Genomic DNA, 142,001 nt, shown 5'->3' with positions numbered 1-142,001 from the left:
GCAAGTATGTCTTCTGTGGTCTGGTCCACCCAGCCCAACTGGCTGCTCGCTGAACTTGAACTTGACTCCCTCCAGATGCAGTGCGGTTCACAGGGAGACGAGGTCAGCCCACGTGTGTCCTGTCTGGAGCGGTCCTGGGGCGCCTCTGGGGAGTCTGCCCTTAGGATCACCGGAGGAATGAACTGGTCCTAGTTGAGCTGGGTGTCTGGTATAGAGTCGGGGGGGGGGGGGGGTGGGGGTTGGCCGGTGAACTGAGCATGCAATGGAGAGCTGGCTTGTTGAAAGCGAGGCCCTGTTCTGGCCCCAGAGAGCATCCCTTTCCTACATCAGAACCCCAAGGACACTGCTGTTCCAAGGGGCAGGTGGAACGTTCAGTAAGGAAACTGTAGGCTTTGAGGTTCCAAACTGAGGCCCTGGTGGGAGAAGGAAGCAGGAGGTGGGAGGCACGGGGAAAGGGTGCATCTGAGACAGAATCTACTCCACTCTGGAAGGCCCTTTAGGAATGATCTTGTCCAGTGGTTCACAATCTGGGATTTTTGTGTACCCTGTTAAAAATTACAAAAATAAATGAGAGTTGTCTGACAAAATTACCATTACTAGCCCTTATTTTATAAAAGAAATGGCAATACTTAACCTCCAAAATGGAGGAGGAAGGGTGGGTGTGATTTCAAGATGATGGACGGTCCTTCATACAGAGAACACTGGGCTTCTTGGAAATCTCAATATGCAGTGTTTTTATTTCTTCTTTGGGGATAAAAACCTCCTCACTGACTCGCCGCTGTGAGCAGGATGGTGTTTGGAACAACGTGGACGCCGAGGACCAGAAAGAAGGATGTGTTTGGGATCCCACCGTGAGTGAGGGGTGGAGCAGACTCCAAGTGCAGGGCTCTTTCCACAGCACAGGTTCCTGGGAGCAGCTTGGGCTCTGACGGCCCGCAGGTCTGGGAGTCTGCTCCCTGCTGGAGGCCCTGCAGGACGACTGTCCTCAGAGCCCCAGGGGACAGGCAGCCGGGAGCCCACCCCTCCCAACCTCCCACGGTCCGCCGGGGCCCACTCCAGACCCCGATCCAGGCTGTAGCTTCAAGTTTTGCTTCCTGCCCGGCTGCCAGCAGTTCCCTCTGGGAACGCTCCGTGCCCTTGGCTGCCAGCTCTCCTGGCATGATGCGTCTCTGGTGCCAGGAGGGAGGGGGGCCACATGTTCCCCATATGCCGCCAGGATGGGTCGTTTCCACTGAACAGCTGAGCTGCCCTCTTCTCCTCCTCCTCCCCCCAGCAGACTTCCCTGCTTCTCTTCCCTTTTCCTTCCTCAAAGGACCTCCCACTGCTGACCAAGGAGGAGACAAAAGGGGAAGTTTCAGTGTTTACAGGGTCTTCGTACTTTCCAAAGCACAGTCAGCCACATTTGTTTCAGTTAAACAAATCTACAGAGCCTGGAATCAAACAGGTGCCTAGCTAGTGCCAGGATCTGCAGAGACAGGTAAAGGTGAGCTCCTTAGGGGATGACCAGCCCTCCATCTCTCCATCCATTCTCCACGCCATCGTCCATCCACACATCCATCTCTCCATTTCTCCATCAATTCCCTCCCTCCCTTTCTCCATCCTTCTCTCCATTCATTTTTCTCTTTCTACCTCCTGATTCCTTCCTCAGTCCCTTTCTACCATTCTATCTCTCCATCTATCAATTTCTCTCTTTCTGCATCCTTCTCTTCACCCCTCCCAGATTCCTCCACTCAAACTTCTATCCCTTCTTCCAGCCAATCGATCATCTTTCCCTCTCTCTCTCCATCCTAGAAACCATCCATCCATCCAAGCATCTGCCCACCCATCCATCAAGTCAACCATCAGTCCATTGGCCTCCCAATCCCTCCCTCTCCACCCTTCCTTTCTTTCATCCACTTCCCACCCTTCCATCCTTTCATCGCTTCCTCCAGTCATCCACTCATCCCTTTACCCCTCCTTCTATTCTTCCCTCCTCCCATCCCTGCCCCTCTTGATCCTTTTTCTAGCAATCAGCCCTCTCTCCATCCCCCTCCTTCCTCTCCAGCCCTCCTCCACCTCTCCTTCCATTTGTCCGTTTCTCCATCCATCTCTCCAGCTTTGGAGAGCTCTCCATGAACCAGGCATTACCGCCGTATTCTCTCAGGGGCCAGCATGCTATATGCTATAATCTTTCAGAAATGTTCGTTCCCTGGTGGTCTAGGTTAGGATCTGACACTCTCTCAATGTTTGTTGAGAAGACCTCATGGTGCTCCTGCCTTCTGGAGCTTACCCTAGCCTGAGAATGAACTCCATAATGAACTCTGATTCTCCTAAGTCGGTGGTCAGGACTAAGTCTGTGCTTGCAGAGCAGGTGGACAGAAGAGAGACCTTGGAAGGATTCAACTTTCCTGAGTACCTACGGTGAGCCAGGAGCCTTACTTGTTCTCTCTCTTTTTAGCTCCTAGCAGCAGTGCTGTGAGAAAGATGTGATTTACCCCCATTTTATGCGTGAGTGAGGAACTGGGCCAGAGGCCCTGGCATGGGAAGGAAATGAGTCTCTGCCCTGCTGTTAGCTCCACTCTAGGGATCAGATGCTGGTGCCTTTTCTGGTTTCCCTGTAAATTCCTCCTCTGGCACATCCAGCATTCCACCAAACACAGCCTCCACCTCAAGGCTGATTTATTTACTCCTGTTTGTTTCCTCAGTCTGGAATACCCCTGTCTTCTTCTCCACCAGAAGAAATCCTACCTACCTGCCCATGCCGATCCCCATGAATGCCTCCCTCTGGAGGTCTTCCAAGATTGCCTCCTCCACCAACTTCAGCAAGAGGAAATCATTTCCTTTGTTCCCACAGAACTGTATTTACTCACATTTACAAATATCACATACTCTGCCTTGTCTGAAGATGTGTTGAGGGAGAGGGTTGCCAGTCTGTCTATCCATCGTCTTCCTCTAGGCTCCTTAAGTGGGGTGAGAGGCCTGCTATCTGAGTTTCCTTGGTCGTTGCCCCCGCCCCGTATCCCCACACATAACCTAACACCAGAACACACACAATGGGAAAGCAATATATGTAACTGGACCAGATTTATTACTAGGGCTGATACGAAGAATATTTGCTAACCACCGGAGTGTGGACGCCGACCCGTCACAAAGGTGAGAACCAACAGGACATCGTCCTTATCTATCGTTTCCAAAGAGCTTCAGGCTTTCGCTCAGCCCCTCCTGGCCTGACCTCTACTTCAGAGCAGGAGAGAGGCCGAGAGGTGGTCTGCCTCTGGGAAGGCTGGAGGGCCCCAGCTGTGAATTTCAGGAGCCTGGTCCAAGGCGGCCACACTGGATGCCTCCTTCTTTTGCCTTCCCTGCCCTAGACCAGCCCCGTCCAAGCCATAGGGCATCTGAGGAGGGAGGAGGAAAACCTGGGAATCAGATAATCAGAGCAAACATGTAACCCCCTCTGGGGGCTGAAACTTGACGCGTGCTGTCTCATTTAACCCAAACCACTCTCTCAGGGCGCACCGTGCTTATCCTCATTCTGTAGACGGAAAAGTGAAGCTCAAGATGAGATGAGAGACTTCCCTGGTGGTCCAGTGGTTAAGAACCTACCTTGCGATGCAGAGGACATGGGTTCAATCCCTGGTTGGGGAACTAAGATCCCACAAGTCGCAGAGCAACTAAGCCTGTCTGCTGCCAACTGCTGAACCTGCAGACCACAACTAGAGAGTCCAACTAGAGGGTCCACGCACCCCAACAAAAGACCCTTCGTGATGCAATGAAGCTCTCATGCGCCACAACTAAGACCCGATGCAGCCAAACAAATAAACATCAAGAAGATGAGATGACTTCCCTCAAGACTTCCCAGCTAGTAAGCACACGGCCAGGGGAGGAATTCAAGCAGTGGGACACCCAGGGCTCAGAGCCATCCAAATGACCTACTCCCCTACCCTGGCGTGGAGTGGGCCAAGAGGGAGCCTGGGTGGGGTGGAGCGTAGGTGGCAGGTGGGGCCCTTTTGGACAAGAAGAAGGTTGGAGCTCGGTCACCAGGCCTGCGCCATTCGCCCCCGGTTGTCTCATTTGTGGGAGCCGAGCCTGCAAGGACCATCTGGAAAAGAGGCTGCTGTGTGCTGGCAGGGCCTCCCGCGCCAGCTCTGATGCAAGCCCGGCTTCGCCACCAGCACGGAAGGCAGTCTGCGGGACCGAGGAGGCGTCATGGAGCTCAGATTTATCCGTAAAACAGGTGCCATAATATTTACATCGCAGGCTGATTGGGAGGACGTGACGGGCACTTGTCTGGTCTGTTGCAGGCAATCACCTTAGTCCCCTCGTTCCTCTGGCCCCGGCCTGTACCTGGGTATCCAGGCTGGGCACGGAGGAGGGGTGGGCTTCTGCCACAGCCGAGGTCCCCTCTTTAGCTCACACAGCCCATTAGCGCAGGTGTCTTGGCCAAGCATACTGCAGGCCCCTCGTTGGCCAAAAGACGGGCCACGCAAAAGTAGCAGCCAGGACCAACCAGAGCCCGGCCAGCCTGGGCGCTCTCCATGGGGGATAGCAGTGCTTTCTCAGACCCACCCCCTCCCAGTGCCTGGGACACCCAGGACGAGGGCTAAGACCGGGACAGTAGGGCCGCTTCCTCGGCGCCATGCTGTGAGGCTCACTGCGTGAATACCTTAGCTCTCATTTCACAAGCCGTTTTCCGGGCCATTTGACAGATGAGACAACTGAGGCCCAGAGAGGCTGACACTTTGTCCCAGGTGGTACACCCGGGGCAGCGGTCAAGCCGAGGCCCAGCCCCCGCTGTGCGGCATCCCTGGCTGTCCCTCCGAGGCTCTTGTGTGAGTGACAGTGGCTGGCACCCGCCGGCACAGCTCGACGGTCATGGGACAAAATCTGGGCCCCAGGGCGCTGGCCGGGACGGCCGTGCTGGGTCAGGCAGAGTCGGGGAGAAACAGAGGGCTTCCGTAGAGATGAGGACCACCACCTCCTCCAGGAGGGACCCTGGCTTCATGGTAGTCCCTGCCTTGCGACCTTCTTATTCAGGCTTCCAAGTGGGAGTCCCTCCCCAGCTTTGGGTCCCAAGTCAACTGATGAGAGTGACACCCACTTCAGTGGCGCCTTCAGCGGGAGGGCAGAAGGGAGTCGGGAACCCCCAGCTTCACCAGCATCGTGTGCCCGGGGCCTGTGCAGAGTGGGCACGAGAAAATAGGCCCCCCGCCCCCCGGGGTGCCCCTCTGCAGAGTGAATGGGGAAGAGGGGGAGCGAAGGGGGACAGGATGATGGGACGGGAAGCAGCCACAGAGAGAAACAACTCAGAGCCCAGCTTTTTTAAGTTTCTTTTTTGGGGGCCCAGAAACTTGATCTGGGTGGGAGAGGTGCCACCTCCCCTGCTCCCATGTCTCCGGTTTCACAGCCTCCACCTCTGAGCCGTTTTCTGTCCCTGGGATCCCACAGCCTCTGGCAGGTAAAGAGAGAGGAAGCTAGACTGGCTGGGAACGAGGCCCTTTTCCTTCCTCTGGAGCCTCCTCCCACTTTGATCCCTTCCCGGCTGGAGGAGAAAGGCAAAGTCAGCGAAATCCACCCCCCTCCCCACTCACCCGCCTGGGCCCCCAGCCACCCTTCCCCTCCCCACGCCCCAGGGCAGTTACCAAGCTGGAAAGCCCTGGAAAAACAGTGGCAAGGATGCCATTGGCTGGGAGGCAGTAAAACCCAGCTCCTGGGCCAGGACAAAGCTTTGGAACCTCCAAAGCTGCTTCTTCAATGAAAGCTGTGCAGGTGGGTGGTGGGTGGGACAGGGGCAAAAGGGAACTGGTCATTGTGGGACCCTTTCATCTCCTGCGATTGTCACAGCAACCTCGTGGGTGGGAGTCGCTACCCCACACCCCCCGCCCCCCCATCCCCATCCCGCTTTACAGATGGAAGCACGGAAGTTCTGAGAGCTTGCAGCTGGGGAGAGCTATGGTTGGGATCTAAGCTTAAACTTGCATTCCTTCTGAGTCTGCCCACCCAGCCAGTGGTGGCTGCAAGCTTTTCTCTCTCACTACTTCCTTTTTGAATGACTCATTTTTTAGATAATTTTTAAAAAATTATTTTATTTCTGGCTGCACTGGGTCTTCGTTGCTGCTCACAGGCTTTCTCGAGCGGCAGCAAGCGGGTGCTACTCTCTAGGTGCGGTGTCCAGGCTTCCCGTTGCAGTGGCTTCTCTTGTTGCCGAGCACCGGCTTGTGAGTTGTGGTGTGTGGGCTTAGGGCTTCCCTGCTCCGCAGCATGTGGGATCTTCCCGGACCAGGGATCGACCCTGTGTCTCCTGCATCGGCAGGCAGATTCCTCACCGCTGAGCCACCAGGGAAGCCCCTGGCACAACCTTCTAAGTGATGCTGCTGCTTTCTTCTGGGCCACCTCAGAGGCCAGCTCTTTGCCCCCAGGGTGGGGTTTGGACCTGAATGGATCTGCTAGACCCCCTCTGAGGTTTCCTGGAGAATTCCATCTCAGCTCCTGGAGGGCTCTCACCCCGAGTGACTGGTCACTGCAGGGGATTCAGCGCCCATGGGCTGAAAACAGAACTTCACAGGTCAGCCCTCCCAGGCTTGGTCACATGGGAGAACACTCAGGGCCTGTGGTCACTGACCGGTGGCTGCAAAGTGACCTTCTGTGGGGATGCCCAGTCCTGACGACACACCCTTTGAAGGGCGAGCAAGGTGAAAAGTGCCGGGCTCTGGATGTCAGATTCCAGAGATCTGCCTGGTATAAGTCTGTCTTTGCAGCTGTACAAGGGATTCATGCTGGCTTTGGCTGGAGGTATGGTAGGAGATGAGGGCTGCGGAAGCTCTCTCCAGGGCTCCCCACAAGCTCCAGCCCTATCACCACCCTTTCAGGCCCGTCCTCATGAGGAGCTGGAGAGATAGGGGGCCTGATATCTCCCGTATACTTTGCTGAGAGGTATCGTCCACATAGCCCAGGTTTGCTGTAACCCCTGACGAATTTACGCATCTGTGTGATTGCTTTTGATTGGGTCTCCAATCCAAGTTCTGTGGAACCCCACGAGCAATTCTACCTCTATGTTGGTGAGCCCTACTGCCTACCCACTACCCAAGCACAAACTCCTGTCCCCCAGTAGTCTGTCTCTTTGAGGGCAGGGAGCATCTTCCAGCCACAAATCTCCATTAGCTGACTGTGCCAGCCAGACCCTGGCTAGGAAGGGGCCTGAGCCTGGGAAACCGGGGGGAGGTGGTGGAGGGGGTCAGGGGGTGGCAGCCCCTGATCTGCCCCAGCTGTTCAAACATTCAAACCCCCTTCCCTCTTCCTTCCAGGGTCCCTGGTCAGCACTCGGCCTGACTCACAGTCACCTTGGGTGCCTGCAGTCAACACCTGGCAGAAATTTCCTCCTGAGGCCAGAAGGCCACCAGCTCTGGGCAGCTGCCCCGGGAGTGCGACAGAGGGCCATGCTGAGCTCAGCGGTGGGTGCAGAAAAGGGCGGGGGCGGAGGTGAGTGACCCCGAGGGTCGGCTGCACCCAGGTCTCCTTGCCTTTTGCCTGTTCACCCATGGACATTCACGTGATGCCACAGGTTCCACCGTTGGTGACGTGCACAGAATTCCTCTCCACCCATCCTTTGCTGCAGCCCACACTGACCCCTGTGTCTCTTCCTGTCTTCCCACCTCTAGCTATTGACCACACTGTCCTCTCCTTCAGGCTCCTCTCTGAGTATCTAACTTCTGTCTACCTTCAAGTGCCCCAGTAAAGTGCTTCCAGGTAGAAAGCTCCTCTCTCCATCCTCTGACCCCACGGTGCCTCTGTGTCTCTGGTCATTTTCTGTCATATCTGGTAGGCATTTGGATGAAGGTCATCCCTGCCTTCCTGCAACTCTTGAGACCAAACGTGAGCTGAGTCCTGCCATGGAGTCCCCAAAGAGTGCCTAATCCACTGCCTTGGAGATGAACAGGAGGAGCTGACATTTATTAACCTAGTAACTTTATTACTTTTCTCAATAATCACCACACAAACATGGTGAGGCAGGTACTGCCATCCACATTTTACAGATGTGGCAACTATTGTAAAAACTGTGTTTTTATTATTTACATTTTCCAATGTACTGGGACACACAAGCAAGACAGCTTCTTTTCTGTATTGCTTTTGTATATGGCAGCCTTGCTAAGTTCTCTTGCTAAACCTAACACTACATCCATGCATTCTTTTGGGTTGTCTATGAAATAATCACATCATTTGCAAGGAGTTATTATTATTTTTTTCTTTCCAATATTTACATCCTTTAGTCTTTGAAAACCTTAACTTTATCTTATTATCTGTCTTACTGGGCTGAGTGGAACTTCCAATACAATACTGACTAGAAGTGGCATTGTGTGCTGAGTTCACAATGTTCAATTCAGTTGTATCCAGTACTTTGCAACCCTTTGGACTATAGTCCACCAGGCTCCTATGTCCATAGGATTTTTCAGGCACAAATACTGGAGTGGCCATTTCCTCCTCCGGGGGATCTTCCCAACCCAGGGCTTGAACCCACATCTCCTGTGTCTCCTGCATTGCAGGCAGATTCTTCACCTGCTGAGCCATCAAGGAAGCCCTAGAAGCGGCATTAGCAGGTATGTTTGTCTTACACCCAATTTTGAAGGGGATGTTTTCCATTACTCCTCATGTTTTATGAAGTCTGCACTAGAGTTTCTGAGATGCTACTTATTAGACTAAAGAAATATTTCTTCTCTTTCCAGGTTTCTAAGAATAGATGAATAGATATTTATTGCACTTTTTCTGCGTCTGTTGAGATTATTATATAGCATCTGTCCTTTGACTTGTCTGATGTGGCAAATCACATCAATCTATTTTCCAAAGTCAAACAAACGTTGCATTCCTGGGATAAGTTGACCACGTCATGATGGGCTATCATTTTTATTCTTTAGAAGATTCAGTTTGCTAACATTTGGTCCAGGATTTTATCTCTGTGTTCACAAATGAAGTAGTTTCCTTTTCCACAGTGCTGTGTCTGGCCTGAGTATCACGATTTAACTTGCCTTATAAAAACAAACTGGAGATTATCTTCTTTTTTCCTGTCCTCTGGAATATTTTGTGTGGAATTAGAATTGTCTGAAACTTGATTGTTTGGTAGAACTTGCCTATAAAGTTGACTTAGCCTAGTGTTTCCCATTTGGAAAGTCTGAAACTTCAGATTCCACATCTTCTGTGGTTCTAAACATATTCAGATAGGGGGAGGGGGTGGGGATCCTGTGTTTAGAATTTTCGCGATATCATTTTACCTTGCATTTCTTCTGGTTCCAATTTTTTAAGTTTTATTTTTCTAAGAATTCATTCATATCACCTAATTTTAAAAATGTATTTGAAGAAAGTTCATAATATCTTCTGATAATTTGGGCAACTTAATTGAGGTATAACCTCCATTAACTTTACACATACAAAGCATACAATTGGATGAGTTTTGACAGAGGTATACACTTGTGAAACCATCACTGCTTTCAAAATAGTGAACATATCTCTTGTCCCCCCAAATTTGCTCATGCCCCTTGGTAATTCCTAGGTCTCCCACACTGCAAGTGGATTCTTTACCATCTGAGCCACCAGGAAAGCCCAAATATAGAGTTACTATCAGTTCAGTTCAGTACAGTCTCTCAGTTGTGTCTGACTGTTTACGACCCCACGGACTGCAGCACGCCAGGCCTCCCTGTCTATCATCAACTCCCAGAGCTTACTCAAACTCACGTCCACTGAGTCAGTGATTCCATGCAGCCATCTCATCCTTGGTTGTCTCCTCCTCCTGCCTTCAATCTTTCCCAGCACCAGGGTCTTTTCAAATGAGTCAGTTCTTCACATCAGGTGGCCAAAGTATTGGAGTTTCAGCTTCAGCATCAGTCCTTCCAATGAATATTCAGGACTGATTTCCTTTAGGATGGACTGGTTTTATAGCCGTGCAGTCCAAGGGACTCTCAAGAGTCTTCTCCAACACCACAGTTCAAAAGCATCAGTTCTTCAACTTTCTTTATGGTCCAACTCTCACATCCATACATGACTACTGGGAAAACCATAGCTTTGACTATATGGACCTTTGTCGGTAAAGTAATGTCTCTACTTTTTAATAAATGTTGTCTAGATTGGTCATAGCTTTCCTTGTAAGGAGCAAGCATCTTTTAATTTCAAGTTTATAGTCACCATCTGCAGTGATTTTGGAGCCCAATAAAATAAAGTCTGTCACTGTTTCCATTGTTTCCCCATCTATTTGCCATAAAGCAATGGGACCGGATGCCATGATCTTAGTTTTTTGAATGTAGAGTTTTAAGCCAACTTTTTCACTCTCCTCTTTCACTTTCGTCAAGAGGCTCTTTAATTCCTTTTCGCTTTCTGCCATAAGGGTGGTGTCATCTGTGTATCTGAGGTTATCGATATTTCTCCCGCAATCCTGATTCCAGCATGTGCTTCATCCAGCCTGGCATTTCACATGATGTACTCTGCATATAAGTTAAATAAGCAGGGTGACAACATACAGCCTTGACATACTCCTTTCCCCATTTGGAACCAGTTCCTTGTTCCATGTCCAGTTCTGTTGCTTCTTGACCCGCATACAGATTTTGCAGGAGGCAGGTCAGGTGGTCTGGTATTCCCATCTCTTGGAGAATTTTCCACAGTTCGTTGTGATCCACACAGTCAAAGACTTTAGCACAGACCATGAAGCAGAGGTAGATGTTTTTCTGGAATTCTCTTGCTTTTTCTTTGGTCCAACGGATGATGGCAATTTGATCTCTGGTTCCTCTGCCTTTTCTAAATCAGTCCCTTTGCCGGATTCCCAGGTTGGGGAATCTGTTGTGGGCCCTAGAACTTTTGTAACAGTGTGAGAACGTCTTTGATATAAATGCTGTCCTGTTTGTGGGTCGTCTGCTTGGTGGCTCTATGGATTTACGCCTCCCAGGTCTGCTGCAGCCAGAGCCCCTGTCCCCATGGAGGCCGCTGCTGACCGGTGTCTCTGCAGGAGACAAACACTCAAAGGCAGGTCTGGCTCAGTCTCTGTGGGGTCTCCGGGTCCCAGTGCGCACAAGGTTTTGTTTGAGCCCTCTGACCATCTCTGGCAGATATGGAGTTTGTTTCTAAATGTGATTTCACCCCTTCTACCATCTTGTAGGGGCTGCTCCTATGCCCTTGGACGTGGGGTATCTTTTTTTGGTGGGATCCAGCATTCTCCTGTCAATGGTTATTCAGCAGTGGGTTGTAATTTTGGAGTTCTCGCAGGAGATGAGCACACGCCCTTCTACTCCTCCATCTTGAGAAAGAGGAGACTTACTCTATGACCCAGCAATTTCAGTCCTAGTAAACAAATGTCCACACAAAAACTTGCACACAAATATTCATAGCAACTTCATTCATATTACACAAAAAGTAGAAACAACTCAAATGTCCTTTGGCTAATGAATGGATAGATAAAGTGGCTATCAGACAATGGGATACTATTTGGCAATAAAAAGGCATAAAGTATTGGGTTGACCAAAACATTTGTTTGGGTTTTCTATAAGATGTTACAAAAATCCAAATGAACTTTTTGGCCAATCCAATACTGAGACATGCTACAACGTGGGTAAACCTTAGAAGGGTTATGCTAAGTGAAAGAACCCAGTCACAAAATACCGCATACCATTCATCACACATCTGACATCTGAAAAGTTCAGAACAGACAAATCTATAAGACCAGAAGTAAATCATAGTAGCAACTTAGGGCTGGAGATTTTGAGAAAAGCGGGGAATGACTGCTAATGGGCATGGCGTATCTTTCTGGTGTGATGAAAATATTCTAAGATGGATGGTTGCACAACCCTGTGAACATACTAAAAACCATTAAATTTCGCATTTTAAATTGGTGAATTGTGTGGCGTATGAATTATATCTTAATAAAGCTGCTATTTAAAAGAAGAAAGACAAAAGCATACAAGCAAACTTTGGCTCAGATTGAGAAATAACTAGCTTAGAGCTAGAATTTAACTTTTAATTGAGTCTGAAAATTTTGTCTTTTAATGAGAACATTTAGTTCGTTTGTATTGATTGTGAATACTGGTATCTTGGGCTTATTCCCACCGTCTTATTTTGTGGTTTTTATTTGTACAGCCTTTGCTGTTTCTTTTCTTTTATGCCTCACTTTGAATTAAACAGATTTAGTCCTCACTGAAGAACTCATTAACGGGAGAAAAACTAACAGGAGGGACAGAAAGTCACGTTATCTGCCAGTGCCCCCAGATCCAGCCCCGAGAAAGGTCAGTCTATTTTGAGGTGAGCTTTCGCTTCTCTGTGGCGCTCTGCCCACAGGGCCAGCTGCTTTGTGATCTGCTTATACACCCAGTAATAAGACGAGGTCCAGATTTTCATGCATATTGAATTCCATTCCCCCAGCTAGTTCGGCAATTTTATTTTTTTTTATCTATTCTTTTACTTGTTACCTTTAGTATTTTCACATTCTTACTTAGCAAAACAAAGCTCAGTTCTACTTTGTTATGTTGGACTCCCCTCAAATTAGACATTATCTGCTTTGTATGATACAGACATTGTGTTTTGAATTTAACCACATGTTTACCATCATTTGCTCACCATTCTTTCTTGCACCTTAGTCCTATCAACTCTGAGATATTTCCTTTTCTGCCTAGAGTACATCAAAAAAAAAAAAAAAAAACTGTTTCACTGGGCTACAATTAACATACCGTATAATTTATCCATTTAGTACAATTCAATAATTTTTAATATATTCACAATTGTTCAGCCACCACCACAGTCAACTTCTGAACATTTTCATCACCCAGTATGGTTATCCATAACCATAACAGTTACAGTCATTCCACACTCCGCCTACAAATCCCACAGCTCTAGGAAACCATTAAACTGTTTTCTGTCTCTGGTGTTGCTGTTCAGTCACTAAGTCATGTCTGACTCTTTGCAACCCCATGGACTGTAGCATGCCAGGCTCCTCTTTCCTCCAGTGTCTCTTGGTGTTTGCCAAAACTCATGTCCATTGAATGGTGATGCTATCTAACCATCTCATTCTCTGCCGCCCCCCCTTCTCTTTTTGCCTTCAGTCTTTGCCAGCATCAGAGTCTTTTCCAGTGAGTCAGTCCTTTGCATCATGTGAAAAGTATTGGAGCTTTAGCTTCAGCATCAGTCTTTCCAATAAATATTCAGGGTTGATTTCCTTTAGAATTGACTGGTTTGATCTCCTTTCAGTCCAAGGGACCCTCAAGAGTCTTCTTCTCCAGCACCATAATTCAAAAGTATCAATTCTTCAGCATTCAGCCTTCATTATGGTTCAACTCTCACATCCATACATGACTACTGGAAAAACCATAGCTTTGACTATATGAATCTTTATCGGTGAAGTGACATCTCTGCTTTCTAAAGAGCTGTCTAGGTTTGTCATAGCTTTCCTTCCAAGGAGCAAGTGACTTTTGATTTCATGGCTACAGTCACCATTCTCAGTGATTCTGGAGCCCATAAAAATAAAGTCTGTCACTCTTTCCACTTTTCCCTCATCTATTTGCCATGAAGTGAAGGGACCAGATGCCACGCTCTTAGTGTTTTGAATATTGAGTTTCAAGCCAGCTTTTTCACTCTCCTCTTTCGGCCTCATCAAGAGGCTCTCTGGTTATTCACTTTCTGTCATTAGAGTGATATTATCTACATATCTCAGGATGTTGATATTTCTCCCAGCAATCTTGATTCCAGCTTGTGATTCATCCAGCCTGACATTTCACAAGATGTATTCCGTTAAACAAGTTAAATAACCAGAGTGACAGTATACAGCCTTGTTGTACTCCTTTCCCAGTTTTGAACAAGTCAGTTGTAGATTTACTTATTCTGACATTTCACATAAATGGAACCATGCAATATATGGTTTTTGTGGTTGGCTTCTTTCACTTAGCATAGCACTTTCAAAATTTATCAAATTGTCGCATGCATTACAGAGAAGGCAATGGCACCCCACTCCAGTACTCTTGCCTGGAAAATCCCATGGACGGAGGAGCCTGGTAGGCTGCAGTCCATGGGGTCGCGAAGAGTTGGACATGACTGAGCAACTTCACTTTCTCTTTTCACTTTCATGCATTGGAGAAGGAAATGGCAACCCACTCCAGTGTTCTTGCCTGGAGAATCCCAGGGACGGGGTTGCACAGAGTTGGACACGACTGAAGTGACTTAGCAGTAGCGGCATGCATTAGTACTTCATTCCTCTTTATTACCAAATAATGTTCCACTGCATGAATATATCACACTTTCTTTATCCATTCATCAGCCAAAGTATATTGGGGTTGTTTCTGCTTTTTTATTGAGTTGTATCCAATAATGTTGCTTTGAATATTTGTGCATGATTTTTTTTTATATGTATGTACGTTTTCATTTCTGTTAGGTATATATCTAGGGGTGAAATTTCTGACTCATATGGTAACTCTATGTTTAATATTTTGAGGAACTGCCAAACTGTTTTTCAAAATGACTGCACTATTTTACACTTACATTGGCAACATATGAGGGTTCTAATTTCCCCACGTCCTCACCAATGCTTGATATTTTCTTGTGAGTATAAACTGATATCTCATTGTAGCTTGATTTGCATTTCTGGGATGACTAATAATGTTCAGCCTGTACTTCTGTTTCCATGCATCTATTGTCCATTGGCATGTATTCTTTGGAGAGATGTCTTATTTCTAAATCTTGTGCCTATTTTCAACTGAGTAATTAGTCTTTTTACTATTGAGTTGTAAGAGTTCTTTATATATTACAGATAGTTCTTTATCAAATATATGATTTGCAAGTATATTCTCCCATTTTACATTTGTCTTTTCATTTCCTTGGTGGTATTCTTTGAAACATGGAAGTTTTCCATTTTGATGAAGCCTAATGTATCTATTTTTTCTCTTCTTGCTTGTGCTTTTGGTGTTGTGTCCAAAGAGGATCTATGATTTACACCAAAGTCACTAATATTTACACAAATGTTTCCTTCTAAGAGTTTTTACAGTTTAAGTGTTTGCATTTTGGTTTATGATCCATTTTAAGTTCATTTTCATGTGTGATGTAAGGAAGGCTCCAACTTCATTCTTTTGTATGTGGATGTCTAGTTGTCCTAGCACATTTGTTGAAAAGACTATTCTTTCCCCATTGAATTGTCTTGGCACCCATTTCCATAAATGCACTAGCTTATTTCTGTATTCTCAGTTTTGTTCCATTGATCTTTAAGTCTATCCTTATGCCAGTACCACACTGTCTTGATTACTGCAGTTTTATAAGTTTTAAAATTAGTAAGTATGAGTCCTCCACCTTTGTTCTTTTCCAAGTTTTAGCTATTCTTGGTCTCTTGAATTTCCATATGAATTTTAGGATCTGCTTGTCATTTTGGTGGGGGTGGGGAGGGAAATAGCCAGCTGAGATTTTGAAAGAGGTTGCATCGAATTTATAAATCAGTTTGCAGTGTATCGCTGTCTCAACAATATTAAATCTCCAAATCCATAAACAGGATATCTCTTCCCATTTACTTAGGTCTTCTTGATTTATTTCACTTGGGTCCAGCAGGTGAAAGCTGGCATTGTATTGATTTACATCCCAGATATCCTGAATTGAAAATCACTTTTGGCCTCTGCAAGTTTTTGTCTTTTAATATTTTATCTGGCTTGTTTTAGTTGATGTATTTAGGAGGGAAAGTCAGAGCAGCTCAGTCATCATATGGATTAAAGAGTCTAAGCACTTTACGTGTACAGACTCACGTAATATTCTTAACAGCCCTGTATATAGGTACTATTATTTTCCCCATTTACAGAAAAGAAAACTGAGGTGGAGGGAAACAGCCATTTCAGCACTACACGGCCGGTGGTGCTGAAGTGGAGATTCTAGCCCAGGGGCTCTGACTCCAGAACCACGCACTCAGCCACTATGGGCCAGCTGCCTCTGAGTGCAGCGGAAGATAAAGCCGGCGGCAGCCCCCAGATGAAAAGTATCCAATGGAAATGATTTGAGTCATCGTGAAGGTCACCCACACTGGCTGCCATCAGGTGACATTTTCTTTGATAATATCCACAAGCTGCAGTCCAACTTCTCAATGACCCAGAGTTGATCAGGTTCACAGAAGCTGATTCACACTTACCAACTTCCCAAAGGATGATGCATAAACCAGAGTGCCAGCTGGTAATGTGAATAACCGCCCCTGCCCGTGTATCACCCCCCTGCTAGGAAAGCCAAGGCTCCGGATGTCTGCATCGGGAGAGGGGAGCTGGATGTGGGATTTGAGTGTGCACCGGTTCCCAGAGTATACTCTGGAAGCCACCCCTTCTACAAGATTAGCACTGTGGATGTCAGATAAGTTTGAAAATACCAGAGCAGAATGAAAAAAAGGTAAACCCATTAAAAAAAAAAAAATCCAAGTACAGTTGATTTAGAATTTTAATACATTTTAAGCACTGAGCAAAGCATGTGGGAATCCTTGCCCTCCTGGAGCTGCCAGTCTAGGGAAGCACGAGGACAAACGGTCATGCTAAACAGTCCAGAGCACAGGATCGGATGGCACTTTGTGCTGTGAAGGGAAATGGGGCTGGGTGAGGCCAGCAGAGCGGCACGTGGGGGTGGGGGAGATCTAATTAGGGCAGCCAGGGGAGGCGTCAGAAGAGGGAACGTGAGCTGAACCCCGAATGAGCGGAGGAACTTTACCTTCCGTTTCTATTTGTCTCCACGGTGTGACCTTTTGACTGTAACCGTGTGTTATTTTTATAACAGAAACGTGAAGGGTTCACGAAAAGCTAAGATGAGGTTGGGTAGGTGGGAGGTAGGTGAGGAGGGTGTTTTTTGCACTGCTTCCTAAACTGACTCAACCACACTACTATTATTTTACCGGTGGTGGCGGCGGCGTGTGTAGGTAGTCTCTGATGAGGTCCCCTGCAGGACTGGCAGCCTGGGGGACACAGCTGGGAGGTGCTGGCTGGGTGGCACCTGCTGGGGCAGCCTCGGGGACATCCTCCCCGTGGACCTCAGCGGCAGACAGAGGATGCTGCTGTTGCCGTTGTTCAAGGGCTCAGCTGTGTCCGACTGTGACCTGATGGACTGCAGCACGCTAGTCTTCCCTGCCCTTCACTGTCTCCCAGAGCTTGCTCAAACTCATGTCCATTGAGTCGGTGATACCATCCAACCATCTCATCCTCTGTCACCCCCTTCTCCTCTTGCCCTCAATCTTTCTCAGTATCAGGGTCTTTTCCAATGAGTTGGCTCTTCATATCAAGTGGCCAGAGTATTGGAGCTTCAGCTGCAGCATCAGTCCTTCCAATAAATATTCAGAGTTGATTTCCTTTAGGATGGACTGGTTCGATCTCCTTGCAGTCTAAGGGACTCTCAAGAGTCTTCTCCAGATAGAGGATGCGGGGAGAGCAGTCTCCCAGATACAGGGTCTGGGAGGCTCTCCTATCTCCCAACACCAAGACAGCTGCCCTCTATATTCAGGTTCTGGGTCCCAGGTGGTAGGAGGCGGGGATTAACAGCCTCATGGTGTGAGGTTGTTTCTGAATAAAACCTCCATCTGGGTATTTGCTTGGGAGGCACAAGGCCCTTGACAGGAAGGACGAAGATCTAGTGCTGGGCACTGGGGCTACAGCCTTGGCTCTGACGGAGGAGCAGGACTTCACGCAGAGTAGGACCTGAGCTGGGAATGCGCACATGTGGCAGGGCCTCACGCTGGGGACGGCCGCCGTGGGGCCGGGAGGTGGGTGCTGAGAGCGTGGGTGGGAGGTCCTTGTCCCCCAGATGGCCACGATGGCAAAGGCCCAGAAATCTAACTTTGAAATGGACCTTGAGGACTTAGTCATGAGCATCCCACTGGCCAGCAAGATGGCCTGACATTCCCCTTCCCCAGGGCAGGGCCCCGAGGAACATGATCTCATATAAGCCTCACACTCACCCTGGGGGGCAAATCTGGTTACTATCCTTGTTTTAGAGACGAGGCTTAAGGGGCTAAAGTTACTCGCCTGGGGCCACCCAGCTGGTGGATGGAGAAGCCTGGGGTGTATTCGGATCCCTTGGCACGGCCTCCAGGACCATGACTGCTCCCACAAGACAGAGCAGCCTCCAGCCTGGAGTCGGGGCAGGGGTGGGGAACAGGGCAGCCTGAGCCTACTCAGCTTGGTTGGGGCTGAGGACCCCAGGGGACGGCTCCCTCCCCCACCCAGGATGTATCATATTCTCAGGGGCAGCCAAGGGTAAAGGGTAGGCTGGCCGGGGGCAGGGTGGGACTCGGGAGGGTGACGTCACCTCCCTCTTAGTAATGCTTTGGCAGAGCCCGAAGCTCCCACCTTGGGAGGGAGCGGGGGGAGGAGGGGTGGCCCTGGAGCCAGCGGCGAGGAGGCTGCCAAGTCGGCGATCAGGAATGGGCACCCAGCCAGGAGCACCCGGGACCAGGTCTCCTGGGCAGGAGGTCTCCGGGAAAGGAGACGCATCCCCAGAGTCCTGGGAGGGAACTCCGGAAGGAGGATGCACATCAGAGGGAGTGTGGAGTGTTGGTCTGTCTGTCTGGCACGGCTGGCAGCCAGACGTCCGCTGATCGATGCTTTACTATCTGACGGCCTGAGCGTTCATCCTCCGCAGTGCGGGATGGCCTGTCTGACTTACGTGACTGGCCCTTGGAGACAGCAGAAAGGATAGGCTGAACCTCCATCCATTTCTATGAAGCCTGGGGCTAGCCTCTCACAGGGGCCACATGTCACCCTTTCTGAGCACCCAGAGTCAGGTGGAAGGAAGGGAGGAAATTAACATCCAAGGATGGTCAGGTGCCAGAGCTGAATCCGACAAGGACCTGCCCACAGGGCTTGCATTCTGGGAGGGGAGAGCAATTCATAGCCATGGATAGAGACCCCAGCCGGCGCTTTGGACAAGACCCACTCATAGGGTGGAGTGGAGAGCCTCTTTACTCTTGTCTTCTGATGTCTATTTATGAGCCATTTGTGGGACACAGTGCATCCCCCATTTCTGGATGAAAACTCAGGCAGTTCCACTAGTTTTCTGTCTTCTGTGAGGGGACAAAAATTCTTAGGTCACTTTAAGTGGCAAACATGGAATCAAGCTAATAACTCAAAGCATCTGGTCCCCGGTAACAGTCACACCTCTGAACTTGGTTTAGAGTTACTTCTCCTGCCCTTGCTGTCCCCCACAGGCTGTGAGCTGGAGAAGGCCAGACCTTCCTTTGCCCCACACGCGCCCTTGCTCCCCCGCCCTCTTCCCTCATCTTGTATTGAATATTTGAGTTTCAGAGGCTGCCAGAGCCGAGAGAGGAAGAAGCCGAAGTCGAGGGAAGGGAAGGTTCTATTTCACTCGTTCCTTCCTGAGCTGGCTTCTGCTCCCGGGGCCCTGCAGAGCATAGCACTGACTCTAGGGGTCCTCAAGACCCCTTCCTGCCTCCCACGATGTGGGCATGTGCCTTCTCCATGTGGCTGCTCCCCAGTCAACCTCAGGTTCTCCAGGGCCACACAGACTCTGTTTACTGTTTCTTGAATTTACTAGACCACGAGATGGTGATGATGATGGCGATGTTCTGTGTAAAACAGCTAGACAGACCAGGCTTGTATCTGGACCACAGAAAACACACGTGTGTCCTGTACATGCTCTTGCGGTCCTGGCCTGTTCCACCCTAGACACCCCTCCTTCGGCTCATCCCTTTTCTGACCCTTTCAGATTTCCCTGGTGGGAGCCACCTGTGTGCCTGACCCACCGGACACATATGTGACGAAGCTTTCTGTGAAGCTTCTCACCAAACCCATAGGAGGGGGCGAGTAGTCCCACCTCCCTCCCTTCACAGGGGCTAGAATCCAAGCACCTCTAGATCTCCCTCCAGAGAAGTCCTTCTGACATCTCTCTCCTGCTCTCTAGGCACCTGACCCATTTACACCCTCAACATGGCACATTGTGAACCTGTTTTCTGCCCAGGCTTCCACTATGGCTCCTGCCCGACTACAACCCTTTATTGGTTCCCAGTCACGCTCCTCCTCCAGGATCCCAAGCTTGTTAGTGACCCCTTCATCATACTCAGTTTCCATGTTGGAGTCTGGGATCTTTGACCCTTCGTCTCTAACCCAAATCAGCCGCCTTGCTCTGAGGCCTCATCCATCCTAGAGCGACCAACCCATCCCATTCACCTGGGACTTCCTGGTCTCTAGCCTCGACAATCCCACATCCCAGAGAGTCCCTCAGCCCCAGGCAGACCAGGATGGCTGGTCACCCTCCTCCGTCTCCCCTGCTCCAAATGATCCAGGCTGCCATCACCTCTTGTTCAGACAACTAGTCTCCCTGCCCCAGTTCAGGCCCTTCCAAACCGCCCTCCACACAGCAACCAGAGTTACTCTTCAAGATGCCAGCGTGACTATGTGCCCCTCCTCTAACACCAGCCCCCCAAATCCTCACTCACTTGCTCTTCACCCACCTCTCCTCCCTCCTCTCTCCTCTCTCACCAGCTCTGTACCTTCTGCCCCAGCCCATGGAACCGGGAATTTCCACTGCTAAGAAGAGGCTCAAGTGATTGTTAAATCAGGCAAACATGGGGCAATGCTCAAAGGACCGTTGCCTGACTTCTCTGCATCACCTTATTTCTTTCTGGGGTGGAAATCACGTTCATTCATTTAGCAAAGAAAGAAAGTGAAAGTGTTCGTCGCTCAGTCGTCTCCGACTCTTTGCAACCCACGGACTGTAACCTGCCAGGCTCCTCTGTCCATGGGATTTTCCAGACAAGAATACAGGGGTGGGTAGCCATTCCCTTCTCCAGGGGATCTTCCTGACCCAGGGATCAAAGTGGGGTCTTCTGAATTATAGGTGGATTCTTTACTGTCTGAGCCCCCAGGGAAGCCCAAGAATGCTGGCATGGGTAGCCATGCCCTGCTCCAGGGGACCCTTCCAACCCAGGGATTGAACTCACATCCCTTACGTCTCTGTCTCCTGTACTGGCAAGAGAGTTCTTTACCATTAGCACCACCTGGGAAGCCCATTCATTGAACAAGTATGTATCAAATGTGCCAGGCATTGTGTTCCAAGCAGGAGGTATGACAAAGAATAAGTTAGAAGCCCTCCCTGCCCTCAAGGAACCTGGAGTTCAAGAGAAGATGCAAACCTTAACCAACAGTTACTGTCACCAGGGCCCCAGTGGGAGACAGCTCCCGGTATCAGGCACTGAGAGCCCACTCTGCGTCTGGCAACAGCTTTATACAAGCGCTCACTCGTTCAGGCCTTCCGTCAGCCCTGCCAGGAGGGACGATGATCACGCCCTTTTCTCAGAGGAGGAACTAGAAGGCTAACCCATTTGCTGAGGGTCATACAGCTTGGCAGGGCAGAGTCTGCATTTGAACCCATGGCCCGTATGTGGACAGTCAGGGGGCAGTGCGATCTTGGGAGGAGAGGGCCGCGGGAGAACACAGCAAGGCCACCGGCGTCACTTGGGGGTGTGGTCAGGGATCTCCCCAATGGCTGATCTGAAGGAGGGAACGGGGTTAGACAGGAGACCGGAGGGAGATGGTTCCAGACCCAGGCAGAGGATGTTTCTGAGCTCGCTAGCACAGAAGAAGCGCTCAGGGCAGTCCCGGAGTGCAGGGCCGGCAGCTTAGCCCAGAACACCAAGCAGGCAGTGTGGGAGGTCCACCTGCCCAGCAGCTGGTGAATCTGGCAGCGTGTCCACACACGCACACACAGCACCTCCCCCAGAAGCGAGGCCGAGCCCCTCGGCTGGGAGTCAGGATGGCTCGGTTCAAATGACCTGTGGCCACCACCCACTTGCCAGCTTTGTGACTCTGGGCAAGCCACTTCACCAAGCCCCTCAGTTATCCCACCTGTAAATGGGGTGATGCTAAAAGGTCTTAGGTCTTCTGGCTGGTTGGAAAAATACCTGAGAGAATGTGTATGAAGTTCTGAGGACTTACTGAGCGCTGTTTTTTAGCGTCTGTGCATATGTGGCTCTGAGCACTTTCCGTCCAGCTTCAAGATGAAGAGATGGAGGTCCAGAGACTTAGGGTGACTTGTCAAAGGTCCGTGAGGATGCCCAGTGCAGGGGTCTTCCCAGCACCCAAGTTCCCCCAGGGGAAGAGAGCCATGTGTGGTTGTGGGATGTGGAAATCCCCCATTCCAAGAAGACCGTCAGGCCTCCTAGCCTAGTACCTCCTGACTCTTCTGGCTCCCCCAGACACACCGCCTGGCACTCCTGGACCAGAGGAAGTCTCCTTGCAGTTAGACTCTGATCAGCCAGGACACCTGGGTGGGGCCTGGTGCCAGCCTAGAGGCAGCCTTGGAGTGAACGGGACTCTGGGAACCTTCGAAGGCCTGCGGCTCAGTCCCCAGCCCAGAGGATAATCACCCTGGGAGGAGGAGACAGCTGGGACGGTCCCTGAGTTTCCCGTCTGTGAACAGTTCAGCCAGGAAGGGCAGGGCACTATGTCTGGTGCCTGGCACTGGAAGAGGTCCAGCGGCTAAGCGGAGGGGCGGGGCCGGCGGGTGGGGATGAGGATGGGCAGGATTTGTCCGCTCTGGATGCTGGGAGCAGGTGGAGCCGGACTTCTCTCTCCACCCCTCCAGCACAGGCTCCCTCCCCCCTCACCTGCTGCAGCTCACAGCATTCCCTGGGCCTGAGCATCACTGCAGAGAGACCGACAGCTCTTGGAGTTGGGGAACATTTTCCAACACCCCACTACACTTTCTCTTCTCAACCTCCCAGTCTCCTGTCTGCCATACTCAAAGACCAGGGGAAATTTTTTAAAAAAAGGCTTTTAAAAAAAATTTTTTAAAAAGCCACAGCTATGGTGATAGAGTAAGAAGAGGCTTGACGTGAATTCAATCAAACCTGGAATAAAATCATGTCCCGACCACTCACTTGTGAGGTGGCCTCAGGGGGGCCACGTCACTTCTCTGGAACCTCAGTCTTCCCATCTGTAAAGTGGGGATGACCTTCGCTCCTCCAGTGTTGCTATAAGGGTTACACATGATGAGTGAGGGCCTGCCACTCAGTCAGGGTCCAGGAAATGTCAGCAAAGAAAGAATGCTGTCGAATAGGCACACGACAGACCCTCGACAAATATTTTCTGATTAAATAGGAGATTGAATAAAAAGGAAATAAATAATCCCGACATCTGTGCTTTTATCATCTTAAAAGCCCATGGGAATTAGAGGCATTGGATGGGGTGAGAGAGGAGCGGGGTGAGATGTGGCATAATTCTTGGGGAACGGGAGGCTGAGAACATTCTTAATGACGTCAGCTCCCGTGTGCAGAATACATTATGATCTCAAGTGCTGCTGGCTTGCTCTGACATTGAGGCTTATCTGGGAAGGAGATTCAGACCTGAGTCCAGGGAGATAGATCTTAGGTTCCCCTCTTGCTTCTGCCTCCAGCCATTCAGGGACGTCTGGACAAGGCCTGTGTCTTCCCCTAACCTCAGTTTTCTTGTCTGAAAATGAAGATCCCGACACCAGGGTTCAGAGCTGCTGAGAGGATTAAATGGGCTTCCCTGGTGGCTCAAAAGGTAAAGCGTCTGCCTGCAATGCAGGAGACCTGGGTTCAGTTCCTGAGTCGGAAAGATCCCCTGGAGAAGGAAATGGCAACCCACTCCAATATTCTTGCCTGGGAAATTCCATGGACAGAAGAGCCTGGTAGGCTACAGTCCACGGGGTCGCAAAGAGTGAGTGACTTCACTTTCACTACTTTCATGTTGAGGGTTTGGTCCAGTAGGCTCAGCAAATGGTAACCATCATTCCCATTACCTAAGTTCATCACTGTATCATTTAGCTGTGGCCGTGTAATACCTATCCCTAAGTTTAGGAGCCTAAAACAAACACCGTTTATTTAGCTCAGGATTCTGTTCAGCATGTTGACAATTCAGGCTGGGCTCAGCCAGGTGAGCCTTTGGCTCTCCTCTTGTGTCTGTGGTTGGCCATAGCCGAGGGATGTCCGGGACAGGAAGCAGGTCTCTCCGCTGGCAGCGCAGTGACCCTCCCCCCACTCCCCCCCCCCCGCCCCGCCAGCTGCCCGCTCTGCCCTGTGCCAGCGTCAGAAAAGCCCATGTCTTTCTCAACTGGCTTCCCCGCTCCCTGCTCCAACCGCAGGCAGAGCCAGCTGCCCTCTTCAAATCCCTGCACCCTCAGGAGATGGAGACCAGACCCCACGTAGGCCAGCTGCATGAATCCCATTCACAGAACCACAGGAACCGGGTGACCTGCGTCCACCAAGGCAACCCGAGAGTCCCCACCCCCTCAGTCTGCAGAGGAAGGAAATACACACAGACCCCTGGACACGCGGGGGTCCTCTGCCCCTCCCCATAGGCTCGCCCCAGCTGTCCGCCAAATAAGCTCATTGAGCTATCCCCGAGGAGCTGTTTTAGACCATCACGAGCTATCGACAGCTTCTCCTGCCCACATCCAGTGAACGGGAGGCCGTGGCAGTTCCCCTTGATAGAAGTGCCTGGGTCTCACTGGTGTTCACATTTTGACTGGTTCCTATGCCTCTTCTCAGGTCACCAGCCTCCTGATGGGGGAGCAACCCCTGCAGTGCTCCAGGCAACGAGGACGTCAGGTGACAACCAGTCTGGGGACAGGCTTCTTCCATCCCTTGTGCCTTTACTGGCCGGGAGAGACAGGGTCTTGGTCTTATGTCCCCAACAAGGGGCACATTTTCCAGTTTCTGTTTATGGCCTGTGCCCCGCCATAGCCTGTGAGCTCCACGATGTCAGGGACCATGGCGAACCCCAGTTCCTCCCATACAGCCTGGCACATAGAGGGTGCCCGATAGCTACTGCACAGATGGATGGATGAAAAGTTGGATTTGATTGTGTAGAGCCTCCTCACAAAGGGCTTACTTCCTCTCCCCTTTTCTGAACCAGGAGTCTTTATTCCTATTGGCCTTGAATGTGAAAGTGGCTCAATCACATTCGACTCTGCGACCCCACGGATTACATAGTCCTTGGAATTCTCCAGGCCAGAATACTGAAGTGGGTAGTGTTTCCCTTCTCCAGGGACTCTTCCCAACCCAGGGATCGAACCCAGGTCTCCCACATTTCAGGTGGGTTCTTTACCAGCTGAGCCACAAGGGAAGCCCAAGAATAATGGAGTGGGTAGCCTATCCCTTCTCCAGCAGATCTTCCGGACCCAGGAATCGAACCAGGGTCTCCTGCATTGCAGGCGGATTCTTTACCGATGGAGCTGTCAGGGAAGCCCCTTGGCTTTGAGGTCTAGTAGAAAGGGTCCTGAGCACAGAGCCACTGGCCTGGGGCCAGTCCCAGCTTCTCTACTTCCCATGTGACCGTCACAGGAGGCGGCCATGTGCAGTGGGACCGGTTGTCCACTGCCCCCTCCAGGGGGAGTCGTTTCTTTAGACTATAATGTGAACGACTCCTCCTGGGTTAGTGTAGCGGGGCAGTCACAGCAAGTGCCTTAGCTTCTCCAAGCCTCAGTTTCCACAGCAACAGGGGGCATCCCAGGTGCCGGGGTATGATGGGTAAGGTACCCGGCAGCCGCTGCGATGGTAATGACAATGGGGATGATGACAGGGAAGGAGGCAGGTGCCAGGGTGACACGCCCTGCCTGCGTGACTGCTGGCTGCCCACCCTCACTCCTCTTACCACCCGGCACAGGGGAGTCACGCCCCGCCCTGCAGAGCTGGCCCAGCCCTTATTCCCAGCTCCTCCTCCAGCCAGGGTCCTGTTCATAGCACGCTTCCCACACTTGCCCTCCTTCCCTCCTCTCTGCAGCTCGGCGGGTGAGCTTGCCCCTCTCTCCCCATCCTCCCAGACCCAGGACTGGGACCCCTCCAGTCCCCCGAGACCCCGAGTCCTCCGTGAACCGGCAGGAAGAGGGGATCACCCTGAAAGCCCCAAAGTGGGCTCTCCCAGGTGCGTGATGCAGGGCAGGGGGCAGACCCCTCCACACCAGTCAGCACCTTCCTGCCCACACTGCACCCCCACCCCGAGGCTGCTGGGCCTCCCTGGCTCCCACCTTCCCTCCCCCCCTCCTCCCAGCCCCCCCTGTACTTCCAGCTCTTCCTGCTGGTGCCCCCACACCCCCAGCATCCTGCAGGAAGCCCACTCCTGTTCCCAGAGGCGCTGCTGGAGGCATCTGCAGTAACATTAGGGCGTGAGGGGGGGAGCTTGGCTCTGGGCCTGACATTCCCCTGGCCCAGAAGGCAGGTGCTGGGGAAGTGACCTCAGAGGGGGCGGCTGGGGGATGGGGGGGCGCATGCACGTCTCGCTGCCTTCTAGCCGCCCCTCCTGCCCCTCTGCATCTTCCCTCATGGGGCAGGGGGCTGGACACAGATTCCTTCCTGTCCAGCCGCAGCCTCATAGACCAACCAGCAGTTCCTGGTCTGGAGGCGCCAGAGTTCTCCAACCTGTGCCTTCAGGTCCAGGGAGGCCCACCCCAAGGGGATGGGGAATCCCCCTGAGGCCGAGGGCTGCCCTGGGAATCCGCTAACAGGAGCTCAGGGCCGTTTGATTCCCACAATAACCCTGGGAGTCAGGAACCGTAGTCCCCATTTCACAGATGAGACTAACAGAGGTGAGGTCACGGGGCCTGTCGCCCCGCGCCCCCTAGGACCAGCAGGTGTTCTGAATTTATTTGGTTTGGGCCGGGAAGGGGGCTGCGGGCAGAGGGGAGGATTGAGTCCTGCTGAGTGTGGCTGGAGGGGCGGGGGCTGAGTGATGAGCCTCCCGCCCCCTTTCCTGTTTGTTCCGCTGGCTGTTCATTATGCTACTTCCTTCCACAGGATGCCAGACGCCTTGGATGGGCCCCAGGGGTCCCCACAACACTCAGCATGAATCGTGCTGTTGGCAGCTGGGGGTTGTGTGCGTGCAGGTGTGTACAGGTGAGTGTGCAAGACTCCCCTACATTCACCAGAATACAAGTGCCATGGAGGTGTCTTTGCAGCTGTGTCCTCAAGGGTCTAGAACAGGGCTTGGCTCATAGCAGGTGTCCATTAAATGTTCATGGGATGAATGAATGAATGAATGAGCCCGCAGGTTCCCAGGGAGCAGCGGGTCTTCACCCCGAGGCAGTGTGACAACTTAGGTCTCTGTCCCTCTGCAGGGGGCGGAGGTGGTGGCAGTCCTGGCCCAGGAGAAGCGCTGGTGACTGGCCACGCCAGCATCACGATAACCCCCTTCGCTGGCGGCTCCTCGGCCTGGGGAACTTGCTCACCTGGAAGACCCCGGAGCAGGGGCTGGCGGAGTCTCTGCCTTGGAACAGGCACGATTGGGGTCGGTGGTGGGAGGCTCCGCCACACGGGCCTGGAACATTCCAGGCTGGCAGCCTTCGGCCTTTCCTGATACTACCGGCCACCTGCAGCTGAGAGGAGAGCTGGAGGTCCTACCATCCGGGAATGGGCTGAGCTCAGGAGGTGTCAGGGCCCGTGTGTGTGTGTGTGTGTGTGTGTGTGTGTGTGTGTGTGTGAGTGCGTGCACAGGGCTGACATGCAGAGGTACTCACCTATACAGCCATGCTAGCTACTCAAACACTGAAATATTTCTCTACCGGTGGAGGACAAGCCCCCAGGCCTGCTCCTAGGAGACCCTGCACCTCCCGCCAGTCCGCACAGAAGGCCCTATTCTGACCCAAGTCATGGTTGTTGTCCATGTCACACAGCGTCCAGCCTCCTGGACACTTCCATTGTCTCCCCCAAAACCCGGAGAACAAACTGGTGCCCACCTAGACCACCTACCTGGCCCCGGGAGCCGTGAGCAGGCACTGCCCAGGGGCTCAGCACCCAGGCATTGTGGGGGCCCTTTGTGGCCAGTCCACTGCACAGCATGTCCCCCCAGCCTGGGCATCGGTGGGGAAGATAGCAGCCTGGGGGTGACCCTGTCCCCATAGAAGGTCTGGCAGCCCCTCAGCTGGCCCAGCTCCTGGGGAGGGAGGCAGGAGGCCAGAGCCCAGTGTCCCTGCGGACATATGACCGGCCCTTGGGGACAGCTGGGAATTAGAGAAGTTGGTTTATGGTCCTTCCTCATGGAACTTCATGGGCCTGGGGGCAGGGGGTGGAGAAGGAGGTGGGGAAACTGGGTCCTGCCAGGAGGCAGGAGTGAGGCTCAGTGCTATGGTGACCGGGTTTTGCAACACCACCCTGGGTTCGTCCCGGGAAATCGGGGGGTGGAGAGCGGCTGTGGAGGCAGGGGAATGTCCTCTGAGTCAGCTCCCTGCTGGTCCAGGCTCGGCTCTGGCACCCTCCAGCTGCCAGGCCTGGCACATGCCTCACGAGGTGGGCATGCCGCAGGAAGCGGCCCAGCCCGCATCACTGTGACATCATCTCTGTCCTCTCTAAGGTATTTGCAGACACGGTTTTGAGCCCGCCCCCCACTCCCTGTGGCACAGGGCGTGTGAGGACGGGCTAGGTAGAACCTTCAACACTCCGCCACCCGTCCCCTTCACCTGCCTTGGGAGGTGGCCGAGGTCCCGTTGAGGTCACTGGTCAGCAAGCGGCTGGGGGACAGGAGCTATCTCAGGGGTCCCTTGCACCCCAACACCAGCTTCTCAAGACTCCCAGCCTCAGTCCCAGAGCCCCAGGCATCCAAGCCCGGCCCACCCAGATTTCACATTGTGTTCTCAGCCAGATAACGCTGTTCTGCTGCTATTCTTTGGGAGGAGGCACGCTCTGGGCTTTCTGGACCATCCTGGCTCTCCTATTCTGCCACCCAGGCCCAGGGGGATTGAGGAGCAGAGAGGTGCGTGGGGAAGAAAGGAGTTTGAGGTTTCCTAGTGCTCACCTGACTGCTGGCCCCACACTGGTGTCATCCCCAACTCTAGGGGCCTGAGGGTCCTGAGATAGACCCCAAGCAGGGGTCTGACACCCTCCTGCTTCCTTCTCCCAGGCAATCGGCTGGGCCCTCCTGCCACCCCCACGGGCATTACTGAAGGGCAGGGAAGTTCTGCCCTATGACCACCTCCTCTCCCCCATTGCCTCACAGGGCCCTGGGCTTCTTTGGCCCCGTCTCCTGCAGCCCCTTACCCTCCACGTGAGCCCCACACCCTCTGCCACCCTGGTCTCAGACAGACAGGACAGACGTCTGCTCAGCTGGGGGTACTAGGAGATGGGCAAAGCCCAGGGAGACAGTTGTTTGCTCGGGTTTGGGGTTCCTGGGGGCCCAGGTGCCTACAGGTTCCACATCCTTCATGTGACCTGAGCCTGGCATGACCCTGTCATCCTCCCAACATTCAGATGAGAAAAGCGAGGCACCAAGAGATGAAGAGGGTTGCCAGGGCTCGCGTGGCTCCTGAGCACCTGAGGTTCCTGTTTGAGCCCAGATCTGCCTGACTGACGGACTGAGCCCTTCTCAGGCCAGGGGACCGGCATTCCCCACCCCCAGCCTTGTGTGGTAGAATTGCTGCCTGGGCGCGGAGGGCCCGCTAAGCTGAACCAGACCCCATCCCTGTCCCCACACAGCTCTGAGTCCAGCTGAAGTACCAGATTCTCCTTATCTGGCCAGGGACCGCAGCCCTCAGCCAAACACCAAGGCTTGTCTCTTTCCTTAGCCTCTCTCCCCGCTGTAAGCCCACCGTGGGCAGGGGTAGCTCATGGGTCCCTTTGCAGGGCAGAGTGATGGTGGTTTGTTCAGTCGCTAAGTCGTGTCTGACTCCTCTGCGACCCCATGGACTGCAGCCCACCAGGCTCCTCTGTCCATGGGATTTCCCAGGCAGGAACACTGGAGTGGGCTGCCATTGCCTTCTCAGTGGGTCAGCTCCCTGCTGCCTTGCCAGTAGGACCACCCTCACCTGCAGACGGTGCAACCCAATGGTCAGGATATAGCTCCCACTCCTTTTATTTTTAAAATTACTTTTTTACTTTGTGCTGGATCTTCATGGCAGTGCACAGGCTTTCTGTCGTTGTGGCTGGTGGACTTAGCTGCCCCAGGGCATGTGGGATCTTAGTTTCCTGACTGGGGACTGAACCCACGTCTCCTGTGTTAGAAGGCAGGATCTTAACCACTGGACCACCAGGGAAGTCCCTCCCGCTCCTCTTAGCAATAGCAGAATGTTGAGGGAACTAGTTAAGCTCTTGTTCTTCATTGTCCTTATCTGTAAAATGGAGGTAATCGTGAGCATGCCCCTCACTGGATTGTAGTGAGCAAATCAGTGAACATGTCAGTGGGACTAGTTCAGAGTCAGGGTTGGCCAAGCACCAGCTATGCAGAACTGTCACTGGCGGGTCCGAGCACCTTCACCAGATCTTCCTGGGTCCTCCTTGATGGACAGCACGGCTCCTGTCCCCATTGCCAATAACCAGCTCCAGGTCAGGCACTGCAGGTCCATTTATACTTTCTGCTCCTGCCATGAAGGGATAGCAAAGTTTGCGGGTCTCAGAGCCATCCTGGGGGCTTCCCTGATAGCTCAGTTGGTAAAGAATCTGCCTGTAATGCAGGAGGTTCCAGTGGTCATGTATGGATGTGAGAGTTGGACTATAAAGAAAGCTGAGAGCCAAGGAATTGATGCTTTTGAACTGTGGTGTTGGAGAAGACTCGAGAGTCTCTTGGACTGCAAGGAGATCCAACCAGTCCATCCTAAGGGAAATCGGCCCCTAATATTCATTGGAAGGACTGATTGCTGAAGCTGAAACTCCAATACTTTGGCCACGTGATGCAAAGAACTGACTCATTTGAAAAGACTCTGTTGCTGGGAAAGATTGAAGGTGGGAGGAGAAGGGGACGACAGAGGATGAGATGGTTGGATGGCATCACCAACTCAATGAACATGAGTTTCAGTAAACTCCAGGAGTTGGCAATGGACAGGGAGGCCTGGCATGCTGCAGTCCATGGGGTCGCAAAGAGTAGGACATGACTGAGTGACTGAACTGACTGAACTGAGCCATCTTGAATTCTAGATTCTGGCCAGTTGCAGTCTTCCTAGTGGCTAAGCTAAGGACACCGTGAGAAATTAAAGCTATATAACTGAAAATTTTCCCTTTATGGCTTTGATCACCAGGAAGCTCAGAGGTAAAATTATATAGGGTTCAACTAAGCAACTAGAGCTCAAGGTTGGCAACTGCTTTCACTCTGCATTCCAGCTAGACTGATCACCTGTACTGAGCTGAGAAGGATTCAGAGGCTTCAATGAGGGGTATCAGCTGGAAGTATAGCCTGAGTACATCTAGGCTAAGAAAATGAGATGGGTGATCAACTAGTGATGTCTGCTGTGCATGCAGCCATGGGGAACACACTCTGTGCACACCATGCATTTGCCATCACCAGGCTGGGCAACTCAAACTTGTGTTTATATCGTTCAAGTCTATGCTTCTTCACTGTGGTGGCTGTTGTTCAGTCACTCATTCATGCCTGACTCTGCGACCCCTTGGACTGCAGCACGCCAGGCTTCCCTGTCCTTCAGTATACCCTAGAATTTGCTCAAACTCACGTCCATTGAGTCGATGATGCCATCCAACCACGCCATCCTCTGTCTCTCCCTTCTCCTCCTCCTCTCAGTCTTTCCCAGCATCAGGGTCTTTTCTAATGAGTCGGCTCTTCGCATCAGTTGGCCAAAGCATTGGAGCTTCTTCATAAATTTATTATTTTCTCTATTGTTTTATGTTTTATTATATGTATTTCCTTTGTGGAATGAGGTGGATTATAAAAAACAAAATAAAATCAGCTGGAATGACTTCACTGGGAGCCCTCAGCCCCCTGAGCTGGGTAAGAGCTCCAGGGGAATCCCTGATTATGGTAAACAGCACCTCGGAGTTTAAGGTTTCTTCAGCCCAGGGCTGTGTCTGATACCTCCCATGGGCCCCAGCTTGGATTTGCCTAGGGTTTTAGCCACAGAAAGCCTCTGGCAAGAATTTAATTAGGTTCAGATCAAGTGTTAGGCTGCTCCTAAGGTGTGCCCCCCCACTTCCTGGATAGACAAGCACTGTCTGCTCCAGGCCCACCCTCCAGCCTGCCTCTTTTTGGGGAGGGAGCATCTCTAAGCTACCTCTTGTCAGGGCCTGAGAAATGAAAGCGACTTGATTCAGGAATCACCTTGGAGGGCTGTCCAAGATGCTGGTTCATTCTCCCCGGCCCAGATCTGCTGCCTCTGATCTGCTGAGCCCTGGAATCTGCAGTTTCACCAGCTGCACCCCAGGGAGAGACCCACCAGCCTGGGAACCACCCGGCGTTCCACCAGGCTCCGGGGATGGGGCAGCAGCGCCACCTGGTGGCTCCTGCTGAAGCACCCTACCCACCGCTCTTCCCGGCCCCCTTAGGGAGGAGAGTCCCCCCACCCACCCACGCCCTCCTCTGCCTCCAGGGCCTCAGAGGAGTCAGAGGGGAGGAGATGGTGGAGCGAGTGACCTCCTAGAGGGGCCTTTCCCCCAGCCTTCCAGACCCACCGCACCCTCACCCCAGGGGACTCCCCGCGCTCAAATTCCTAAAGCAGCCGCCAGGGCAGAGCGTCTGCACAGCACCCCCCGAGCTTCGTGACGCTGGGCAGGGCTGTGTGCTGGGGCTCAACTTCCTTACTTGAGTAAGTACAACTAAGAGCTTCCTTTAAAGACGCTTCTTGAATCTTTCAAAACCTCCTGAATTCTGCACGTCTCACTCTATCACATTTCTTCAATATGAAAATGTTTCCCTCTTTTGTAAACACACAAACAAAAACAGATGCTCTAGAAAGAGGCAGAGTTTACTCTGTGGCTTCACTGACTCACCTCCGCAGTCAGCCCACTTTGGGTCACTTTCTGGGGGCACTTTCTGGGGTACCCTAGGGGTACCATCTACACCTGTTTGAACACACACATCAAACGGGTCAGAGCCAGGCGTCACACTTCTCGTGTGCCAGCCTGAACGGGGAGCCAGAGGTGTCCCTAAAGAACCCCCTGTCCTGGGGACGGCAGGGAGGCGCTCACCACTCTTTCCCGCAGGCCCGGCCACCCCGTCCACATCAGCTCACCCCTTTGGTCCTCCGCCCCTGCCCTCGGAAGCAGCATCTCCACCACGGCAGGCTGGATTGTTACAAATCCTCTTTAATAATCGGTCATGTGTGTTTTACAGAACTGTGCCCTGGGCCCCTTCCCACTCCCCTTCAAGGCACAACCTTACCCACCCATTCCCTGGGGGACAGAGGACAGGAGAAAGCAGCCTTGCTTCCCTGGGCCGCTCAGGATCCTGGTGAATGCAGGGCCAGCTCTGTGCCACACTGGGAGGGCTCACCCCCTGCTTCCCTAAGCGGCCCAGGGCCAGTCCAGACCTTCATGCCCAGGCCGCCCCCTTTCAGCCCAGCTCATGCGGGCCCTGCCCTCACAGCGTGGCCCAGACTGGCCTGAGCTGCTTGGGTGGGGCTGGGTCAGGCTGGAGAAGGGGTGCCGCTCTTATGTCAGGTCAAGCCCACCTTCTCCCACTACCTCAAGGAAAATGGAAAAAACAAGGACAGAAGCATCAGAATGGAAGCAAAGCTGACCCACGCAGTGGGCAGTGACAACCCAGGGTGCCTTATCCAAACCCCCCCCCCCCCCCAGTTTTTAACACACTTTCTCCCATACAATATATACAGCCCCCAAGGCAGGTAGAAACCCAGCCCACCTGTGCAGGGAGCGTTTCCTTTGGGTTGCTAAGACAACCCTGGCAGACAGGGAGTGTGTGGAGGAGCCACAGAATAGCTGGAGCTTAAGACTGACAGCAAAAAAGCAAAGGAGAGGGGGTTCAGGCCCCAGGAAGCCCCCCCAACTTCCAGCCAGCACGGGACGGACAAGGGGTCTTGGCAGTGAGGTGGGAGGCGGGCCTGGAGCGGGGGAGCCTAGGAGAAACCCCTAGGAGCCCTGAGGTTGGGGGGACAGGCAGGGAGGTGGGGACAGTAGCCGCCTCAGTACTTGGGGACCTTGCTGTAGTCTTCAGAATGGACACGCCGGCATAGGAACATGGATAGGAACATCCCCAGGAGCTGGGAGGGAGAGGGAGACAGTCAGAGGCGGGACCCCGGAGGAGCATCCCGCAGTCGGGGTCAGCACACAGGGCCTGACCTGCACAAAGCTGATCCTCAGTTAGAGCCTCAGGACCAACTCAGGTGGCAGAGGGCCCTGCGAGGGGCAGGGGTCCGGCCAGGCTTACCACGGAGCCTCTAGAAGCTGAGGGGCCTCAGCCCGCCCCTCCCTCCACCCTGGATGTCTGCAGAGCAGGGCCAGTCTTGGGAGGGGGCAGCCCGGGGGCGGGGGTTGGAAGGGAGGGGACCCAGACCTCGATGACAGCGACGCCCACACACACGCCGAGGATGACGCCCAGGTTCTCCTGCAGCCAGCCCTGCACCTTCTCCATGCAGCCCTGTGAGCAGAGAACACAGCCACGTCACCCCACGATGGGCCGCGCCACCCCGACACGCAGGGTCACCGGGGGCGGGGGCCACCCCCAGCCCGGAGGTCCGGTGGAGCGGGGTCTGGGTGGTCCTCGAATGGACCCACTGATGAACACAAAGATGAAGGTGCAAATGACAAGCAGAGGAATCAAAGGAAGGCAGGAACAGCTCTGCGAAGAAAGGTCGATGTAGCAATGGCCCAGGTGAGGCCAGGGGCCAGAGGGTCTGAACCCACCGCGCCCCGAGCCCCCCCAACCACAACCACCCACGTACCTCCTGATACACTGGCCAGTCCTCAGGGTCGTTGCCGCTCTGGGTTCTGTTGCCAAAGGGCGCCTCGCAGAAGCCCTTCTGCGGCAACGCGAGGGCGTCCTCCTCATCACTCTTCTTGCAGGAACAGGGGAAGGTGATGTTGGTGCGATTCATGAGCTCAGGGTTTTCTGTCCAGTTGAGGAAACTGACCCAGCCGCAGCACTTCACCTGGGCGGGGGATGGGACAGGATGCTCAAGCCCACCGCCCACTCAGCTGGGGGCTTCCTGGACAGGAGCTCAGGTCTGCCCCCCGACTCCCAACCCCGCCCCAGTCTCAGCCAAACTCCCAGGATTAGAGTTTAGGTTTCACTTTGGCCTTTGTGAGCCACGAGGAGTTGAAAGGGGCTCTCAGGATACACCATAAACTATGAAAACAGCAGGAAACAAAATCAGAAGCAGCAAAAATATAAAACAACAGAAGGGACGGTCAAGTTGGAAGGACATGGGTGTGCAGGACATGAGGAGGGCAGGTGGCACACGACTGGGGGTGTGGGGGCTCGAGTCAGGTTACCGGGGTCCAGTTCAGTTCTGCCACCTTCTAGCTACTCAGCTCTGGTCAAAGTGCTAACCTCAACTTTCCCATCTGGAAAATGGGGGAAACTAACTAACTCCCTAAGTCGATCTGTTACGAGGATGAAATGGGGCCAGGCAGGCAAGGCCTCCAGCCCAGGTCAGAAGGGCACAGCAGTTGCCCAGGAGAGGCCGGTTCCACCTGCACATGCTGGAGCTGAGGTTCGGCTCTGAGCTTCTCGGACGCCAGAGTGAAAAGGGAGGTGCACATCTGCCTTTTTAGAGGAGAAAGTGCTCAAGATGACCCTGAGGCAAAGAAAGCTCGTGAAGGGGACCCCGAGAGGCTTCAGATCACAGGCGGGCTTGAATTCCCGACTTGCCGACGGGACCAGGATCTCAGGGGCGAGGGCTGTGTCCAGAAAATGCCCCTGAAGGCAAAGCGGAGTCGGGAGTGGTCCTATCGAATGCGGGCCCTGCCCTGCGCACAGGCAAGTCACTGCACTTCTCTGCGCCCCAGTTTCCTCATCTGGAGAATGGGGTGATGACAGCCGCTCCGCTAGGGCTGAAGGGCTGGCACGGGTGAGCTGCGTGCCACCGTGCCCAGCAGGCGGGCACTCCCCGCTCCTGCACGACAGCCCGGTGGCCAGCAGGGGGCGTGCCAGGCACACGCAGGCGCTGCCCCGCTCCGGTCAGTTTCTCACTGAGGATTTATCTTCTACCTTGCTCTTTTCTTGCTGGCTGCCTCCTCTCCGGCAAGAAAGGCTGGCACCTCCGAGGGGCACCCACAGCCCCTTGCACACCCAAGAAAAGTGAGGCAGCGTCTCTCGGTCGCTCTGCAGCAGGCAGAGCCCTGCTCACCAGGGCCCCCTGCAGGACACCCACTGTGTCTCAGTGCCTGCGCGTCCTAACTGAACATCACCACTCACAGGCCACGTGATAAGTGCCTCGGCCTCGATAAACTCATGGCAGGTGAGCATGGATCCCATTTTAGAGATGAGGAGACTGAGTCAGGGAAGGCCTGGCCAGGAAGTAGCTGAGTTTTGTATTTCAGCCCCTGGGAGCCCGACTCGCCTTCTGTTTTCTTACCGCCATCCCAAGCAGCCTCTGATAGACATCAAGTCACCCGGAGGTCCTGTCTGCGGCAGGAATTCCCCCAGTCAGCCCACCTCCTCCCCTGACACTTGTTTATCCTGGGACCCCTCGCTCCCTCTGATCTCAGCAAAGCCTCTCGGCAATTGTGGATCAAACCAAAGGTGGGATGACAATGTCTTCCCGTGCGCCTGGAGCCTCTCAGTTGACACAGGCCCCCCGTGTCTCCAAAACTTGGTGACACGTGTAGGCCAGGAAGTGTCTCCCTCCCCTCTTCACTGCTCGGAGAACAGACGTGCCCACGAGGCCAGGGCAGAGACCCACCCCTAGTCTCCGGGGTCTCCTGGTGTCGGGCTTTCCTGTGCTGTCTCTTCCCTGCCCCTCACGCCCACAGGACTCCCCGAAGGCAGCGGTCGGGCAGGGCCAGCAGGGCCTCTTGTGACAGAGGGGGAGGCTACCGCCCGGGGAGGGCAGGTCCCAGCCGAGCACGACAACATCCGGGATCACCCAAGGGGGGCGTCTGGGACTTTATCACCGAGGGTGTTTGCAGTGTGTGGTGGCTGGTTCGACATCAAGGCAGGAACATGGACATCATGGCAGGCTGGGAACCCAGTCAGTCAGTCAGCCTGTCTTTCTCTTCCACTTTAACTGAGGTGAAATACTCCAAAGTGTATTGGACTTCCCTGGTGGCTCAGACGGTAAAGTGTCTGCCTGCAATTCGGGAGACCTGGTTCGATCCCTGGGTCGGGAAGATCCCCTGGAGAAGGGAATGACCACTCACTCGTGTTCTTGCCTGGAGAATCCCATGGACAGAGGAGCCTTGTGGGCTACAGTCCATGGGGTCGCAAAGAGTCGGACACGACTGAGCAAGTTCACTTCATACTGAAGTGAACAAATGCATCTTGATGAACTTTTCTACCCATGTTGACGTAACTGCCACCTGGATCAAAATTTGAATAGGACATTCCTTTCGCCCCGGAAGGTTCCCATGCCAGCTCAGCAGAGGCGGATCTCACCCTGTGCAGCCTCTCAGCTTGGACACGTGGTTTCATAACCTCCATGGGGAGCGCCCAGCCTGGCTTGAGCGGAGCAGTTGGAGGACTGCCCCACCTCTCTGGCAGAGGGTGGGGAGAGTGCTGTGAATCCCAGATCAGCCTCCGGGCCCGGGGCCCCTGGGCCCAGAGCTGTGGGGGTGACTCGAGGTCGGGCAGGAAGAGGGGCTGCTCAGGAGCCCCTGATCCCAGCAGACACACGCTCACACTCAGGCCGCCAGCTTCTGTCCGTCAGGCACCCCAGGCCCACGGGCACCCGGAGGCCTGCCCGCGCCCCTCACCTGAGCCTGAACGTAGTCCCAGGCCTCCTGCAGGTTGTCCCCGGAGCCGTCCGTGTAGTTGTGAATGAGCTTGATCACGATGCCGCCCATCTCCTGCTTCAGCTGCAGAGGAGAGAGCACAGACCGCGGTCAGCATGCTCGAAACGCGCGACCCCATCCCCGGTCACACGTGCTCAAGCTGCCTCTCCGCCATGCCCCTAAACGCTGAGGCTACGCTCATGGCTCAAAGCATGTTGTCACCCATTCCAGCCACTTTCCTGGTCCTCCCTGGGCGCCAGCACCCCCGACCCCAGTGCAGTCAGGGTCAGCCACCCCCGCCTGACCATCTCCTCAGCACTCAACAGCACATGAGCCTGTAGACGAGACTCTGTCCATGTCATTGCTGCAAACTGTCCAGCGGCGGGCGTCTCACCAAGCTCGAGAGAAATGCTGCCGTCTTCTCAACAGCCCACAGGCCCTATACTTTTTGGCCCTGCTCTTTTTGTTTGTTTTTAATTAATTAACTTTTTTAATTGAAGGATAATTGCTTTACCAGATCGGCCCTGTTGCTTCCAGACCTCGTTATCCCTGCTCTTCCGCCTTCCTTTTCAGTTACGCAGGTCTTTGGGCAAGGCGCGCTCCTGCCTGGGGCCTTTGCACTTGCTGTCCCCTCTGCCTAAAATCTTCTTCCCCCAAATATGAACGTGGCTCATTCTCCCACTCTCTTTAGAGCTCTCCTCAAATGGCTGCTCCTCAGAACAGCCTTCCTGAACCACCCAGGAAAATCTCAGCCCTTCCCTATCCCCTGCCAGGACCCCGTATCCTACGAGGGGAGGCACGCTGCAGGTTTTTCCTTGTAGCCTCGTCATAGCATACTCTTCTGCTTCCAGAATCTATGGTCTCTCTCCCCAGCTAGAACATCAGCTCCGTGGGGGGGGGGGCGGGGGGGGGGGCGGGGGGCGGGGGCAGGGACTGAGCCTGAGTCAGCCTGGCCAGGGGAAGTGTGCGGCGAGCATGAAGGATGAAGGCACGAGGAACCCCGCCACCTGCCCAGCTCCAGGGCCCCCCCAAAGTTCACATCTGCCTAGGCTGGCTCAGAATGTAGGGTCCCTGTGGGGGTAGAGGGAAGCACCTGCTTTTTGCTAACCCCGCAGAGGAAACACTCGTTTATAAAAAAGGTGGGTGTGAGGTGCAGGGATCAAAAGGCTTCGGCCCCCAAGGCCTCTTCCTGGGGTTTGAGCAGAGGATCTCACTATGGCAGCTTTTCAGAAACCAATCCACTGTGCAGCGGCAGGTGAGACTGAAACCAGCCCCACCTGCGGACCTTGCTCAGGGGCCTCCCCGGGCGCCCCGACTGGAACAGGCTGCTCACGGTCACCTCTTGTCCTCACAGAACCTCGGGGCAAGGGGCCTGAGAGGAGCAGGAACACCAAGGGGATGGCCCCATGCCTGCCCCTCAGTTCCTGAGAAAGTGGAATCGGGGAGATGGGACAGGGACCTCCAGATGGGGGCTTTCAGAGCGAGCCAGCTCAGAACTCCTTGAGCAGGGGCTTCCTCCAGCTCCCCACGAATGCAGCGCTCAAAGAACCCACATCCTCCAGACTGCCCTGCGGGTCCGGCCCCCTCTGTTCACCCGCCCTGGGAAACCAGCCCCCTCCCAGGCCCACCCCAGGATCGTTCTCTGTCCCTCTCTTACCATAAACTTCTTAGTCAAATATCTCTCTGGTTTTATTGGCAGAGATCTACAACTTGCAAAGCTAGCCTGTCAGTAACTAATCACAACAGTAGAGGCCAACTTTGATCAAGCTTGTTATTACCAGTACCGTGCTAAGGACTTTTAATGCCTTATTTGACTATCCCTCCAGGCAGATCGATGGCCTAGGTATTATGGAGAGGCAGAAAACAAGGCCCAGAGAGGTTAATTAACTTGCCCAAGGTCTCACAGCCAACATGTGAAGAGTTGGGGTTGGACCCAGGTCTGACTGATTTCAGAACCCAAGTTTTTACCCACTGAGCTTTATCAGCATTTAAACCACATGGCCATTGCTTGCAATAGGTCAGAGCAGTTTCTTTTTCTTTTTTTTTTTAGCACTTAATCTTTAATATGTTTAATTTGGTCAAAATCTATGGAAGTCTACAAAAATCTGCAGACCATATGGCTGTGTAACGCAACGCACAGTGTATTATAACAGAACCACATGGAGAATGTAAAATGTAAAGTTAGACATTAGGTTAACTCACAGACGTGAACATAGTCTTTTCTCCGGTGCTGACAAGGACCACTCACTTTAAAATTCTCTTAACGAATAATTTAAAGCTGCCTAGGTGTCAGTTTAAGCTATCTCAGTTCTCTTGTTTAGAATGAAACCCCTTGAGGTCACTGCAACAAGCAGTTTTCTACCAGAGCGGCTCGGTGCCTGGCCCACATCACGCAGCGAGGGCTGTCTGCCTGCAGAATCTGAGTCTCTTTGCCCCTACCCTCTGCGCTCCACCTCTGCTCCCCAGTGAGCAGATGACCCCTGAGGTGTGGAAAGAAAGGGGTCCCCAGGGGCACTTGCAGAGAGAGCTGTCTCCCCCCCACATCCTCCTACCGGCCCTCCCCCACCGACCTGGGCTCTATTTATACCCAGCATGGTTGCCACAACAGCCCAGACTTCCCTGTTTCAGCCCCCAGAAATGAGAAGGCGATGGAAGCTGGGTGGTTTCCACTGAGGCTGGGTAGTTTCCATGGAAACACCACATCCATCCTCCAGCCCAGAATGGGGCCGACGGACCCAACTGCTCCACGGGCGGCCACGGTGGCAGGGGCTGATTCAGCTTGGAGTTGAGGCCTTGGGACCCCAATGCCCAGGAGGCAGTGTCGGGAGCCTGGGGAAGTTACCCTGGCAACCAGGCTGTTCCTGAGACGGGGAGGAGCAGGGAGAAGCAACTCGCCATCTCACTTCATCCCTGCAGGGGCCTCTCTGTGGTTTCTGCCTGCCCCATGTCCACTCTCCCTTCTTGAAACAGCAACTCCCTTCCTTGGCAGTAAGCACCCCTCAAACCCACCATGCGGCTGAGGAGTCCTGCCCCCTCACTGCCAGAGGCAAGCAAAAACCCAGGCTGCCACTTAGCGCCTTCTACACCCTGGCACAACGAGTGGTTCAGGGATGGGCAAGTGACCCAAGGTCATGCCCGAGGGCCCTCGCTTTCTGCTAATTTGGTGGGATGAGGGCCTGAGTGGCCACCCCAAGCCCCCCTGAGGACAGCTGACCTGAGGAGGATGCCAACGGAGGTGAGCAGGGCTGAAGAGGAAGACAGACAGTGCCGGGGGCAGCCTTTAGAAGCCTGGATCCAGCTGAACCTGCAGCCAGGGCAGGCTAGTTTCAGTTGGGTTACTGTTACGGGTGATAAAGAGGCTTGCCCAGGAATGGCTGCATAACTTACAGCCTAGTGTGAAGTGAAAATGCAGGGCTCCTTACTTCAAAATGATTAGGAATTTCAAGACATCAGCCCAAGCACAGAAACCTTCTAAGTGTGGGATGCTGTGTGACTGCTCAGTGAACACACCTAGGAAGCCAGCCCTGGTCTTGTCCAATACCATCCTCGCCACTTCCCCAATGAGAAAACCAAGGCTCAGACAGTGAGAACAATTTCACAAGATCAGACAGCTGGTGAGTTGTGGATATATAACCATCACCTGCTACGTGCATCTCCAGAACCCTGAGATCCTATCACAGCAAGCCACCCACCATCTCCAACCCTGCCATCCTCTGGGATAACTCTCCTCCCCTGCCCCCACCCCATGCTATGCTCTTATGTCACTTTGTCGTGTGACTTTTCTGAGAGAGGCACAATCAGAAGACATCTTTGAGTCCAGCATATCATCCAAAAGTAAGAATCCTTTTTGTACTTTTCCAGGCTCTGCTTAAATGCTCCCTGTGATGGGGAACTCAGTACCACACAAAATAACACATTGCAGGGAGGCTCTTGGTTCAGTCAGTTCATTCTAAGTTGAGCCCAAATGACTTCTAGCCATGGGTTTCCATCCTCCTTCTCCCTCCCAAGTCCCAGCTGGGACCACACAGAACAAATCGAATCGTTCTCTCCCAGGACATTCAGGTGTTTGAGACCCCCTCCTCCCCGGGGTAAATCTCTAGGCTCTTTGCAGGCTCTTTGGGATGGTGATCAGCCCTCTTTCCAAGCTCTTATGTGCCAAATTGCCTCTCACAATGAGGGGTCCCTGTGCGATGAAAGGGACCCACAACTTCTTGCCCCCTCCCCCTGTACCCACAAAAGGGGTTGCCAAGCTCTTTGAGGCTTCATCCTGGGAACCTGGTAAGAAATGAGGACCCTTTGCCCTGGAAGATGTGGAAGGGATAGCATTTTCACTCTTAGTGACCACCTAGGTCTTTGCTGAAAGTCTGGCTGCCATCTACATAACCAGTTGCCAAAGAATTCAGCAGGGGGCCACACCATGTATGTCTGTCCCGCCCCCACGATTGGCTCCCTGATGGCGGGGCCCGAGTCAGCTGCTGGAGCCAGACACGCGGGTGCTTGACAGTCTCTGCCCATTGGTCTCTGGAATCCCTTTCCAGAAGGACAGTCTGGGTGCCTTCTTCCCCTTCCCCGAAAGGGAAGAGAAAGGTCCCCACCACCCACCTCCACCACCACCCCCGTCCTGGCTCCAGCCAGGCAGTGGAAACCCAAGCTAGTCACTCAGGAGGTTTCCACGGCAGGGAGGGCTGTCTCCGAACATGCTGCCCTCAAGGAACTCGTTTAATCACCTGTGTGTTCGCTCCTATGGGCACTGGCTGGTTGGCTACTGTGGGCCTCTTGCATGGGAGAGGGAAGGAGGAGGAAGGGAATAATGGTTTTCCTGGCCGGCCACCCTCTCTGCAGAGCAGACAGCAGTCCAGCTGAGCCCATCACCACCACCACCCCCTGCCTCTGCCCCAGCGACCACCCAGACCACGCAAGCCCCTCCCTTCGCGCTCTCAGCCCTCAAGCCTCTGCTCAAGCTGAAAGTGAAAGTATTAGTTGCTCAGTCCTGTCTGACTCTTTGCGACCATATGGACCGTTGCCTGCCAGGCTTCTCTGTCCGTGGAATTCTCCAGGCAGGAATACCGGGGTGGGTTGCCATTCCCTTCCCCAGAGGACCTTCCCGACCTAGAGACTGAACCCGGGCCACCTGCACTGCAGGCAGATTCTTTATCAACAGAGCCACCCAGGGAAGCCCCCTGATACAAACTCTCAGAGCCTCAGCGGCCTCCCACGAGCAGGTCAGTGGGACGGCCTGTGTGCGTGCACCCAGCCCAGCACCCAGCACCTTCTGGGAACCGGTTACTAGTTCACCCTCCTTCTGCACTGACTCCTGCCCGCCCTCCACCACCCAGAAAGAACAAGCCAGCATCCCAGGGTGACAGAGCTGGGAATGGCCCAAGAGGTCACCAGGGGCTCAGAGAGGCTGAGTAACATGTCCAAGGCCACACAGCAGGCAGCGGCAGAACCCAGACCTGAGCTTTTCCCACTAAATGGGGGCTGGGTAATGATCAGACAAGGAAACAGCCAGGGGAATCTTTACTCCATACCTAAATTTTGGTTCCCACAGCCCTTGCTAATGTGAACATTAGTACTGGTGACAATAGGAACAGCTGCCCATTTACTGAGCCCTTACGAGGCATTAGTGAAGTCAGCAATGGTGACAATAATAAGAAACTCTTGCAATGACGCCAGCACACATCTGCTCTGGGCCAGGCAGCCACTAGGCCCTTCCCATCTGTCAACGCTGTCTATCTTTGGTGCCCCACTTATAAGGTGGCCTTTGGGGCCAGTGTGCTCCGGCCCCAAGAAACGGTCGGATTTTAGGCAGGGCCAGAGGGCTGCGTGTCACCCCCACAATCTCTCCCATTCTGTACTTCCCAGGGGACAGCTAAAGGGGGTAAGCCAAGGCCATCAACAAGCTCATTTCTATCCAGGTTCGATTTTGCCACCAAATGAGTTGCGAGTGGTACATTGGTTTCTGAAGTGTTTTTTGGACTTTGGAATTATGGCTGAGGGAGAGTGGGCCTGTAGGATTGCTGCCTTTTGACAAAGGAGGAAACTGAGGCACAGAGAGGCTGAGTAACTTGCCGAGGGCCACAGAGCGGCGCTCCGACACGGGCAGCTTGATTCTGGGGTCCAGGGCCTGGGCGAACACTGTGTTTGCTACAGGTCTTGAAGTCTGGGCTCCCAGCAACCCTGGGGCTGGGGGGAAGCCAACCAGCTCTATTCTCCATTGATAGACGCAGACCCCAGAGCTTGGAAGGCCGGTGCTCTGCCCGAGGCACCCAGCCTCCCCTGCCGCCACCCTGGGAACAGTAGCTGCTGGGAGGAAGGACACTGGAGACCACTTCAGGGAGACCCCAGGGGCTCAGTCCCTCCCACCTGCCCAGCAGGCCTGGAGAGAGGGGGAAGACGGGCCTGTCGCCTTCCAGAAAAGCCGTTTTCCTTCAGGCTCACCCAAGTCCCACCTCCCCAGCTGGGCCTCATCTGCAGGAATAAACACCACCAAGGGCATGTTTAGTCTCCCACTGGGATTTACAATGTGTTAGGAAAGAAAAAATAAATCATTCATTCCAACTCAGCCGATCGGGTGGCGCCAGAACTTCCCCAGCGAAGTCAGGAAATTTCCCTCTGCTTTCCAGAGAAGAAGGTGGGCCAAGGGGAGGAGGGCTGGGGCTGGGGGCTGGGGAGCGTGAAGTGTGGAGTCTGGGGGCTTGGAGGAAGGTAGAGAAGGGGACAGTGGGGTACCATGACACACACAGCCTGGACTAGAGTCAGGAGAGCTGATTCTCCAAACCAGCCCTGCTCTGGGGCTGGGCGTCGCCTCTGGGGCATGGCTCCCGGTTGGCAGCCAAGCAGATTATGCCAGCCAGAGGGGAGGCAGCGTGGAAGTAGAGGGAGGCACAGGCCTCAGGTTGGAGTGGATGGGAATCTCCACCCTGTCGCATTTGAACTGCATGTGACCAGGGCTAAAAGTCACTGCCTTCCTGGGCCCCAGTTTCTTAAACTTGAAAATGCCAGTAAAACTAAAATGAGTGTCAAGCGACTAGCGCAGCCCCTGGGACGTGATTGGTGCTCAGAGATGGACACTGTCTTTATTACTGTGAGATGGGACAACACGGGGGTGAAGAGGTGGACTGCCCAACACCGTTTGACTAGCTTCTGAGTCACAGGAGCTGCTCACTGGGGACCAGTTCTCATCCACTCTCTTGGTAATGTGCCACTGACTGGGGCCCAGAGAAGCCCCAAGTGCCTCACGGGTGGAAATGAAGACCCAATCCTGCAACCCTTGCACTGGGAGAATAGCTTCCCTTCCCTCAACATCGGCTTTCTGTCTGGTAACCAAGCCAACTTCCTTTCATCTACTAAACTGCTATTTTCCCTTTCACCTTGGCTGCCAGGAAGCTCAGTGTTCAAGTTAGCTCTAAGCTCCCATGAGTATCTTGTCCCCCAGCTCAGGAATAACATTTTTCTTCTCTCTTGGTGTGTCTTCTGATCTTTCTCATATTGATTTTAGCTGCTCTATGCCTACGTTAGAAGCTAACTCCAGTGCTCCTAGGAAACAGACTGGGTAGATTATAAATAAGCAAAGCTGATTCAGGTAGGAAGCACTATAATGAAAATTTCACCAGCATGAACCAGGAAGCCAGGTTGCCTGGGTTCAAACCCTGGCTCTGCCACTTACTATCTGTGTGACCTTTGGCCCAGTGACTTAACCTCTCTGTGCCTTGGGTTCTACATCTGAAAATGAGGGTACTCATACCCGTGACCTCAAAGGCTTGCTCTGAGGAACAAATAAATGCAGTATATACAGTGTTTAGTACCAGGCTTGTTCTAAATTCTATGAAGTATTACTTGATGATGTTGCTGTAATGTTTTCTCAACTTCGTTCCAAGAAAGATCTGTGGCAATGTGACCTTCAAGTGGTAAAATGTAGGAGTCCACATGGCCACTGGCTCTGCCAGCGCTGTGGGTAGATGAGAATTGTAGTCCTGGAGGAAAGGCAGGATCCAGCCTCAGCCGGGCCCAGGGTGAACTCCGACTGGCCTCGTGGAGCCTGGGCCCTCACCTGGAGCGTGAGGAGGCGAGGCCCAGGAAAAGAAGGCATGGAGGGTGGCTGGCACTGAGCCCAGAACCTGGTGTGTGCTCAGTAGGGATCAGGGATAAGGGGCTATCGTTACTATCACTGATGCTGGCGTTGTTAATCATCTCTCTGAGCATCTGCTTCCCGGCCCATCAACATAAGACATACAAGAGCTGCTGGGAGGACGAGATGAGATAATGTGCATGAAGCTTCTAGAAATTACCAAGTGCACAGGGTAGGTGCCCCATAATGCTAACTGTGACGGTCACAATCAACTGGCACACCCAGCGGCCAATAGGCAGCCTACTTCTCTCTTGCGTCTCTGTCTTTAGAGTCTGAAAGCTGGATACTCACTTTCTCAGCCTCCCTTGAAGCTAGGAGTGCCTTTAAAACTCAGTCTGGAGGAGACTGGTCGGGGGCTTGCTTTTCGGGTAAAAGGGATGGCCGTGGCTGGCACCGCCCCAGACCTGCTTGCCTGGTAAGGGGCTTGCTTTTCAGATAAAACAGATGGCCGTGGCTGGCACTGCCCCACTCCCTTTCTTCTGGCCACAGCAGCAGATGTTGGGCCTGGTGCTGTGGCAGCCATCTTGTGACCATGAGGTAAGTGGCTTGATGGAGGAAAGATGTCATGATGAGGATGCTGAACAGACAGCCAGAACCAGGGCCTCTTGAGCTTCCAAACCCGACTTCTGATTAAATCAACAACCTATGTCCTTAGAGTTTAAGCCCCAGTATGTCTGATTTTCTATTTCTTAACACTGAGGGTCTTCCCTCTGACATGGGAATAACGTTTTCATGGACCGTCTCCTCCCTGGGCCTCATCTGCGGATGAGATGCTGAGAATTGCGCTATGTGTTTTGCTAAGATAATCTCACTGAATCACTGCAGCAACCCTGAGAGTTAAATTATTAATGATGCCCATTTACAGAAGGTGAAACAGGAACAGAGAGGCAAGCAGCTTGTCAGTGACCACACAGCTAGGAAGTGGTGGGGTCCAGTCAATACTGGGCCCAGCAGCGACTCCACGCACCTGTATTGTCTCCACTCCCCTCTAGCCTTCTGCCATGTGACCACAGGGAACCGGAGGCCCGGGAGGCTGACCTGGCACCTGCGAGTTTCCTTTTTTCTTTCTTTTGACTGTGACACATGGCTTGGGGGATCCTAGTTCGCCGACCAGGGACTGAACCCACACCCTTGGCCGTGAAAGCGTGGAGTCCTAAACACCATACCAGGAATTCCCCACCTTTGGGTTTCTCCGTGACAACCACAAGGCCGCTTGTCTGTCCCCCACCCCCAGGACACCCCCACCCTCAACCCTACCCACATGGCTAGTCCAGCCCAGGTCAGGGGTGGGGCCGGGGTCGGGGGGTGCTCACCTCGCCCATGTTGAAGTAGAAGAAGACCCCTGCAGTCACCTGGGCGACGAGGATCAGCAGGAGGAAGGCAAAGTACTGGGGACGCAGAGCAGACACATAGTCAGCAGCAGGGTCTCCACCACGCCCCCCTCACCTCGATGCCCACACCCAGACTGGGCCAGGGCCCCCTGGGCAGGATGAGGTGGGGGCGCTGGGTGGGCAGTGCTGGGGGAACCGAACTCACCATTCCCAGCAGGCAGCGGACCTCGTTGACGGCACCCAGGCAGCCCAGGAAGCCCATGACCATGGTGAGGGCCCCCACGCTGATGAAGACGTAGGCCGCCACCTTGAACGAGGTGGAGGAGGTCTCTGCCAGGAGAGAAGGACACTGGATTCAGCTGGCCTGTCTCGGCCTTGCTGAGTGCAAGATCGGGGCAGGGCTGCAGCCACACCCCTGCCGTGGGGTCGGGACACTGGGGTCAGGACACTGGGGTCAGCCATCCAGCCAGGCACCTTTTCCCTCCCCCGCTTTGGAGGTGGCCTCCCCTAGATGCACACCCCGCCCCCATCCCTGCTTTACTTTTTGTCCTTAGCACTTAGGGGACTGAAAAGACTCCAGTTTTACTGGCTTCTCTTGCTCATGGTCTACGACTCCAAGGAGCTTGTAAGCTGCACCAGGGCAGGGACCGGTCCCTGCTGAAACCCCGCCCCTGGACAGCGTCCAGCACAGCAAAGTGTTGTAGGAGTCACTGCTGAATTAACAAAACAGACTGGCAGGTTCCGCTGGGGCTACGGGCACTGACCACCTTCCTCCGTGTCCATAAGCAACAAACGCGGCCCCTCTTGTCCACTCACTATGCCTCGGGGCTTCACACGTCTGCCAGAACTCTGCCCGGCAGGCACCAGCGTGCCCATCTCACAGTGAGGACACTGAGGCTCAGAAAGGCACATCAGTAAGGGCCAGAGCTGGGATTTGCGAACAGGCAGACCCAATACTTCAGCCACCTGATGTGCAGAACAGACTCACTGGAAAAGACTCTGATGCTGGGAACGACTGAGGGTGAGAGAAGAGGGCGACAGAGGATGAGGTGGTCGGATGGCATCACCGACCCGATCGACCTGAGTTTGAGCAGCCTCCAGGAGACAGTGAAGGAGAGGGAAGCCTGGTGTGCTGCGGTCCATGGGGTCGCAAAGAGTCGGACACGACTTAGCGACTGAACAACAGACTCCCAGCGCCAGGCTCTTTCCACTGCTGCGCGGGGCGTGCGTACTGACGCAGGTATGTCCCTCCTTCATTTGTTCAGCCCACAGAGATTTGCCAGGAATCACTGCATGCCAGGCGCTATGCCAACTGCTCGGTATGCAGCGGTCAATCAACCTGCTGAGGTCCCCAACCCACAAAGGGGACGTGCGGTGGGGTAAGAGGTGTGAAAGTCCATGAAGACACTGAGGCTGGCTAAGGTCGAGTGAACAGGGCAGACGCCTGATGCGGGAGGAAGCTTGGTGCATGGGAAGACGGAAAAGAAGGTAAGAGAGACAGGAGTCTGACGGGGATAGGCGGGTGGCGGGGGTGTGGGCGGTGCCTAATGGCAATGATGGAGCGCCCCCAGCAGGATGGAGGTCAGAAATCTCGACCAGCATTCCCCAATAATCCCAGCAGATCACTCAGGGAAGAGCTCACGTCCTCCTCCAGCCCCCAGGTGTGGGGTGTGGGGAGTCCTCTCCAAAACCCGAGGTTGTGACGTGCCAGGAGGGCCCGGGGGGACGTGCCTCCCCTGGGCAGGCGGCTGCGGGCACTCTCCTCTGACAGCCCCAGGCGCTGCAGGGAAGCTGGTGAAGCACCCTCAGGGTGGGGGTGCTTCCAGAGGTTCCTGGGTCCACTGCAGCCAGGCGGACTTTGCCGGAGATGACCCGGAATCTGCCTGTTGGTTGTGCTTTCCCGATGACTTGGGCACGGCCAGAGCTGCCAGCGGGCTGACTGACCATGACTCCCGGGGCAGGGGGGTCCCTCAGAGGGGCTGAGATCCCCACCTCGGCCACAGAGGGGGCGTTTGGGCCCTTAAGGAATGACCACAAAGCTGGCGCGTGGGTGGGTAGGAGGGTGTGATCCAGCTCCACTTCCTGGGCACAGACAGAAGGTTCTGGAGCTGAGGAAACGCCCTGGCCAGCCCACCTCACACAGGCATCAGGACAGGGCGACCACCCCGCCCAGCTCCTCAAGGAGACCCGGAGAAGCTGATCAGAGGCGCCGGGGGGTGAGGCCCTCACCGCCCGGGCTCTCAGCCACCAGCAAGAGCAGGGGAAGGCGGTCAAATTTTGCTTTTTCTTAAACTTCCTGGGTTTGGGTTTCAGCAAGCCCTCCCAGTGAGTCCTCCTCCCCCACATCCACGGAATCCACGGTGTGCCAGCCCCGAAGAAGGCCCTCTATCCAAACCATGCTGCTAAGTTTCTGCCACAGCCCAGGGCGGGTGGCTCCACACCCTGATCTGCCTGTCAGAGCCCGGAGCAGCTAGGAGGCTGCAGATGGGCCCCAGGGGCAGGGCTGGGGGCTGAGAGCCTGCCACCGCCGCCAGCACTCGGGGCCTTCTCCGGGGAGGCCAGCCGGGGCGCGGGGTCTCTGTTTCCCAGAGCGTTTTGCCAGGGCCAGTCCTTGTCCTCCTCCAGGGCCTCAGACTTGTCCTGATCTGAGCAACCTGACTTAGGCAGGGGGCACATGGACAGCCCAGGTCCTGTGCTCCAAGACCTGCATCCTCTTGGTCTTGGGTCTCAGAGGTACCAGTGAAGTGGGCAGGAAGTAGCCCAAACCTCCCAAAGTGACCAAGGACCACACAAGGTCGGTTGCTACTTAACCCCAACTTTGCTGCTAATAGGCTCTGAGCCCTGTGGGGTGTGGGCAGGCCATTTTCTGGGCTTCTGGTTTCTGTTTTTTTTTTTTTCTTTTTCCCTCTGTGAAATAAAACTAGTAATTCCAGCTTTTTAAAGATGTTCTAAGGATCAGATGGTATTCTAAACTGATTTAACAATCATTTATGGAGGGTTTACGATTTACTAGAAACCCTTCTCAACACGTTCAGACATTAACTTGCCTAATTTCTCAGGATGGACTTTATGACGTGGTCTATTATTATCTTCATATTGCAGATGAGGAGGTACAGAGGGTGGAGTAACTTGCCCAGGATTGCACAGCCGGTAGATAGCAGAGCCGGGCCTGGAAGCCTGGCATCGGGCTGGGGGCTCTGCATCCTGACCCACCGTGCTGCCTTCTGCTCCTGAAGGCAGGGCGTGCCGCAGGGCCCGGGGGTCGGGGGCTCAGGAGCCATGCCCCCTGGTTCCCACCCGTCCCCCGCCTCAGCTGTGCCCGTGGACAAGTTACTACCTTTCCCCTCAATTTCCTCCGTTGTAAAACTGGGCTAGTAACTCTCAGCCCCAGGGACTCCCAGTGAGGATTCGATGCGGTGAGGGGAAAGCTGTGTCACGCAGGCCTGGCACACAGGGGGCCCGGCTCCTGGTTCTGACCCTCACTTGCTGCGAGACTCTTAGCAAGTCTTCTTCTGCCCTTTCTCTGAGCCTCAGTTACTCAAGGGTATGGTGACTGGGCTAACAAATTAGTGTTTCTGAACGCTGACTGCCCGGGGAACCCCCCAGGAAGATTTTTAAAAGCCTGGGTGCTCTGGGGCTCCACCCACACACCTGGAGTCAGATCCCTTGGGGGTGGGGTCAGGCCTTGGTATCTGTAAAATCACTCGGGTGCATCCAGGGGGCCTCCAAAGCCTGGCCAGTTTGAGATTCTCAGCCCTGAACAGGGAGGACCCCGGGAGTACCGGGCGGGTGGGGTGCAGAGGGCAGAAACGCGGTGGGCGGGCTGGGCCGAGACTTTGCCCCGAGGCGCAGTGCCCACTGGGTGTGCACCACGGCCCAGGAAGCGGGGAGCCTGGGCCGAGCGAGTGGGCCAGGGAGAACGTGTCCCATCCTCCTTGCGGGGAGGGCGTGGGGAGTGTGGGTACCCAGCTGCAGCAGGAAACCCAAACCTTGGCCCCCCGATGGGGAGCAGTCCACGCTCCCTCCCTCAGCAGAAGTCAAGACTGACAGCCCCAGACAGCAGTGGGTATGGTGGAGGAAAGATCATCCTTACTTCCCTTCCCTTCACGTCCGAGGGGAGGCTCAGCCCCCGGGGCCCCCTCCATCACCCATCCTAGCCTGGTTCCGTTTCATTCAAATCAAGCAGCTGTCACGGGCCTGAGTCCAAACCTGCTGCCCCGGGCAGCTGCTGGGAGGGGAAGTCAGCCAAGGACCCGCTCGCTGAGGGGCGTGGCATCGCTGGACTCTGCTCTCTGCCTCCATCCCACCTCAGGACGTCCACTGGAGGCTAGCTCAGCAAGCCTGGCAGGCTTCCTGGAGGAGGCAGCGAGAAGACCAGAGAAGGCCTCCTATTGTCCTGGCAGGGGAGCCTTGGGCTTCTTCCCCTCCAGCTTCAAGAGGGACACAAGGGGCTTCCCCTACCATCTGGACTAAAGCTCTGGGGGGTTCGAGTCCCACACCCGTCACTCCAAGGCTGGGTGAACCTCAGCCGGGGATGTTACCTCTCTGAGCCTCACTTCTTCATTTGAAAGGCAGGAAGTTCCTACTGCCCGAGGCTGCTGTGAGGTTAAGGCAGTTTATCTATGCCAAACGCTTGGCTCCATGCCTGGCACACTGTGACCACAAACCATAGATGCTGGCCTGGCACCTCCTCATCACTGCACTTGCCTGGCCCACCTGGCCGGGGCCAGGCACATAGTAGGTGCTTCGTGCATACCTGACGATCTACCACTCCTGGCTTTTCTTCTGAACTGGGAAAGGGAGGCACTACTGCCCATGTGTTGCTGAGCAGGCAAGTGGAGGCATGGAGGAGATAAGAGGCTTTCTCAAGTTCAGGGCAGAGGGAAGGGGCCAGGAAGGAGAACAAGCCTCTCTCATCCCCCAGCGTTCTCCAGACAACAGCAGCTTTGTTTAGAGAGGGAGAGAAAATTCCTTCTGAAAACCCCTGCGGAGAGGCCCGGGGGAAGAGTGGTCAGCAGCGGGACCTGGGCAAGGCAGGCCCCGAGGGCAGCTGAAAAAGGGAGGGACGGGCTGTGAGGGTCAAATATTTGTGGGAACAGCCCTGACTGCTGCCCCGCCCCTCGTTCAGAGGCAGCTGGGCCAGCGGGGAGTAGAGGGGTCCTTACGTAAGATGGAGATGAAACTGTTCTTGTCAACCAGGATCCATATCCCGAAGCCCAGGATCACCGCACCCAGGACCTGGAAGAAGAAAGCGGCAATTAACGGGGTCCCCTCCCAGCTGTCCCTGGGTGGGGTGGGCCACATCCATCTTTGCCCAGCCCAGGATGTCAGGGTGGCCTCAGGCCCCGAACCCCAACTGCAACCAACTCCAGCAATCCAGAGAGCAGGCCATGAGTGGGGAGTCCCTCCTCACTGGGTGTGGTCAAACCAAGGGTGCTGGCTCTGGGGGTGCCTCCTCCTGCCAGGGGACCCTCCTACTCATCTCCTGGCCCTTCCCCAGCTTGGGGGCTGGGGGCTTCCCAAATAAGCCAGGCTCCGGGGCACTTGGAGCCCTCCGCAGACTTGATCATTGAAACCCAACCTGTCCTCAGATCTCTCGGCTCCAAGACCACTTTTCACGGAAGACTTCCTGACCCCCAGCCAACTAAGGGGCCTCAGCTGCGGGGCAACCACCATAGGACCCTTCTTAAACCCGCTGAACCCACTGGGTTTAACCCTGCCGCATTCTCCCTGGCTGGACTGTGAGCTCCCTGAGGGGTGGGCTGGGTTGCATGCAGCCTGTGGACCTGGGCACCTATTGTACCAGGAGCAAAGGACTCAGCGGGAGACTGAGTTCATGAATCAGACTGAGTACACACAAGATTAGAAAAGGAAAGGGATGGGGTGTGTGGTGGGGGGTGGCCGTGTAGGTCCAGACCCAGGGATTTCCTGCCTCCCTTCCCTGCAACAGTGGGCAGACCCACAACCTGAGCCTATCTTCCCAGGTGGAACCCCCACCAAGATCCACCCTCCCTTCAAGCCAGCTAAGTGTGGACAAGGGCCCACAGTCAGGGCCAAAGCACAGATTCCCTTAAGGGGATAGAGGTGGGGAGGCCTGCATCACCCTGTAAGACTGGTCTTCCCCTGCAGTCTGGCTTGGGTCCTTCTTGGGGATAACCCACCTTCAGGGTCCCAGCGTGTCACTATGCCCCTTTACCACCAGCCCTGGGCTCCGGCCTTAGTCATCATCCCATAATCTCAGGGGCTAGGCCAGCAGCTGCTGATAAAGCCCTCAGCCTGGAATGAGCCCCTTGGCCTCAGGGGCTTCGTCAGTCTTGCTCTACAGTTATTAAAAACCAGAGCTGCGGCCCTGGGTAAGGTGAATGGGCATTTGCCTCACAGGGAAAAATTCAGGGGACACCAAAACCACTCAGTAACCAAGATAAATGAGTTTATAGCGATCATTTTTAAGAAACAAAACCTCATGGGGAAAAAAAAATTCATGATGAACAAAATATCAATCTTTTAAATAAAGACAGGCTCGGTGTTAACTGCTTTTGCCTTTTGAAAAGGCGCAGGGCCCCAATGTGGTGGGCTATTGCTGACCCCAAAGCAAGTACCTTGCTCGCCTCACCCTTAAAGACAACACCCCTTAAGGACAACAGCAGCTGCGGCCAGGAAGTGGAAAGAACAATGACCTCCCGACATTTGTCCCCAGCAACTCACTTGTCGCCTCCTCTCTCCCTGTCAGATGGGCCCTGTTATTGTCCTCATTTTACAGACGGGGAAACTGGGGTCCTGACCTTGCCCGAGGTCACCCAATTCACCCCCCAGGGGCTCAACGTCAGGTCTGAATGTACAGCTTGGTCACGTGGAGGCAAACCAAGGTCAGGGATTCTGGGGGTCTCTCATGCGCCTCGGCCCAGAAAGCCAGCCCCTGAAGACAGGAAAACTCCTGGGACCCTGGGGGTGGGGTGCGGGAAAGGGTGGGGCGAGGGTCCACCCGTAAGTGGGGGGCATCTCAGACCACACAGCTTGCTGGGAGGAACCTGGGCTTGACAGGGCCTGGCGGCTAGGTTTCCAAAGACTCCCGAACCCCTCCCCACCCCAGCCAAGCACCCCAGCATGGCTGGCCCGGGGTCTGCCCTGCACTCACACCCACATGAAGGAGCCCATCTGCTCACCTGCACTCACGGGGCGGGGCTGCAGGAAGAACTGCCCTTCCAGAGAATGCAAGACAGGGCGGGAAATTCCCTCTGGGCAAATATTTTACCCCCAATAGAGTAAAATCCCAGACTGCCCAGCTGGGCTCAGCTCGCCTCCAGGAGCCCAGGGAGCGAAGTGCCTGGCACTATCTTTTCGGCTCCTCTGCAGGTCTGGGGACTATGGCCTGACTGCCCGCCAGGTGTGGCTGGATCCGCGCCAGGCCACGGGACAGCTGGGAGCGAGGCCAGGTCAGGGGGCCGAGCATCATGACACACCCCCTTTCTCTATGAACCCAGACTGGGGCCACGGGGCACACCCCACATGAACACCCCTCCCCAGACCCACCAGAGCCTCCTGACAGGAGCCAGGTGCCTCCCAGGCCAGCATCCTACCATCAGAAAGGCCACGGCATCCGCAGCCTCAAAGTTTCTTTAGCTCTGAGAAAAGCTGATGACGGGGTAATTTTCTGGGGAGTTCGGGGTCACAAGGGAGGGTAGGCCAGGGTATACACGTGGACCCGTGTGCATACGTGAGAACATACGGCAGCCAGAGCGATTTTGCCAAACCACAAGTTCAATCACGTAACCGCTTCCCGCTGTGCAGGAAACACAGATCCAGATCCTTCCTGGAAGGGCTGAGAGAGGCTCGCTGGGACCCACTCCCCCGCGGCTGGACTTCCGGTCCTGCTGGGGGACCGCGCGCCCCAGCCGCACATGTAACTGCAGGGCGCTCTCGCTGACTGCCCCGACAAGGTCAGTTGCCTTGTTATCTGCTCTCTTAGGAACCATGTCCTTCATTCCCAGTATCTCCAGCAACTGCAGTATTATTGTCCACTTGAGCCAGTATTTGATGGAAGCCCATCACCCCTCGGACCACGATCGCCGCGAGTGCAGAAGCCACAGCTCTTCCACCAAGTGAATGTCTACCTGGCACCCAGGATGGAATCTGAATACACAGGGTGGTCAAGTATACCCTTGGTGGATGAGTGACGAGTGATGGATAAATGGACACACACACACACACACACACACTGTCTCCTTTCATTCTCTCTTTTCTCTCTCACCCTCCTGAGATAAAAAGCTCCCCCTCTCTCCCACCACAGCCCCTGTCCATATCCTGATGAGCCCTCCTGGGCCCCGGAACTCGGGGAGGGAACACCTGCTTCCTGCCAGCGTCCTGGAGCAGCTGGGAGGAGATGAAGCGAGACCAACCCTCAGAGCGCGGCCCGAGGGAAGCTCGTCCAGGCTCTGGTTCTATGGGAAGCCTGGAAGTGGAAGGGACACCCTGGCCCCAAACCCTCAACCCCTCTCCCTTCCTCCGTGAAGTCCCCGCCTCCCTCCCTCCCGCTGCGTGGGGGGAGAGGGGCTGTCTGTGTCCCTATGTCCCCAGGCCCTGCCACCTCCGAGGCTGTAGCCCAGACTCCCCGCTCCAGCCCCAAGAGCCCCAGGAACAGAACCATCGGCTCCCACACTCCACCGCCCATCCTGGCTGGCTGGCCCTTATAGCTGGGCCTCAGCCCGGGAGCACAGTGCCTGCCAGGGAAGGTGTGGTTCTGGCTGTGTGGGCAGCCAATTTCCAGAAGCCTGGCCCCGCTGGGAGGGCCCTGACCACCGAGCTGGGAAACTCAGGTGCCCGGGCCCTGCGGCCATCAGTGGAGGGCTGGAGTGGCATTGTGGCCTCAACAGCATCCTTGAGGCGGGGAAGGTGGGCCGGAGCCAGGGTGGACCTGCTTCAGGGCAGGCAGCACCAGGGCCATCCATGCCCATGCAAGTGTGTGCATGCATGTGGGTGCATGTGTGTGCATGTGTGTGCCAGCAACACACCTCTAAACATCTATGTGTTGGGTTAAAGTTATGAGAGGGAGTTTAGAATGATGCTTTATTTTCCAAACTTTCTATACTCCTGTGTAGCTTGTAATGTAAAAAAACATTTTTTCCACCAGGAATTCATTGTAGAAAATTTGAAAAATGCAGAGAAGCAAAAAGAATGAGACCAAAAATCTCAGGAATCCCAATATGAACTTTCAGAGGTATTTTCTGTTCCTCTCAAAAATATTCACGTATACATACCTTTTTAAAATAAAATCGAGTCATAGTAAACATCCTATAAAAATTTTAATAGTATCGGTGAACCAATAGCATGAGAGGCCACAGCCCTGCCGCACCACTCCTTTAACGGTCCCTCCAGTCCACTCTCCACCCACCCCGACCCCCATCACACACTCACACTCTCACATACCACTCATGCATTCACTCACACACCCACACATGCACACCCACATGCACTCACACATACACACGCTCACATATCCCCTACACACTCACACGTAATCTCACTACACTCACACACATATACACTCGCCCATAAGCGTGTGCACACGCACATGCGTGCACGCACACACACACACACACACACACACACACACACTCATTCCATCATCCTGGCAACTCCGAGGCAGGAGGCGTCCTCCTGTGCCAGACCAGAGAGGAAAACCAAGGCCCCGGGAAAAGCAGCTCCAGATGTGCACGGAGCCTACAGCTGGGCGGCCCGCGGCCCGTGAGGCCTGCAGGGTGGGCCTGGGGAGGGGCGACGGGGTCCTCACTCTGGCCCAGAGCCCCGCCTCCTCTTGCCCACCCTCTGGGAGCTCAGGGCAGCGGGGAACACCCCTCACCATGTGGGTGGGGGCACAGTGGGGGCAGCTGAGACCCAGACCTGCCGCAGGCAGATCCCTCAGGGCGGGCGGAGGAGGATGGGCAGTCAGGACCGGACAAGGAAGATGCCGCTCTCCCCACGCCCACCTCCTGCCCGGATCGCCCCCAAGGCTTCAGCGGAGCCCCGGGGGAGGGAAAGGCTGGGGCAAGGGCCCAGTGTTCTGCCTCCGCGCCAGCTGGGAACGCTGGGAATCTCCTTCCACCCCCACCTGCTTCCATTTCCAATGGTCTGCCTGAGGCCCCAGCCCACCACCAGCCCCAGGCTGGAAGGTCTTGCACTGGGATGCCCCCAGGAAGAGAGTCTCTTTCGGAGGCCGTGGGGGGCGCGGGTCATACTTACAAAGAAGAGCAAGTTGAAGAGGAAGAGGAAGTACTTGGTGACTTTGATGCAAGCTGACCCCATTCCGTCGGTCCTGGAGCTCCCTGGGGACAGGAGAGAAGGCAGGTTGGTCAGTGCTGGGCAGGGCCTGGGCTGGGGGAGGAGAGGGAACAGACGCTGACGGACACCCCAGAGCCACTGACCCTCGATCACCCCCGCTCACCCTCGCCACAACCTCACAACGTAGGTGCTGACGACGCCAGGTCCTATTACAGGGGGACCCCGAGACCAAGAGGTTAGATGACCGGCCCACAGCCACGCTGCGGTGGGGTGAGGGTGTGGGTGGCAGTTAGGGTCTGGCTCAGCCACTCCACCAGGGCCGGGGCCTACAGGAAAGTTATGAATGATAACCCTCAGGCTCCCTGAGGTCAGAAAACCAGGAATGACTAACAGCCAGCCTTCAGGCCCCACGGGGCCAAGGGAGCCAGCAAAGGCAGCTGGGGCTGAGACAGCTGGCCTGGGACAGCTGCAGGGGCCGAGCTGGCCTGGGGGTGGGGACGTAGGCACCAGACCCTGTTCCCACTGCCCCGTGGAGGGTGGGGAGAAGCAGGCCACGGAGCAGAGGGAACAGGGGGCACGAGGTGTGCGCATCATCCCTTCTTCCTCCTGCAAGGGTGAAAGGCTATCCTGAGCCTTGTGACTCCCCTGTCCACGTGGAGGTCCCCTCACCCTGGTCTAATCCATCCTTGTTGCCAAATGGGAGCTCAGCTTCCATTTTCTACACCTCCAGGGACCAGGGTAGAGGAGTTAAGGGGGGAGATTCAAGCACCACATGGAACAAACCCGTCCGAGGATGGAAAAGATGACCTGGGTGGTAGTGAGTGTCCTATCCCAAGTGGCATGCAAGCAACATCCGAATAACAACTAACGGGAATTCAAGTGCTGCACGGGGAGATTAGGCTGAACACTCATCCAGGCTACCAGGGTCCAAGGCCTGGGTCTGAGAAATGTGGGAACAACAGTGACTCAGAGCCAGGGAAGTCCAGCCTCGGTAACTCCACCTGGGGCCTCCCCCAGGCCCAGAGGGGGAGAAAACAAGGGTTCGCCTCGTGTCAAGAGATCCAGAGATCTGAGATCCTGAAGCCAGGCCTGGCCCCAGGAAGGCCTGCTGGGGGTGTTCCCCATGAACGAGAACTATTGTTTTCTCTCCCCTCCCAGGGCAGCGCCTGACAACCACAGGCACTTAGCAAACTGGCACAGAACAAAACAGCAGGAGAAGAAAGCCTCTCGCCGAAGGAGGCGCGCTTCTCTTGCCCACCACGGCCCTGCTTGAATTTCCTGCCTGTGAAGGCAGAGGGGCTGCCCCAGGCTCAGCCCCAAGCCGCCTGTGGCTAAGTCATCTCTTCCTGAGAAGAACCCCACCACTTCGGGGAGTGGCGATGCTGGCTGCATTCTTGTGAAACTGGAGAAGTATGGAAATGATCGGTCCTTTGGCAATTGATGCCAGCCGGCACTGTTCAACAGGGAAAGGGGTTTCTGCCCTTTCTGGCTTCACATCCTCCATTCAGGCCGGGTCTCCAGGGCAGCCTTGCAGGGTTGCAGGTGTTCAGAAAGGGGCGATTTTTAGACAAGGGTAACCACCTGGCCAGGGCTTCCCCAGTGGCTCAGCAGTAAAGAATCTACCTGCCAATGCAGGAGACTCGGGTTCGATCCCTGGGTCGGGAAGATCCCTTTGGAGAAGGAAAGGGCAATCTACTGCAGTATTCTTGCCCTGGAAATTCCATGGACAGTCCATAGGGTCGCCAAATAGTCAGACGTGGCTGACTAAACAAAAACCACCCCCTGGCCTCCCCCATGAACAGCACAGACTCCAGGCAGCTGTCAGTGTGTGTCATCCCTTTAGTCCTCACGACCTGCCCAGAAGGTGTGGAGGGTCTTCCTCTCCAGTGGGGGCCGGGGTCAGGGGGAGGCAAGTGAAGCAGCTCGTCCGAGTCACAGAGATCCTTAAGCAGTGGTATGGTATTTAAGCCCTAGAACTACCATATTCCACTCTATTTCATGAGCATGGTATTGCTTTTTATTGATTTTTGTAAGGTGGCACTAGTAAAGAAGGGCTTCCCTGATAGCTCAGTTGGTAAAGAATCTGCCTGCAATGCAGGAGACCCTGGTTCAATTCCTCTGTTGGGAAGATCTGCTGGAGAAGGGAAAGGCTACCCACTCCAGTATTCTTGGGCTTCCCTGGGGGCTCAACTGGTAAAGAATCCCCTGCAATGTGGGAGACCTGGGTTTGATCCCTGGATTGGGAAGATCCCCTGGAGAAGGGAATGGCTACCCACTCCAGTAACTGGCCTGGAGAATTCCATGGACTGTATAGTCCATGGGGTCACAAAGAGTCAGACAGACTGAGTGACTTTCACTTTCATTTTTGGTCTTCCCTGTAGCTCAAATGGTAAAGAGTTTGCCTGCAACTCAGGAGACCCAGGTTCAATCCCTGGGTCGGAAAGATCCTCTGGAGAAGGAAATGGCAAGCCACTCCAGTATTCTTGCCTAGAGAATCCCATGGACAGAGGAGACTGGTGGGCTACAGTCCATGGGGTTGCAAAGAGTCGGACACAACTGAGCAACTAACACTAGTGGCAAAGAACCCGCCTGCCAATGCCAGAGACGTAAGAGATGCAGGTTTGATCCTGCGGTTGGGAAGAGCCCCTGGAGGAGGGCATGGCAAGCCACTCCAGTATTCTTGCCTGGAGAATCCCATGGACAGAGGAGCCTGGTGGGCTACAGTCCATGGGGTTGCAGAGTCGGACACGACTGAAGTGACTGAGCACACATGATAGCTCCAGACCCAAGGACCGTGAAGTGCTGCCTCCCAGGAGCAGCCCTGACTGCAGAAAGGGGTCTCTGGGATGGCTGGGGCTTCACTAAGTAGTTGGTGAGCACCAAGGCCACTGCTCAAAGGAGCTCTGGTTTGCAGGCAAGAAGGAGGAAGAGGCTACTCGGCTGGGATTCCCTGATACCACGGGCAACCTCGCTGGTCTCTCTTCACGCACTCAAATTATACTAGGGGTTCAGCAAAGTAAGCCCTTCAGCATCCTATGAGCAAACTGGAGCTCAGAGGGGTGAAGGAGCTTGCCCAAGGTCATGGGTAAATGGACCAGCAAGGACAGAACCCAGGCCTCCTGGCCCCTGAGGCCACCTCCTCCTCTCCAGGAGGCAGCTGGATGGATTCAGATGCTTGAACAGGCAGCTGCATGATTGACAGGTAGGTTGGCCAATCAGGGAAAGCCCAGAGACTACCTGAGACTCACCTGAGGGAAGAGAAGGGGCTGAGAATTAGAGTCTGGGGCGATGGGTGGTTCCTGGACCTGTCGGCCGAGATCCAGGATACAGAGTGTTTCTGCCCCGCGAGTGCTGGCACTACCCCTTAGAGAAACAGGGAGCAAGAGATGAACACGTCGTCCATGCTGGGCAGAAGATGGGCGGTCCCACGAAGGGCTGGAAGTCAGCTCAGGCTGGGGACACGCCCAGGTTGCCCCTGATACAGGGTGACATCAACCTCAGTGAGACCACAACGACCACCAAGCCCCGAGGAGACCCCAAAGTCGGAATCCGAGGGCCTGGGGTCACACTCTAGGGGCCTGAACCTCAGTCTCTTTATCCAAAAGGAAAGAATAAGGGTTGGTGTAAGGCAGGGAGTGGCCAGTTAGGGCCTGTGGATCAAATCCAATCCACCCTCTAGATGCTGTAGAGCTCACAAGCTAAGAACAGATTTTACATTTTTAAGTAGTTAGAAAAGTAGAAAAGTCTCCCAGTCGTGTCTGACTCTTTGTGACCCCTGGAAGTCTCCAAGCCAGAATACTGGAGTGGGTAGCCTTTCCCTTCTCCAGGGGATCTTTCCAACCCAGGGGTCAAACCCAGGTCTCCCACATTGCAGGGGGATTCTTTACCAGCTGAGCCACAAGGGAAGCCCCAAATCATATCTTCCCTGACCGCCAACCATTTTAAGTAGGTGGGAAAAAATAAAAAGACTATCTTGTAACACATAAAATTCAAATAAATAAAGTTGTCCTGGGACCCAGCTATGCCCACCCTTTTATGTATTTGCCCATAATGGCTATCACAAGCAATGGCAAAGTGGACTGGTTGTGACAGAGACCACTGGCCTGCAAAGCCTGAAACATTCCCTGCCTGGCCTTTTATGGAAGTCTGCAGGCTCCCGGTGCAGGGGAGCAGATGGTACACACACGTGTCTGGAAGAGATGGCAAGAACCAGGGCTGCTGGTAGCTTGGGATCTTGGTAGAGAGCGAGCTGGGTGGCAGAAATTGAATAATCAGGAAGGAGAAGATACAGGATCCCTAGAGAAGGGTTCAAACCCTCGTTCTGCCAATGCATGGCCAGAGAAGGGACTCCCGGGGTCTCGTTGCCCAGTGGAAGCCCGTGTTATAAAGAAAAGTGAGGTCAGTGCCTGGCACAGTCAGGGCTGGATGAGCTGGAGCTGGGGAAGCGTCTTCATCAGCGCTTTCCCGAGAAGCGATGGGTGAGCGTTTCATTTGCACATGAAATTAGACAAAGAGGGAGGCTCCCGATGTTAGGCTTTCCTATATACACCTTCTGTAAACACGAGAAGGTCTGCCCATGCTTTCCTATGAGGACGTCTTGACAGTCACAAAACAAGGGAAGGAGATGCAAGCCCATCTCTTTTGGAAAATTCCAGGGAACTGTCACAGATAGCTCTATGAGCAGCAGGAAGGAGTTGCTGACTTCATGGAATACTTTAGAGTAGGTAAACGGACCATTTCTAAGCAACTTCGATTTAAATTGACCAAACATATAAATTCTATGCCAAATCAGTTTGTACAATGAAATTATTACACTATTGGTATTTTACTAACTCCAGCTCATCCTTTAACACTCACTTCAGACATCTACCTCCTCCAGGAAACCCACTCTGGCCATCCTTGCCACCACCATCACCGCCACCCACTCCCCACTAACACACAGGCTGGCTGGGAGCTCTCCCCCTCTGCTTCTTTCCAGCGGCACTGGCTACTACAGCAGTTCCCACAACAGGCTTTGGCATCAGACTGCCTGGGTTTGAACGCTGTTCTATCACCTCCTGGCTGTGTGACCTTGGACAAGTGACTTAACCTCTCTGAACTTCACCTTGCTCATCTGTGAGAAGAAAAAACATATAACCCATTTGGCAGATCTGCCCAGAGATTAAACTAGATAATGTGGGTAAAATGCCTGGCACAAAGGAAGCTTTCAATAAATGGGGGTTACTATTATAACTCATGATGCTGTACAGCAATTTTCTACTTACTTGTCCATCTCCCCTGTGGACTGTGCTATCTTGAGGGGAAAGGTGATGTATTCTTTATGAGGTCAACGTGGGCTCATCCAAAATTTGCTGGATGAGAGACTAGATGGATGCAGGGAGGGATGAATGCATGGATGAAGGCATAGGTGGGTGATGGACAGATGACTGGATGGAGGGAGGGGTGAATGGAGAGGTGGTGGGCAGATGGATAGAGAGGTGGATAGAGAGGTGAAGGGGAGGGGAAGGAACTTCCACATGGAAAACCAGGACTTTTCAGATGCGTGGTCACTCAAAAGGGGGCCTGAGATCCGTTGCCCCCAAGTCAGCTGAGACTCCCTTTTCAGACTTCTGTCTTGTCCCAAGGGGTGGGGTGGGGGATGTGTAGGGGTGCACGCAGGGCCAGCTCTGCCTGCCAGGACCCACAGTCACGGCTCCTTCACCTTCCCCGGTGCAAGAACGGGGGAAGCCCGAGGGGAAGAACCCCTTCTTTAGGAGAACCCCTCGTCTGTGCCGGGCCCCTGTAAGTTCACCCCAGTGGAGTGGGAGGTTGGTTTATCCCTTGCCTGATGAAGGAGGAACCCCCAGCCTGACCCTGGAACCTGGGTGTCCCTGAACAGCCCTGCGGAAACCAAGTGGTGGGGGGCGGTGTGCTGTGGCCTCTCCAGGCCCCGAGTCTGGGGGTTCAAGCTCGGCGCCTGCTCTGAAGGGACGCCCTGCTTGAGACCCAGCCCAGGTGACTGTCCTTCCCACCCCCACCCCGGACCTGCCTCTTCAACTGTCAAGTGAAGAGGCTGGGACCAGAGCAGAGGCAGTTTCCAGGGTAGTTCTTCAGAATACAAGTCCTAGAAGACACACCATTCAGAACTAGAGACTCCCCTGTCACCAAATCTATGCAGCGCCAGTTCTTCCCAAGGGTCACATTAGGCTATTAGCGTCTCCAAGGCACCCGGCAGTAAACACCGCTGACCGAAAACCATCTATCACTCAACAGCCTAACATCGCTTGGAATACATCTTAGGAAATGCCAAGCCCAAGGCTCTTGAAGGTCCCCTGGGGCTGGGGCTCCTGAACTCTAGGTGCTGCAGGATTCAGAGATGGGGAGATGAACGGCCCTTCGACCCACCAGCTGGCTCAGACAGGACACCCAAGAGCCACGCTCGGGTCTCCTCCTCATTCCTTTATCCCACAGCTGGATGGGTCTCCTCGAACCCTTGACCCTCCCAGCTCCCCGCCCCACCTCCTGCCCTTGTCAGGCCATCATGCCCACTGCAGGGAGGGCTCTGGGAAAATGAAAACTAGATCCTGGCCAGCAACCCTCCAATGGTGCCGGAGCTGAGGCATTCTCTGTAAGATCCAGACTCTTATGTGGCCGGTGAGGCCCCGCCCGCTTGGCCCCGCCCCGCCTCCATCCTCAGCACCTCCATCCTCCCGCTCACAGGTTCGTTCCTAAGGCCGCTCCTTCCTGATGTCTGCACACCAGGTCCCTGCCCACCGGAGCGCCTTTGCCCTCGCAGTTCCTCTGCCAGGAGCACGCTGCCCACAAAGACCCAGGCTGGCTCCCTCCCTTCCCCTGGGCAGGTGGAGGTATCCCCCCGAGAGGCCTTCCCTGAACACCTGATCTACACGGCTGGCTGGCTGGCTGGCCACGACTCCAGCTGCATGTGGGAATCAAAATATGCTAATATGCAGCCCCTGGCCCCTGCCCCAATCAGGCCATCAGACTCTTGGGTGTGGGGTGGGGGCGTCCCCTGGTGCACACCCCTCGTGTCCCCTGGGCGACACCTGGGCCCATCACATGGCCCTGCTCACCGCAGTCACCTTACGCTCCACTACCATGACCGGAGCCCTTATTAGAATAGAATATGGTTCTGTTAGTTCTGTGCTTCTAATAGAATATGGTTCCTTCAGGGGAGGGGCTGCATCCGTCTCATTTACCTGGTAACCCAGAGCCCAGGACAGTGCCTGGAACACCGTAAGCCTTCCGTGTATATCTGCAGAAAGAAGGAAAGGAAAGGAAGGTCTGGGGAAGTCAGGAACAGCTCCTTAGAGGGGATAAGGCAAACCGACTTTGATCCTGCAGCTTCAGGTCTCTTGGTATTGTTCCATCACTCAGTCGTGTCCGACTCTTTGCGACCCCATGGACGCAGCACGCCAGGCCTCCCTGTCCATCACCAACTGCTGGAGCTTGCTCAAACTCATGTCCTCCCAGTCGATGATGTCATCCAACCATCTCATTCTCTGTCGCTCCCTTCTCCTCCTGCCCTCAGTCTTCCCCAGCATCAGGGTCTTTTCCAGTGAGTTGGCTCTTTGCATCAAATGCCTAGGGCTTCCCTGGTGGCTCAGATGGTAAAGAATCTGCCTGCAGTGCAGGAGACCTGGGTTGGGAAGATCCCCTGGAGGAGGGGGTGGCAACTCACTCCAGTATTCTTGCCTGGAAAATCCCCCTGAACAGAGGAGCCTGGCGGGCTACAGTCCTTAGGGTCGCAAAGAGTTGAATGCTACTGAGCAACCGAGCGTATCAGGTGGCTAAAGTATTAGAGCCTCAGCATCAGTCCTTCCAATGAAAGTTCAGGACTGATCTCCTTTAGGACTGACTGGTTTGATCTCCTTGCTGTCCAAGAGACTCTCAAGAGTCTTCTCCAGCAACACAGTTCAAAAACTTCACTTCTTGGTCCAGCCTTTTCTTGGTCCAGCTCTCACATCCATACGTGACTACTGTAAAGAACAGTATGAAAAGGCAAGTCCCTGGTGCTTAAAAATAACATCATTGGCTTGTGGGGAAGGGGTTACTTCCCTTCCCCAGAGATTGAATTTTAATCTCTGCTGGGTCAGAAAAGGCTGACAGAAGCCATGAACCCTCTCTCTAGAAAGATGCATGAAGCCAGGCAGGCACACACTTTCTTCTGGTTTCAGGGGGTCACTAATCCTGGAAAGCCAGGGCCTTACTTCCCCCATCTCCCGATTGCTAAAGCAGTGGCCCCCAATCTTGGCCGAACCTTAGAATTAGCTCTAAACCTTGCTGGTGCCTGCCCTGCTAACCTCGCCCCCAAGACCCTGAAATCCTGATTTAATTGCTCTAGGGTGAAGCCTGGGCACTTAGTTCCGTTCAGTCGCTCAGTCATGTCCAACTCTTTGCAACCCCATGGACTGCAGCACGCCAGGCTTCCCTATCCATCACCAACTCCTGGAGCCTGCTCATACTCAAGTCCATCAAGTCAGTGATGCCATGCAGCCATGTCATCCTCTGTCCTCCTCTTCTCCTCCTGGACACTAGGGTTTTATTTTTTTAAGCTTCCCAGGGGATTCTCATGCATTGAGACCCAGCGTGGCCTGGGCCCCCTGCTCTGAGTGGGGATGTCTCGGACCTGGGAGTCCTGAGGCAGCAGGTCCTGGCCAGGGAGAATCTCATGTGAAGCTTTCTGTACCTCTGCTCCATCCTCGGCTCTTCCTGGAGGCATATTCCCGGGGTGATTCACCCCGGCGCAATATCCGCTGTGCAGGAGGAGACTTTTGAGATCACTGCTTTTCTCAGAGGGGCCGGAGAACACAGGAGACTACAGATCCCATAGCAAACTCGGAGCTGAGCACACCATGGAAGACTTGGAGATTCCTGGTCCAGAACACTGTTCTTTCCACCTGCTGCCTGCCCCAGTTCCCCGGGCCTTCCTCATAGAGATTTAAGGAGAACTGACTCTGCGTCACACAGTCATCCTTGGTTCTCACCCCTGTATCTGCTACCTCCAGGCCACGCAGTCTACAGAGCTGCCTCCTGATCAGTGAATGGAGAGACTAAACCCACCCACCCCTCGCAGGTGTCACAGTGAACTGGACTCAGCCTCCGCATAGTAGGGCTCGATCCATGGAGGTACCCTGGCCCCATCCTCCCACTGTCCCTGCCCGAAGATACCAAAGCTGCCATATCTTACCAAATGTGCAGTCTTGGGCAAGCACTTCAGCCCCATGCCTCAACTTTCCCACCTGTAAAATGGACTTAATAATGGGCTCTGGTGAGGCTTACGTGATTTAGTGTCTGTAAAGCGCCTGGCACCTAGTAAGTGTCTCATAAATGCCACCAATTATGATGATGATGATGATGATCCGGAAGTTGTTGATTTCCTGACCAACAGCCCAAAGCCCTCTGCAGGGCCTCGAGCCAGCCTCTAGATACGTGCAAGGGAGTGCCAGAGAGTGACTACCCTGCTCTCAGGCCAGGGGGGCAGGGTGAAGCAGGGCGGGGCTGGGCCACCTGAGGAAGGAGGCCTCTGCCCTCCATGGAGGCAGGGCCTTTGTCTCTGAGCCTCTGGGCTGTGTCTCAGAGGCCTGCCTGAGACCTGGGTGTCCAGCCAGTTGGGTGAGTTGGACAACTGATCTCATGGGAGCCCAGGCAGCTTGGACAGAAAGAGGAGAGAGCAAACCTGGCCTGGCTGCTCAGCTCTGGAAGCCCGCCTGCCAACAGATAATGCCACCTTCACGCTGGTTCCTGGCCACCCAGCTCTGCAGTCCTCTGGACTTTGTCCCGATGGCCCGAGGAAAGAGATGGGCCAAGGTGGCTGTGTTTGTTTTCACCTGCCACAGGTGCTGTGTCTCCTGAAACCCATGCTGCCTCCCTGGAGGGGGCTGGCTTTTTGGCCTCCCTATATCCTCCTTTTCAATCTCAGGTCATACCTTTCCCCTTGTTGTTAGAAAAATGAAAAGCTATTACCCTGGGCAATTGGAAAATTAGGAGGCCCTCGGAGTGGGTTGCCATTTCTTTCTCCAGGGGAAATGGCAACCCTCTCGAGTATTCTGGCCTGGGAATTCCCTGGATAGAGAAGCCTGGTGGGCTACAGTCCGTGGGGTCGCGAAGAGTTGGACACGACTGAGCAACTAAACAACAGCATGATTAGGATCTCAGCTTCTCTCAGGACTTCGGTGTGAATCCCAGCTCTGCTTCCTCCTGTGTGACCACCAGCGAGGACACTACTCAACCTCTCTGAGCCCAACGTCTCAGCTCTAACACGAGGACACCAGCAGGGCCTCCCATCTTACAGGGCTGTTGGAGGACTGAGATGAGGTGTGTAAAGAGCTTTGGGGACACTATCAGCTCCTCACAATGCACGTGAGCAAACCCCACAACCACCACTGTGGGGTGGAATAAACACATCCAGATCAGACCTTCCCAGGAATCCCAGGATTTCACAGCCCAAGTTCAATTCAGTTGCTCAGTCATGTCCAACTCTTTGCAACCCCATGAACTGTAGCACGCCAGGCTTCCCTGTCCATCACCAACTCCTGGAGCTTGCTCAAACTCATGTCCGTTGAGTCGGTGATGCCATCCAACCATCTCATCCTCTGTCGTCCCTTCTCCTCCCACCTTCAATCTTTTCCAGCATCAGGGTCTTTTCCAAACAGTCAGTTCTTCACATCAGGTGGCCGAAGTATTGAATCTTCAGCCTCAGTCCTTCATTGAATATTTAGGACTGATTTCCTCTAGGATGGACTGGTTTGATCTCCTAGAGCCCAAGCCAGAGCTCAGGGCCTTCTGCCTGTCTCACCCGGCCACATCGCGGTAGCAGAGGGACAGCACCACATCTGTATCAGCCCATACCCACCACCCCTCATTTAATCTATAACAACCCTTGAGACATCATCACCCCTATTTAACAGATAAAGAGACTGAGACTCAGGTTCAGTGACTTGCCTCGGGCCACACAAGTGAGTGGCTAAGCCCTGACTGAACTCAGGCCTGCCTTGAGACCAGAGCTCCTCTCTCTTCACCTGCTGCCAAAGCGAAGGGGGTCGATGGTGGAGCCCGCCAACCCCACCCTTCCGTACCTTGGTCTGCTTGCCTGACCCCCCATCCCACCCCAGCTCCAAAACCTGACTCTTGGCTTCCTGTTCAGGAAGGAAAAGATCAGCCCCACCAATCCTGGCCATGCTGTTCTTTCAGGGGCTGATGAGACCAACAGATGTGGCCCTTCCTTGCTTTTCTCTGAAGCCCAAGCAATACGACCAGAGGGCCTTCGGCATGAAGAAGGGGCCGCTCTGACAGAGGGTGCAGCCTGGGGAAAAGCAGACCCTTCGAATCTTGCAACCTCCCCACCAGGCCCGATGCAGCCAAAGACCCAAGCTGAGGTTGAACCATAGCCTCTGATCTTTCCCTCTCCGTGACACCCTTTCCTATGTTTTTTTGCAGGCTGCTTGGGCCCCATGCAAACCCTGCTCCCTCCTAACCCTGGGAGCTAAGGCTCACACACTCAGATTCACAGTGCTAGGAAGGCCTTTGACATCACCTACTTCAGCCTTCATTTCTACGAGGAAGAGACCGAGACACAAAGAGGACCTTGAATCCCCACTCTTCTGGGGAGTGTATGCGTACAGAGCAGGAGGGGGGCTTGCTAGAGCCGTCAGTACTTCCCAACCTGTTTCACATCATGACTCATGTGGAGAAATACACATATATACTCAGCACCTGAGGTGGACAGGCAGGACTGAGCCTGGCCTGAGGTGACCCTCCCAGGGCTCTGTTTCCAGGGGCTGAGGAGATAACCAGCCATTCGGGAATATTACTTGGGAAATGCTAAGTTAAAGGGATCAGTTCAGTCCAGTCACTCAGTCGTGTCCGATTCTTTGCAACCCCATAGACCGCAGCACACCAGGCTTCGCTGTCCATCATCAGCTCCCAAAGCTTGCTCAGACTCATGTCCATCAAGGTGGTGATGCCATCCAACCATCTTTAGGACTATATGAGAGGATGCCCAGGAGCCCCAGAGTCTAGGAGCCCTAACAAGAAGACCCAGATTCCCAAGTGGGTTCTCAGGGAGCCAGTCAGCTTCTGAGGACCCTTACCCAGCCCCAGGTGTGGAGGCAGAATAATAAATCAGTCCACAGTATGAACTCTGAATTGAGAGAGACTTAAATTCCAATTCCATTTCACAGCAACGTGTAACCTTTGGCAAGCTGCCTACCCATCCTGAACCTCAGTGTCCTTATCTATAAAACAGGGATATCAAAGCTTGTTCAGGAAGATGGTGGAATCAACTTGCCAAACTCTAGGAAGCAAGTATGACAGAGGCAGAAGTCTCTGGGAAGAGGTCGTGTTAGGCAGAGTCCCCTCCTCACATGGCAGGAGGGTATGCATAAAGATTGTCCCTTGAGATGCGGGGTGCAGAGAGATTCCTACAAACTGCCCCTGGAAAGTTACTATCACCCAAGAACTTGAAACAGATCCCAGGCAGAGGGATGGCTGATGAGATAAACATTTATGAAAGCATCCCCATTTGAGCGGTGCTTCACTGATCTCATCTTCTTTAACCCCACAATCCCCTGCCATGTGTGGGGCACAGCTTCTGTCCTATAAGCGGGGTGTCTGGGGCTCGGGAAGGTAGTGGCACCTTCTCCAGTCACACGGAGGACAGTGGCCCAACTGAACTTTGTGTCCCAGACCCTCCAACTCTGGAGTCCAATGTCCTAACAGCTTTGTGACACCGCTCCCCACCGCCAAGCCTTCTCACGTGGGGGCACAAAAGCCCATGGAATCAGAGTATCCAGGAGCCGGGCCAAGTGTCTGCAGGTCTGACAAGCACACAGCGGCTGTGGAACTCTTACCCTACACCCGGCAACTGGCAGCCGTGGGTGCAGAGGGCTGGGCAGAACCCCCAGGATGTGAGTAAACCGAGGACTAATCCTCAGAGGCAACCTCAAAGAGGGCAGCAAACCTCCTCCTCCCAGAACAAGAGGGGACTTCCAGAATGGCTCATGGGGACTTCCCTGGTGGTCCAGAGTTTAAGAATCTGCCTGACAATGCAGGGAACATTGGGCAACCCCTGGTCCAGGAAGATTCCCCAGGCTCTGGGGTCCATGCTCCACAGCTCCTGAGCCTGCTTGCCTAAGCCCATGCTCTGCAGCAAGAGAAACCGCCCCTACGAGAAGCCTGAGCACCACACCTAGATAAAGTCCACAGGAGCAACGAAGACCCAGTACAGCCAAAAATAAAAAAGAACAGCTCATGGGTCAGAACGGAGAAGGCAATGGCACCGCACCCCAGTACTCTTGCCTGGAAAAGCCCATGGACGGAGGAGCCTGGTAGGCTGCAGTCCATGGGGTCGCAGTCCATGGGGTCGCTGAGAGTCGGACACGACTGAGCGACTTCACTTTCACTTTTCACTTTCATGCATTGGAGAAGGAAATGGCAACCCACTCCAGTGTTATTGCCTGGAGAATCCCAGGGACGGGGGAGCCTGGTGGGCTGCCGTCTATGGAGTCGCACAGAGTCGGACACGACTGAAGCGACTTAGCAGCAGCAGCAGCCTGGGTCAGAAAGCCTGAGTGGCTGCCCTCCCAGAGGGCCCCCCAAGTGGCCATGTCTGCTAGGTTTCTGTCCTGAGTCCATGCAGTTCATTGAACCCCTAAGTCCAGCCCCAGACTGGACACAGGAAATGAATGGATGAAACCTACCCTGCCCCCGGGGAGTGCTCAGTCTGGAGAGGGGACAGACCGGAAAGTGAGCAATTGGACACCAGCAATGTCATAAAGCTGGGCCCAGTGATTCCACCCAGCCTCCCACTCTCCCTCTGTGGGGCTCTTTAGAACACAGACCCCAGGATTCAAGAATCACAAAAGCGAGCCTCCTTGCAGTTACTCTCCGCCAGAGATTGTGCTCAGTTGTTCACTTGGCTCAGTGTATCCTTGCAACGACCCTACGGGGCAAGCACTGCTTTTAACCCATTTTACAGTTGAGGAAGCTGAGACTCAGGGTGGCAAAGGGACTAGCCCATGGTTTACACAGACCACAGGCTGGGAGTTGAACCCTGAAGCCTGACCAGAGGCCCTGAGCATAAACGTACTACCTGCAGAAATGCAGTGATTCATGATAGAAAACTAGAGTAAGCTCGCCAAGGCCCAACCTACATTCATTGGGTTTCACAGCCCAGCCTCTGGACCCAGCCAATTGAAGACATTCCGCCTAGGCACCAGGTCCCAGCTCGCATACCCTACCCACCCGGGGGCCTGGCCAGCTGGGGGCAGGTGCCTAAAGAGGGGTTAACCTCTGAGTCGGGGCTGCGGAGATGGAGACTGGGAGCTGGGTGTGGGCCCTCAGCAAGGTGATTGGGGAGAAGGAGGGGAAGCTCTAATCAGGGACCTCACATGGCAGCAACCATAGCACACACACCCCCACCCTGGGCTCGGGGAGGAAGAGATGGGGCCACGGTGATGCCACCTCCTCCAAGCAGCCTTCCCAGAACATTCTCCTATGCAGACACACACGGGGCACTATCTGGCAGCCCTGACCATCTTGGCCTGAGTAGCTGGGGTGGGCATCGGGCGGATAGGGGTTCAAACCCTAGCTCTGCCCACCCCTCGGTGTCACTTAACTTTTCTGAGCCTCAGTTTCCTCATCTGAAAAGTGGAATAATACTTCCTACTTCCCAAGCTGTAGTTCTCAGCACCTTCCTAGACCTAAGAGCTAGCCTGGCCTTGGGGATATCTGACGGAGAGAGAGACACAGAGAGAGAGAGAGGTGAGTGAGACACAGTGATGGCAAAGAGCTACACACACAGGTATAGGGGCACTGTCTCTCCTGAGTCCTGGGGGGAAACGCAGAAAAGATGGGGAAGAGGAAGGAGGGTAAGGGCAGGTCTGTGACGCTAAGAATTTGGAGGAGGAGGGCGGGATGGAGCGGGCTCTTCCACCTGGCTCAGCCGGGGAGGCGGGGCCAGGGCAGGGCCCGGGGGCGTCCCTGCTCTATCCTGCAGACCATCCTCCTCACCTGTCTCTTCCCCTGCGTATCTGTTCGTCTGTCTGCCGGGGGCTTGCGCCAGCCTTCCCCTCTTCCTATTTCTGAGACCAGATCTCAAGTCTCTCTTCGCACATCCTGAGGGCCTCTGAACACCCAGAGTGTCCGGGGCACTCACTGCGGACACGGGCCCCAGACCCAGCACAGCCTGTTCTCCCCAGGATGGGCACGGGCTCCAGGGAGGAACAGCCTAGGGATCCATTTCCATGGTCGCTGCAGGGGTCCAGGCCCCCCGAGGCTGGGGGAAGGGCTCCACCCCACCCGGTGGGCGTGTAACCGGCCCAGACAGGCGGCAGTTGGGGGAAAGCGGGTCATAGGGGAGACCAGCGCAGCCTGCGGGGGCTCCCTATCCAGGGCCCCCGGGACTGCAGAGGGGCGGGGCCGGGACAGCTCCCCTCCGCTGGGCTCGGCCAGGGTGGCCCCTCAGTCCCTGCAAGGCCCTCCAGAGATGCCCTGGCTTCAGAGGCACAGGAGACTGGTGGGGCGCGGGTGGCAGGGGAGATAAAAAGAGAGGCGGGAGAGGGAGACAGGCAGGGATGGAAAGAGAGAGAGAGAATGACAGGCGGAGAAGGACAGACAGACCCCCGGTGGAGAGGGCCTCCAGGGCAGCCAGCGCTCCGGGCTCCAGACCTCAGGCCCTCCGGTCTCCATGGGAAGAGCCCAGGCGGCCCTGAGGCGACCCCTGACCAGGACTGCAGGCCTTGCTGCTCCAGGCAGGACGCTGCCCTGGGAGCCAGCTCAACTCTGCCCCCGAGACCACCCATCTGCCCTCACCTCCTCTGTCGCTGAGAGCCCTGCCTCCCACTGCGGCCTCCTGGATGGACCAGCCCACACCACCCTTCTCCCCCCCGGCCTCAACCAAGGCCCATTCCCACCTCAGCCCGCTCTTCTCAGCCTCGGCCTCCCGCAGATTCAGAGAGTGCCAAGCGGTGCCTGGACAGGCACCTCCCTCTTCCTACACACACACACACACAGACACACACACACACAGACACACACACACAGACACACACACACACACAGACACACACACACAGACACACACACACACACAGACACACACACACACACATATACACACAGACACAGGCACACACAGACACACACACAGACACACACACACAGACACACACACACAGACACATATACACACAGACACACACACAGACACATATACACAGACACACACACACAGACACACACACACACACAGACACACACACACATATACACACAGACACAGGCACACACACACACACACACACACAGAGACACACACAGAGACACACACAGACAGAGACACACACAGACAGAGACACACACAGACAGAGACACACACAGAGACACAGGCACACACAGACACACAGACACAGGTGCACACACAGACACACAGACACACACACAGAGACACAGGCACACACACACAGACACACACACAGAGACACAGGTGCACACACACACACATGCTGATTCCTGAGCAGCCTGGGTCTTTATCACCAGATAGGTGCTGGACTCACTCCCAGGCCTAAAGGAGCTGAAGCCGGATGAGGGACTTGACCTCAGGCAGCAGCACCTAAGCCACCGAAATGAGCATCCAGGTCCCAAACAGCCCCCTGGAATCTCCCCAGCTCAGGCCCTGGGGAGGAAAGCAAAAGCCCAGCTAGCTCCACACTCATTCCTCTCCATCAACCTCAGCTGCCCCGCCTCAGCCGTGGGTATAGTCCCTCTGCTAGCCCCCAAAGCAGGGGCCCTGCCACCCCGACCCTGGAGATCTAGGGCTCTACCACCCTAACCTTCTCACAACCCACTTCCCACTCCCGACTCCAGGGGCACGCCTGCGGCAGAATGCAGACAAGACACGAAGGCCCACTGAGGGCTGGGGAACGGGGCTGGGTAGACAGGTCATGAGGCCCCCACTGCGGGCTTTGAAGAGTCCCCTCCCCTGCCTCGGATAACCGCAGTTCACTCCTGCCTTACAGGGAGGAGACAGGCTTGGGAAATAAAAATGCTCTCGCACAATCAAGGGAAGTATGGCGATGATTATCACTGTGAGAAGGTTCCGGGCCACATGGAGTTGGGAGGAGGAGGGTATACAGACAGACAGATGGACAGAAGTAGAAAGGAAAGGGGCTTGCTGCTAGGGTCTGTGCCCCCCGTGAGCTGCAGGGACCAGGCATGGGGTTCCAAAATTCTCAGCACAGGGACCCTCCTCCCGTCAGGTGGGGCTTCAGGCCTGGGCCGGCTCCCCTGGCTGCCCAGGGAGAAAGGAGCCCGGAGGGCTGGCGACCCCGCACACCAGGCCCAGAGCCAGGAACACAGCAGCCTGGCCAGCCTCCGGGGGGCCAGAGGGAACGGAGACTGTTTGTGTCGCAGGAGGAAAGTGGACATGGAAATGAATTGTGACTGGCCGGACTCCAGGCTCCTGGGAGGGAGAACACAGCGCTTCAGGCCACCTGAATTCCCACCCCTACTCCTCCAGCTCTCCCAGGAGGCCCCGTGTGACCCTAGGAACACAGGTCATAGGTGTGCGCCCCTTCCACAGACCTGGAAACTGAGGCTCAGGAGGTACCGTGCCCAGGGTCACAATGTGGGGCTGGCAGAGCCTGTTGGGAGCTGATTCTGTCTGTCTGCCCAATCATCCCATTATCTGCCTAGAACAGCCCCCATCCTGAGCAGATAGAGTTCAGGCCTAACACCAAGGCCCAACCAGACATCCAGCCCCTGGGCTGGGTGGTGGAGGAGGAATGAAACCCAAGCTGACTGCAGGGAAAGGAGAGTGGCCAGCGTTTCCCGAGAGCCTCAAACTCACTGGACATCAGCGGTCGGTGTTTTATCCATTGCATCTCATGCCAGCCTCACAGTGACCGGTGAGGAAGATAGCGTTCTAGTTTTAGAGGGAAGCCAGTGGCCAGAGAAGAGAAGTGACTTGTTCATGGTGGCAAAGTATGAGAGAAGCAGGTCTGAGGCTGACCATGGGTGGCTCGGCTGTCCCCAGCGCTCGCAGACCCCCGGCGGCTCGGGCCCACAGCAGCCGGTCGCTGCCCTCATTGCCACCTTGGAGCATTAACTAATCCTGTGAGGCAGCTCACCCGCAGGACAGAACCTGAGACAGCGAAGCTGGCTTGGCCACAGGGAAGAAGGTGACTGGAGTTGGGTCTGGAGGGAATGAGGAAGATTCAGACCAGGAGAGAGGAGCTGAAGGCATTCAGGCAGAACCAGAGGGCAGGGGAGCTGAGTCCTGAGATCTGAAAATTCTGCATGGTGTATCTGGAGGGCAGGTACAGTCCTCAGGGAGACCAGGGGTTGAAGTGGGAGGAGGACCTTGGCCAGACCACCCCCTGTCCACCAGGAACCTCACATGCCTGGGCCTGGGCAGGAACCGGTAACAGGGGCAGCCTGGACAACCCTATCTTCCTTCTCCATGGTTCCCAGCCCAGAGCGAGGATCTTTGGCCAGCCTTTCCTGGAGTCCTGGGCCCCTGGCACCCAAGAGCCAACAGCCCAACTAAGAGTCCTGGGACCCCCAATCCTGAGCTGAGAACAGAAGGAGCCCAGAGTTCTCCCTTCTTACTTAGGAGGCAGCTGGGGTGCTGGACCAGGCTCAAGATGGGAAGCAAAGACAACATGGGTTCAAGTCCTGGCTCAAGGCCCTCCTTAGCCATAGGATCCTGGGCATCTCACTTACCGCCTCGGACATGATCTGTGAAATGGGCCCAGTAATCACCACCCCCTGCCTATTTCATAAGGGGCTGGGAGGCTTGCAGGAGTAAGCACATGAGAAAACGTCCTCTGCTAAAAGCTATAAAGCATAAGGTATCATTATGAGAAATGAAGACCTGGGTGCCCCAAGGCAGAGGGTGATTTGCCATGGTCACACAGCCAGGGGGCACCTGAACATGATTTGAACTATGGCTCCTAGTGGCTGGGCCAGAGTCCTCTCACTGCAAGACCCCAAGTCCCCAGGGAGCCCCGTCGCTTGGGCTGACCTTCTTTGCATGGGAGGTGGGTGGGGCACAGGCTGTGTCCCCCACATCCCAGCTCCTTCCAGGACCTGCTACCACTCCAGACCAGGGGGACCAGCCTTGGGGTTTGGAAATGAAAGCCCAGCTCTGCCGCCTCCAGCTGTGATCTTGGACAAGTCGTTCCAGCCATGGGAGCTTCAGTTCCCTCATCTGTAAATGGGTGTGTGTGTGTGTGTGTGTGTGTGTGTGTGTGTGATGATAACCTCTACTGGTGGGAGGGGGCTGGTGGGAGGGTGACCTGACATCATGGCTGCAAAGTGTCCAGGGCCAGGCCTGACACACATCAGATGGGGCTCTCTCCCCTTCCTCTGCTGTGCCTGCCAGGACAGCGCCCGGGCTCAACCAGAGAAAAGTTTCCAGCCTCCCAGAGGAGTGGCCCAGAACCATAACTGGGAACGTAAACTGGCTGGAGGACACGAGATCTCTGCAGGAGATCACATTACTGGATGGTCAGTGGGGGTAAGATGTGGAGCAAGACGCTGGCTCAGAGACGATGTGGGGGAACCTGGCTGCCCATCCCCTCACGTGGAGTCAGTCCCCCAGGGCGGGCACAGGGCCCAGGGACTGCATCTCTGCTCCTGCACGACCCCTGCGCGGGGAAGCCCAGAGACAGCATGTGCATTTTTTGGGGAGGCGGGTGGGTATTCAGGAGGAGCATGGAAAGATGACAACGTCAGGGGTCCTAAATTAGAGCTCCTCCTGGTGGCTCTCCTTGGACCTATCAGGTCACCTGTCAGAGCCTCAGTTTTCCTTTCCATAAAGTGGGAATGGTGGTGAATATCTTCTCCTCTTGCACACAGTTATGTAATAGTGCATCCTGGAGAAGGGTGATGAGCTAGGGGCAGGGGCAAGCTGAGTTCAGATCTCACACCAGCCTTTGTTAAAGAAGCCAAGGTTCCTACCGGCAGCAACCCCAGGAGCTGAAATTCACTGCAGAGCCTCCTCTGCCCTAACCCACTACTCCATTATTCTCAGACTATGATCCCACACCAAGAGCAGCGGCACGTCCCGGGAACATGTTAGCGACACACATCCCTAGGCTGCACCCCAGACGGACGGAACCAGAATCTGTACGATCTGCGTTTTAACAAACCCTCCAGGAGACTCTGATGTACGTCAGGGTTTGAGAACCATTGCAACACCCCGTGACCTGCCTCCTATTCCAGAGAAACTTCCTCCCACAGACTCATCTCCCATTCCCTGGCTCCCAGCAGGCTGTTGGGAAGGAATCACCATGGAGAGAGGTCATTAAATAGTAAAGATCCCATAATTAGTTAATGACACGCCAGGCTCCCCGACACGAGGGTCAAAAGTCAGACTGCAGTCGTAGAGGAAAAGCTCTTTCGTATCTGTCTTTCTCTGCGTCTCTGACTGTTCCATATACATGTCCCAAGAGCCTGCCCACTTCCCTCCGTGAGCCTGCTCAGCACCGAGGGACAGACGGTGCCTCTCCCCTCAGGTGGTGGCGGTTTGGTCTCTAAATCGTGTCCGACTCTTGTGATCCCATGAATTGAAGCCTACCGGGCTCCTCTGTCCATGGGATTCTCCAGGCTGGAATATTGGAGTGGGTAGCCATTTCCTTCTCCAGGGGATCTGCCCGACGCAGGAATCGAACCTGGGTCTCCTGCATTGCAGGCGGATTCTTTATCAACTGAGCTATGAGGGAAGCCCCCCTCAGGAGACCTGGAGCTAAATGTTGGTGGAGGGGGGGACATACACCCTGGTACATATCACAGAGAGGGTTTTCCCTGAGAATCTGGTCCTCAGACCTTGAGTTTAAAAATTATCTGACAGGAAAGCCACTTTGAAAAATTCAGTCTGTGAAGATCACTCAAGTTGAGAACAAAACAGACATATGGACAAGGTGGTCACTATGGCAATGTGGGCACGAATGAAAAATTCAAAACGGCCTAAATGTGCAACAGCAGGGGAATGTTTAACTGGGTCACGGCAGATCCACGTGGTGTGATGCTATGGAGCTGGGAAACCCGCTGTGGAAGAATATTGAATAACATGGAAAAATCCTCCTTCTATAGTGTTAACCTAAAAGCAACAGCACAGGAAGTGGTTCATATGTGAGATCCCAATCGTGTGTGTGTGTGTGTGTGTGTGTGTGTGTGTGTGTGTGTGAACACCAAGCCCTTCTCAGGACTTATCTCTCTCTGAGCAGTTATTTCCTCCTTCGCATCTGTTCTTCACCCTCAAACTTTTTCCACAAAACTATTTCTTCAGTAATTAGAAAGTGTTTTTTTTTTTTTTTAAAGGGCCCATTAGTTCAGGCAGAGATGAAGGGTTTTTTTTTTTTTAAATGACAGAAATGGATTGGGATTGATATACACACACTATTATATATAAAATAGGTAACTAACAAGAACCTACTGTGTAGCACGGGGAACTCTACTCAGTACTCTGTAATGACCTATTTGGGAAAACAATCTAAAAAGAATGGATATTGGATTATATATACAACTGATTCACTTTGCTGTACATCAGAAATTAACATTGTAAAATCAACAACACTCCAATAAAAATTAGTAAAAATAAACAACAATTAAAAAGTTGCTAGAAATGTCTCTTCCCTTCATCAGAATCATTGGCCTGAGGGCAGAGGGGGAGGGTGCTATAAGGGAGGCTTGGTTACCAACCCCCCCCACACACACTCAGGGAGTATTCATACTCCGCATGGTCCCCAGGTGGTCCCCATGACCATGATCAGGATGGAAGGGAGGATAGGTTTGTTCAAATTCTACATGAAATTTTTTAAGAGTCCGGTCTGTCCAGAGATGAAAGGCAGTGAGCTCTTCAAGCCTTGAGGTGTGCAAGCAAAGGCTGAATGTTGTCCAAGGGATCAGACGGGGCAGATAGGTTGACTCAGGGAAATATAATGCCGCTCACAAGACAGCATTATATGATCTTGTGAATTTAGTCACAAGCCCCCAGCTTTGCCCTCGCTCTTGGCCAAAAGCACACACAGATGGAAGCTGGGCTCGGACAGTCTGATGGAAGACTGAGCCCATAGAGGCCCAAGGCCCTCCTGACCCCAGATTTCCAAATAGCCCCAGAAAACTCTTCGCTCCAGATCAGGGACCTCGGTCTTTGGGGAAGGAGGACTCTGTTATTTCCCCAAAGGGGTGGTAAGGGCAGCCTTCATTCATCACTATCACCCTCATCATCCTCTGGCTTGAAAGGAGGGTGTATTCTGTGCTGGGCCCACTACTGTTTCACCCAGAGCTATGATCTCATTTAATCCTCACCGAAAGTGGTGAGAGAAGGGATCAGAGGGGCATCGGAGAGCCTCGGACATGGCCTCCTGCAGCTGTGAGTTCAGAGAAGCCAGGGGTCAGGCCACAGAGGCCTCTCTGCCTACGTGCCCGACAGTGACACAGGGCCTGGTTACCCACTCACTTGTGGCGAGATCTCAGACAAAGCAGTCATATCCACCCCCACTGAGTTTCTATTTCCTTTATATGTAAGGACGTCTCATCGTGTCCCATTGCAACAGCATTCTCATATTCCATCTCCTAAGACAGTGAGTGGGAGAGTGATTTTCCAGCCTCGGTAGTAGAATTACTCATTGCTAACATTAACGTCAGCAACGTCAAATGAACATTAATCAGTATTTGCCTAACAGGTATCATTAGAAGCACCCTGTAGGTTTGAGGCGGAACACATATTCTTCTCTCCACCTGTTTCCCTGAACACCCGTGCAGGCTGAACACCGGAGGCCTGGCTCCACCCACTTCTTCTCTTCAGGCCAGGACCCCCAGCAGCGGCTTGTCTGATTGGTTCATCTCGGAGATTACTCCATACGCTCAGTGGGGGTCTGCCCTTCTCCGTGAACCAGGTTGCCTGCTGGGAGCATTCCGCCTGGGCTACTCCCCTGTACACTACCATCTCTTGCAGAGAGGCTGGCTCCTGTTCAGAGCCGCCTGTGACCGGACGCGTAACTCTGCCAGTTTCAGGGAAGAGAGTTAGTCAGCCCTCCGGGCACCAGATCTAAAGCCACGTTTTCCTGCCTTCCTTTGCAGCTCCATCTTTGACAACTGCGCTTTTCACTTGGTTCCAAATTCAGAAGGAGGGGGCTTCCCTCTAAACTTAAAGTGTGAAGCTCCTGTTAGCTTCACAGCATCGCTCTGAATTGTTTGTTATTACTATCATCCCTATTTGACAAGTGAGGAAAGTCAGCCCTCTGGAATGAAGGACTGTGGAAACGCTTTCTCAACCCCAGGCAGCACTCGGGCGTGTCCACCACGATGCAGGCTGGAGTGGGCTCCCGTACAGGCCTGACGCTTGGCTTCCTCCACAGACACTCCCGCAGTCTTTTGAGGCTTGACAAATTGACATTCATTTCAAACCAACACCCCACCCCCTTTTGAAATAAATATGATTTATTAACAACAACAAAACCTTCAATGTGATCCCCAAGCTCACATAATGCATTTCTGTTTAAATATGTATAGTACGTTTTTTGATAGCTTTATTGTGTGTGTTCTTTCTTTCTTGAGCATAAAAATAATGCGGGTTTATTGCAGAAGATTCAGAAAATGGGGAAAAGTTAAAAAAAAAAAAAGCCTGTAATTTGATCTAGATAATCCCATTATTATGTTGTATATAAATGTATTCATCTGCTTTTTAGCCTTGTTGAATGCAGTCATGTGGGGGGGCACCCGGTCATTCTGTTTCTGGTGTGTCTCTATGACACTGTGGGGACCAGACCACCTCCAGTGACTGTTTCGGGGCAGGAGAACAGGGTGGACAACCACAAGCCCTTTCCCTAAATCAAACCCTGCAGCTCCCCACTGTGAATATCGCATGGGCTTCTCTTACAAAAGCCGAGTGCAGCCAAATGTACGGTAATAAGAGTTTTGCAGCCAGAGAAGGGCTATCCCTTGCCCAAGATCATATGGCAAGTAAAGGATGAGCTGAGATCAGAACCCAGGTCTCCAGATTCCCAGACTCAAGCCATTCACCAAACACTGCCCCCAAAGACTTAAATCCTGCTCCCTAGGGGCTTACCGGGAGGCACAGTGGTAAAGGGTCCACTTGCCTAGGCAGGAGATGCAAGAGATGTGGGTCCAATCCCTGGGTCAGGAAGATTCCCCAGAGTAGGACATGGCAACTCGCTCCAGTATTCTTGCCTGGAAAATTTCATGGACAGAGGAGCCTACTGGGCTACAGTCCCTGGGGTCGCAAAGAGTCAGACATGACTGAAGCGACTGAGCGCAAGCACATTAGTAATAGCAACATTACCCCAAACAGCTGACACATATTAATAAAAAGCACTCACTGTGTGCCATGCACGTATCACACAGGCTTCACACACCCTGACTCGTATCATTCTCAAACAACACTATGAGATAAATACTATAACTGTCTACGTTTTAGATGCTGAAATGGATGGGCAGAGGGGTTAAGACCCTTAGGGTGTGCCTAAGGTCACACCCCGCAGGTAAACAGCAGAAGTGGAAACCATAGTCCGATTCCAGAGTCCACGATGTTGCCTATGGTTCCTTTTCCACTGTCCTGGGCTGAGGCCAGCTGGACCTCCGGCAGGCTTCTGGAGCATTTACTGCCTGAGAAGCAAGAGAACTGCCCTAGGGGACCAGGCCCCTGGACCACTTGACAAGTGTAGCCCGCTGCCACTTCACAGTGGAGCCAGGAACCAAACCTGGGCTTCCTAACGTCCCGTTTCCAGCACTTCATCCTTTTTTCTGCATGGGTGCTATGAACCCAGGTCTAGAATCCTCAGCAACTCCCATCCTGGGTCACCCCTCAACACAGCAGGGAACGTCAGGGGTGGGGCCCAGAGAAAGGCAAAGAAAGAAGCCAGGAAAGAAGCCAGAGGGAGAGCGGACAGGCCTCCCAGAGCTCCCCACCGGCTGGTCTCCAGGGACAATGTTGAGGGGAGCAGGGGTCTGGGAGGGCATCTTCCCATCCCCCAGCCCTGAGCCTGCGCCTCATGGGACAGGGGCACCTGGCACAAATAACTGCTGACGTGAAGGTGGCTTTTCTGGCTGAGTCAGGGTTCACTAAAAGCCAGAGATGCCCCCACCAGGCTGGGGCTGGAGGAAGTTGGGCTCTTCCCCTCTCAGGAGGGGAAAGGCCGGGCCTCACAAGGGAAGCCGAAACCCAGGCTGAAGCAACAGCCACCATGTCCCCACCTCCCTGGACCCCAGTTCCAGGCCCGGGGTGGGCAGTCCTGAAGGGCAAGGCAGGGGCATGACACCCCACGTCCCGGCCCCACCCTTGCCCAGGAGTCACCGAGGATCTGGCTCAAACTGGGTCCCACTGGGACACCCTGAGGAGAATCACTCACTCGTTCAACCTCCATTCCTGAGTGCCTAATGTGGGCCAGGCTTTGTGCCTGCAGCCGGGACACAGAGATGGACGGGGCCTTCCCTGACTGGGAGGCTTCCCAGGGACACTCCATGTGAGGCCAGACAGCAGCGGAGAGGCGAGGGCCCCGTGTAGACCAGCACAGAGGGAAGAAGGGAAGGGCAAGGAAAGGTTTCGAAGGAAGTCTGCCACTGATGTGCAGACCCACTTCCCCTCAGGAAGCTTAGCGTCATGCTGGGGAAACCCAGCGACCCCCAGGAAGGACCCCACGCGGGCAGAGATGACTGGTGTCTTGGGGCACGTGCACACAAACGCTGGGCAGGCACAGAGGGCCTATATGGAAGGCTGGGGCTCTGGGGAATGTTTCCGGGGGCCTGAGGAGCAGTCTGGTACAGCCTGGGAAGACTGGCCAGATGTAGAAAATAAGGGCAGTGGATGCTCTCGTTGAGGGAGGGTTCACCATGTGCAGGCAGAAAATTGCTAAGCGCTTCACGTGCAGCTTTTTTTGTTTTATCCTCACATCACCCTATGAAGTAGTAAGCATTATTATCTCCAATGTACAGATTTAGAAACTGAGGCTCAGAAAGGGTCACGTAGCTAGGGACGGGCAAGGCCAAAACTTCGGCTCCAGTTCTTCACCACCATGCTGGTCTATATTCCTAATCTGTGGACAGGCAGAAAGAAGCAAGGGTGCTTCAGGTCAGAGGTAGTAGGCGAGGCCAGGAAGTGGGATCGATTGCCGTGTGTTTGAGAGTTGCCCAGTTCTACTCTGTACCAACCCTGTGTTGTGTGTGTGTGTGTGTGTGTGTGTGTGCACGCGCACATTCACATGTACCCTACTTTACAAGTGTCGGGGGAACCCCAGGGATGAGTCAGGAACCAGGCAGCCCTCAGACACCAAGTGGGCCCGTCACAGAGGCCCTGGGCCTGCGGCTGGCCTCCTCCCAGGCAGCGTCAGCGGTTGAGGGGAAGAGGGAAGCCGGCGTAGCAGGACGCTCAGCCCATGTTTACCTCTGGGCTTCCCTCCTGTCTCCTCAGACCCAGGCTTACGGTTGGGGAAGCCGGTGGGCAGGACAGTTCCTGCTGAGATTAAACCGGCCCCCCACCGCAGCCCGGCCCTGGCCTGTCCTAGAGAGGGGCCCAGGCTCTTCCCTCCTGCCTGCCTCTCACACAGCCAACTCCTGACCCTTTGATGCTCTCGGTGAAATCGTAACCGCCCCTTGAGTTCCCCGTGGGGTGGAGAAAGTGGGTTTAAAGATTTGGAGCGAGGGGTCAAGGCCAAGCCAAAACCACAGGGTGCCAGCGGGCCCCAGATGCTACAACACAAAAGGAATGCTTGGGGCTTGGGGCTGCCCCCCTCTGCGCCGGGAGGGGCTGTCTGGGTCTCAGAGGGGGACAGGGGCTGCGTCCCCAGGGTTGGGGGGTGAGAAGGTGGGGAGGAGCTTCCAGGCAGTGGTTCAAAACTCTGAGGTCTCAAGAGAGAGGGGACTGCCCCACACTGCCAAAACTTCAGAGGAGCCCTGGAGGAACCAAAAAAATCCCCCCATGATGTGAGAAATGTGTGCTCCCACTGGCTAACCTTTCACCCCAGCCCTCTTTAGGCTGGACGAGGAGGGGAGGGGCTGCAGGCACTTCTTTCCAGCCAGCCAGCTCTCCAGCCCCCACCCCCTGATGACTGGCTCACTGTTCCCTCCACTCCCCCCTCAGACGCCTGTCCTGCATGGGCAAACACAGAGCCTTCTTGGGCGACTCCCTCTCTATCACTCTGTAGCACTCATCACCCTCCCCGGCGTCCCTACCCACCCAGCCCAACCCAACCACCTTCCTGAGTGTCTGCCATGCTCTTCGATCTAGGCTGGGATAGAAAGAAACACAGGGCACATCCTGGGACACTCGCTCATCCCTCCCTTCTGACTGTGCCTTCCCCCCCTCCAGCCCCAGACCTCCCCGAAGCCCCTGTGACCCCTCCTTCCCCATCACTACCGCCATCGGTTCATTCTCCCTTGATCGCTGGGTCCTGAACACCAGCACATCTGGCAGACTGTCCATCCTAAAGTGCAATTCTGGCGAGGTCACTCCCCTGCTCGAAAACCTTCAGCAGCCCTCAAGGTCTATAAAGCAAATCCAAACATCTCATCTTGGCATTCAAAGTCCTCCACGAGTTGAGGCAACCGACCATTCCCCCTTCCCATTCCTGCCGAATCTCAACTCTTCAGCCAGACTGATCAAGTGAGCAGTTTCTTCAAAATTCCCTGACCCCTCTTCCCTTTTCCATCAAATCTGCACCCTGGTCTTGGTGGTCATAAAAGGAGGCACAGTGGTACTGAAGCTGTGCTTATAGGATCTGCTGCATAGCCTGTGGACTACTTTCAAACAAGGTTGAAAAAAATCTCCCCTGAACATGCTGACCCCCTTACCTTCCTCGAGGCATTCCCCTCTACCCAAAACACAGCCTTAGCTGTGGATGCTGAAACCTTCGAGATCCTTAAGGCCCACCCAAGACTTCACCTGCTCCAGAAACTTTCCTGAAGATCCCTTTGACTCTTCATCTGTCTCCTATCAGAGTCCCCTTGTCCAAGTTCTTTACCAGATTGTAAGCAACTAAGGATGGGGTCAGCGTGTCATCATCCATCATTCATCACATGGGCTGGAGGGGTGGTGGGAGGACTTTCCCCTAGATGCTTACTAAGCACTGTTGGAAAGGAACGTCTCTTCCCTGTTCCCCCCGCCACACAGGCAACACCTACTGACCCTTCTCCCTCCCCACCACACAAAACTCTTAATCTTATGCCACTCAAAAGCTTAGAGAGGGAGTCTGGGGCCCCAAGTTGATCTAAGCCCAAGCAGGACTTGGGAGTGCAGGCAGAAAGTCCTGTTCAAGTCTCGACAACTCCGGGAAGCCCTGTCACCCCGTCACCCCCTGCCCTGGTTTCTCTAGGGTCCCACCTCTCTTGGGCACCACCCCTCCCGTACCTACACAGGCTGTGTCCCCTCCACATAATTAACAGCCCTCAATCAAACTCTGTCCCATGGTGGTTTAAGTCATGTCCAACTCTTGTGACCTCATGGGTTGTAGCCTGTAAGGCTCCTCTGTCCATGAGACTCTCCAGGCTGGAACACTGGAGTGGGTTGCTGTCCCTTTCTCCAGAAGGGCTTTTCAAGCTGGTTCCAAAGTATAGGGCTCATCTTGCCAGGAGATGCGAGGAGTCAGTCACCTTCAGTGCCCAACCCTGATCAAACAGATAAAAGGTGCACACACTGCCCCTCACCTCCACCCTGAGCCCAGCATGCAATGGAAGAGCTGGATTCTGGCCACCAGAGCAGTTCCACATCCATGACATCTCACCTGGCCTTGAGCTCTGGGTGTGAGTTATCTTCTCCAGCAGAGGCATGGTGGGGATAGGGACCCCACTGGGAGCAACTCAAAATGAGTTCATTTCTACATCACATCACCTAGCTCCATCTGATATATAATAGATGTTGAGTAAACATTTGGGGGCTTATTTAACCAGACACCTAACGACTGCAAGAGTATTACCCAAAACTCAGCCAGTCTTTGGCCTAGATGACACCTCCCCCCAACCCCAAAACGGACAGAGTGTTGTTGGTGGCAGGTGGCGAGTCTTGGCTCTCACAAGGTCAGGAAGAGCTTCAGCCAGCCCTCCAAAAACAGTCTCATTCCCAGGCAGGAAGCCAGTCTATCACCTGCCCGTCCACATCAGAGCAGCTGTCATACAGGGAGGGCTCCCTGGGTGCCTGGCGCCTTGCTAAGCACTGTATACACATTATTGTATTAAGTCCTCCCTGCCAGGTGGCTCAGCGGTAAAGAATCCGCCTGCCAATGCAGGAGTCGCAAGTTCGATTCCTGGGTCATCGGGAAGATCCCCTGGAGAAGGAAATGGCAACACATTCCAGTATTCTTGTCTGGGAAATTCCATGGACAGGGGAGCCTGGCGGGCTACAGTCCACAGGGTCACAAAAGAGTCGGACACAACTTAAAGGCTAAACAACGACCACCACCACTACTGTTGCTTATCATCACCATGCCCATTTTAACAGATGAGGAAACTGAAGCATGAAAAGTGACTGGAATCCAAACCAATGTGGTTCCAACTCCTTGACCACCGAACCAGCTACTCTGGCCCAACGCAGAGCAGCTACCGCCACCAGGGACATAAACCTCCAGCCCAAGAAGGAACTTGGCATGCAGCAAGAGCCCCAAGCTCTGGGCTTGACTTTGGGCCCAACGTTTGGTGGATTTTTTCCTAGTCTTCCCCACTCACCCAGATAAGAACTTGTCCCCTAGCTTCCGCCAGGGGCCTCCCAAGCCAGCTCACCTGGAAAAGCCCTGAGGAGAGGGGGAGGGCAAAGTCCGGCTGAGTTTCCCACCCCACGTCCTACTGGGCTCTCAGGGGTGGGGGGAAGGGGAAGCTGAGACCTCCCCGACTTGGGTCACCACGCCCCCTCGGCCCCCCAGCTTTCCCAGGCCTGTGACTTCAAGTCCCATCAGAGGAACGAGTGCGACCCTTCGAGCAATGCGCTTCAAGCTCTCAGAGAAATTCTCTTTGCTCAGTGCCACTCTACAGGGAAACAGACTGTAGTCTGGGTGACGCGATCTCAAATACCTGTTGCAGTCCGCTCTCACTTGCCGGCCTCACCTTCCGAGGGTTTCCAGCGAGAAAGGGCAATGGGAACACGGAGTCCACCTGGGTCCAGCCCCTCCTTGTACCGGAACCCGAGAGGTCCAAAGCCGGTTAATGGGGGGAGGCGCCTGGGGTCACACAGCTGGTGCGCGGCGGAGCCGGAGAACTGGGAGGGGGGGTAGCGGTCAGGACTTGGGAACTTAAGTTCCTTCTCAATCAACCACCAGCTTGCCTTCGCGGCCCGACCTGTCACTTGTTCCGAGAAAGCTGCCCCGAGCGGGCTCTGGAAGTTGGGGGCGAAGACTAACCTTGTTCGTGGTTTGCCGGAGGGCCTCCCCCACCCACTTCTCACCTGCCGCCTCTGCTTTTTTATTTTTTTGCTCGGCGCCGCAAGCCCAAGAGTCGCCCGCTCGCGCCCCAGTCCTCCGCGTCCGACCGCGCAGCGACGGGTTCAGTCGCTCGATCGTCAGTCCCCCTCCCGGCGGTCTTCGGGGAACTCAACGGCCTCAGCCTGGCCCCGCCCCTCCATGGGACACGCCCCCTGGACACGCCCTCTCGGCCTCTGGACGGGGCCCCAGCCCCGCCCCCAGGCTCTGCGGGAACAAGGCCTTACCCCCTCCTCGGGCCCTGGGGCGGGTGGAGCTGTGCCCCTTGCCCCGCCCCTCTTACGGCTCCCCCCCAAAACACTCCCGGTCGACCCCGCCCCCACGGTCACCCTGGGCCTACCCCACCCCACCTCCAGCCCCTGGGCCTTGCCTGGATAAAGCTCTCTCTGACCCAGGCCCCGAGCTCCAGCCCGGGCTGGGTGGGAAGCCCCCAGTCTCAGCGCGACCTAACGGTCCCGCCCCCTCCTCAGCCTTCCTCAACCTTTCCAGGCTCCTCCCAGGCCGCTGGAAGGTCCTCCCAGCATCCCTGCCTATGCCTCCCTCAGCTCCGGGCCTCCATCCCCCTCCACCAGCCCGCCTAGGAAGAGGCCACTCCCCAGGAACGCCCCTTCCCTCGCTTCACCGCTTCTCTAATCCAGCTCTGCCTTGGCAAGCCTACCCGGGTCAGGCACGCCTCCGGGCGCCTCCCCGCCCCCCAACACTTGGCATTCCAGGGCGGGTGTATCCGGGTGCAACGGGGAAACGGCGGCGTGGGAGCGGTTTGCGTTCCAAGTCCGGGCCTCTATCAAGACGTAGCTTGGACCCAGGCACTGTTTGAAAATACTAACAGCCACCACGGATTGAACTCCCGCCGTGGGCCAGGCTCCATGCCAAACTCTGGCTTAAGAAGAGTACTTTACAAGGACCGGCCGTTGAGTTCACAGAGCTCTGGCCAGATGTTGCGCCCATTTTACCGATGAGCAACCTGAGGCTTAGAGAAGGGAAGTCACGGGCCTCCCGAGTCTCACAAGGGTGGTGAGCAGGACCCAGCCCCAGGGCCGTGAATCATAAGGCTTGATGCTGCACCAGCTTGTCTGGACTGGCCCCTGGAGAAGTAGCCCAGACCAGCCAGCTACTGAGACAGTTCTAGCAGGCTGCCGGAGGTAAGGGGAGGAGGCGTGGGTTGATGAGCTGGGTGGCAGGGAGGGGCAGAGAAAAAGAAGGTGGCTTTCTCCCTGGAGAAGAAGTGGCTCAGAGTTAAGGTGGGCGGCAAAAGATCTCCAGATGGCTGTGGTACCCCCACTTGCATCCCATCGCCAGCCTTGGGTCCCTGTGTCATGACTAGATCCATTGACCTGTCCTGCTGACAAAGCTCTTTCCCTCGCATTATCTCACTGACATCTCACAAGGACACCATTGTGGGGAGGGTATGATTATGCTGGTGTTGCATGGGTGGAGTAGGCTGGGGAGCTGGATCCCTGCCCAGCAAGGTAGTTCCCGAAGCACAGTCCTCAGACCAGCAGCAGCATCTGGGAACTTGTTAGGAACGTGTGTTTGGGGGCCCCATCTCAGATCTACTGAATAAGAAACTCTGAGGTGTGAGCCTAGCAAGTTTGCTTTAACAAGGCTTTAGGGAGATTCTAAATCACACTTGAGAACCACCGTTCAGCATAAAGGTGAAGTTAGTGTGATGTGAGAATCACACAGACCAGGAAGGCTCCTGGGAGCCTTGTGACCCAAGGCAAAGCAAGGAAGGTACTTAATTAACCTCTCTAGACCGAGCCCTTGAAAGGGAAAATCATGGGAACAATCTTGAAGGTGGCTGTTGAGGATTAAATGTGGTAATGCCCATGAAGTGTTTGGCCACTCTTAGATACCCTGCCTGCTCAATAAATAACTGTTCCCTTTCTAGTAAAAAGTCTCCTTCATAGAATCTCCACATCAAGCTGGAGGAATGGGGTTGGGGAGTCCTCTAAGCCTAGAAATGCCCCATAGTGGTGTCCTTCCTACAGAAGGATACCACTTTTCCTGCAGGTTCCAAGATCCTAAAAAGCCCTGGGAGATACTGATGCTGCTGGCCCACGGACCACACTTTGAGAACCATGGTGCTATTCTGCCTTGGACTGGATTGCCACTCCCCACCCTAGCCAATCCCTGCAAAATGGGCATAAACTACCTTCATTTCCTATCCTGCTTCAGGTCCCCTCCCCTTAAGCTGGGGGTGTTGGTGATGGTGATTGGCAGGTGGCTAAACAGCTGGATTCCATCATCCTACCCTACCCCCTTCCTCCAGGCAGGCATGAGATCACATTTGTCCATCTGCTACCCCTTCCTGTCTCTGTCACTCCAGATTAGAGATGGAGACAGCGGTGGCAACATGGAGGGCAGTCTGCAGGCAGCTTCTGGAATCTCTGCCCAGACTCCCCCCACCATCCTCTGCAGCCCAGGGAAGAGGGGCTCCTGTAGGAACTCTGGCTGGGGGCACTGGTCCTATTCCACAGACCTACCTTGACATGTTGATAGTGAAAATCAAGGCACATATACCTTGTATCTAAACATTTAACAGACTGCAGTGTTGAAGAAGACTCTCAAGAGTCCCTTGGACTACAAGGAGATCCAACCAGTCCATCCTAAAGGAAATCAATCCTGAATATTCATTGGAAGGACTGATGTTGAAGCTGAAACTCCAATACTTTGCCACCTGATGTGAAGAGCTGACTCATTTGAAAAGATCCTGATGCTGGGAAAGATTGAAGGCAGGAGGAGAAGGGGATGACAGAGGATGAGATGGTTGGAGGGCATCACTGACTCAATGGACGTGAGTTTGAGTAACCTCTGGGAGTTGTTGATGGACAGGGTAAGGCCTGGCGTGCTGCAGTCCATGGGGTCGCAGAGTCAGACATGACTGAGTGACTGAACTGAACTGAAAATAAAACATGTCTGTTCTTCTGCCTTGAGAAATATTCTTTGCAATGACCCTAAGGCCATATTGAAATTTAGAATCCTTGTGCTCTTTGGAATTCTGTGCAGGAACGTGGTGATGTGGAATAAGTCGGCCCTGACCCCAGCCCTCGCTGCCACCTGCCCCAGTTCTCTTCCTAGCGCCATCTCTGCCCTGTGTCACAAGTAGCCTAGGACTCCGGCCTGTGAACACCCCAGCCCCTGGGCCCAAACTCTGTCTACACAACTTGCCTAAGCTACCACTAGTCAAACCTCTAGGGGTGCATGAGGGGCATGCTGTCCCCCTGGATGGACCTGGAGAAGTTGCTCATGTAACTCCTAAAACTATGCTTGGGCCATTTAGGCAGCGATATCTAGGTTTTAGATACCTGAAGCATGATAGAGGAGGGGTTGGCATGCAGGCTCTGGGTAGATACCGGTGGCCTCCCGTCCAGGGTGATGAGTGGCACTGTTGTTCAGCCTGGTCTTCCCAGCACCTAGCATAATTCCAGGCACACACTGGAAGCTTAAGGAACAGTCATTGAATATATGCATGTCTCAGTTATTTAATGAAATATCAAGTTGGGTTGATTTTCCAGCATTTCCTTCCAGCCAGAGTCAGCCTTTGTCATAACTTGTCTTGGGCATTTTTCCTGGCAGAGAGCTGAGCCACCTCTAGTGAGAAATTACAGATAGAAATCTTTTGGGAAATTCTCCAATCCATTTCAGAGGTGAAGCCGCGAGTTCTGGAGACAGGAAAAGGAGCAAGAAAAACTACTCTAGAAAGACTTGAGGCAAGCCTGCAGATGACCAACTTGGAGGTAGGGGAGATGGTGGTTATGGCAAGACCTCCAAAGGGTGTGGTTGTGGGGTTTTCAGCCTCTCAAAAGATTCTCCACTCCAGAGGTGGCTCAGGAGCTGCAGAGCAGGAGACCTGAAGGTCCTTGTGTGGTGCAAGAGCATGGATGTCAGGGTCTCACTGATGCCTGGGCCTTGGTAAGTGCCCAAGACATTTTACAGCTCTGGGGGTTGGGAGGGGGTGGGGGGGAAGATGGAGGGCAAGAGGTACATCTGTTTCTGATTGTTCTGTAACAAACCACCAATCATTTATTCAGCCCACGAATCTGCCGTTTGGAGTTGGTTCCATAGGGAAGGCTTCTCTCTGCTCTACGCGATATCAACCTATTCAACTGGAAGTTAAGGATCCATTGCCAAGATGGCGCACTCACCCAGCTGGCTAGCAACTTGGCACCGGCTGTCAGCTGGGAGCTCAGCTAGAGCTGGGGACCTGTTCCTCCCCATGAGGTCTGGCGGGCTGCTGGGGCCTCCTCACAGCAAGATGGCTGGGTTTCAAGAGCTAACAGAGATCAAGATAGAAGCATGTGACATTTTGTGGTGTTTAATGACCTAGCCTCAGAAGTCATGTCGCATGACTTCCTTTGTATTCTATTAGCGGTCGGTGCGTGCTAAATTGCTTCAGTTGTGTCCAGCTCTTTGAGACCCTATGGACTATAGCCTGCCGGGCTCCTCTGTCCATGGGATTCTCCAGGCAAGGATACCAGAGTGGGTTGCCATGCCCACCTCCAGGGGATCTTCCCGACCCAGGGATCGAACCTACGTCTCTTGCGTCTCCTGCCTTGGCAGGCAAGTCCTTCACCACTAGCGCCACCTGGGAAGCCCTCCTACTAGTAGAGGCAATCACAAAGTTCCACCTGGTTCAAGGGAAGGGGCATAGTCTCCTTCTCTCTATGAGGGGTTGCAGTGTTTTAGAAGCGCTTGCAGGACAGAAAATATTGTTGCAGATATTCCTGTTGGCCGGAGAATCAATCTGAAAAATACAATCTGTCTCGAGCAGGACCTCAGAACAACTGTAGCAGAAAGTCCTCTGGTGGGAACTGAGAGTCCAAATTAAGCTGATTTAAGGGAAAAGGGGCCCAATATGTGCTCACACAACCATTTGTGCACAAGTAAATCAGAACTCTGGCAACGGACACTTAGTCTTGAGTGTTTGGGTTGTTTAGGATCGTCCTTCTTCAGAGTCCTCAGAACTTCAACCTGTAACCATGTCTTTAAAGTTCTAAACTCAAATAGCAACCATTGGATCCTCGTGACAACAATCCGGGATGTACATACTATTATGATTCCCATTTCTAAGATAGGGGAATGGAGGCCCTGAGGAGGTAAGTAGCCAGCTCAGGGTCATATAATTAGTAACTGACAGAGGAAAGAGAAGTCAGAGTTTATAGCCGACCCAGTTTTCAGTTGCAAGAAGCTGACTCCAATGGGAAAGACCTAAGCTGGGCAGGCCTCAGACACGCAGATGTTGGCCACCAGGTCCATCTCCGAAGGCTCACCCTGAATCAAAGAGCTCCCCCCGGGGCCTTGAAAACACCCACCTTCCTGCCTGAGAAGCAGAAAAAACGCTGGTCTCCAGGGAGCTGGGCGCCACCCTTGCTTGACACACACCTGCTCCTTACTGTGTCGTCTTTCTGAGTCTCGGGTCAGGAAGTGGTCAATAGCAATTTCTCAAGCCTGAGTCTATGGTTGAGCACGGTAATGCCTGCATTTGAATGGGCTCCGCAGGGCCAAGGATTTACTTTCTTCTCAAAAGGACTGGATGAGGATCTAAGCCCTAAGCCACTTGTAGCTGGGTTAGAGCTGGGACAGGACCCAAAGTGAAAGTGAAAGTCGCTCAGTCGTGTCTGACTCTAAGCAACCACATGGCTTATACAGTTCATGGAATTCTCCAGGCCAGAATACTGGAGTGGGTAGCCTTTCCCTTCTCCAGGGGATCTTCCCAACCCAGGGATTGAACCCAGGTCTCCCTCACTGCAGGCAGATTCTTTACCAGCTGAGCCACAAGGGAAGCCCCAAGTTCCCAACAAAGGGACTGAGCCATTGGCTGCTTTCTTTTCTTTCTTTAATTTTCTGTCTCAGCCATTTAACAAAGATCATTTAGATCCCTGCTTGTATCCCACCCTGCCCCCTACTACATCTGAAGGTCTGAGGCTTAATCCCATACAGCCCTGGCCTCATGGGGCTTTCAGCACATTTGGGAAGCTGACCCAGAAACCAGGGCTGGGGTGCCCCACAGCACCAAGAACAATGGCAACATTAACTACAGAGCCTCCATTTTTAACGTAAGCTCTTACCATGCACCAGGCAATTTAAAAATGGCTGTGAGTATATTTAACTAATTTGATAACTAGCGTTCATGTAGTGCTTTTCTTACAAAGTTAAGGTTTTTTTAAAAAACACCTGTAGCACTTGGGCAACTGTTTGAAACTGTTAAAGGATGTCTCCCATCCACAATTCCCTGTTACATCTGTCGTTTTCTACTTTCGGGCATCAGGTCAACCCCATGGCAGGGGTTGGGCACCCCAAACAGCCATGAGCCCACATGCCAATGTATGTGAGTTTATTTATTTATAATTAAGATGTATGCATCTTGATTCTAAATAAATGTTGAGATGTATGCTTCCTGATTATATATGTTATAAATAAATGGTAGCATTTCTGTTATAAATAAAAATCGAGATGTAGGCATCTCAATTATAAATAAGTAAATAAATGGTAGCACCTGGCTACCATTTGGCATATTTTGAACTGCATGCAAAATCAAAATTTTAAAAAACAAGATTAAAAAAATCATTTAAAATATTCAAGATACACAAACATAAAAATCAACAAATTGTCAACCTTATTATTTTCTCCTGGAACCACAGTAGATCCTGTTGGAGACCATCTCTCATGGCCTCTGTGCCCACAGAGAAGAGCAGAAAAGCAGAAAACGGAGAAGGCTCCTCTGGACAACCCTATTTCGGTGTCTTTAAATACGCCTCCATCCCTGGATGGGGAGATGGATGGGGAACTACTACCAAAAGGGGACCAGAAATGGCAGCTCTCATCTGCCATTGGGTGGAGCTGCACAAGACCAGTGTGAGATCCTTCCCTAAAGTAGGTGCAAGGCCAAAAGGAATACTCCTGTGACCCTCAAAAGCCAAGGGTGTAGAGAGTCTCCTCCATTGTAAAGCTGAGGACGCCAAAGCTCAGAGAATTGAATTGAGAAAAAAATTTTTGCATTTGTCATGAATATTTCATCATTGGGGATTTCACAATATTTAGATGTACAACTTCTGATGAAAGAAACAGAAAAGTCCAGAACACCCTGATGTGCCTTCTGATAGGGCAATAGCTAGTGGACCTGAGTATGACACCCCCTTTGTTTGTAACGTACACCCCCGAGCTGAGCACAGTCCCCACCTCTCCCTATTGCCTACCTGACTTGCTCGCCTCATTTCTGTGAGCTGCCTGGGTGCTGTGGGCAGCTGAGCTTGCAAGGCCTGGGCTCAACACAGGCTGGTGGAATCGCTGTTCGTACTGAGAGCTCTCTGAGAACTAGCGCCGCCTCACAGACCTCTGCCAGAAGACACCACGGACGTTCTTCCCTTCTCTCCACGATCCTCCCTACGAAAGCTGCAGTGTTAGCACACTGCGCCTCAGTGAGAGATTGTTTAAGCTCGGATCCCTGCCCTGATAACTTTCTCACCAGATGACCTTAACCACGCATCTTCACTTGTCTGGGTCTGTTCCCTCATCTGTAAGCTACAGACAAGGTTCATGCAACATTTGCTACAACAGGGCGTTAAGATGGACTCGTTAGCCGTCTCCGAGTCATTGCTTTCACTAGCAGCCACGTAGGAATTAAAACGAAAACAAAACAAAAACACTTCCCCCGGCTTCCCTCCGAAATGAGCCTTTAGCGCCCTCTGGTGTCTGTAGCTCTCAGTGCAACCAATCAAGAGACGCTTGGAGAGGAAAGGCTGGGGGTGGGGGGCGGTGAGAGGCTAGGGTCCCCAGCCTCCACCCTGGGCCTCCGGTCAGTTCAGGCTCCCAGGAGCAGAGTGGAGGCCCGACATGAGGGCCAGGCAAGGGCGGGTGTGGAATTAGGCTCCTTAGGAGGTTCCAACTGCAGATTCCTCACCCAGCGCAGACACAGAACTCTCGTGGGATGTGGGAGCCAGGGTTAGTTGGCCTGCAGTGCCTCCGGGTGTCTGAAGGCCGTGAAGATCGATGAGTCTTGTTTAAAAATGGTGATGAAAAATATTTAGTAGGCATTGAAATGATATTGAGTAGGCAATGAAATAATATCACAGTAGGCATTGTATGGGGGAGATACCCCATGTCCAAGGGCGGAGAAGCCCCAGCAAGACAGTAGGAGGGGTGAAAATCGCATTTAGAATCAAACCCCCTACCCTCCAGAGAGGCTCAGAGGGCTCAAGCAAACCTTGTGCGCACCAGGACCCAGAGACCCCACAGAGACCGAGACAGAACTGTTTAAGTGTCTTCCGTGGAGGAAAATTCTGAAAGAGATGGGCATACCAGACCACATGACCTGCCTCCTGCAAAACCTGTATGCAGGTCAGGAAGCAACAGTTAGAACTAGACACGGAACAACAGACTGGTTCCAAATAGGAAAAGGAGTACCTCAAGGCTGTATATTGTCACCCTGCTTATTTAACTTATATGCAGAGTACATCATGAGAAACGCTGGGCTGGAAGAAGCACAAGCTGGAATCAAGATTGCCAGGAGAAATATCAATAACCTCAGTTATGCAGATGACACCACCCTTATGGCAGAAAGCGAAGAACTAAAAAGCCTCTTGATGAAAGTGAAAGAGGAGAGTGAAAAAGTTGGCTTAAAGCTCAACATTCAGAAAACTAAGATCATGGCATCTTGTCCCATCACTTCATGGCAAATAGATGGGGAGACAGTGGAAACAGTGTCAGACTTTATTTTTTTTTTTTTTTTGGGGGGCTCCAAAATCACTGCAGATGGTGACTGCAGCCATAAAATTAAAAGACGCTTACTCCTTGGAAGGAAAGTTATGACCAACCTAGATAGCATATTAAAAAGCAGAGACATTACTTTGCCAACAAAGGTCTGTCTAGTCAAGGTTATGGTTTTTCCAGTGGTCATGTATGGATGTGAGAGCTGGACTATAAAGAAAGCTGAGCACAGAAGAATTGATGCTTTTGAACTGTGGTGTTGGAGAAGACTCTTGAGAGTCCCTTGGACTGCAAGGAGATCCAACCAGTCCATCCTAAAGGAGATCAGTCCTGGGTGTTCATTGGAAGGACTGATTTGAAGCTGACACTCCAATACTTTGGCCACCTGATGCTAAGAGCTGACTCACTGGAAAAGACCCTGATGCTGGGAAAGATTGAAGGCAGGAGGAGAAGGGGACGACAGAGGATGAGATGGCTGGATGGCATCACCGACTCAATGGACATGAGTTTGAGTAAACTCCGGTAGATGGTGACGGACAGGGAGGCCTGGCGTGCTGCAGTCCATGGAGCTGCAAAGAGTCAGACACGACTGAGCGACTGAACTGACTGACCGACTGAGGCATTGAAGGCACAGGAAGTTGAGTCTAGTTGTTCATGCAGAAAAATTTACTAAACAGCACTTGCAAAGCCCCCTGAATTGTCGAGTGGATTTGGGCTTGGCTAGAGATTCAGGCTTAATTAAGCTCAGTTTCCAGGAATAAGGCCTCAAAGTACACTGCATGCTTCTGCATGCTTAGTTGCTCAGTCGTATCCGACTCTTTGTGACCCTGTGGACCACAGCCCGACAGGCTCCTCTATCCATGGATTTCTTTTCAGGTGAGAATTACTGGAGTGGATTGCCGTACGCCCCTCCAGGAGAGCTTCCCGATCCAGGGACCTAACCCGCATCTCCTGTGTCTCCTGCATGCGCCCACCCAGCCATCAGGGAAGCCCAGACCATGCTGCAGCACCGGCCTAATAAGACAACTGTCACCATCGCATCCTCCACCTGATACCCCTCTGCCCCAGGAACTGCAGACCCTTGGGAGCCCACCACCTCCGTCACGACAGCGAAATACAGAAGCTCCTTGCGGAGCCTGTTGCCTCTGAATACAAGCCTTGTGAGCGAGTGTCAGACCCAAGGCCCCAAGGCCATTGGCCTGCAGGCTTCCGGAAAGGCTGGGAATTAAGAGTTCTGATGCTTGCTCTGGGAGGCAGAACCTGTAATGTGGGAATTTATTCCAGTATAGAAAGATTATCCAAAAGATGCAGGGTGGCTGTGAATATGACAAGTGTCCACTGCAGCTCCTGCTCATGGAAGATGTACCACACACCAAGCTCTGGACATTATCTCATCTTATCCTCACACTCACCCTCAGAGGTAGGGACAATTACCATCCCTGTTTTGTGGAGACAGAAACTAAGGATCGTGTGTTTAATTAAATGTAATAAATAAGATCTCGCAGCTGGGGAGTGGCAAAGCCAGGAACAAGTCAAGATCAGGTCAGCTCAGTTCAGTCACTCAGTTGTGTTTGACTCTTTGCGACCCCATGGACTGCAGCACACCAGGCTTCCCTGTCCATCAGCAACCTCAGAGCTTGCTCAAACTCACACCCGTTGAGTCGGTGATGCCATCCAACCATCTCATCCTCTGTTGTCCCCTCTCCCACCTTCAATCTTGCCCAGCATCAGGGTCTTTTCCAATGAGTCAGTTCTTTGCATCAGATGGCCAAAGTATTGGAGTCTCAGCTTCAACATCAGTCTCTCCAATGAATATTCAGGACTGATTTCCTTTAGGATTGACTTATTGGATCTCCTTGCAGTCCAAGGGACTCTCAAGTGTCTTCTCCAACACCACAGTTCAAAAGCATCAATTCTTCAACACTCAGCTTTCTTTATAGTCCAACTCTCACATCCAAACATGACTACTGGAAAAACCATAGCTTTGACTGTATGGACCTTTGTTGGCAAAGTAATGTCTCTGCTTTTTAATATGCTATCTAGTCTGCAGTCACCATATGCAGTGATTTTGGAGCCCAAGAAAATAAAGTCTGTCACTGTTTCCATTGTTTTCCCATCTATTTGCCATGATGTGATGGAACAGTATGCCATGATCTTAGCTTTTTGAATGTTGAATTTTAAGCCAGTTTTTTCTCCTCTTTCACCTTCACCAAGAGGGTCTTTAGTTCCTTTTCACTTTCTGCCATAAAGGTGGTGTCATCTGCGTATCTGAGGTTATTGATATTTCTCCCGGCAATCTTGATTCCAGCTTGTGCTTCATCCAGTCCAGCATTTCTCATGATGTACTCTGCATATAAGTTAAATAAGCAGGGTGACAATATACAGCCTTGATGTACTCCTTTCCCAATTTTGAACTGGCCCGTTGTTCCACGTCTGGTTCTAACTGTTGCTTCTTGACCTGCATACAGGTTTTGCAGGAGGCACTTCAGGTGATCTGGTATTCACATCTTTTGAAGAATGTTCCAGTTTGTTGTGATCCCACAGTCAAAGGCTTTAGCACAGTCATTGAAGCAGAAGTAGATGTTTTTCTGGAATTCTCTTGCTTTTTCTATATCCAGTGGATGTCAGCAATTTAATCTCTGGTTCCTCTGCCTTTTCTAAATCCAGCTTGAACATCTGGAAGTTCTTGGTTCACGTACTGCTGAAGCCTGACTTGGAGAATTTTGAGCATTAGTTTGCCGGCATATGAAATGAGTGCAATTGCGTGGTAGTTTGAGTATTTTTTGGCATTGCATTTCTTTGAGATTAGAATGAAAACTGACCTTTTCCAGGCCTGTGGCCACTGCTGAGTTTTCCAAATTTGCTGGCATATTGAGTGCAACACCTTCACAGCATCATCTTTTAGAATTTGAAAGAGCTCAACTGGAATTCCATCATCTGCATTAACTTTGTTCGTAGTGGTGCTTCCTAAGACCCACTTGACTTCTCACTGCAGGACGTGTGGCTCTAGGTGAGTGATCACACCATTATGGTTATCTGGGTCATGAAGATCATTTTTGTATAGTTCTTCTGTGTATTCTTGCCACCTCTTCTTAATATCTTCTGCTTCTGTTAGGTCCATACCATTTCCATCCTTTATTGTGCCCATCTTTGCATGAAATATTCCCTTGGTATCTCTAATTTTCTTGAAGCGATCCCTAGTCTTTCCCATTCTATTGTTTTCCTCTATTTCTTTGCATTGATCACTGAAGAAGGCTCTCTTATCTCTCCTGCTAGTCTTTGAAACTCTGCATTCACATGAATATATCTTTCCTTTTCTCCTTTGCCTTTCACTTCTCTTCTTTTCTCAGATATTTGTAAGACCTCCTCAGACATCCATTTTGCCTTTTTGCACTTCTTTTATTGGGGGATGGTTTTGATCCCCACCTCCTGTCCAATGTCACCAACCTCCATCAATAGTTCTTCAGGCACTCTGTCTATCAGACCTAAACCCTTGAAACTATTTGTCACTTCCACTGTATAATTGTAAGGGATATGATTTAGGTCATACCTGAGTGGCCTAGTGGTTTTCCCTACTTTCTTCCATTTCAGTCTGAATTTTGCAATAAGGATAATCAGGAACAAAAATGCCCTCTACCACCAGCTCTCCTAGCACTGAGAACTGCATTCTAGGTAGCAGAGTTAACATGTGAACCAGCTGCAAAGCAACCGAATGCCAAAAATCACACCTAACACTAATTCACATTTAATGATCATTCATTCTTTCATTCCACACATGTTTGAGTGTAGACTATGTGGTGGGCAATATTCTAGCACTGAGAGGGGAGTCATGGGTCCTGCCTTCTTGGGGCGTCTTACATCCATTGATGGATAGACAATAATTATATAATACAGCAGGTGGTGGGTATGGAGTGGGTTGCCATGCCCTCTCCAGTATTCTTGCCTAGAGAATCCCATGGACAGAGGAGCCTGGCGGGCTACAGTCTGTAGGATCACAAAGAATCAGATACAACTGAAGCAATTTAGCATACGCACACACACACACGTGTGTGTGTGTAGATTGGACACGCCTGAAGCAGGGGAAAGCATAGGGAGTTTCTGGAAGAAGGAAGATATTTCATATAACAGGTGAGGGAAGCCCATATGAGGAGGTAACCTGTGAGCAGAGCCCTGAGGGAGGAAGCGCATCCCAGACAGAGCAGGTGCACGTGCAAAGGCCCTGGGGCTGAGGCTAGGTTGGAACAGGATGCATGCGGGGCAAGTAATAGAAAATGAGGCCAGAGAGGTGGCAGAAGCAGATGCTGGGTGGTCTTCCAGGCTTAGGCTTTTACTCAGAGCAGGGAAATGGCATGATCTGACTCCTGTTTTAATGGGATCCCTCGGGCTGCTGGATTGAAAACAGACCTCAGGGAGGCAAGGCTAGAAGAGGGGACACGAGAGAGGGTGCTCCTGCAATAATCCGGTGGGAGATAGCCTGGGACCAAGGCGGCCCGGCGAGCACTCAGAAGCACATTCATTGGCTCAGATATATCCCCAAGAGCAGCCGGCTGTCACCATGAGAGGAGCCCAGGAACCATTACCAACACATGCAAAAAAATGGAGGTCAGAAAGGGAAAGGGAGTGTACACCTGTAGAAAGCCCAGTTGAGAAAAGCTCTGACAAGTGAGCCCAAACCCAAGCCGCTGCAATGCTGGAAAAGTGGAAATAATCCAGTTCAAGGCTCTTCAAAGCAAGCTTTATGGTGATGAGCATCTCCGTAGATTTGTGGACATGCCTGGGGTCCCCTAGGATGGTGCCACGAGTTCGGGCCTCACCACTCACTGCCTCCGGCAGCTCTGCGCTCAACTGTTTAATATATATCAGATTAAGATTTCTTCTGAAGGGTCACACACATACACACATGCTCAAAATGACCTGAAAAAAATACTTACCCAAACTTCACTCTCTAATGAACCAACCCCGTGTTCTGATTCTGTGGATGACGGCATGGGAACATTTGCACTGCCAGTAGATACAGGGCAAAGACCACGTGAGCACAAGCTTCATCTCAGCAATTCTCCCCAGAGAGCTGCATCCAGTGTCTACACCGTGTGATGGACCATGAGCCACCATCGTCATCTTATTAATAATAATAATACACAGTATTAAGTGTACTCGTTTCCTTTCTATGAAAGGAAAAAAGCCTGGGAAGAAAGAAGGTGAGTCCAGAGGCCTGGAATGTCTAATCTCCTAGTAGAAAAGCTCAGTAAGGGAGGAAATGAGACTTCATGTGCCCTCACGTGGGCCCCCAGCCGCTGAACACACTTTTTTTATATATGATAAAAAAAGATACTTTTTTTTTTAAAAGATAAAGTAAAGATACTTATAAAGGTGTTATTGGACGTTTGATTTTAACATTGTCTTTGTAGTAGACACATGCTTATATACACTTGTTTTGTTCTCCATTTCATCATAAATAAAAGAAGATGAAAGTAGAAGGGCTAATTCCTAACTCAGTCTATGAGGCTAGGATTACCTTAACACCAAAAACAGACAATGGCATTATGAGAAGACTACAGACTAGTATCTCTCATGAACATAGACACAAAAATTACCCACAAAAATCTTAGAGAACAAATGCAAAGCTAACAATGCCTTCTGGTTTCCCACTGTATCCTCAGCACCTAGAACAATGGCTGACACATAGCAGTTATTTATAAATACTTTTCAGTGAATTGATTGGCTCCCGAGGCAAATTAGAATCATATCCCATCCCCAACCTCCAAGTAAATTACAGGCGAGGCTTGTGGTCATAAGATCTTCATGGAGAAGACCAGTCACTTTTCCCCCTCTGCCCTCCTGTCCTCCACTAGCCCAGTTCAGCCCCTTCACTCTGATCACAGCCTCTAGTCTTGAGCCCCTGGGTCCCATCAACTGAAGAAAAATGCACAACCTAAGTTGCAGGTTATGTTTTATCAGGGACCTTACTGAGATCTATAGCCTGGGAGACAGCCTCTCAGGTAGCTTTGAGGAACTGCTCTGAAGAGGTAAGGGAGGATCCAGTATGTGTAGGAGTTTTCGCTGAAAAAAAAAAAAAAAATGTAGTCAAACTTTAAAAGAGTACTAATCACTAATCATAAAATGATATCTCAAGTTAATAATCTTAGTGATTTTCTATGTACGGGAAGATGCAAGAGTCTTGAGTTCTTTAGTTATACATCTTAGGGCTTCCCTGGTGGCTCAGAGGTTAAAGCATCTGCCCGCAATGCAGGAGGCCTGGGTTTGATCCCTGTGTTGGGAAGATCCCCTGGAGAAGGAAATGGCAACCCACTCCAGTACTCTTGCCTGGAAAATCCCAAGGATGGAGGAGCCTGGTGAGCTACAGTCCACGGGGTCGCAAAGAGTTGGACAGGACTGAGCAACTTCACTTCCTTATACATCTTAACTATCAAGGACCAGTATCCTGTTTTTCTTCACTCTGAATTCCCCCGAGGGTGCACCATTGGATGCAGCTGCAGTGGCTGATGGCAGGCAACATTTGTTGTTTCATGGAATGGCTGGTAGTATTTTTTGTCCACAGCCCACCTTGAAGTAATTGCAATGTGCAGATTTAATTGTTCTTCTTCTGTTTAAAATCTGTCATCATCTCCATGTCAGGTGTTCACTGATTTCTATACCGAGGTCAACATCTGTTGATGACTCCTTGGGTGTCTAGAGGAGGTGAAGGGTGGGCTGAACAAGCATGACTCCTAAGACAACCCTTTTCTTTTCAGCCAGAGAAGCCTTACTTGTATAAGCTGTCCCCAGAGGCAGTGAGATGAAAGAAAGGCAAGGCTTATAAAACCAACCTTTGTATGTACACGTCTGACTCTGTAGACTCTCTGTGACCCTATGGACTGTAGCCCACCAGGCTCCTCTGTCCATGGGATTTTCCCAGCAAGAATCCTGGAGTGGGTTACCATTTCCTTCTCCAGGGGATCTTCCCAGCCTTGGGACTGAACTTGTGTCTCCTGTGTCTCTTGCATTGCAGGCAGATTCTTTACCTCTGAGCCACTGAGGAAGTCCTGAGTTCAAATCCTGACTCTGCATCTCTCAAGCTGTGTGACCTTGGCCATGTTTCTCAACTTCTCTGATCACTCATTTCGCAAATGAAGCTAATATTATTACCATGTACTTGATATCACAGGGTCTTCCCAGATGGTGAAGAATCCTCCTGCCAATGCAAAAGATGAGGGTTTGATCCCTGGATGCGGAAGATCTCCTGGGGGAGGAAATGACAACCCACTCCACTACTCTTGCCCGGAGGGTCCCATGGACAGAGGAGCCTGGCAGGCGCACTACAGTCCAAGGGGTCGCAAAGAGTCAGACACGATTGAGTGATAGCACGTACAAGATATCACATGTTGCTAGTAATACACTTACTATCTGAAAATGGAGCTACTGACAGGCCTGTCTCCTAAGGCTGTTGGAAAGATTCAATAAGTTTCTTCAGATAAAGCACTTTGGACAGTGTCTGGTCTGTAGTAAGTGTTCAGGAAATGTTGGATATTACTGTAAATGCACTTCCATATTGGATTAGTTTGCCCTGACTAAAAGGAAAAGCTGGGAAAATTTGTTTTTCATACTTTACATTGCAATTATTCTTATATAAGAATATTATATATGCTTGAAGTTTCTTGAGGGAAGCTTCTCTCTTATGCTGGAGGTTTTTTGAGGGTGAAGATCACATTTAGCTCTGTGTCCCTGACACCTTGAACGGTGCTTGGCAAAGAATAAGTGAAGTCGCTCAGTCGTGTCCAACTCTTTGCGACCCCATGGGCTGTAGCCTACCAGGCTTCTCCATCCATGGGATTTTCCAGGCAAGAATAGGCCTTCCATAAATGCACACAGGGAGGGTGGAGAGAAACTGCCCTGGTTCTTTTCCAGGGCTACCCTCAGAGCACTTAGCAGCATGTCATACCTATGAGCTGCCACCAGGTGCCGCCCTTGTCTCTGAAATGGGGGTACCTCATGGCCTTGTGCACTGGTCCAGGCTCAGGCAAGGGCGCCAGAAGGGACATGGAGGATGCTGCTGGCTCAGTGGATGGGCGGGAGGGGAGTTTTTCAATATCCAGGGGAAGGCACTGGGAGAAGCATGAAAAATCTCATCACAGCAAGCCTCATTCACTGTGGAGTCCTCAGGCCTGGGTTCTGGTCCTTGCAGGGAACAACACCCAGCAGGGTCCCTTCACCCCTTACAGCCTGTTTTCCTCATCTGCCAAGTGGGGGCAATAATGCTACCACTGGACATAGGCAGGCCCTACTGGATAGTCGATAAGGATTTGATCTGCTTTCTAGTTTCCTTGTTCGTCTTTAAGTTGAACTTTCCCCCTGCATTTGGAGGGATGCTGGGGGCATTTGCAGACACACTGGACGCACTTTTGGGTGACTCTTTTGAGTCCACTTGGATAGAATGAAGATCTTTCTCAAGGCAACCATGCTAGGGCTAAGGGGATAAGGGCACGGAGTAGATGGTCCTCTCTTATCTCTGTCCCCTCAGCCTCTTTGGCTGTGTGACTCAAGCAAATCCCTTCTCCTCTCTGGATAATTCTCTCCCGAAATGGGATGGGCAAAGGTCAGGAGTTCACAAGGTGATCTTTAGCAGTAGATACTGCATTGAGCCACATCCCCTGTGGAGTCAGATGTGGAAGCAGATAAAGTGAGACTGTCAGGGTCTGGAGGGGCCGGGAGAGGAACTATGAGCCTTCTGATCACCCCGCCCCTGCAGTGACCCTGGGCATCCCCCAAGGTCCCCTCCAAGTGCAGTCCAATGACACTGCAGGTCCTCCTTTCCTGGCCATGTCGCTGTCCTCACACCCCCGGGACTTCCCATCCCCTGAACTTTCCTCGCAGTCTCAGGCCCAGGGAAAGTGAGGCCTGGAAGAGGGCCCCTGGCAGGGGCCACCAGCTTCATCCATCACTTTTTGTAGATGGAAAAGTGATGGAGAGCAGATCGGGGACTAGGTCTCCAGAGCCTGGGAGGTGGCTGAGCTGGGGCTGGAAGCCAGGCCCACGGACTTCCCGGCCTGAGCTGGGTCCTCCCCACCAAACTGCACCCCACCTCCGGCCCTCACCCTCAAGCCTCTTCCAGGCTGCTGGAGAGGGGGCTGGATGTCCGTAGGTGCCTGCCTTGGTGTTGGGGCCAGTGTGACGCCAGCTGGTCTCCAAAGGTCACCACCTTCACGGTCCCCTCCCGGTGGCTAATCAGCTCCAGGCCCAGCCCGCTGTAGTTCCCAGGATGCTCTTGAGCTGGGATCTCACTCCAGCCAGCTCCCGATTACCCGGAGCTGGGATGAGCCCTGCCTCCAGGCCTGCCAAGGTGACTGCCCAGCCCTATCCAGCCCTTGCTTCTCCTGACTCTTTCTTTTGCCACACTCTGCCCTCTTGAGGACATTTGAGGAATTACCCAGGCCCTGCGGGGCTCACCGCACTCACTAGACCTGGCCCTTGCAGGGATGCCCTCGAGTTGCCCGTCAGGCCATCTAGCCGCAGAACACACAGACAGTTCCACTCAAAACCTCTGCCAGCACGCCCTCCCTCCAAACAGATGCCTGACTAGAGCCTCCACGCCACCTGCCCCACCTGCAGCCCAGACCGCAGGCTGTCTCACCCAGACAACCGTGGCTGCCAGCCTACTTCCTCTAGCTCTCCTTCAGGTCCGTTCTCAGCCAGCATCCGGAGCCATCTGTTGAAGCTGAAGACGCCATCTGGCTCCAGCCTGCTGAACTCCTTACCCAGACTCAGCCTGCACGCCCTGGGCCCTGTTCTCCTCCCCCGCTGTCAACTACTCCTTCCCCTGTAACTCACCAAGTTCCGGCTGCACTGGCCTCCTCTCTAGTGAGAGATTTGTACCCACCCCAGGACACGTGCACTGGCTCTTCCCCTTGCCTGGACGCCCCTTCCTCCAGAGAGCTACATCATCCAGGGCTCGGCTCAAATGTCGCTTCTCAAAGAGGCAGCTTTAAGGACCTGCCCATGGGGAGCGTTGGCCCTGCCCCTCCCCAAGGCTCATTCCACTGTGTCTTTTCCTTGCAGCTCTTACCAGCAAAAATCATTTTGCCCTGTCTCTCACCTCCTCCATACCCACGTGTATGCCCGTGAGGCAGGACTGTGTCTCCTTGCCCTGATCTGAGCCTCTCTCTCTCTCTCTCTCTGTAGTCGCTAAGTCGTGTCTGACTCTTGCAAGCCCATGGACCATAGCCTGCTAGGCTCCTCTGTCCATAGGATTCTCCAGGCAAGAATCCTGAAGTGGGTTGCCAGCACTGATCTGAACCTAGAGCAGTTCTAACCACGGAAGGGGTGCATGTGGCTGGACTGGATGAATGAATGCGTGCCTCACGCGTGCAGACTGTCCAGGAAGGTTGTTCAGGCACTCAGTCCTGTCCAGTTCTTTGAGACCCCATGGACTGCAGCGCTCCAGGCTTCCCTGTCCTTCACCATCTCCCGGAGTTTGCTCAAATCCATGTCCATTGAGTTGGTGATGCTATCTAACCATCTCATCCTCTGCCACCGCCTTCTCTTTTTGCGTGCTATCTTTCCCAGCATCAGGGTCTTTTCTAATGAGTCAGCTCTCTGCCTCAGGTGGCCTAAGTATTGGAGCTTCAGCTTCAGCATCAGTCCTTCCAGTGAATATTCAGGGTTTAGCGGGGAAGGCAGGACACACGATGTGCAGACACAGAAACACCAGGTGGGAGGGGAGCCTGCCGGGCGTCTGTAGCCACATCAGACGACCTCCCGAGCTTGGTATCCTACCTGGAAACTCAAGAAATCACGGACCAGGTGAGGTGTAAAGAACCCCAATTGCCCCGAGGTGAGCTCCATGGGCAGGCAGTTAGGATGTGTGCCCCTGTAGTTCCAGAAGATGACTTTAAAAGCCTACAAAGACCCAGCAGTACCCAGCATTGAGTCACAGAACTAGAGAGCTGTTAGTCCCCTTTACTCCTTTCCCTCCTTCTGATTAGGCCCAGGAGGAGGTCTCAGTTTTCTGCTCCTCCATCTTTAACTCCCCTTGGATGTTCCCAACCTCCTCTGCTAACTGCAGCCTCCCTACGATTCACACCTCTCTGGTCTCTGCCCCAGCTCACTCAGCTACTCACACAAAAGCACTCCTGCCTCAGGGCCTTTGCATTTGCTGTTCTCTCTAACCTGAATGCTCTTTTCTTAAAAAAAAAAAAAAGACCCGGTGGCTCTGTCGCCATTCCCTTCAAAGCTTTGTTCAAATTCACATCGAGACCCTCCCACCACCACTCCCAATGCTTGCTAATGTAGCACCCCTTCCTTCATCTGCTATTTCTTTCCAATTGCTTTATTCTAGCACCAGAACAGTGGCTGGCACATGGAAGGAACTCCCAGGACAGCTTCCAGCTGAATGGGCAGAAGAGAGAGGGGGACAATGGGACTACAGCCTTGGGCAGGAGACAGGTTCCAGTGAGACTAACAAAACTATTTTATCTTCCTGGTATTTATTTTTCTGGTTCCCTTTTATTTCTTATGGCAAACAATACTGCAATTTTTCCATTTGTAGAAGTGATTTAAAATTCCCTTTTAAAATAAATTCACTGAATTAGAAAGTGTACATTGATCTCAAGAATAATATACAGTTAACAGAGTTACAGGTGGGAGGCACACGTGGCCGAAACTGGAAATGGGGAACAGGAGTGAGTGAGGCTCGCGAACGCTGGAGTCCAGGCCTCCCATTTGACAGATGGGGAGGTTGAGGCCCAGAGCCTGAGTTGCTCATTCAAGGTCACAGAGAAGGTTAACGTCAAAGTGAACACATATAGCCTGGTCTTCCAATTTCAGGCGTGGCTTTTTACATTTCCCTTCTAAATTCTTTGTTCCATCCATCAGTGGACACTTAAGGGGTGCCCAGGGCTATTAATAGCTTGTGCTGAAGATGATAGAACTGAGGACCAATGTTAATGACTTTATCTCCATCACCAGAACAGTGTCTGACAGGAGGCATGTTTTAGACGCATGAGTAGAGAGAAGAGAACACATTGAACCCCAAATCCTTCCCTCATGAGCACCCAGTACTTCTCGGGAGAGGGACCAGACCCAGGGCGGCAGGGGCAGGCTGTGGAGAACACCTGTTGGCGTAAATCTCTGATGGGAGAGGCCCCAGTCTACTGCGGAGGAGCAGTGGGGAGGAGGGTGCACCCTTTGGGATCCGGAGACGATGTGGGCTGCGTGGGGCAGGCTGGGTTGCAGGGAGCGGCAGAGCGCAGAGCTTGGGTGGATTCCTTCCTCCTGAGGACATCCGTGGCCATGGGCTCTAGCGTGGGAGTGGAAGCTCAGGCCTTGCTTCTAACAGCTCTGGCCTGGAATCTGGCCACCACTCACCAGCACCACCTTCTTTATCATCTTCAGCATCTTCCTCCCTCTCTAAAAGGCTGACATCAGGATTGAATGAGAAAGTCCTCCCAGAGTGCTTGCTATAGCATCCAATCCATAAACGGAGCTCAGAAAATGCTAATGCCTGGTACTTTGGGATAGCGGGGTCAGGTTCAATGACGGGTTAGGAGTACCAAGAGGTCTACTCTGCATATTTCTTGGTAACAACTTTCCAAAGCTGTCCGTTCCTATTTCTTTGAGGAGAATCAGTGACGCTAAAAGGTCCTGCCCCTTTGAGTTTGGGGCTGGAGAGTCTGGGGAGGCTGCATCAGGGGGCTGGAGAGAGCTCAGGATTAAATGGGTGATGGAAAGAATCTCAGAGGGTCCAAGCCCATTGCCATGACTACATAACTGAGTGGGGACTAGAGGCCAAGTGCATGGGTCCCCTGTTCTGTGTTCTGCCCACAGTTCCTAGCAGCTTCCAGACTTAAGAAATGGAAGTTTACTTGCCCTGGCCAGGCCTTTGAGAAATGACATGTCACCCTGGCATTGTCGCTGAGCTGGCCCTGAATGACTGAGGACAGAACCAAAGCCTCAGTTTACCCCTCTGCAGAATGGGGAGAAAAGTACTGCCCAGTCCATCTCACTCGGTGACCTGAAAGTCAAATGAAACCGTTCTTCTTTCTCTTTGATTCCTCCTCCAATCATTTCGATTATTCCTATTTCCGAGTTGCATGGCTCAGCCTCTGGGGGCCAGGGGACACCTCAGGACAGAACAGATGCCCCTCAGGGCCTGAAGACTCGAGGAGCGGGGTCTCAGAGGTCAGGCCTCGGGACTCTGCGGAAGCGTGGGGACTCTTTCCCAGGGCCCCGCCAGAGAAGGATTTATGGTTTGGCCTGCAACGTGGTGAACTGCTAAATATGCAGATTATGGGTACAAATGCGGGGGTGGCTGGAAAGGCAGCCAGGCGGGGAGGCAAGGCGGGGGGGGGGCACTGGAGGTCTGGCTGCCGGACCATGTGTGGGGGTGGGGCCCTGCTGTTCCAGATGGGGCTGCAGATGTGCGTATGGTGGGCGTTCCAGGGTGGGGGGAGCTTGGCCCCCGCAACCTCACCCCACCTCCTTGCCCTCCCCGGGCCTCCAGACCAGGCCTGCTGAGCTGTTCCCCTCAAGGTTCCAGCCACTGAGACCCTCTGGGCCCTGGCTCCTTGAACAGCGGGACAATGGGAGAAGTGGGAAGAATGGGGAAGAAGGGCCCGTTCATTGTTCAGATGGGGAAATCAAGGCACAGAGACGTGGTAGGATCACGTCCCCGAGGCCACAGGGCAAGTTGGTGACCAGGTCTGAAAGCCAAGGCTGGTCTCTGGACTCTTGGTTGGCCCCAGGCACGCCTGGGCGGGGAGAGGGGTGATTCAGCCCGTGGGAGCTCAGATTCATATTCCAAACAACCCAGGGCACAAGGCAGGGGGTGGGGGTCATCGCCATCTCACACGTGAGGAAGAGGAGACACGCTGCTCGAGGCGCCCCGCTGGAGGCGTAGAGCTGGGTCTGTCCCAGGGCTGGGGAGGCAGGAAGGGGCCTCCGCACTGAACACGGGCCGGCGTCCTTAGACCAGCTGGAAGTTTCTGGAAAACAAAGCTGGGTTGCCAGAGGGGAGAGGAGTTGGGATGTAGTTGTAGTTTAGGTTGAAGTTTAGGAGCACGAAGCTGCAGAGGGTCCGACAGTCCCAAAGGCATGTACGGGGCGGTTGGCGTCGATGGGGCGACGAGGCACCAAGAGGGCCAGTCATTCCTTCAATGGAGCCCGCCTTTGGGTGAACTCATAGCACACAGACTTGAGGTCATGGATCCCTGCCCAGCGTGCAAGAGAAGGCAGTGCTGAGCGCTGAGACCGGAACCTTCCCTCGTCCTTGGACGAGGTCCCTCAGCCTGACCTACAGCTGGTCCTGACGATTAGGCAGGCTGCCCCGGTGTCTCAGCTGGTAAAGAATCCGCTTGCAATACAGGAGACCTGGGTTTGATCCCTGGGTCGGGAAGATCCCCTGGAGAAGGAATAGGCTACCCAGTCCATTATTCTTGGGCTTCCCTTATGGCTCAGCTGGTAAAGAATCTGCCTGCAATGCGGGAGACTTGGGTTTGATCCCTGGGTTGGGAAGATCCCCTGGAGAGAGGAAAGGCTACCCGCTCCAGTATTCTGGCCTGGAGAAGTCCTTGGTGCGCAAAGAGTCGGACACGACTAAATGACTTTCACTCCGAGGATGAGGCAGACAGGTGGTGCCTGGGGTCCCACCCCATCCAGCCGTCGCCTCCTCCCCAGCTAGGTTACCAAACCACAGGAGCCCCACCTGTGCAGAGGAGATGGCCCACTGTCCCGAGCGTCCTGTTCCTGGGTCCTGAACCCCCTCCCACTTGGCCTAACGGGGAGAAGGATGGCAGCTGAGAAGCAGGACATCAGAGACTCAAAGTGGCAGGCACTGGGATAGAAGGGCAAACCCAGCAGTAGGAAACGAGGAGTGAAATCAGAAGCACTGGGCCCTGGGAGACAGAGCCCACTCAGGTGTCTGAGTCAACAAAATACTCCCAGGACCACCGGGTGTTTTCTCAAAGCAGAGGGGCACTGCCCAGGACATGACTGGCATAGGTGAATGCAGACACCCTCATCACCCACAGCATGGGCTGCCAGAGGGAGGGTGACGGCTGGCCCGGCCCCTTCCTCCCTCACAGCAGGATTCTGCCCCCAAGGACTCTACTCCACCCACTCGGGGGTCTCCACATTGTACCTTTGAAGGCACACATGGCTTTGGGGGAGATATTCTCAAGGACAGAGTAAGCTAAGCATGAACTGGAAGTCTGACAGACCCGGGGATGAATCTGAGTCTCTTGTCTGCTGTGTGACCTTAGACGAATGACTTAACCTCTCTGAACCGTGTAGAATAAGGGTTGCTACATGCCAGCCCCATAGTAGGTGCTCATTAAAAAGGTCATCCCCCTTCTTCTGCTTCCCCTTGAGAGGAAACTTCTGCTGCTCCACCCCTCCTATGGCCAACACACTATCTAATAGGCTCCTTCTCCCCCAGCGTACTTCTTCCTCAGCGATAACAAGATCATAGGCAAGTGACTAAATAGCAGTCTTAGTCACCAGGCCCTGTTCTGGGTGTTTCCATCACTGCAGGGGAAACGGAAGCACAGAGTCGTCAAGTCACTCGCTCAAGGTCACACAGCAACGACGAGGCCAAGGAGACCCAAGTCCAGATCTGTGGGAACCCAGGGCTTTGCTTTTCACATCTGCCTCTTCTAATGAATCACAGGCAGACTTCAGACTGGAAAGATCAGTAAGGTGCAGGCAGGGCACGGGGGTCTTGGGATGGAGGGCATAGCCTGGCGGGGTCTGGAAAAGAGAAGGGGGTTCAAGGGCAGGGTTTGTCTCCTCCCAGTTCTGCAGAGGGGAGGATCTGCCCCACACTGCTGCAGGGCTGACGGGGCTGGGGGGCCCAGGGGAGGGTCAGGTCAGAGCTGTCAGGCAGCCAGGAAGGCCAGGAGAGGGTCAGAGATGGGCCGGGGCCTCGGACATGCACGGGTCCTGCTTGCTGCTCCTGGAAGGGCAGGGATTTCTCCTCTGCTTTTGGGAGAAGCCGAGTTACCAGAAGAACCTTCAGGCGAAGCTCCGAGCTTCCGAACGTGGCCTCCCCACGCTCGCCCCCCACCCCGAGCCAGCCGTAGCAGAAGAGCTTTCATGCTGGTAAAGAACATTTTCTCCCGCATGTCATTTTATTGAGTTCAGCAGAGGCTTTTATTTCTAATTCAGGAAGTGTCCTGACAATAAAGACATCATCGATATATTAACTCACTTCTTCAAAATCTCAAGCACGTTCTGCAGAGAGAGCTTCCAAATGGAAAGCAACACGGCAATAAAGGGAACAGTGTGGGCTGGGCTGGCGCTGCGTTTTATGGTTGGGCTCTGAGCGGGAAGGGAGTGCGGAGGGGGAGGAAAGAGCCTGACAAACCCACCAGGAAAAGCAAACTCCCACCATCCCGTCGAGGCACTCATTCCACAGTCGGCCTCCGTGAGTGGGCATGGCTTCGCTTCACTTCCATCTGCTGTAGCAAAGAAATTACCAGAAGCCATAGCTCTGTGTTAGCGCCCTTGGCCATGCTATTAATGCCATTGACACGCTCGCAGGAGGACATTCGAGCTCATTCTCTAACTTCCAATGGTCTCTGGTCTCTGTGAAGTCTTGTGTTGCACACAGAGGCCTGTGATAGGGTTTATTTTCAGGGACTCGTTCAATTCAGGCCTCCCAGCATGCTCAGGGGGCTTCCCAGGTGGCGCTAGTGTTAAAGCACCTGCCTGTTGATGCAAGGGCTACAGGAGACGCGGGTTTGATCCCCGGGTCGGGAAGATCCCCTGATGGAGATAATGGCAACCCACTCCAGTATTCTTGACTGGGAAATCCCATGGACAGAAGAGCCTAGTGGTCCACGGGGTCGCAAAGGTTGAACACGACTGACGAGACTCTGCACAGCACACTCTCGGGAGCGGGGGACATCTCTGCCCATTTTACAGATGTGGAAAACTGAGGCCTGTTCCGTGTCACACAACTCCAAGGTGACAGAGTCAGGGTGGTGTCCAAGAGCTCGGACCCAAACGCCCTTGCTGAGAGGAAGACTTTGGTTTTTGGAGGTCAGTGGCGGTGGGTGGGGTTTGGGGGGGGCCCTCCAAACTGACAGCCTTCTTTACCTTCAGCTTCAAAGTTGAGCCAACTTCTTGTTAGTGAGAATCCACTCATCCGTTCATTTATGTGACAGATGCTTGCAGAGAATCTTCTAGAAGCCAACGCTTGTGCTCGTGTAGGGATAGTCATAAAGGAAAACAGCAAGCCTCCTTGATTTTCAGGGTCTGGCCCCCTCTCGCCTACCACCCCTTTCCTTACTAAAGAAGAGGCAGCTTTAACCGCCCCCCCCCCAACCCCGATCCTCCTCCAATTCCTTCCCCCCATGTGGGCGTGAGACAGAGGCTGGTGCCCCCTACCCGCTCCCCACAGCCCACCTCCCACCTCTGCCCCGGATCCTTCTGGTTTCAGCTCTGCCTGGGACAGGCCAGGGGCAAGGCAGCCCCCGGGGAGCCTTGAGCCACAGCCAGGAGGGGGCGGGAAGGGAAGCGGGGCCAGCAGAGGTGTGTTTTGAAATCTGCTTCCTTTTGGCCACGCTTGAACTTCCAAGCAGCCAGGTTTGACTGACAGGCGCAGAAAGGGAGCGCCGGCTCCCCGTGGAGCCCCAGGCAGAGATGGGGGGACTCTGTGAGGCTCGGGGCCCCGGGGCCCACATCCTCTGCCTCCTCCCCGCTCTCGGCCAAGCAGAGCCTGGGGGCCGGGGTCCCCGCTTTCTGGGCCCAGGAAGTCCAGGCTGGGGGGTGGAGGTCTTGGAGTCCCAGACAGGAAAATCCCAGAGTCGCTGCAAGCCTGAGCCCTTTCAAGCAGTCTGGTCAACAAGGGCAGGCAGCATTTACTGAGGGCATACTGTTTATTCTTAACCCAGATGCTTATGAAATGAGTCCATCGTTGTAAACGCTTCCACTGGTGCCCAGTGTGTTTACAAGCATTGTGCTCTGTGCTGAGGTTAGTCGCTCAGTCACGTCTGACTCTTTGCGACCACTTGGACGGTAGCCCATCGGGCTCCCCTGTCCATGTCAAAAGATACCATAATGGGATGCCATGCCCTCCTCCAGGGGATCTTCTCAACCCAGGGATCGAACCCAGCTCTCCCACACTGCAGGCGGATTCCTCACCAGCTGAGCCGCCCATATGCATACATGCACACGGGCTTCTCAGGTGGTGCGAGTGGTGAAGAACCCGCCTGCAAATACAGGGGACGTAAGAGATGGGGATTTAATCCCTGGGTCGAAGATCCCCTGGAAAAGGGAGTGGCAACCCACTCCAGCATTCTTGCCTGGAGAATCGGACAGAGGAGCCTGGCAGGCTAGAGTCCGTGGGGTCACAAAAAGCTGGACGTGGCTGAAACGATTCAGCGCACACACAAGTATATGCACGTGTGTAATCATCTATATGCATTCCTGAGTGAACAAAAAAGTTGAGGCTTGACCCTGCTGTCGGTTCAACTCAGGTCTGCCCCCCTGCTCTTTCTTTATCCTCTATGTCTCAGGGTTGATTCCTGCTGAATGACCTCTCCAAAGCTCTCTTGCTGCCCGGCTTCCCATTACCCTTGGCCAGTGGGATGAGCCAGTTAGAGATTAGAGGGCAGGAGGCAGGGTTCCTTCAGCTGTCATCTGGGGTAGTGTCTCTACCACCCCTATGTTCCCAGGTCCTGGGGACAGGAGGAGCTCCTTCTGTGTGCCAGTTCTAATGGGCAGCCTGTGCCTAACTGTGATTCCAGCATCCTTCCCCGATCCTGGCTCCCGGGCACTTACTCCTCAGTCCTTCTAGTCCCAGGGATGTTGTAGCTTCCTGCTGCTACTTGTCCCCGAGTTGCCCCTCATCCTGTAAAGTCTTTCGGCTCTTCTAACCCCTTCAAAATGAGGGCCCTATATTAAATTCCTTCTGTGGAAATAACTGCAGGAGTTCTGGTTTCCTGACTGGATCTAATAAAAGCCCCAACTATGTGCCAGGCTCAGGTTCTTGCCTTTAAGAAATGTATAACCTAGTAGAGAATAAGGGTGTTCATCCAATCATCACATAAATACATGCTGCGGAGAACAGTCAGGGCTGTCAAGGACAGAGGCTATAAAGAAAGGTCCTGTCAATGAGGCTGGATCTCACTTTGGGGTCAGGCTCCCCCCGAGGAATGGGTGTGTTTTCAGGCACTGCCTGAGATGCTTTCCATGCATCAGTTAGCCTCACGGCAGCACAGCAAGGTAACGGTTGTTTTCTGCATTTTGTGGCTGAAGGGGTGAAGGTCCAGCAAGATGCAACCTTCTGTTGCAACCCCACAGTCCTGGGGGGGCCTGGTCTGTGATGCGGACCCAAGCCTGCCTAACCTTTGCCTGGCTTCATGTGGCCCACTGTCTGGAAATGACATTTTGCAGAGGAGGAAACAGGCCTAGAGAGGAAGAGTGACTTCCCCAGGGTCCCCACACTGGGAGAAGCCAGATCACCCCGTCCTGGTACCGATCCCGGGGGCCACCTCTGCCCCGCGAACTTCTCCGGACACGCTCAGCTATAGACTCAGCATTTCCTCCCTCCCCCACCCTCTGCTTCCCTCCAAGCCCCAGGCTGAGGCCGCTCCAGAAACCACAGCTCTGGGCCCAGTGCCAGAGCCTGCCCCCTCAGCGACCCCTCTCTGACTGTCCTGAGTTCCTGAAACTTGCTCTCTGTCTCAGGGGGAAAGAAAGCTCTTGCAGCCCTCCTGAGGCCACGTGTGTGTGTGTGTGTGTGTGTGTGTGTGTGTGTGTGTGCACGCGCTTACCTGGGGCATGTCTCTCCTGCAGTAGGAGGTGGGGGACCCTTCCAACCAAGCCTCACTGTGATATAACCCCCTAAGAGTAATTCCCGTAGGTGTGAGCACAACTTCCTGCTGCATAGATGGGAGGAAGTGAGGGATTGTGGGGTGCTGGGGGTCCGGTGGGCTTTCCAGGGCTGAGCGAGCCCCTGCAACAGACGCTTGGGGGCACAGGGAGGGGCCGGGGGCTTTCTGGCTGGGAGGCGGTGGGCACAGAGAGCAGCCTCAGGGAGGGCCGGGGAGGCAAGACTCCAGGACATCTGGGCTGGGGGAAGGTGCAAAATACTCATGCAGGAGGTGAAGGCCGGCTCGGCGTGGCCCTGACGGCTCTGACGGGAAGTTCAGGCCTCAGGGAACAGGGAGCTTGGCTGGGAAAGGGCTGGCGGAGGGGAGCCGCCCCAGAGAGAAGCTGGCTGACGCCCCCTGGAGTCGACGGGGACACTGAAGCTGAGAGGCGGATGGTTTGTTCAAGGCAGAGACCGGAAAGGACCTAACTCTCAGTGCTTCCAACTTTCCACCCCATCATTCCTACATCCGTGCCAACCGGGAACGGCTTCTTTAAGAGAGCAAGCATCTTAGCCTAAGTTTCTGCGGGAGATGGGAGGCAGCACTGGGCCACAAGAGCCAGCGTTTATTAAGCAATCCCTGTGGGTCAGAATCTGTCTAAATATGAAGGCAGAGCCTATTATGCAGAGTCAAGCAAGTCGGAAAATATCATAAATCATTAATATCATAAGGGTGTATATATATGGAGTCTAGAAAGATGGAATTGTTGAACCTATTTGCAGGGCAGCAATGGAGATGCAGACGTAGGGAACAGACTTATGGACATGGGGTGGGGGTAGGAAGGAGAGGGTGCGACGAATGGAAACATACACACTAACATATAAAATAGGTAGCCAGTGGGAATTTGCCGTGTGACTCTGGGAACTCAACCTGGGGCTCTCTGACAACCTGGCGGGGTGGGGAACGGGGAGGTGGGAGGGAGGCCCAAGGAGAAGAGGACATATGTATACCTAAGGCTGACCCATGTTGATGTATGGCAGAAGCCAACATAATATCGTAATTATCCCCCAACTAAAAGTAAATAAGTTAAGAGAAAATAATACACTCACAGCTATCGTCCCCTGTGTCTTCACAGTAGCCGGACCAGGTAGATGGTATACTCACCCCCATTCTACAGGTGAGGAAATGGAGGATAAGGAAGGTTAATTCTTGCTCTGGATCACTCACAAAGGCAGTGGGGAGGTGATATTGAAGCACAGCTGTAGGGAAACGATTTATCACAGCATGAACGAATTCTTCTCTGAAGGTCTATCTAATATCGGTCTTTTTCACCCTGACTGTCAGTCCATGGAAAAAAAAACAACACACATTTTCCTGTCTTGTCCATGATGGTATCTCAATGCTTAGAACAGAACCTGGCATATAGTAGGTGCTCAATGATCAGTGCCTTGCACACAGTAGGTGAATGGATGAATGAATGAATGAGAGACAGAAAATCTTTGCACACTCAAATTCTAATTGCACTCCTGCCCCAGAGAGGATGCAGAATTGTCAGCTTCCTCCTCAAAGCCTCCCATCTGTAATCATCAGTGATGTCGAGCGTCATATAACCTGATGAAATCCATAATTCAAAAAGACACACATACCCCAATGTTCACTGCAGCACTATTTGCAACAGCCAGAACGTGGAAGCAACCTAAACAGCACTGACAGATGAATGGATAAAGAAGATGTGGTACATTTACACAAAGGAATATTACCCAGCCATTAAAAGTAATGAAACTGGGTCATTTGTAGAGACGCGGATGGATCTAGAGAGTATCATACAAGGTGAAGTAAGTCAGAAAGTGAAGAACAGCTATCATATATTAAGGCATATGGGTGGGATCTAGAAAAATGGTACTGATGAAGCTATTTGTAGGGCAGGAGTAGAGATGCAGACATAAAGAATAGATGTGTTAAAGGGATGGGGAAAAGGGGTCATGGGATGAATTGCAGGATTGGGGTTGACATAATACGTAAGGGATTCCCTGGTGACTCAGATGGTAAAGCATCTGCCTGCAACATGGGAGACCCAGGTTCAATCCCTGGGTCAGGAAAATCCCCTGGAGAAGGAAATGGCAACCCACTCCAGTATTCTTGCCTGGAAAAGCTCATGGACGGAGGAGCCTGGTAGGCTACAGTCCATAGCGTAGCAAAGAGTCGGACATGACTGAGCAACTTCACTTTCTTTCTTTCTTTCTTCTACATACATACATAACCGTGTGTGAAATAACTAGCTAGTGGGAACCTGCTATATAGCGCAGGGAGCTCAGCTCTATGCTCTGTGATGACCTAGGTGGGTAGGATAGTGGGGAGTAGGGTGGGAGGGAGGGCCCAGAGGGAGGGGTAAACATATAGCTGGTTCACTTCATTGTACAGAGGAGACTAACACAGTATTGTAAAACAACTATACCACTGTTTGAATAATCTAAGAAAAAAGGCTCCCTTCCCTCCCCAAAAGAGAGTGAGCAGGGAGCTTGAGGGATCCTTTGGGACAGGTGCTAAGAATCCCCACTTGTTAAACATCTGGGCCCAGAATAGATTGACTGAGGGAGCCAGCAGCGAGGCTGTGGGGATGTGAAGGGGGAGGGAGGAGAGCTAGAGATGGGACCAGCTCACGGCACTCCAGACAGCCCCGATGGGCCATCACCCACACCCCTGTGGGAAGCGGAGCCCCCACCAGGGCGGCTGAGGTGGTGGCAGAAAGCAGCTTCCTCACAGCTGCACCGGCTCTGGAGTGGCAGGCCCAGGCAGGAAGGGGTGGGGGCACCTGCACGCCCAGCACGGGGCGGGCACGGGGCTGTAGGCAGGCAGGCGGGCAGGGCCATCTGGGAGTGTCCTGGACTCAGGAGAGCCCGGGCTGGTTGGCAGCCAGGGGCTTTACTCTACCAGAGGGAAGCCTCCCTCCTGGGTGGGAGGCATTAGGGAGGGCCTGGGCTTTGGGGAGGCTCCTCTGTGGCCCAGTGCAAGGGCCAAGGGTCCACCTGCAGCCTCAGCGTCCTCTAGCCTTGCCCTCCTGAGCTGAGATGGGCCTGAGAGGCAGAAGGTGTGGGAATAGCCTAGGGGCTGTGGGGAGGGCGGGGGATGTCCACGTTGAAAGCGCTGGCTCAGCCACCCACTAGCGTGACCCTGGCAGGCATGTCCCTTCTCCGGACCTCAGTTTTTTCACTCTGTATAATGGGACGATCACCAGAATGCTGTCCTCATGGGTTGCTATGGGGATCAATGGGGGAAGCCCCATTACTTTGCAAATGGCAAAAGGTAGGCATTGAGTCAGGGCTTCCCTGGTGGCTCAGTTGGTAAAGAATCCACCTGCACGCAGGAGATGTGAGTTCAATCCCTAGGTCGGGAAGTTCCCCTGGAGAAGCAAATGGCAACCCACTCCAGTATTCTTGCCCGGGACATCCTGTGGACAGAGGAACCTGGCAGGTTACAGTCGATAGGGTTACAAAGAGTCCAACACGACTGAGCGACTAAACCACCACCGCCGCCACCAGGGGTTGGGTCAGGGGTAGGGAGGAAAAAGGAAACATTCCCTGCTGGCCAACTTATCCCCTAGACTGGCGCTTAGCTCAGCAGGCCAGCACTTGTGTTTTGGAATCAGATAGACTTGGTTTGAATCCTGGCTAACGATTCTCTGAGCCTCAGTTTCCGTGCCTGTAAAACAGATGAATATGATAGATAGTAAAATAGAGAAACCCTTCACACAGCTCCTAGCACACAGCAAGAGCCCGGTGAATGGTGGTTTATATCATGGGGTAAATGGCAGGGGGTCAAGACGAAGCAAGGCAGGCTCCTGGTCATCTGGGGACAAATACCAGATGATTGAGGGAAAGAGGTTGATAAGGATGAGGAGTGGGCCTGCTGGAGCAGGGGTGCCAAAGCGAGGCCCCCAACAGCAGGTGGCACAGACGCCAAGGCTACATGGACGGCTGGGACTTCTCCAGGGAACCCGGCCCTCCAGGCCACGGGACAGGCTTGGGTAAGGTAAGGAGGCTGGAAACGCTTGGAGGCTGGAGGTGGCTGAGGTCAGGAGGCTCCCAGCTGACTTAAGGACGGGGACCAGGCCCCGTGCTCCTCTCTGCGTGACCCTGAGTCACTGCTGCCCCATGGGGCCGGGCCTGTTTTCCCCAGCATTGCTCAGGGCGGAAATCCAGCAGGGGCTGCCAGGCTGACATCAAACCCTCCCACCTCAGGCCTGGCCTCAGCCCCTCTCCAGGCCTTAACGAAGCCATAAATCCCCGGGCCGGGCGGCGGGAGGGGAAGGCCCCCGCACATGTCCTGGCGGCTGGACAGGGGCCGGCATCTCTGGCTGGCGGTGACTGAGCGCCCCGACACCCCATCACTCATTCCCCACGCCCAGCCGCCCCCACCCCGGCAGCAGCCCATCCGTCTCAGCCGGACGCTTTCAAGTCCAGCCCCAGGCCTCTCTGCTTAGTGTTAAGATGAGCCCGGGCTCACGCGGACTGTTCTTATTTATCTTCAGGTTCGTCCCCCAGCGGCCATCACTCTGCGGGGCAGCCCCGGTCCTCGGAACAGGCCCCCAGAACGCGATCCTCCTCCGGCTTCCTTTCCAGCCCCCACCTGGCAACGCTCAGAGAAAGCCTGAAGCCTGGGGCCGATTCGTCTTAGTCACCAGCCGTGCTGGCTGGGCGTCTGGGCCTCTGCTATCTCTTGGCAGCTTCACAGCGGCCCTTGGAAGCGTTAACGTCTGTGCGCTCGGCCTGGGGAAACCAAGGCACCGAGTGAGGAGCAGCTCAGTTCACGGTCGCCTGGGCTGCCTGGATCTGCTGCAGGTACCATCTTTGGCCAAATCATGCAGGGCCTGCTGGGGCCTTTGTGCTGCTGCTCTGCCAGTTTGGGCACATTAATTCATGCCCGGTATCCTCAGCTAGACCGGGAAGTCCTCCAGGCAAGGCCCACGCTCTCCTCCAACCCTCACCCCAATCACAGGATCCTAGACTCAGGCAAGGAGATCAAACCGGTCAATCCCAAAGCAAATCAACCCTGACTTACTTCGAAAGGACTGATGCATCGAAAGGACTGATGCTGAAACTCCAATACTTTGGCCACCTGAGGTGAAAAGCCAGCTCCTTGGGAAAGACTCTGATGCTGGGAAAGATTAAAGGCAGAAGATGAGCTGGTGAGACAGCATCACCCACTCAAAGGACATGAATTTGAGCAAACTCTGGGAGACAGTGGAGGACAGAGGAGCCTGGCATGCTGCAGCCCATGGGGGTCACAAAGAGTCAGACAAAACTTAGCAACGGACAAACAGCAACAACAGACTCAGGCAAGGGAAGGAAAATTAGTGCTGGGATTCGGAAATGTGGCTCTGGAATCAGACAGGACAGGAGAACTGACTCTCTGTATCCCGGCTCATGACCTTGGGAGCCGGTAAAATCTCTGGGTCTCCATTCCTTCCCTGCAGAATGAGGACAAGTGATAGCACCTGTGAGCTAACACAGGGAAACTTCTGGAACCACGCAGGGCTCAGGACGGGAGCTCAGCGAAGACCTGTGACTGCATTTCCTGTCACCAGCACCCTCCCAGGGGCTCTTCACCTGGGGTCCGCAGAGAGGTAGCAGAACGGGTGCCATCCATTTATCCTGGCAATTCCAAGCCCCTTACAGGCCCTACTCAGAGAATCCTGCCTGGGCAGAGAATGTTCTTTCTTGGGGGTGATTAGAATTCTGACGGCCCAGTGCGGACACAGTGGTCATCTCAGAAGATGGCTGTGGGCATGTCTAAGGAATAAGAAGGGCAGGGTGAATTAAGAATTGTTTTTGCTATTCAGTAGCTCAGCCATGTGACCCCATGAACTGCAGCACACCAGGCTTCCCTGTCCTTCTCTCTCTCCCGGAGTTTGCTCAAACTCTTGTCCATTGAGTCGATGATGCCATCCAACCAGCTCATCCTCTGTCTCCCCCTTCTCCTCCTGTCCTCAATCTTTCCCAGCATCGGGGTCTTTCTCAATTAAGTATTACTTTAAAATGAAATGTGTTTGAGAAATAAGATCTCTCAAAACATAAGATAAGAGCTGCCTTTTTTGGAAAAAAGACTGGGAAGTTCTGATTTGGTCCAGCCCCACTCCCCCCACACTCTTGCCCCAGGTCCGGGCTTGATGCTACCTTGATGCCCCCCTCCTGTCGGCCCTCTGAGGGTGGGCCCATTCTCCGGGTGAGAACACCAAATATTAGGGAGGTGACCTGACTTGCCCACAGTCACACTGGCAGAGCCCAGGCCAGGCCTCCACGCTGCAGAGATAGAGGCCTCGGGGAAGAAGACGTAGCACAGACTCTGGGGTCGGGCAGACCTGGATCCCAGCCTAGCTCCACCACCCAAGGCTGTGAGAGTCTCAGGAAAACCTCATCTCTCAGCTGGAGAGAGGGGGTGAAACCAGGTGAGGAAGTTAAGGACGAGATCTCTAGGTGATCTGGCTCGCGAGCACATTTTCAGAGATGGGGCCTCACAGTTCCTGACACCTGAGGGTCTGGTGGCCCCAGGCCCCCAGTGTCCACACCCCCCATCAGCTGCAAGGTCTGTTTCTGGAGGCACGGCCTGATTGCTAGGGTGAGACGGAACTTCCCCAAACAGAAGCTCTTGTCTTCTGCTGCTGCCCAGATGTGGAGATGTCCTTGGTCACAGAAGCTTGTGTCTGTGAGTGGCTATAATCCCCTTTGACCTTGGGATGAGGAGGAGGGGAGAAAAGAGATGGAAGAGAACTGGAGAGTTCAACATTAGGCAGCATGGACATCCAGGCCTCTGTTTCCACACCTGTGAAATGGGTGAGCAGGAAGGAGATTCCTCCCAGCTGAGGGAGGGTGTGGACCTTCCCAGCGCTGGGGCAGGAGGCAGGCCTCTCTGTGCCCTTCCTGTCAGAGATCTGTGGCTCCCATGAAGTCAGAGCTGGGAGAGACTTGAGAGACTGCCTCCTTCTACAAATGAACAGAGAAGGAAAGAAACTCATCGAAGGCCATATGGGGAGGAAGTCCATGGCAAAGCCCAGAGAGCAACACAGGTGTTCTGACCTCAGCCCAGGCCTCACCTGCTATGCCACGCTGTGTGCAATAGAAAGATCCTGGTTGCTGAATGAACGAATGAATGAAAGTTCAGTGAGAAGCCCTAAACTCCTCCCTCCCTTCCTCCTTACTTCCTTCAGTCTTGCCTTTCTCTTCTCCTTCCTTGCCCTCCTACACACTCCTCAGTTCAGTTCAGTTCAGTTGCTCAGTCGTGTCCGACTCTTTGTAACCCCATGGACTGCAGCACGCCAGGCCTCCCTGTCCATCACCAACTCCTGGAGCTTACTCAAACTCATGTCCGTTGAGTCAGTGATGCCATCCAACCATCTCATCTTGTCTCATCCCCTTCGTCTCCCGCCTTCAATCTTTCCCAGCATCAGGGTCTTTTCAAATGAGTCAGCTCTTCATATCAGTTAGCCAAAGTATTGGAGTTTCAGCTTCAGCATCAGTCCTTCCAACGTATATTCAGGACTGATTTCCTTTAGGATGGACTGGTTGGATCTCCTTGCAGTCCAAGGGATTCTCAAGAGTCTTCTCCGACACCACAGTTCAAAAGCCTCAATTCTTCAGTGCTCAGCTTTCTTTATAGTCCAACTCTCACATCCATATATGACTACTGGAAAAACCATAGCCTTGACCCGATGGACCTTTCACACTCCAAGTGTCTGCTCTGGACCAGGCTTTGTCCCAGATACTGGGGCCTTTAAGCTGAGCTGACCAATCATACCCCTGTCCTCTGATGGCTTTTAGACAAGTGGGCAAGAAGGAGCCTCCTGGGAGCCCCAAGACCCTGCCTGTCCCCCAGGAGTCCCTCTCTGCCCAACGCCTCACCCAGGATGTGAGAGCGTTGAAAAGCACAGGGCAGGGCAGGCCCATGCCCGGCCCGCGCCTGGGTCGACCAGCCAGGCCACCTCTGGGGGCTTGCCGTGTTCCTTTTCTTCCTCCTCCTCTCTCCTTTTTTTTTTCCTTCAAGAAACATATGTCACTCGCCATAACTCATGTGCTTATTATAATCATGACCAGATGCTTAATGGCATGTAATAAAACCACCACTAACCTGGCCCTGCTCGCAAATCTCTCCCCCTTACCCCCACCCTGCGGCCAGCTCGCCTGCCCCTCAGCTACTCCTGACAGTTTCTCATGGCAAGACTGACTTGAGGAAAAGGGACAAAAGGGGGAGTGAACTCTGTCGTTCACTTCTGGTTCATTCATTCATTCATCAATCATCGCTCATCCATTCACTTTTTTATTGACTGTGTACTACACGCCAGACACTGAAGATGCAATGGTCAATGAGGACAGGCTGACCTCTGTCCTCCTCAGTCCTCTGGGAGGAAAGATCGACATCTTGTAAACAGGTAATTAAATCCTTAATTAATTACAGTTAATTACAGGGGAGATGACCTAACAGTCTATCCAGACTGGATAGTCACCTTCAAGAGCAGAACCGTGTCTATCTGATGCATCCACATACACTGGGTCCCTAGAAGGTCCTTTATGGATATTTGTCCAGGGAATGAATGAATGAAGGAGTGAGCTGTAGATCAAAAAAGGGTTTCTGAAGGACAGAGGTTGAGTTCTAAAATAATGTCTCCCAAATGGCGGGTCCTGAGTGACTCTCACTTGACTGGATTACATGAAGAAAAGAGTAGAAATTCTATTTGCTTTTGTTTCTCAGTTTTAAAAATAAGAAACTAAGCTCCCCTGGAGAGGATAAATGGCAACCCACTTCAGTATTTTTGCCTGGAAAATCCCGCAGACAGAGGAGCCTGGCAGGCTACAGACCATAGGGTCACAAAAGAGTTGGACACGACTTAGCAACTAAACAACAAACAACAACCTAACACAATACTGTAAACAACCACACTTCAATTAATAAAAAGATCCTCAATTACTGCCACTGTGTACATCCCAGATTAGGTGCTTGATCCTGGTTAAATGAAAAAATAAATAAATGTATAGAAATCAAGACTTTCCTTTGCCCTTGAAATGTATTGGTACCACTGTCAAAAATCAATAAACCATAAACATAGAAAAAAAGAAACAAACATTTTTTCTGACGTTGAATACATACATTGACGGTAGAATATGTGGTTTACATATGGAATCACAAAGAGGTCTACATGCAGTGGTGGGGGCGCTCTGTGCTTTTACTGCCGGGGGAGAGGCCCGTTATCAAAAGAGTTGGAAGTCCCCTTCTCTTAGCCCCGCAGTGTTTCAGCAGCAAAGAATCCGCCTACAGTGCAGGAGATGCAGGAGACTCGGGTTCCATCCCTGGGTCAGGAAGATGCCCTGGAGGAGGAAATGGCAACCCACTCCAGTATTTTTGCACATGGGTCAGGAGAGAGTCCCCATTTTCTTCCTCTCCTTCTAAGGCCGCCTAGGTTATCAGACTAGGCTCCCATCCTACGACTTCACTGAACCTTGTGTGTGTGTTCTGTATCACTTCAGTCATATCCGACTCTTCGGGACCCTGTGGACTGCAGGCCGCCAGGCTCCTCAATGAACCTTAATTACCTTCTAAAAGCCTTATCTGCAAACACAATCACTTCAGAGGTGAGGGCTTCAACATGCGTCTGGGGGGGACACACCTCTGCTCTAAAGGATGGATGGATAAGGACCTGGGTGGAGGGTGAAGGGTGAACGTGCTGCAGGCGGGGACCACATTCTGATAGCAGTGGCTGCTTTAAAGGCTCGGACATGCGGATGAGTTTGGGAATACGAGGAATAAAATTCCCACCTTTCCACTCAGCATTCTTGGAAAAGCGTTTCTTCCCTCTAGTCCCACTTCAGGCTGGCTCAGACCTAGCACTTTTTCAGATTCGCAGAACAAAGTGGGAGGTGGAATCAGAGGATGATTTGAGATTCCAAGCCCGTGGAGGCTTTTGGACAGCAGGATGGCTCAGTGGAAATGGTCATGATATAAACGTGTGGTGCTGGTGTGATGTCGTGGTGTGCACCCCCGGCCAACACCTAAGGCGTAAAGCTTCATTCTCCTCTGTACTGATGTCAAAGCCCCCGCTCCACCCACTCCCTCTCCAGTCTCTGCTTGCCCCAGTTCAGGCCCCCACCTGGATTGCTTCCAGCACCCACTCAGACCTTCCCGAGGTCTATCCCATGGGAGGGTAGGGTGCAGAGTGATCCTTTTAAAGCAGAGGAGTTTGCCACTCATAGGCTTCAACCCTCAGAGCTTCCAGCACACTCGGAATACATCCGAGTCCCTGCTGTGGCTCCCCGTCATGAGCTGCGTGAGCTGGCTTCTGGTCACCGCTTCCAGATGCACACCCATCCCACCGTTTGGCCACCATGTGTGCCGTCTTGCACTTGCTTGAGCACATGTCACACTCCCGCCCCAGGGCCTTTGCACTCACCCTTCTCTCTCCCTGGACCACTCTCTCTCCTTTCACCCCAGTGACCCACTCCCTCACTTCACTCGGGTCTCTGCCCAAATGACATGGCCTCAGAGAGGTCCTCTGGGCCTCTCCACCCTTATTCCACTTTCTTTTCTAAATAGCACATATCACAGTCTGACATATTATGTATTTGTTTGTTTATTTGTGATATTGCCCCTCTCCCTCCAAAATATAAGCTCCAGGAGGAGAAGAAGGTAAGTCTGTTCCTGACTGCATTCTGAGGGTTTATAGAAGCATCTGGGCCCCATCAGGTGCTTATGAAACATTTGTCGAACGACTGCATTAATGAGCAAATGAATAAAAAGGGTTTTTGCAACTTATCAAGTGGAGGGAGATGGGAGAGAAGGAAGGAGAAGGAGGGAACTAGGAGACCCTGCTAGGAGGTCTGGGGCTTGAACTGATTGAAGCAGGAAGATGTTGAGGAATTTAACGTGATTTGGTTGGTTCTTTGTAAAGATAACTCCCCTAGGCATGCCATGGTGGAATAAAAGGGGAGAGCTTTTGACTATGGAACTAGTAGTTAGGAGTAATCTGATAAAATTATGGGGAAAGCAACACTTTTAGCCTCAGTCTCCCCCATCTATCCTCTCTCTCTCCCTGGTACCCCCGGTGAGCTCTCTAAGATCCCTTTTTGGCTACGAAAACAAAGAAATAAATTCAAGGGAGGGAAGGCCACTGTCCAGTACATCCAGCCCTCTGTGCATTTTCTGTCTGTTCTCTGCGTGTCTTCCCCATTCCCGAGTGTGTGAGAAGAGGGTCCGGCCCTGATTTATGCTGCTGACAGAGAATCTAATGAATTGAAGACATAAAAGCATAACAAGGTTCCCCCTGGGATAAATCCATTCTGGATTCGGGCCTTTGAGAGGGGCACGTGGCCACACTGACAGCCCAGTGTCCGTGATGGATGGAGCTCTAGATGCCGCGCTCGGGGGGCACCGAGGAGCTCGCTGGGGGTGGTAATGGGAGGAGCTGATGCAGACTTAGGAAGCTCTAAAACATCCCAACCTTGTAGCAAAAGGAGCTTAAGGCAAATCCAAAGCGGAGATTCCAAGCACATGTGGGGTGCGTGCGGGCTGGTTCCATTGTACCAGGAAGGATGTGTGGAGAACCTGAGGCAGGCAGAAGAGTGGAGGCAGGACCCAGGGACCTCGGTCCCAGCCTGGGCCCAAACTTTATCGCTAAATGCAATCTTGGACAACCCCCTAGCCGCGCATCTATGTCCACCTGCAAAATAAGGTTTTAAACAAATCAGAGACTGAAAATGTCATTGCTTACAGGAGTCCAGGACAGATTTTGTGTAAATGGAAGAAGTGACGGGGGAAGAAGCTTCAGGAAAAAAGGAGAACATTTGCTCTGTTTTTAAGAAGGGGCCACCCTTCAGCTCTAACCAGCAGGATTTTTGTCAGAGCTAGGTCCAGGAAGGAGGCAGTGGCAACCCTTCGGCTTATTGAAGAGAAAGTGGAGTTCATTCCTCCATGGAATCTCCCCTTTTAAAAATGCTCAGAGCTAGTTACATAGAATTTTAAAAGATGCGGGCTGAATCCTCTATGGGGGCTGCTTGTTTGAAACCTCCCAATGAGGGGAACACTCAAGAGTCCTGTCGAACTTTAATTCAGTTAATTCTACAGCCATTTGGGGGAACTCTATGTGTGCCAGGCTCCGAGCTAGACACTAAGGAGGCACACACACCAATACGGGGCTCAACATTCAACAGCTCTTCACTGGAGAGAACAGTGTGAATCAAGGTTCTGCAAACAGCCCAGAGGTGGCCAAGGGCAGACAGTGGGAGATTCTGAAGGGCCTGGACGCCCTGGGGAAGAGGGACTCTTTGCCCTGAGCTCACCCGGCTTCAAAGGCGGGGGTGTGAGGCTCAGACTTCCACATTAGAAATAAAGCGCCCTCTGGTGGCTGTCTGGATGATGTGGAGCACAATCAAGAGGACCACGAGGGCAACTGTCTTAACGTCGCAGGCCTTGGACCCAGGCAGAGGGAAGGAAAGGAGGGCACCTTTGAGGGACTGACGAATTTCTCTCCCATTTTCTGGGGCATTTCCCAGCTGATTGATGCCAACAACACAGAGCTCCCAGTGGCAAGCGTCCAAAACCAATGGCGGCTACTTTGCACAGACAAAGGTGGAAAACCAGGCTCGGATGCTGTGCCCTCATGAGGAGCAATGCCCTGAGTTGCACTACGGAACTGGTGCAGGTATGAGCCACCATCATTCCCAAGAAGACCTCAGCAAACTTGACAGTCGCCAGATACCATCACTGGCTTGGGGACACTGAATTGCTGAGCAAGTGAAGATAATAATCCCTGCTTCCATGGGATTGCTTTGCAGCTCAAAGACAACCCTATCTGTTAGGCACTCAGCAGGGTACCACAGGCCCTGGTGACACAGCCCCTCAAGACCCAGTAGCTGTCACCACTGTCTTCAGCATCCCTGTCATCATGATGGTAAAGCCAGTTAGACTGGCTGCCAAGGCAAGGCCCCTGCATGGTTCTCTTGTGCACTCAACAATACTCTGCACATTTTAGGGGCCTCATATTCTAAAGTCATATTCAAGCTTGCTGCTTGGAAGGAAAGCTATGAGAAACATTGACAGCATATTAAAAAGCAAAGACATCAATTTGCTGACTAAGACCCATATGGTCAAAGCTATGGTTTTTTCCAGTAGGCATGTATGGATGTGAGAGCTGGACCATAAAGAATTCTGAGCACCAAAGAATTGATGCCTTCAAATTGTGGTGTTGGAGAAGATTCTTAAGGGTCCCTTAGACTGCAAGGAGATCAAACCGATTAATTCTATAGGAAATCGGTCCTGAATATTCATTGGAAAGATTGATGCTGAAGCTGAAACTCCTATACTCTGGCTACCCGATGCGAAGATGAGACTTATTGGAAAAGACCCTGATGCTGGGAAAGATTGAGGGCAGTAGGAGAAGGGGGCAACAGAGGATGAGATGGTTAGATAGCATCACCAACTCAATGGACATGAATCTGAGCAAACTCTTGGAGATAGTGAAGGACAAGGAAGCCAGGCATGCTGCAGTCCATGGGGTCTCAAAGAGTCAGACACAACTTAGCAACTGAGCAAAAACAAAATTCTAAACTTATCCAGCGTCTGCGTGAAATGACTGAATAACTAAATGGAAAGGTGGACGGAGGGTGTGGCAGGAGAAAGAACAGCAGACAAAGCCAGACCAATAAACCAAATGTTTTCTTCAGTTGAAAGACCACTCTCATCTCTCCTTCGCTTTAACCATACTCCAGACAAAGGGAGAGCAGATGTCCTCTTGGTCATACTGAGGATGCCCCAGAATTGGCAGGACACCATCTGTGGCCCGTTCCTTGTCTCCCACTGGGAAAGAGGGATTCCAGAAGTTTCTGAGGAGCCGGTGGCTTAGCCAACAGGTGGTGTCGTGGAAGAAAGATCAAGGTCTCTATGTGCCAGCTGAGATGAGTGTGTGCCAAGGGGAGGCCGTAGATGAAGCCCTCCAGGACACACAGGACACACAGCAGGAAGTGCTCGATGCTCACGTGTTGCAACACAGGCTTAATAGTACAGAGGTTTTTCTCACCCCGACTTCAATTCACAGAGTGTCAGAAATGGTGGGAATCCACCAAATATTCCAAGTGGTTCTTCCATCTCCCAGAATCCCTTGCAGCTGGGGCAGGCCCCCAGGACTCCCTGGGCCAGTGGACTCTGAGCAGAGACTCTGAGCATCCCTGCCAGACAGAGGCAGTTAGAGCCAGCATTACTTCCTCATCTTTCTCTCCTCTGCCTCGGCACCTAGGAGTCCACCTGTTCCAGAGGCTGTGGCTAACACACAGCAAAGTTTTGGGGAGTGAGGGCAACAAGGGTATTGCACCAAGCTGCCGAGCTGGGTGGGTCTGTCGGTTACCATAACATAGCCTGGTCCATCCTGACTAGCAGTTGGATTCACATCTAAATATGTCCCTACCTGTTTCAGAGACAGGCAAGAGCTCATAGCTTTATCAACATGAGAGGTCATTGTAAGGACTCTCGGAGTCTTCTAGTTCGGCCACCCCCTTTTCACAGATGGATAAACTGAGACAGGCCCAGAGAGGAGGAGCAACAGCCTCGGTGAGGCATTAGAGTGCTGCATGGTTGAGTTCTCAGCGGGGGTCTTCTGGTCCACAGCCCATCAGCCCAACTGATCAAATCAAAGCTTCAGTGAAAAATAATCTAAAAGTTCAAGAGACTTGCTTCTTCACCCTGGCTTCCTTCAGACCCTGCAGCAACCCCTCCTCCTTAGTCCCTAGTCCTTCCCCTCCCCTCCCTCTCTCCCCTGCTGGAATTCTGCCCGCTGGAGGTCTCAAGTGAGGTTCAAGCCCATTGCTGATACCCAGAGATGGGCTCTACTATGTGCGTGTGGCTGAGAACCCAGCACTTTGTGAAACTATTAAGGCCTCTTCAAGGAGCCACAGGCTTTACTTTGCAATGAGCAGCCCGTATGAGCCCCACCATTAACATGAACTGTCTCAATTCCCAGATGTCTGCGCATCCCTCTTCAGGGTTGAAAAGCATCCATTAGTGCATGGTGGGGTGCAGGGAATTGACGGAGAAGTTCAATGTAGGCATCGAACCATTTATTACACACCCTCTTTATGAGCCTGATACATCATTTTCCCCCTACACAGGAGTGGATGTTCTGGCAGGAGAGCAGACATGGAACACTTAATTAATTGCAATTGTGATAAATGTCATGTATGAGATACACAGGGCAAGGAGGGAGCAAATAACATTGTCTAGGACCAGGTAGAAGGAAAGCCCTCTTCCACAGGATCTAATCAGGTGGGAAAGGAGGTGGGGGAAGCATTCCTGGCAGAAGGACCTGCATGTGCGAAGTCCCTGTGGCAGGAAGGAGCCTGGAATGTTTGATGACTTCGGAGAAGGTCAGTGTGACAGGAGGAGAGAGAAAGATAGACAGTCAAACAGATGGAGAGAAGGAGGGAGAGAGAGAGAGGAGATGAAACAAGATAACATAAAAGCCTGGTCATAGATCTGGGACTTCATTATTTTTATCCAGAAAGCCACTGAAGGATTTTGGACAGAGCAGTGACTTTTAGACTAATGATGGTGGCTGCTCTGTGTAGAACTGATCATGTGGAAGAAGAAAAATCAGTTTGGAGGCTACCACAGTGGACCAAGAAAGAGATGGGCCTTTAATTAAGATAGTGACTGGAGTGATGGAGAGGGAGGAAAGTTTTAGGAATATTTTGGGGGTCGAATGGACGGGCTCTGGTGATACATTGTATGTGAATCTTTGCTGGAGGTGAGGGAAGTGTTGTCAGATGTATGACTTGGGCAACTGACTGGACAGTGATGACAATTCTTGAGATGGGGAAGACTAGGTTTGTGAGGTAAGTGATTAGTTTATCACTGGTGTGGCTTTGAGTGGTGGAACCAGGAGGTAGGTTCTAAATGAGAACTCCTTACCTTGTAGGCAGTGGCAGAGTTGTCAGATGTCCACCTCAATACCTGTTCTCTCTTTCCTCTTTGGTAATATAACCACTGATTCTTAGCTGGGCGTGTAACTACCTGGAATAAAGAGGTATTTCCTAGCCTTCCTACTATCAAGATGTAAGGAGAAATGCTGTGTTCCATAACAGGAAGTGCCCCAAGCAGGAGAAGAGCAACCTTCCTTTGTTTCTTTCCTTCTTCTGGATAACTGGAAAGTGGGCTTGATGTCTGGAGCTCAGGCAGTCATCTTGTATCATGAGGAGTAAGTCACATGCTGAGAATGTAAAGAAGCAACGTGGAAGGAGCTGGGGATGTGACCCTGTATAGTGTCATACCAGCCCCAAGCTACATTCTTCTGGACATCTTTGCCATGCACCTGACCTGATCCTATTTAATACTAGGAAATCTGTCCCTAACTATCAGACAGCCCTCACCAGCCCTCTCTCCCTCACTAACTCCATGCCAGTTACAATGGCTTTTCTGTTCCTGCAGGGCTCCAAGCTTGCTCCCCCCGGAGACTTTGCATTTGCTGTTCCATCTTCCTGGAATGCTTTTCCTCTTCATCTTCCCATTTAGCTCCACTCAAAACATCTGCTCTTCAGGGAGGCATCCCAACACCTTCCCAACAAAGGCCCTGCACATAAAATGTCCTCTAGCATAGCATCCTATTTCCTTTTCTTACACAGCATTTTTCAGAGTCCAGGTATTTCACTTCTGCGTGAGTTTCCTTGGGATTTACTGCTTCCTCCCACAAGGACGGGTGCTTTACAAGAACAGGAGCCCTTCTCTCTGTCTACCCTGCATTTCCCAAGATTAAGCAGAAACCAGCATGCACTATGGGCTTAATACATACTTGTTGACTGATTAACAAGAGAAACTAGAGTAAGTGTCTCATTCTACCAAGACTATTGAGACCAAAAAAGGGAAACTAACTTGCCCAAGGTCACTGCTCAGGTCAAGGCCAGGCCGGGGGTCCAGGCGTCCCAGGACTGAGTGCACAGCGTGCCCTTCGCACGTCTCAGCAAGGACAGGCAGACCCCCAGCTGACACCACCGTCCCCTCTCTGTCTCAGGAGTGGGCATCTCCACATGCACAACCTTCCGCCAGCCTGGCTGGGCTAGTCTGGCTCCTGCACCTCCAGACTGGGGTCCTCAAAGGCCTGTTGTCCCTCTCCCTTCCCCAGAGCAGCATCACCCCGAGGGGCCTCTGTGGGAAGAGGATGGGGTAGGGAGGGAAGAAGCCTGCTGGGGATGGGCCTTGGGCCACATCTGGAATTAAGAGCCCAAAACCCAGCGCAGCGCTGATAACGCTTTATTGACAGGAGATGAAAGTCAGGCGGGCTGTCCCTCTCTGCGCTCCGGCTCGCGCTGCTTTACGAGGTGTGATGTTCTCTGGGAACTTCGGGGGCCCTCCCCACCCCCCTTTTCCTGCTCCCAGCCCACATTAGAGCCTTCACAGGCAGGAGCCCCTGGCTTGCACTCCCCACCCTTGGCCAGGGGGTGGAGGCGGGGGATCAGTCCCACCTTGGAAAAGACTGAAGAGGCCCAGGAAAGTGGGGGCCTGTTCCTGCTCTGCCCCGTGGGACCCGCCTGCCCCCAGCAGCCTCAGTGGAGATAACTTTCATTTGCGCATCATGTAACAGACCACCAGTCCTGGGAATTAAGACAGGGACATCCTGGGGGGGCCATTTTCTGCCAATCGCATGAGCTAAGAAGGAGACCCTCCTCGGTGTGTGTGTGTGTGTGTGTGTGTGTGTGCGCGCGCACGTAGGGTGGGTGGGTGTGCAGAGAACTGAACGTTCCAGCAGGAACCCACTCATAGTGTGAGGTGGGGCAATAAGACAGGTATATGTTTTACAGGCTGTAAACTCAAGTGCGTCAACAAATGTAACTTCTTTGTTTTTCTGGGACCAATCTTGATTTCTCTCCGGAGCCCTCTTTGTGTTGATGCAGTAAAACTTCATCCCATCCAGGTGGATGCACTGACAGCCATGAATGTCTCAGGCTTTTCCTGACCCAATGTGGAGGCAGGCATTAGTCTGGGACCGCTGCCTCCTCCTTCATCCTTTGGATGCTGTTCTCAGCTGCCAGCACCTCAGGCTGATACCCGCGGAGACAGCTCAGCATCCTCTGGGCCTCTCCTTGACTCGGGGTTCTCCTCCACTTTGGGTCCCAACCTTTCTATTGTTTAGCCGAACAATAGGGACTCCCTTGCTCCAAGCCCTTCTTTCTCACAGACACGTGTGATCACTGTCATTCCTTGGGGGACAGAGGGCTGAGCTCCAGGCTTCCATGGGCTCTCCTTGAGCCTGTTCATCTCCCAGAGTAAAGAAGGCGTCCTTTCCACTTCTCCAATTCTCCATCACTAGCAGTGCCCCCATTCTGACACATAGCCTCCCACCACCTCCCCCAAACTCTGCCGTTCCTGAAATAAACCCTCTTCCCAAATTGCTTAGCTCTTCACCTAAATCTGTTGGAACAACAGACTGGTTCCAAATAGGGAAAGGAGTACATCGGGCTGTATATTGTCACCCTGCTTGTTTAACTTATATGCAGAGTACATCATGAGAAGCGCTGGGCTGGATGAAGCACAAGCTGGGATCAAGACTGCCTGGAGAAATATTAATAACCTCAGATATGCAGGTGACACCACACTTATGGCAGAAAGAGAAGAAGAACTAAAGAGCCTCTTGATGAAAGTGAAAGAAGAGAGTGAAAAAGTTGGCTTAAAGCTCAACATTCAGAAAACTAAGATCATGGCATCTGGTCCCATCACCTCAGGGGGAAGTAGATGGGGAGACAGTGACAGACTTTATTTGGGGGGACTCCAAAATCACTGCAGATGGTGACTGCAGCTATGAAATTAAAAGACACTTGCTCTTTGGAAGAAAAGTTATGACCAACGTAGACAGCATATTAAAAAGCAGAGACATTACTTTGCCAACAAAGGTCTGCCTACTCAAAGCTATGGTTTCTCCAGTAGTCATGTATGGATGTGAGACCTGGACTGTAAAGAAAGCTGGGTGAATTGATTGAGCCAAAGAATTGATGCTTTTGAACTGTGGTATAGGAGAAGACTCTTGAGAGTCCCTAGGACAGCAAGGAGATCCAACCAGTCCATCCTAAAGGAAATCAGTCCTGAATATTCATTGGAAGGACTGATGCTGAAGCTGAAACTCCAATACTTTGACCACCTCAGGTGAAGAACTGACTCATTTGAAAAGACCCTGATGCTGGGAAAGATTGAAGGCAGGAGGAGAAGGGGCCGACAGTGGATGAGATGGTTGGATGGCATCACCGATTCCATGGACATGAGCTTGAGTTAGTTCCAGGAGTTGGCAATGGACAGGGAGGCCTGTCCATCAGGTCGCAGTCCATGGGGTCGCAAAGAGTCAGATACGACTGAATGACTGAACTGAGCTCACCTAAATCTGAGCGAATTATAGAATGTTGGAATCACTGATCTTTCTCAGTTGCTTGTGACACCTCCCTGGGACTACAGCTAAAGGCTGCTTAAAATTAAAAGGACCAGTACACGAAGGTGAGAGGTGTGGAGCATCAAAGGGTTAAGAAAGTTGTGGGAAAACGTATGAATTGAGATGTTGTGTATGAGCCTGCTGCGATCCCAGCGTGCTGGGCCACCATCGCTGAAGCTGTTTCCTTTTCTATAAAATGGGTACAGGGAGGCTGCTCCCCACCTCAGAAGTTTGTTGGAGAGCTTCATGGGCGTGCATGTGAGGGTGTTAGCCTGGAGACTGGCGCTCAAGCCCGACATCCCCGCCCTGCTCTCTTCAGGTGGTGGGTAAGCTGTATTGACTTCCCATGAATGACATGCAATCAGCAAAAGCAATGTTTAAAAGTAGTTTGTTTACAGTGGATTCAAATCTTACTCCAGTCATACTGATCCTGTAATCTTCCATCCATCTCTTGTTCTTAAAGTCAGCACTGGTGTAAAGTTGGAGAAATGGGGCCTCATATCCACTGGAAACGTCTCCATCGTGACAAAGTCTCAGAGGTTTCTCCAGCTATTTCTCCTTTTCCCCAACACCAGTGACCTCTGACCTTGTGGGGAGACCCCACTGAGTCTGGCCCATGGGTTTGGGCGTTTCTCTCCTGCTTAAGCCAGAGAGTAGAAGGCACACAGGATGTGCACACCATCTGCTGCGTGTGTGTTTGTGGGGTACTTGTCACCTGGCTTCGTATCTAGACGGACTTCTCCTTTTAGAAAGGTGTCCCAGACTCACTCTGAATGAATTTACCCAGTGCCTCGTAACCTCACCTACACAGACACCTGCCCATCTTGCAGATGTGGGCACTCACAGGCCCAGTTTCTTGGACACACGATAGCACAGTGGTCAAGGGTGTGAATTCTGGAGCCAGAGAGACTCAGGTTTAAATGTCCGCTCTGCTGTTCCTCATGCTGGGTGATCTGGGAAAGTGACTTCATTCACCACCGCCCCCCACCCAGTTTCACCCTCTAACAAATAAAGGCACTAACAAACACGACTAATGAGATGACACCTACTTGTTCTCAGGAGAACTGAATGAGGTCATGTACAGATCCATTTTACAGATGGGTAAACTGAGGCCCACAGCGCTATTCCAAAGACTCATCTAAGGTTACATAAGATATTAGATAAGAGTGTGGGTCTTCACATCAAAACATAAAAATGCCTGACAGGCAAACCTGTCCTCTCAGAGGCTGTGAGCTGGGCACAGGCCCCTCAGTCTTACATCAGCATCCCTCCCCTCCCCTTTCTCCAGCAACATCCTCCTCCCTGTCCTAGCCGTGTCATTGGTGTCCGTGTCTCTCTGGCTCTCCAGACAAGGTGACTCTGCCAAGACTTGGAAGAGGGCTGAAGGTACAGCATGTGCAAAGGCGCTTAGCTGGAAGAAGCTTGGCATGTTCAAGGCGGACATGGAGGGGAATTCTCTGCTGGTCCAGTGGCTGGGACTTGCCATTCTCATTGCCAGGGCCCGGGTTTGACCCCTAGTCAGGAAAGTAAGATCTTGCAAGCCACGCGGTATGGCCAAAAAAAAAAAAAGACTGGTATGGAGGCTGTTGTGAGTGGTGTGTAGGGGTCCTGGGAGGAGGGGGAAGAGGGGACATTGGCTAACTCAGCAGGACCAAATCTTCCAGGGCTTTGTAGACCATGGGTGGCAAGTGCAGAATTACGTGATCCCAGTTGGAATTCTAAAATATCCACTTTCTGTGGAGTATAATGTGCACGTGGGTTAGGGAAAGAGACAAGAGGGAACGCAAAGACTGCAGTTTAGTGGTGTGTTCCTTTATGAGGGCTGTCGCAATCAAGAACCACCGGCTAGGCAGCTTAAACAATAGAAATGTATTGTCTCACAATTCTGGAGGCTGGAAGTCTGAGATCCAACGTGTTGGCAGGGTCACTTCCTTCTGAAAGCTGGAAGGGAGAATCGATTCGGGCCTCTCCGCTAGCTTCTGAAGTTTTGCAGACAATCTTTGGCATTGCTTAGCTTATGGAGGCATCACCCTCATCTCTGCCTCCATCATCGTACGGCATTCTCCCTATCTATGCGTCTGTGTCTGAACTTCCCCTTTTAATAAGGACACCAGTCAAGTTGAATTAGGGCCCATCCTACTCTAGTATGACCTCATCATAACGAATTACATCTATAAGGACCCTACTCCCCAATCAGGTCATATTCTGAGGTTTGAGGCTCTAGGATTTCAACATATGCATTCAACATTTTTTAATTTTTTCAATCCACCCCAGGAGGCTAGTGCAATAGTCCAGGAGAGCTACAGCCCGTGGCCCGGAGCAGTGATGTCGATGGAGATGGAGAGAGTGGTCAGAAGACATTCCCAAAGTGGCGCTGATGGGATCTGCTGATGGATTGGATATATCGGAGGGGGGAGTGGTGGTGGTGGGGAGCGAGGACTCATTCTGGCTTGAGGAACCGGGCGGCTGTCAGGTGGGGGCAGGGAAGTAGGTCTGGGGGTGAGAAGTCAAGAGCAAGGTTTTGCAGCCAGCTGTGGCGGACACATCTGGTGTTTGCCCCGGCTTACCTCGCGGGTCCACCTTGTCCTGGGCTGAAGGAAGCAGGCCCTAATGAGAGGCAGCTGTGGCCGGGCGGCCGGCTCACATTTGTTCTGCTTTCAGCATCAAAGGCCTGAGAAGAGGTTGTCCGGCCCTGAAGGCCATGGCCATCCATCTTGGAGGCTACACAGCCGAGAAGCCAGGTCCCCGTGGCCAGTGGCTGCTCACTCCGTGAGAAGGATCCCTCCTCCCCTTTCCAGCACAATTTCCCGGCTGCAGCTTTAGAAACCTCCCCTCCACCCAACATCCTCCCACCTCTACCCAGAACCTGTTCATCCCTGAGAAGAGATTGATCACATGAGATAAGGAGGGAAAGCCTCATGGTACATACCTGACCATCCCCAACGTGGCCCCCAAACATATTAAATTCTACTTAATAACAAAGGAAGGGAGCCATCGTGCTCCGACTCCATCCCATCTGCTTCAGCACCCAGAGCTGCCTCCAACCCGCATCCATAAAACAGAGGGAGAAATAATGCCTACGTCATAATGATTATGATCAGTTACGAGACCTACGTGCTTGTCATATGGTGAGTTCCTGTTGCTACTACTTTTGCTGTTGTTATTTGAGAATAATCATTTTATATCAAAATTTTGTATTTTAGATGTTCACCTTAACAAACCAACAGAGACTTGATCAAACCTTCTAGACTGATCTTCTGCTTAAGGTAAAAATTTAAGCAGTTATGGTATGATAAAGCCTCAAAGTTTGTAATAAAAATATTTATATCCAAGCCATGTGCTGGTGTGGAAAGATCACCTACTGCAGCAGGACTGGAAATCGTATCTTGGCTCTGTGGTTTACTAGCTGTGTGACCCTGGGCAAGTTACTGCACCTCTCTGAGGCTCTAAATCAGGGACAGGATGATAATAGCTGTGAGTATTAAAGATGATACATGCAGGATCTGGTCCAGGACCTGGCTCATGGTGGATACACAACAAATGATAAGTTTTATGGTAGATCAACAGTGTTAATACTTCCACCCGCTCCCGACCTCCCCATCTTTTGTCTAATTCTTTATGCCTTCACATGTCCACACTCTGTGTTACGTACTTCTTAGTGTCATACCTCTCTGACTATGGCTCAGACGTGTGCCTTGCTTTAACCAATGAAATGGCAGTAGGTGCAAGCTTATACGGTTGACCCTTGAACAACGTGGAGTTTAGGGGCACTGGCCTTCTGTGCAGTTGAAAATCCAAGTATAACTTATGGTTGGCCCTCCCTATACACAGGTCCCTTCTACCTGCAGATCCTCCATATCCATGGCTCCATATTCACAGATTCAACCAACAAACCCACCCACAGTAAATACTAAAGCACCCACAGTACTATAGTATTTATTATTGAACATGACATGTATAAGTGGACGCCACACAGTTCAAACCCCATGCTGTTCAAGGGTCAACTGTACTTCAAGAGCCTGCATATTTCCACTTTGTTGGTCTCACTTCTCGGCACCTGCCATGAGAATAAGTCTGAGCTTTTCTACTGGAGGGTGCTACCTCTGCAGGAGTGCTGAGTCAGCCCTGTCATCTCAGACGAGGCCAGCCTAGATCAGCCAAGAGCCAGCCAACTCCAGACAATTGCACAGACTCGGCCAAGATAGAGCTGCCCAGACAACCCACAGCTGGCAGCAGACGTATGAGCAAGTCCACCTGGGGCCAGCCAAGCCCACACCAGATCAGCGGAACCTTACATGTTTATTGCTGTAGGCATCCAAGTCTTTGTGGCTATAAATCAGCATTATTGTGGCAACAGATAATAGATTCAGGTCTTAATATGCCATATTAGGGATGCTTGCTTATGAAATCCAGACTCCCTTAGATGGATCTTAAGGCGTTTAAGACCCAAAGATGTTGACATTTATAAAGAGAGTTCACCCTACCCTAATCCCCATAAGCTTTTTTAACTGTGAGCCCGTGAATCTCCAGATCTGAGATATAATAAATAAGCTTCATTATTTTGTTTTGCTTTGTTGTGTTTGAGATAAAGAACCAAGAAGAAAAAATGCCGGAAACATTAACGATGTTGGCCAGGCAGAGGAAGTGAGAGGAGAAAATAGGCCAGGTCACTTTCTCCTTCTATATCTTCTAACCCCAATCTTTTAGCCATCTGGCTCCAGAATCATAAATTAGAGCCCTATTTTTAGGACCTTCCCTGTTAATTATACAAATCTGATTCTAAGCACGTTAGTACTAATAGGATGACTTTAGCCATTCACTGCTGAAACAAGAAATCTCCTTATGAGTCTGGTAATCTAGTTAGTTCCCACCAGCCTAGGAAGAAAGGCCAGCCCAGGCCTTGAGAGTACAGCTTGGCTTCAGGAGTCCTGGCCCTGAATCTAACTCCCCTGCTCTCCAGCTGTGCAATCATAGAACTTCTTTGTGAGGTTTTTACAGAGGCTTCTTCTCTGTTAAATGGACATAAACTTGGTAGCTGTTTAAAAGGGTCAGGGAGATAATGCTTTTTTACTCTCCAAATCTAGACAGTGCATTAAAAAGCAGAGGCATCACATTGCCGACAAAGGTCCGTCTAGTCAAAGCTATGGTTTTTCTAGTAGTCATGTACAGTTTTGAGAGTTGAAAGGCTGAGCACCAAAGAATTGATGCTTTCAAACTGTGGTGCTGGAGAAGACTCTTGAGAGTCCCTTGTACTGTAAGGAGATCCAACCAGTCCATCCTAAAGGAAATCAATCCTGAATATTCATTAGAAGGACTGATGCTGAAGCTGAAGCTCCAATACATTGGCCATCTGATGCAAAGAGCTGGCTTATTGGAAAAGACCCTGATGCTGGAAAATTGAAGGCAGGAGGAGAAGGGGATGACAGAGGATGAGATGGTTGAATGGCATCACCGATTCAACGGACATGAGTTTGAGTAAGCTCCGGGAGATGGTGAAAGGAAGCCTGCATGCTGCGGTCTGTGGGGTTGCAAAGAGTGGGACATGACTGAGTGACTGAACAACAAGGGAGAGAAAGCAAAGAAGAGTCAGCACAGGAAATGCTCGATGACTTGGACCTGTCATGATGAATGTGTTCATTTAGCCCAGGCACAACAATGAGCCTGTATGCCCCACACTGTCCCAACAGGGTCAGTCCTGGGACCTGAGGGGTGCTGACACAAAGCCCTTTCCTTCTGTTTCTGAACTTATGGAAGCTCCTCTCTGGACTTCATGTCAGTTTTATATCTTGAGTTAGGTCTTCAGGATAATCAGATGGCTAAGTCATCACTGACAACTGGATCAGTTAAGGTAAAGTTAGTTGAGGTTAAAGACAGAGTAAGTCCTGGGAATTCCTTGGCAGTCCAGTGGTTGGGGGATTCTGTGATTCCATTGCAGGGGGCATTGGTTCGATCCCTGGTCAAGGAATCAATATCCTGCATGCTTTGTGGCACAACAACAACAACAACAACAAAAAATAGAGTAAAGCCCAAGATCACAGTGGTTTAATATAATAGAAGCTTATTTCTCATTCACATAAAATTTAAATGGCAGTGGGATACCAGGGAGGTGTTAGCCCTATTTACCCAGGGACATAGGCTGATGGAGGCTTTGCCATTTTCATTTCCTAGATTCAAAGGTCACATGGGGACATCAACGTTCAGGTGAAAAAAGAGAGGAAGAGGAGAGCACCAGGAGGTCTTCCATGGGTCCAGCCTGAAGGAACTCATCACAGGGCCTGCACTGCATCAGCCAGAACCCGTCATGTGAGCACACACAGATGAGGGGGCTGGGAAATGTAGTTCTCACCTGGACTGCTTTTGCCGGCAATGACTCCGCCCCC

General features: G+C 53.0%; 1 protein-coding gene, 1 long non-coding RNA gene and 1 other non-coding gene across 6 annotated transcripts; 1 reads left to right on the top strand and 2 right to left on the bottom strand.

Moving 5' to 3' along the window:
• Nucleotides 1–32,903: 32,903 nt before the first annotated feature.
• On the bottom strand, nucleotides 32,904–87,788 carry CD82 (CD82 molecule). Of its 4 annotated transcripts, none has more exons than XM_061152266.1 (10): nucleotides 87,633–87,776; nucleotides 87,263–87,446; nucleotides 57,206–57,288; nucleotides 52,135–52,207; nucleotides 47,175–47,299; nucleotides 46,952–47,026; nucleotides 37,490–37,591; nucleotides 34,519–34,725; nucleotides 34,131–34,214; nucleotides 32,904–33,837 (listed from the first exon to the last, which is right to left on the bottom strand). In XM_061152266.1, exons 3-10 carry the CDS (start codon nucleotides 57,266–57,268, stop codon nucleotides 33,760–33,762), a joined length of 807 nt encoding a protein of 268 aa, XP_061008249.1. In that variant the 5' UTR covers nucleotides 57,269–57,288; nucleotides 87,263–87,446; nucleotides 87,633–87,776; the 3' UTR covers nucleotides 32,904–33,759. The 4 variants fall into 4 exon arrangements, with proteins under 4 accessions (XP_061008249.1, XP_061008250.1, XP_061008248.1 ...); XM_061152267.1 differs by lacking the exon at nucleotides 87,263–87,446 and adding an exon at nucleotides 64,441–64,496 and having other exon boundaries at nucleotides 87,633–87,768; XM_061152265.1 differs by lacking the exon at nucleotides 87,263–87,446 and having other exon boundaries at nucleotides 87,633–87,788.
• On the top strand, nucleotides 84,894–85,016 carry LOC133064917 (small nucleolar RNA SNORA61). Its single transcript, XR_009694771.1, has one exon. It is a non-coding gene; the product is annotated as a small nucleolar RNA SNORA61 (small nucleolar RNA).
• A 3,200-nt stretch (nucleotides 87,789–90,988) lies between the features above and the next one.
• On the bottom strand, nucleotides 90,989–95,266 carry LOC133054959 (uncharacterized). Its single transcript, XR_009692547.1, has 3 exons — nucleotides 94,866–95,266; nucleotides 91,815–91,942; nucleotides 90,989–91,111 (listed from the first exon to the last, which is right to left on the bottom strand). It is a non-coding gene; the product is annotated as an uncharacterized LOC133054959 (long non-coding RNA).
• Nucleotides 95,267–142,001: the final 46,735 nt, after the last annotated feature.

Source organism: Dama dama, chromosome 1 (genome assembly GCF_033118175.1).
Source record: "Dama dama isolate Ldn47 chromosome 1, ASM3311817v1, whole genome shotgun sequence".
NCBI lineage: Eukaryota > Metazoa > Chordata > Mammalia > Artiodactyla > Cervidae > Dama > Dama dama.
This window is presented reverse-complemented; position numbering and strand designations above follow the sequence as displayed.

What these genes read in the sequence shown, in the direction of transcription:
- CD82 (XM_061152265.1), bottom strand. Translation starts at nt 57,268, where the DNA reads ATGGGGTCAGCTTGCATCAAAGTCACCAAGTACTTCCTCTTCCTCTTC. An exon ending in TCTTCAACTTGCTCTTCTTT is followed by an intron (nt 52,208 to 57,205) that starts GTAAGTATGACC and finishes TTCTTCTTCCAG; the next exon opens with GTCCTGGGTGCGGTGATCCT. An exon ending in TGGGCGTCGCTGTCATCGAG is followed by an intron (nt 33,838 to 34,130) that starts GTCTGGGTCCCC and finishes TCTCCCTCCCAG; the next exon opens with CTCCTGGGGATGTTCCTATC.